Source organism: Saccoglossus kowalevskii, chromosome 12 (genome assembly GCF_978046115.1).
Source record: "Saccoglossus kowalevskii chromosome 12, keSacKowa6.1, whole genome shotgun sequence".
NCBI classification, from domain to species: Eukaryota; Metazoa; Hemichordata; class Enteropneusta; family Harrimaniidae; genus Saccoglossus; species Saccoglossus kowalevskii.
This window is the reverse complement of record NC_140652.1, coordinates 25380363-25524541: the sequence shown is the minus strand read 5'-3', so window position 1 is coordinate 25524541 and position 144179 is coordinate 25380363. Positions and strand designations below refer to the sequence as shown.

Below are 144179 nucleotides of genomic sequence, written 5' to 3'. Positions count from 1 at the left end.
AGGGTGTATAAGATAAGGGCATACAATTTAGATCATGTTTGAAGATTTATAGCATGAAGATCCCATCTAACGCTGTCACAGAATGCTATGGATTGGAAATCTTTGATTGTAGGAGAAAAAAATGAGTGAGGTTAATGCCCAGTTCTGAGCAGCAAAAACACATGCATAATACAAGCTCTGCCAATATGCCCAAGGACACTAGAAAAGATAGGTCTGAAATGAGAAAAGACAGCTTGACAAATAAACTAACAGACCTGCTTGTTTTTTAGTATTTATAGATTTGTGTGTTTATATGTTAACTGTCAGTTTGCCTAACTTAAACTGCATCTTCATTTGCATACCTCTGCCTTACAAATCCATAGTATCATCCACAGAGCAGTTTGTGTCTACGTAGCTAGAGGTGGACTATAGGAAACTTGGGTGGGACGATGGCTGAAAAACTGTGCAAAATATTTGTTTTCCTTCGCTTAGTTTTGCGTTATTTTTTTGTAACATATACTGTAATTTTTTTTTCACTATGTGAAATACATTTTCCTTATGATTTAGTTGTGCAGATTTTTTGTTTCCATTTCTGGCATCGCCTCTGAGTTTCTAATGGGCAAACCTGTATGATTTATTTATAAGGAAGTTTTCTCATCATGTCTGGTAGTGGGTTTTATTGGCTGCATGTTACTTTTTTTTTTGTTTTGTGAAAAAAATTGTGAATTTTCAATTTGTTGTTTTTTGTGAATTCTACACAAATGTGAAACTAAAGAGTTTATCATCAAATAAATGACGACCAGTGAAGAAAACAAATAATAACAAGTTGTTGGCTGTCTCAAAAAAAAAATCTAAATATTAATTTGTACTGTTTAATACTTTATTTTAGCTGGAATTAATTAAAAGCCCTTTTGGGTGTTTTGTGTGGAATTTATTTTCACTGATTTTTGACGAGTTGAATGTAAAATATAGGAAAAAAGTTATATTCGCTGGATTTTATTTTCACTGAATCATTCCTTTAGCGAAAATAGCGAAAATTAATTCCGGGCAAAAATAAAGTGTTCTACAGTACTTTATTTTTTATTTGATTCAATTGATGACTTCAATTATTGTTTGTTTTTCCTTTTCTTGTGACGTGTTTTTTTTTTTTTTTTTTTTTTTTTTTCTGTTCTAGTGTGTGGTTCTTCTATTTTAGTACGTGTGTGGGTTTTATTTCTGTTTTACTTTTCAATTTTATCAAGATTCCAATAAGGATACGATTACAATACAGATTATTGTATGGAAAGGGCCATTTCAATGATTGATCGACTGTTGATAGGATTTTTCTTTTGAATGCAAAGAAAATAGATTTTTCTGTCAAAAATGCGAACAATATAATAGATTATCCCTGGCTATCTATTGCTGAAGGTCACATGACATTGATACCAAAGATGGATCAGGCCACACACAGAATTCAAATAAACATCATTGCTGTCTGTCCTCTCATGGTACATTACACAGTGCAGTTAAACATCAAGTTCATAGCTGTGCTGTATTATTTATTTAACTTTAGGGGTTGACTGCTAGGAACTCTGGAAGGTAAGATGATTGAAAAAAATTAGCTGTTGAACACTGATGTTCAAAACTGACACTGTTGGATGCTGTTGAACACTGATGCTGTTGAACACTGATGCTGTTGAACATTGACACTGTTGAACACTGATGCTGTTGAACACTGATGCTGTTGAACATTGACACTGTTGAACACTGATGCTGTTGAACACTGATGCTGTTGAACATTGACACTGTTGAACACTGGCACTGTTGAACACTGATGCTGTTGAACACTAATGCTGTTGAACACTAGCACTGTTGAACACTGATGCTGTTGAACGTTAACACTGTTGAACACTGATGCTGTTGAACACTGGCACTGTTGAACACTGGCACTGTTGAACACTGATGCTGTTGAACACTGGCTCTGTTGAACATTGATGCTGTTGAACACTGACACTGTTGAACACTGCCACTGTTGAACACTGATGCTGTTGAATACTGACTTATGCAATAAGTTATGGTAATTTATGGCAAATATGGTAATTAGTTTAGACTAAAAAACAATCTAAATATGCTCAAAGTCTTGCAAAAAGTGGTTTTTATCAAATCACCTGCCATTATTTCTGATTCATTTCGGCTATCTGCGGAGGTTTTAATTGATGAGTTAATTAAATAAAATAAAAGAAATTACCGTACTTGCTCTATTAAGCCAAATGAACAGACATGTATTGTATACTGGATTACGACCATAGACGCCTGCCATAAGGGCATTCACTACCAATAGAGTATTAAAATACGATATAAATATTATTTTGTTTTATGCCTATGTATGTATGTAACTAAGCACATGTGAATAGAAATTCTATTTGTGGTGTGATCCCTATATATTTATTTGCCTTACATATTCTCAATGTTGTTTTTAGACACTATGCTAAATCAATTCACCTGCAGGCCATATTGAGAGCATCTGTCATATCTGTTTCACTATCTGACTTGCCCATCCTTGCTTTCATCTTGGTGTATAATAGAACGCCAGATAAAGTTACAACCGAAGGTCAACTGAAACTTGCACACTTTGCTGCCTCTTGTCTTAAAAATAAACAATACTGTAAAATACTTTATTTCAGCTGGAATTAAGTTTCGCTGAAAAGACGTTTTGTATGGAATTTATTTTCACTGATTTTTGACAAGTTGAATGTAAAATATAGGAAAAAAGGTATATTCGCTGGATTTTATTTTCACTAAATCAATTCCTTCAGCAAAAATAGCGAAAATTGGTATCAAGCGTTCCAAGTATTTTACAGTAGTCAGAATAAACTTTGTCAGACTGAGAAATACTGTGATCTGAAGCCACACACACCTGCCACTCTCTTTCGCAATCTCAACTGATGATTCATCATTATAGAAGTCATTACCTTTATTTTATAAATTTAGTTTTTCACCGTTTGAACTTATCGATTGGTTTTAAAGTTAAGCCCCTTCAATCCATCACCGCTGGTAATGGACCAGATTTGTTCGTTTTCTCCTGATTACAAGGATTTAAGAATTCCGACCATCACTCATGGGATTATAGTAGATTAGACGCCCAACTTGTCACTTAAGTCGGAGAGTTAAATACCATATCATTAGATCTATGGTATCTTGAAGCGTGGTCTGTTCACATGCGGGTTGTTGCGACTAATCTAATCTAGTCTGATTGGTTATCCCCTCAGCTTATTCTTCTGCACGGTAGTTGTTTTTTATAGTAAGCTAGCTAAGGGGTCTTTTTTTACAGGAGTTAACTAAGGGGCCCATTTGGTTTTCTATGTTTTTTAGGTACATAAATGTATGTAATGGTTAAAAGTTGTTTGTGGTATTCATCCTTTCATCATTATGGGGGATCATTTTAGTATTGCCTAAGGAGTCTTTCAGACCTCCTAAGTGGCTAACTGTGAAACAACTACATTCATGTATGGTTTGTTTAGTGAGACTTGCATACAATGACACTGTACACCATACTGTGATTTATGGTATGTCCAGGGAGTCATACAGTACCACTGTGATTTATGGATTGTCTAGGGAGTCATACAGTACCACTGTGATTTATGGATTGTCTAGGGAGTCATACAGTACCACTGTGATTTACCATCTGATTTGATATTGATTTGATGGCTTGATTATCATTTCTTCCACAAAACACATACATATTGGGTGGTGATGGTCATGTGTCAACCCTGGGGAAATTATTATGGCCTCAAAGCCATAACTCAATGGAGCAGTTAGCTGTTAAACGATGTTGTTGTCTATATATCGGTATTTGTTTTTTGTTTTATTTTTGCACTAACATAAAGTTTACCAAAAAAGTGCATCCAAGCCAAGAAAAGATTAATAAACATCCAAAAGCATATATACATACATCCTGTTATAGGCTCAGTTGGAAATAACAAAATAATGGTATTTATTAACATTGTGTGTGGTTGTGATAACTGAAGAGTTTTTTATCTAATAAGTTGACTTCAACATTTATATATTAGTATATCATCTTATTAATAAGTTTGAAATTTCTTGAATTAATGTTTTTTTAAAAATATCACTGAAAATTTAGCTTTAAATTATAACATTGAAATTGTAATGCAGCTTTGGTTTATCGCTGACTTTTTTAGTTCCCATTCAGACGTGGTCTGAAAACGAAGATTTAGTGTTCGTCCATGCATCCGTATCTATCTGTACTTCCTCACACATGTTTGCACCAATCAAATTCAAGCTTAATCTATACATCAGGCTTTCAGAGATATGCACATGAATTTGTTTGATTTGAGATGGCTGCATGACGGCCATTTAAGATGGCTGCACGACGGCCATTTAAGATGGCTGCACAAAGGCTAATTATTAATTAGTTATTCACTGGGTTTTAATTTTGCTTATTTCGCCGACTGGAAAATGCGCTAAATTAAAACCCAGTGAATATGTAAAGTTGAGCATAGAACACATTATCCAAATGATAAAACCGTGAATTTAAAACCCACTGAATATGCCTGAAATGGTAAATCAGCGAAATTTAAACCCAGCGAAAAGCGAAATTTTACAGTACCCATAACTGATTCCAGTTTGTATCAATGTCTGTAGTTAGTGTGACAGAATAAATAATAACATAAATGTTATTAACGGAATGAATTGCACAACTGACTCCAGTTTATATCGTGCCTGTCGTAAGTGTCAATCAGAATAAATTATGCAACAATTTTTTATGGAATTGAATTTCAGATATTCATTGATTGATTTGATTCAAATCTGTTGCATAACAAAAAAGATTTTCCTGAGCTGTTGAAATACATTTCAAGAAATTGCATGCACATATTACGAGACATACACTGAACACATATGTTCTCGTGCACTCCAATGTACTCTTTTATTAAAAACAGGGAAGTATAGCCCTCATGTTTTGTGTGTGTTTTTTTGCTGTAATTTTTTCCCCATTGGTATTTAATTGAATCTTGTGAACGAAGCACTTATTATTAGTTTAGTACTAGCTTTCAAAAAAATACTATATGGTTATTTGAAAACAACTCTATTTTCAATCTGGCTTTTAATAAAATATCTACTGCTTTAATATTTAAAATTCAGAGTTTTATAACCACTGGCTTTTACTGAAATATCCTCAGTTTTGTAGTAAATGTTGCATGCTGAGTACAATGATAGTAGACAGCCACATGTCACATGTTTTTTTTTGCTTGGTTTTTTAAGTGCTATCTTTCTACGGAGATTTCTGTATAATGAAAAAGTATTGTTTTTTCTCGCTGCATGTTGAGATCAGATACTATAGCCACGTTTACATTACAAAATCTCGGCATGTGTTGAGATCAGACACTATAGCTATGCTCACAATACAGAATCTCGGCATATGTTGAGATCAGTTACTATAGCTACGCTCACAATACAGAATCTCGGCATATGTTGCGATCAGATACTATAGCTATGTTCACAATACAGAATCTCGGCACATGTTGAGATCAGATACTATAGCTACCGGTATGTTCACATTACAGAATCTCGGCATATGTTGAGATCAGATACTATAGCTATGTTCACATTACAGAATCTCGGCATATGTTGAGATCAGATACTATAGCTATGTTCACAATACAGAATCTCGGCACATGTTGAGATCAGATACTATAGCTATGTTCACATTACAGAATCTCGGCATATGTTGAGATCAGTTACTATAGCTACGCTCACAATACAGAATCTCGGCATATGTTGAGATCAGATACTAAAGCTATGTTCACATTACGAAATCTCGGCATGTGTTGAGATCAGATATTATAGCTATGTTCACATTACCAAATCTCGGCATGTGTTGAGATCAGATATTATAGCTATGTTCACATTACGAAATCTCGGCATGTGTTGAGATCAGATACTAAAGCTATGTTCACATTACAGAATCTCGGCATGTGTTGAGATCAGATATTATAGCTATGTTCACATTACAAAATCTCGGCATGTGTTGAGATCAGATACTAAAGCTATGTTCACATTACAGAATCTCGGCATGTGTTGAGATCAGATATTATAGCTATGTTCACATTACAAAATCTCGGCATGTGTTGAGATCAGTTACTATAGCTACGCTCACAATACAGAATCTCCGCATATGTTGAGATCAGATACTATAGCTATGTTCACATTACAGAATCTCGGCACATGTTGAGATCAGATATTATAGCTATGTTCACATTACGGAACCACGGCACGTGTTGAGATCAGATACTAAAGCTATGTTCACATTACGGAACCACGACATGTGTTGAGATCAGATACTAAAGCTATGTTCACATTACGGAACCACGGCACGTGTTGAGATCAGATACTAAAGCTATGTTCACATTACGGAACCACGACATGTGTTGAGATCAGATACTATAACTACGCTCACAATACAGAATCTCGGCATGTGTTGAGACCAGATACTATAGCTATGTTCACATTACGGAACCACGGCACGTGTTAAGATCAGATACTAAAGCTATGTTCACATTACGGAACCACGACATGTGTTGAGATCAGTTACTATAGCTACGCTCACAATACAGAATCTCGGCATGTGTTGAGATCAGATACTATAGCTATGTTCACATTACGGAACCACGGCACGTGTTGAGATCAGATACTAAAGCTATGTTCACATTACGGAACCACGGCACGTGTTGAGATCAGATATTATAGCTATGTTCACATTACGAAATCTCGGCATGTGTTGAGATCAGATACTATAGCTATGTTCACATTACGAAATCTCGGCACGTGTTGAGATCAGATACTATAGCTACATTTACATTGCGAGATCTCTGCACATGACAAGATCTAATGCTATAGTTACATTCACAGTACGAAATCTTGGCACGTGTCAAAATCAGATACTAAAGCTACGTTCACATTACAGGAGCTCGGCACATGCCAAGATCTGATGCTATAGCTACATTTACACTACGGGATCTCAGCACGTGCCGAGATCAGTACGTTCATGTCTCAACAGAAACCTTTAATTTTCTTGCTAATGCTTTTTTAGGTTTATATTGATATTTGATGTGATGTTTATTATTGCGTTTCTCATGCAATGATAAATGATTCTGTGCCAGCAGGTTTGATAGATTGTTCCTTTAAGTACAGTGCATTGACATAATACATCAATGTGTATCTCAGTGTAATTAACTTTAAGCCTTAAATTAGCGCAAAACATCCTGTTACAGTGTTTAATATCGCTTAAAAGGAAAGTAAATGATGTTTTAATATCTTTGATGCAGAAAGGTTATTCTTACAAGTTTCATGACATTAGGTATAGAGTGCACAATTTATCATTTTATTAGAGTTGCTTGTACTATAAATCAAGAGAAAGAAAGAACAACGCCTGCCAATTTTCTTTTCCTGTTGTACAACTTTTCTTAGTAGTAGTAGTCCAGAGTTTTAAATCCGGTTTTGTCCCCGAAGACGAGGGTGGCCGGATTCACCTTAAACTAGTGGCAATCGCTCTTACCCCCTCCCTCCACTTTCCACGATTTAAAGCATCCCTCATCCTCATCCCAACCTTCCCACTCTCCTCCTCCACTTGCATCTTCCACGTCTTTTTTGGCCTTCCCCTTTTCTTTGGACCACTCACCTCTAAATCAAGGGCCCTTCCTAATACATGCCCATCCTCCCTCCTCAGCACATGCCCATACCAACGTACCCCATTTGCCTTCGCCAATCGATCTTGCATTCATGAATATTTTTGAGTCAGGTAGTTTTTTAATTTTTTTTAATCACCATTCTTCTTTGTTTGAATTTTACCCCAAGTACATGTAATATTGTAACACCTCTAATAAACTGTTAATCTAACTAATCTATTAATTTGGTAAATTGCTGTTATGGTTATAATATTATAACCAGGACTTCCATTTTGAAAACCGTTGGAGAGTGAAAACTAACTCTCCGAGAACCACTGAGGCTAAATATGGGAGTAATTTCAATGATTATTTTGAGGTGAGTTTTATACTCCCTTTGGAGAAATTTTCTATCAGGTAATCGCTCACAAACGATCACTCTCCTTAAAGTCTGTTAAAATAAACATATCATTTTTAAAGTTGCTGTTCGCTGCTGACACGAATTACTGCAGGCAGCAAATTTTTCAATCCGCACAAGTTTAGGTGTAATTCTTAGCGTTTTAATAATCAATTAGGCAGAATGCATTAAACCGAAAGCTGTGATTATTGTTATTGATTTCCTATGTCTTTGCTAATGACTTTGAAATTCACTTCCCCAGGAGGTCCAACATGATCTGCTACATTTTGACGCTGAATGCTCTTGAAATGTAAACATTTGCAGATGGATCACATTATACACGCATGATAGTACAGCAAATTAAATTCCCCTGTGATAAGGCACACAAACTAGTAGGTATAAAAGATTCTTCAGTCTTCTTAGAGTTCAATGAGCTTAAAAATCATGTAGGAATGGCATGGTTATTGATTTTACTATACTACATTGTAATATCCTTATGTATATGGGCAAGGTTGTGATAGTTTTGCTATGTTTGACCTGTCATATTTTGTGTTCGCACTTAATTAGCACATGCCTGTTCCCGCAAGTGTGATACCCTCTCACCTGGTTTGTTAATTACGATGAAAACATAGGAGACAGTAGTTGTTTGGTGTTAACTATGTACATTGTATAACAATATTGTTCTAATGGTTTTCTGTCCCATGGCTTTAGTAATGTACTGTAGAATACTTTATTTTCACTTGGAATTAATTTTCGCTATTTTCGTGATTCAGTGAAAATAAAATCCAGTGAATATACTTTTTTTCCTATATTTCACATTTAACTTGTAAAAAATCACTGAAAATTAATTCCATACAAAGCACCAAAAATGTCTTTTCAGCGAAAATTAATTCCAGCTAAAATAAAGTATTTTACAGTATTCACAGGAAGAAGTAAATTGTGGCATGGAATGTGAAAAAATGTTATCTACTTCATTTTCAATGACACTCAAAACCTGAAAAGAACATGACTGCTACCTGTCAAAAACATTTCTAAATCTGGATGGCTATGATCAGATAAAGCATATGTATACATCCACACGTATTTGTTCTATTTGTTGTGTGAATACATAAAATAAAGAAAAATTTGAATGATTCAATAGCCAATGTAAATTTGGGTTATATGTGCGTCTATTGGAGATGCGCTTCTAATAAAGTAAATACGGTAGTTCAGTTTAATACCAAGAACTTGGTATAGGTCGTAATAGCTTCTGCTTCTGCTACATGTTTTACCAGTTGTTTAAACACTTTGCAAACAAAGAAAATCTTTATCATGTGCTGGCAATGTAATTTTGTGCTTTTAAGTGAGAGTTGTTTAAAGCTGTGCACATTTCGAAATAACAGTTTTATAACAAAATAATCTATTTTTAGGGTAAAATTTCATACATACATGATGATATTGTTAAAAATAGTTATTTTACTACAACATATGTACTTGTCATATACATACATGTATGTAGAAGCTTTTAGGATATTAACATTTTTGTTTTTTACATTGGCCACAACCTCATTTTTTCAAATTTGGCTAATGCTACTCTGTATTACTATCACTGTCTTATTTGTTAGATTCTTGAATTGAACTATCTACTGTAATATAGAATTTAATATATTTTCTTTGTGTTTAAAGTACTTTTCTGTGAGTGATTATCATTTTCTCAGAATAATTTATGATTTAAGTTCCCCATGTACATTAGTGGCATCATTTATTGTATCCAAATGAAAAAGTAACTCACTGTTGTGACAAGTAACATGATTGGTGACTGGTGAAGGGTAACAGAAACCCTACCATTGGTGACTGGTGAAGGGTAACAGAAACCCTGCCATTGGTGACTGGTGGAGGGTAACAGAAACCCTGCCATTGATGTCTGGTGAAGGGTAACAGAAACCCTGCCATTGGTGACTGGTGAAGGGTAACAAAAATCCTGCCATTGTTGACTGGTGAAGGGTAACAGAAACCCTGTCATTGGTGACTGGTGGAGGGTAACAGAAACCCTGCCATTGATGTTTGGTGAAGGGTAACAGAAACCCTGCCATTGGTGACTGGTGAAGGGTAACTAAAACCCTGCCATTGGGGTCTTGTAAAGGGTAACAGAAACCCTGCTATTGGGGTCTTGTGAAGGGTAACAGAAACCCTGCCATTGGGGACTGGTGAAGGGTAACTAAAACCCTGCCATTGGTGACTGGTGAAGGGTAACAGAAACCCTGCCATTGGGGACTGGTGAAGGGTAACAGAAACCCTGCCATTGGTGACTGGTGGAGGGTAACAGAAACCCTGCCATTGGGGACTGGTGAAAGGTAACTGAAACCCTACCATTGGTGACTGGTGAAGGGTAACAGAAACCCTACCATTGGTGACTGGTGAAGGGTAACTAAAACCCTGCCATTGGTGACTGGTGAAGGGTAACAGAAACCCTGCCATTGGTGACTGGTGAAGAGTAACAGAAACCCTGCCATTGGGGACTTGTGAAAGGTAACAGAAACCCTGCCATTGGTGACTGGTGAAGGGTAACAGAAACTCTGCCATTGGTGACTGGTGAAGGGTAACAGAAACCCTGCTATTGGTGACTGGCGGAGGGTAACAGAAACCCTGCCATTGGTGACTGGTGGAGGGTAACAGAAACCCTGACATTGGTGACTTGTGAAGGGTAACAGAAACCCTGCCATTGGTGACTGGTGAAGGGTAACAGAAACCCTGCCATTGGTGACTGGTGAAGGGTAACAGAAACCCTGCCATTGGTGACTGGTGAAGGGTAACAGAAACCCTGCCATTGGTGACTGGTGAAGGGTAACAGAAACCCTGCCATTGGTGACTGGTGAAGGGCAACAGAAACCCTGCCATTGGTGACTGGTGAAGGGCAACAGAAACCCTGCCATTGGTGACTGGCGGAGGGTAACAGAAACCCTGCCATTGGTGACTGGTGGAGGGTAACAGAAACCCTGACATTGGTGACTTGTGAAGGGTAACAGAAACCCTGCCATTAGTGACTGGTGAAGGGTAACAGAAACCCTGCCATTGGTGACTGGCGGAGGGTAACAGAAACCCTGCCATTGGTGACTGGTGGAGGGTAACAGAAACCCTGACATTGGTGACTGGTGAAGGGTAACAGAAACCCTGCCATTGGTGACTGGTGAAGGGTAACAGAAACCCTGCCATTGGTGACTGGCGGAGGGTAACAGAAACCCTGCCATTGGTGACTGGTGAAGGGTAACTAAAACCCTGCCATTGGTGACTGGTGAAGGGTAACTAAAACCCTGCCATTGGTGACTGGTGAAGGGTAACTAAAACCCTGCCATTGGTGACTGGTGAAGGGTAACAGAAACCCTGCCATTGGTGACTGGTGAAGAGTAACCCTAACCCTCTAATTGGTGACTGGTGTCAGTCAGAGTTTTATATTGATGATACATGATACTATTTGCTCATACCCTAATAGCAACATAAAAAGAAAAGGTTATGCTATTAAATTAAATGATTGACCACCTTCAGGGAATGTAATATAAATTGATTTTCATTAGTCATTTTAATAATATTGTTTTTGTCATGCTGGGGTTCTTGTGGAGCTTTGCAGTGAGATGATCTGTGTGATTGCTTCCTGCTTTTAGAATAGAATAGAATGTAATAAAAAATAAATGAATAATGGTAGAATAGAATAGCAAAAAATAAATAGAATAGAATAGAATAGAATAGAATAGAATAGAATAGAATAGAATAGAATAGAATAGAATAGAATAGAATAGAATAGAAAATAAAATAAATGAATAATGGTAGAATATAATAGCAAAAAATAAATAGAATAAAATAGAATATAATAGAAAATGAATGAATAATGGTAGAATAGAATAGCAAAAAGTAAATAGAATAGAATAGAATGAAATAGAATATAATAGAAAATAAATGAATAATGGTAAAATAGAATAGCAAAAAATAAATAGAATAGAATAGAATAGAATAGAATAGAATAGAATAGAATAGAAAATAAATGAATAATGGTGGAATAGAATAGCAAAAAATAAATAGAATAGAATAGAATAGAATAGAAAATAAATGAATAATGGTAGAATAGAATAGAATAGAATAGAATAGAATAGAATAGAATAGAATAGAATAACCAGTGCTACAAGAATCATCACATACACAGATCACATCTGTAGTTCCATGCATTATCCAAGACTCAGGTGATTACTGAGTTATTGTTAAACATATGAACCATCTTCCGCCCAAATGCTTGTCCACTGGCGCATACATCTACTTCAAATAAAATTTAGCATATATTACCATAAAATCTGTATTAGAAGTCGCATTCGTAATAGAAGTAGCATCCATTCTTTTTGAATAATTGAGAACCAAAAATTCATCGTTGTGCATATGCTCTAATAAAAGTTGCATCGCCTTTGTTGCATTGTATCATTTTAATAGAAACTGCGGTTTCTAATACAGATTTTACAGTAGTATACGATTTCATGTACATACAATTTCTGTTCTTTTTGCCAATAGTCGTTTCAATAGGTGATTTTCCGTACAACTGCGAGATCTCGCGAGATGCATGAAAGACGGGCGTCGAACGTCTGCCGCAAAAAACGAACGATTTGATTTTGAACTCGAATTTCTTTATTTCGTAGCTCACATCGACCGGCCGATCTTCGACAGATGAATATTGCTTCCGAATACCCTTACTTAATCGAAATTGCCTATCATCAAATGTGGACAGCACATTATAAGCATGGAAATGCCCCCAAAATACTTTCGCGTTTGTCGAGTCCCACGCGATGTTTGACGCCACTACGATGCTATGACCTTTGTTTGTCCTGTTTTTACGTTCGATATCACGCATAACGCGTGATTCTCGCAGTGAACGGAAAATGGTCTATTGTGACAAAGAAAGGTTATCATCTGTTATCACCTATTCATAGAGCGGGTTGATATGCACGAGGTCATGGATCGTATCCATTAACCTTTGTTATTTGGATGATATTAAACCATGACGTCACTCGTATCAGCCAGCTTTTTGAACAACTGAACTCTTTAACCTTATAATCTCTAATTTGATACTGTAAAAAATGTCTTTTTTGTGAGCATGTCTTTTTAGCGAATTTAGTGAGAGAACTAATTTGCTAATTTAAGTCGCTAATGACTTCATTATAAATTCAAAATGGCGGACAAACAACGTGTTTTTCTCCACACTCACACTTTGTAAACACAGAAAATGTAATAATCTGGAGCGCTTCCTTATTACACTCTTTGTTTTTATGGAGTTTATGGAGGTGATAACTGCGCATTTGTTTTGTGAAAACAGGAAATCAACAAAGACAAGAGAGATTTGCTAAATCAACATTTCGCTAATACGTCATTTTACCATAATTCGCTAAAATAGTATGTCGTTTTTTCAACATGTTTTACAGTTTATAAAAACTACATCTCATCGTTCTCTCAAATTTTTCCATTTTCTTTAATTTTTTTCATACGACTGTAAAATTTATCTTATTTTAATATCTACAGTTGTATAACTTAGGCTAATTTAAAATAAATGTACAAAGTTTAATAAAATGCATAGTTCTGAGAGTTTCTCCCCATAAGTTGCTGTGCATAGTATAAAATTTTGCTATACACGTACCCGGGGTAAATGTACTTTTCTTTGCTATTAATTAATTCGAAAAAGCCGGACATAAAGTGTATTCTTGTATGTAGATCCCACAGTAGCTTCCAGATCTTCTAAAGCATTATGGGTAATCCCTAAACCATGTGAGTGTGAATATTTCATTCCCACTTTTTTTTTTAAATTAATTTATTATTTATGTGTATCTGTTAGTTTGTTTTCATGTTCGTTTATGCTTGTGATGTTCTTGCTCTCATCTTTACGAAGGATTCTGGATTAAGTTTTCGCCTATGGATGTACAATGCATTACCATAGATATTTTACTATTTCCCAGATCAAGGTAGTTTTGGTGAGTTCAGCTCACATTAATAACTTCCATTTGTAACAGGGTCCTTGATTGGCTGGTTGACACCTGTTAGGCATTGGCTAGCCAATCATGAGCAATATTTTATTAATCTCAGGAGGATTTTGTTTAATGGTGTGTAACATGGTACTTGTAGCTAGGTATCTCTACGGTAATCACTTTCCGTAAATTATAGTCTTGGTGTAAAAAAACTTTAAAGCTGGCTGTCTACTGGCTTTGTCTTTTCATGAAAACTCTGTCATCAATATTTTCAACCTATTTTTTTGGTAGTGTTTAACAGTGTTACTAATACATTTTGCATTTGTTCAAAACGCATTTGGAAATAATAAGTTTTCATCATATGATCGATGTACGTTGTATGTACTGTACCAAATGCCAGGTAGCTTGTTTAAATTTGTTTTTTTCTGTTGAGAATATTCAGTATCGTATTAAACAAGATATATGCTCTAAATTTAATTTCTTAAATTAAAACTTTCGAATACATTAATCAAAAGTTGATTTGAATTGACAAAACATTCTCTGAAAACAAACATGCTGTGTGTGCATACTTACTAGTAATCGTAACTCTGAAACTGCAAAAGAAAATATATGAGGCACAGATTTCAAACGACGTGCACAGTAACGAGAAATGAAAGCAATTTTTTTTTATCCTTAAAGGACCGCTAAATCCTTTGATCGCAGCTTGGGTTTGTGTTTTGGATTACACTAAAGCTGTTACATGGTAACGAGAATCTTAGCCGTCAGGCTAGCTTTAATACAGCCATTAACTGCGTTGCTTTTTCACGATACGTAAGAATTATGTGGGAGCTCATGTGACTTAATCTCGCCCCTCCCCCAAGTCAAATACACACACGTGGTGATTGTATTTATTGTAACACAATCTTTCGCATGTGTTCTTGTATAAAACATTTGACTAATGAATAACTAATTACTGTAAAAGCGTTAATTATTCACTAGATTTGAATTTGCTTATTTCATTGACTGAAAAATGAGCTAAATTAAAACCCAGTGAATATGTAAAATTTAGCATAAAACACATTACCTAAATGATAAAATTGTGAATTTAAAACCCACTGAATATGCCTGAAATGCTAAATCAAGGAAATTTAAACCCAGTGAAAATTAATCATTTTACAGTACACTAAATAACATTAATTTTATTGTTTATTTATTTGGGGGAGGGGGGGGGGGCAGACAAAAAATCCCATAAATTTGTATGCATGTACCTAAAACGGGATTCGTCGTATTTGCACGTTTTTACTAGAAGCATATAGAATTAAAATTTGTCTTATTTTGACTAATGTAAGACACACATTAGCGTCATCTGTTTGTGGAGCATGTACTTAAAGTATTGCTTTATTTTCTGGGAAACAAGAAAATTACCATCAATGAGATATCTCAGTTATTTTTTCCAAAAAAGTGTAAGTTGTAGTTGATGCTCAAAAAAGTTTAAAGCGCGGTAGTCGTCGCGCATGTTCGACATTTGTGTTGATAAACATTGATTTTCTCACAATCCAATGTGCTTTTCAAATAGAAATCATAAGTATGAGGTTTGACCTGGGCGACACTTGCACTGATTACCGCCGGTGACTCCTTCGATACCTTCCAATCACATGAAAATTACCTAATGAAAGCTTGAAACGTGTCAGTTTGCACTCGTTGATCTGTGCAACAGTCAAAGTCGCCATATTTGTTTATATGAGACCGCGACTATACGACTACCGCGCTTTAACATGACAAAAATTGAAGTATATTATTATTTGCAGGAAAAGAAACTACAATATTTTTCTTTGTATACTGAAATTAGTAAAGACTTATAAAATAAAATAAAATGAAATACTCATAAACTCAAATACTTTTATTTGAAATCGGTGTCATTCAAATTCAAACGAGACAATATGATTGGTACATAGTCGGTACATGGAAATTTGAACAGCCAATCACTGCACGACCTCATACATATACAATGTGATACTGTAAAATGACTAATTTTCACTGAGTTTAAATTTCGCTGATTTACCATTTCTGGGATATTCAGTGGTTTTTAAATTCATGGTTTTATCATTTAGATAATGTGTTCTATGCTAAATTTTACATATTCACTGGGTTTTAATTTAGCGCATTTTCCAGTCAGCGAAATAAGCAAAATTAAAACCCAGCGAATAATCAACCCTTTCACAGTAATCACTGTTTGAGTTTACAAAAACTTGTTAAAAAACTTTACAAAAACTTGTTTAAAATAATTGATTACATACAAGCCTTTGTTGTCTTCACTGTATTGCATTTTTTGTGGTCTACGAGATGAAACAATTAAGCTCTCTAAATGAGCATCGTCAAAAATGATTTATGGTTGTTTTTTTTTTGCAATGGATTAGATTTATGTATTTCAATGGTTAAATAACATTAAATCTTCTGCCATTAATTAGCTTTTAATTATATCCATTATTTGTATCTTCGTCCAGATCTCATATTTTATAAGATTACCTGCTGCAGCTTTTTAAGAGCCAAATTACATTTTTGAAAGAGAAAATGAGATATTTTGTATCAGTGAGTCACTGTAATCTAGCTGTAATCATGAATGATATCGAATTATAATTTTCCCGCCAAATTTATGTAATGTGAATTTTTTTTTTAAATTTGTGTTAAAAATTACAATTGATTTACATTATGTATTATATATGAAATTAATTTTAGTAGCTATTGTGTATGAATATTCATTTATTTTTGAGTAAATTATTAATTAAAAATAACAGGTTTGATTCTCGTCAAAGAAATAGTTGGTGTGTTACTGATTATGTTTTTATTTTGTTTTTGATTGAATCTTTTTTTCAAAATAATTAAGTTTATAATTTTTCTCAAAAAAACAAACAAAACAACCTATGCATTTTAGTGAACTGCAAATCAAATAGCTATTGAGAGAAATTTTTTGTTTGAGATTTTTTGTGTGACCATATTTTTTTTTAGCAGTTTGACAGGGGAGAAACTATTGTTTTCTACTTTTTTGGCCTTAAATGCATATTATTAAATTTTAATAGTTTGAAGACAAAATTTTGTGAGGAATTTGTGAAATAATAATGAATTATATCAATTAACTATTAAAACTGTTCTTTAAAATATCTTCGTATGGTGATTATTTCAGTACTGGAGGCGTATTTACTCGGGGGGGGGGGGTACCTATTCTGAGCACTCATTAATGTTTAAGATAATATTCCATTATTAGTTTTGGCTGGAGGCAAAAACTGGTTTGGTTACATTCTGTGGAGTTATGGGTAATTGAAATCTCATAATTTTTTTGACCAAAAAACAGAAAATAATTTGTCAGCATTTTGTTTTGAAATATTAATTATTTTGAAGCTATTGCTTGAAGGCCAAAATTCATGGTATTAAAAGTTTAATAATTTTATTAAAAATTTTGCACACAATTTTAAACTCCATAGCAACATCTGACAGCTGCATCTAATTGCTATATAATGAATTATTGCACAATAAGTACGCTAAAAGACCATGCACTGTGCCTGACATGTGATGTAATTACACAAATTACTTTTACATTCAGTCAGCGTTTTTCAAAAAAAAAAAATTCTGTATTCAAAATTCAATTTATAACTTTTGATACACATGTAGCCACAGTATACATTCTGCACATAATGTTATACTCAGTACTGTATTTGCTCTACAAATGACAATGTCTATGGTTGAAGTACTGTAGAATACTTTATTTCCACTTGGAATTCATTGTCGCTGAAGGGATGCTTCAGTGAAAATAAAATCTAGTGAATACACGTTTTTCACATTCAACTCATCAAAAATCAGTGAAAATAAAGTCCATTACAAAACACTCAAAAAGGCTTTTCAGTGAAAATTAATTCCAGCTAAAATAAAGTATTTTACAGTATGTCTAAGTACTTTTGAGTACTAAGCTTCTATGTACATCACAAACAATTCAAGCTGCAGTTTAAAAATACTTCAATAGCATCAGGGAAGCTCACCCATGTCCCACCTAAGCTGCTCTACACAGAATGAACTGTGATTACACCTCGGCAAAACACACTCAGACTAGAAACAGTAGGAAATAATGTAAAGTGAAATAAATATTAACAGCGGGGGATTCGTCACCTGCGCATGTGTCGGATGGCCATAGCATGTCATTTTTTACAAGCGTCTACCCATGAGCCTTTTAGTGTGTGTTGTTATCGTCGCTTGGGACTCAATTCCTGTGCGTGCACAGATGACAACCCTCTCGCTTTAACTGAAACTATAGCATGTGAAAACAACATTTTTCAATAGTAATACCCCCCTCCGAATGACATGTATTTCAATAATTTCAATAAAGATGAATTAATTATAAATTCTGTGTTAAGTTTTAGTTGTCCAGGTGAGTTACTAATTTTGGTATATGGGTATCGCTCGGACAAGAATTTCTTATCTCTCAGCTATTACATTATGGCCCTGACCATGAAAGTCACCAAGGTAAAATCTTTATTACAAATTTTCTTGGACTCACAGAATACAAGAAAATTTTTCTTTCACAAAATGACGTCTGGCACTTTACAAGTTATTGCTAGAACTTAATTTGTTTAGTTCAATTCACCTCCACCTGTGGAAATGGTGTCACCTAAAATGAACTTGGATTATATTAAGGTTGAATGAAGAACCAGTTGTTGTCATAAAGTCGGTCCAAATTAGCTGATTGGGCTTATCGCTATGGAAACACTACTGAAGGAGGAATCCTGTTGAAAAGTCAATAGAATTTGACAGATTGGTTCACCACTTCGCTGGTTACGAATCAGCGCATCTTTGTTTACAGTTAAAAATATTGGCTGTAGAACAATTGCATTGTGGGTAATACAAAGGAATATTTGCTGGGTCAAGTCATTGCTTGGTATTTATTTTGGATATTCAAAGTTTCTTTAACCTTTGTTTATGAAAATCGTTTCATAAAAGAAGCTTTCTTTCCAGTTTACAGTTTTGTAGTTAAAGTCAATATCGTATTTTTTGCTCTATATTAGAAGTGCATCTACAAAAGAAGTACATATGAACCAAAAATTGTATTGGCTGTATCGTATATTATTAAAATATTCTTTATTTTGATTGTAGAAAAATAAATTACTGTAATTTACCTAATCGAATGCGCTACTAATAGAGCAAATACAGTAATTACACAAAAGCTTTTTTTCCCTGTTAATTTTTGATTGATTGACTGAGACACAAACACGCTTAAAGTTGCATTCCCACTTTGTTAGAAATGTTGAGATTGTCGATAGGCCACATAAAATAGGCTAGAATATTAAACAAAAGACAGTCACTGAGTTAGAGGGGATTTGTTTGTTTTTGAAGGATGGTTAATTTGTAGATATACTTGCAATGTCATGGTTTTTGCAAAGTCTTGGTACATATAATGTCCTGGTACAAATAATGTCCTTGTACATATAACGTCCTGGTACATATAACGCCCTGGTATGTATAATGTCCTGGTACGTGCAACGTCCTTGTTGTAATCTGAGTGAGGGTTGAACCCCGAAAGGGGTCTACCCCCACCCGGGTGGGAAAATTAAATCCACTGGTCGTGATTCATTCACTAATGAATGCGACTTAAAGTCATAAAATATTTATCCTTGTGCTTCATTTGCTGTGAAAGTCATTACCCATGAGTCTCTGTGGTTTCACTGATATTTTATACAAGAGGTTTGAATTGTGATTGGTCAATTTGTTTTCAAAACATTTGAAATCTATGAAACATTTATAAATATCTGATATAAAAAAAGATTCATTCCATTATAGAACAAAGTGTATCAAAGTGTAATTATTATTTGATCTGTAATGTAGAGGTACATAATTTTGGTTGCACTTGGGTCCTATTCACCATACTGATTTTAAAGCGAGAGGGTCGCCACCTGCACCACCTTTGAGTCCCAAGCTACAATAACAACACACGCTAAAACGCAAAGACTCATGGGTAGACGCTTGTTTGTAAAAAATGACACGCTATGGCCATCTGGAGCATGCGCAGGTGACGACTCCCTTGCTTTAACATTGCTCTTAGGTCTAGGTTACGACACCTTCCCTCGTTTAACATTGTGTTGATGGATGTTGGTTATGAGCAGTCTAGCCTCACAACAATGACCCTGACAACCTTACATGTGGTACTTATAATCTCGAAACCAAATTAAATCTCAAATACTGTAGAATACTTTATTTTCGCTTGGAATTAATTTTCGCTATTTTCGCTGAAGGGATGTTTCCGTGAAAATAAAATCCAGCAAATATACTTTTTTTCCTATATTTCACATTAAACTCATCAAAAATCAGTGAAAATAAATTCCCCACAAAACGCCCAAAAAGCCTTTTCAGCGAAAATTAATTCCAGTGAAAATAAAGTATTCCACAGTACTTAAAAGTAGCATTGGTGCATAACGATCGAATAGTGATCTAAAACTGAGCTGTCAAGTATAAAGAATGACGTATGGATCCTGGAAATACTCCAGGGGCAAAAATAACACCAATAACTTAGTGTAGAAAAAGACTCCATTCTTAGTGGTGTTTTATTCATATGTCCCGGGGGTGGTGATAATCCCTCTTTTCAAATGACAATCACTAACTGCACAGTATTTATAAAAATAAATAAATAAAGATAAACAAACATCTCATACAAGCATGTCTGTATTAAAAGCTGTTGATATCACAATTTATCCAGCCTTCTATATACTCCTAGTTTTTTCTAGAAAATTAGTTCAAACGCATAACAACTTTATTATCAGAGTCCCTCTATGGACAGGTCTCAAAAACGACAATTGTTTGAGGTGTGAACTGTACTTAATCATGTATACAATGCTTGGCACGGGAGTCGTGAAATGCAAAAAAAATGTTCCATAGTTTTGAGAAAAATACGAAAATTCACTCGTTTTCCTAACTATTCAGTTAAAGTACAATTTGAGTCTGTTATACATTGACTCTGATTTGTTGATGTTCTTTGTTAATGGTGCAGGTATGCACACCTATATAACTATAAAGTTTGAATAATTTTTTTTTTTATCTGTGATTTGATTTGTTTTAAGACCAGTATATTACAGGGACTACGAATTTATTCAATGTCCTTGTATACTTTATCTGTAATGCGAAGTTTGTCGTTTGTTTACTGTTTGTTTACTGTTTGTTTACTGTTTGTTTACTCATTTGTTTACTGTAAAATACTTTATTTCCGCTTGGAATTAATTTTGTTATTTTTGCTGAAGGAATGATTCAGTGAAAATAAAATCCAGTGAATATATCTTTTCTCCTATATTTTACATTCATACAAAATACCCCAAACATCTTTTCAGCGAGTATTTTACAGAAACTTTTTACCAGTTTGTTAGCCAAATTTTTTGAGTAAAAACTGAAAATTTAATCAAATTTTTGCTGTTGGTACATAATGACATACAAATTGTGTATTGATACATTGTCAACTTTGACCTCTTTGTGAAAGTACATGCAATTGTAGGTAAGTGTCGACTATGTCTGCATAACTCACCACAACATAATAGATTTCCACTTAGCTGGATTCCTGCAATAGATGTTTGTTTAACACCAAATTAACTTTCAAACTTACAATGACTGTATTTGACCCACGTGGGAGTTATTTATAGATTGTATTGCGGGAGATAATATCACGCATAATGAAATGCACATACATGTACACTTTCTGCAATTGCACTACAATAACTTCTCCAGGTCTTGTCTCGGGTCCACCAACTACTCCTGTCACCTCCAACCTCATTTATTGTGGTGTTATGGATAATCAAAAGATGTACACAGCAAACATAATCTTTTCCTTCTTGGCGTTCATTCTCTCTATGTTGTATGATCAGCATTTGTAATAATTAATACATTTATTTTCATGAAACTCAAACGAGCTCTCCATGATAGTAGTCACTCTTTGAAATGGAAATCTGACAATCCCTGATATTTGAAACCAGTGAATCATGGGATACCATCATTTATGTTGTTTGAAATATTAATATACATGTAGTTTGTGCCCAAGTGCAAAAAGTGGCCATGGCAACAGTTGCTATTTTGTCCACTGCATAGCAACAGTTGCTATCTTGTCTACTACATAGCAACAGTTGCTATCTTGTCTACTACATAGCAACAGTTGCATTCTTGTTCACTACATAGCAACAGTTGCTATCTTGTCCACTACATAGCAACAGTTGCTATCTCGTCCACTACATAGCAACAGTTGCTATCTTGTCCACTGCATAGCAACAGTTGCTATCTTGTCTAGTACATAGCAACAGTTGCATTCTTGTTCACTACATAGCAACAGTTGCTATCTTGTCCACTGCATAGCAACAGTTGCTATCTTGTCCACTGCATAGCAACAGTTGCTATCATGTCCACTGCATAGCAACAGTTGCTATATTGTCTACTGCATAGCAACAGTTGCTATCTTGTCTACTACATAGCAACAGTTGCTATATTGTCTACTGCATAGCAACAGTTGCTATCTTGTCTACTGCATAGCAACAGTTGCTATCTTGTCTACTGCATAGCAACAGTTGCTATCTTGTCTACTACATAGCAACAGTTGCTATCTTGTCTACTACATAGCAACAGTTGCTATCTTGTCTTCTACATAGCAACAGTCACTAAGTGGGCAGTGGCTCAGTAAACTGAAAAAGATCTTATACAAATGTATGTGTTCCCAACTATGTATCAAGTTTACATGAAAGTGAGGCATGGGTCCCATGAAACGCATAGCAACTTAGTGTGAATTCAATGTGGTTTATTTCCAAAAATTTTAATGCACACAAAAAAATTTGAATTATTGAGCTTTTTACGTAATAATATCTCCAGAAAGCACCAGGTTGTGTTAGTTACCCTTATTTTGGAGACAGGTAACCTTTATTAGTATCCTTCATCATTTAATTAAATCATTGTTTTTAGTCAAAATCATAAAAACAAAAACAAAAAATTAGAAGTATACTTTTTATGACATATAAATAAAATTTGCTGATATTCCAAAAAAATTGAACCATAACTTATTTTTTATTCTCTTCTGGGCTTTATTTAATAAAAGCCCTCGGTTGCTTATACCTAGATTTGATTGTTATTGCTGCAGACGTAGACATTTAAAAATAGACTTGAATGCTTGTGTCATATTGTTCTTTGACGTTAATTTAGTTTTTCTTACAAAAGTCACAGACATAATTTCGACAATGACGATGCACTTCCCTTAGCAATAGTAATTGTGATCGGCATGATCCAACGTCCGAGTCAGACATCAGACGCCTAACGGTCAATAGCCAGCGCTACAATCAATAGGGCGGCAAGTTTAAAAACTCTTCCAAAAGGTCACTGCTTTTACTCTATAGTTTCAGTATTGTTATAGAAATTCCTTTCCCAGTTTTGTAGTTCCGGATTTAGATAATTGTCATCAAGTCGAGATTAACATCTGTGTTTTATGGTTGAATTGTGTTGTCGTTTTTAGAATGATATATGGGATATCAGGGGTGGGTCATTCTTTTTATGGGGGGGGGGTGATTTTCTGTTACTGTAGAGTGCTTTGTCTTTGCTTGGAATTATTTTTCGGTATTTTCGCTGAAGGAGTGCTTCAGTGAAAATCAAATCCAGCGAATATACCTGTTTTCCTATATTTTACATCCAACTCGTCAAAAATCAGTGAAATTAAATTCCATATAAAACACACAAAAAATCTTTTCAGCGAAAATTAAATCCAGCAAAAATAAAGTATTTTACATTGTTTCGATTGTGTAGCGAAAAAATGACTATAACCAAAATGAGTGAGACATCGGATGTGCACATAAAATTGGGAAATTTCGGAGTCAAAAAATAATCAAGGCATGACATGAACTAAAGGTTGGTGTACAATTGTACTACATTGTTGGCCAATACAAAAACGTACAATTGTCGAAGTGATGCATGGGAACAAAAAAAATGGATTCACACGAGGATGTTCATGTCTTCATCACACGTCCATGGTTTGTATCATTCATAGGTATGAGGTTTAGTCTGAATTATCACTGCAGATATGCTATGGTACGGTACGGTGAACGTCACAAAATTTGTGAAAAACATATCCTGCAATGGTATTGTTTTTATCACAGTGATTTCAAACCAACACGCATGCATAACATGATTGAAATAACATTTTTTATTAGAATATTTTAATCGGTATTACCCTGAGTGTGATTGACCTAATTGATACACTTGTCACATGACTGGGATTGTTACATTTTTGCAAATGTCAATTTTTTTTTGCTGCAGACACTCATAGATACTATAAACCGTTTCATAAATGTCATGATTAAAAATTACAAAAAGTTATTTTGAACATCATGTTTTTACACTCCTAAATTTTGGTGTTACATTTTTCTGAATTTTTTTTGTTAATTTTGAATAAGATGAATATGATTACCCCTTGCTACTTTTCTTAATTAAATTTGTGAAAATATTATATGCTAGCTTGTCTTGTTTTTGCGACAAAGTTGACTTTCACGTTCATAGGGTCAAAAGTAAACTGTACATTTATTCACTTTAATGTCATGTTTTTATTAAACCGCAAATTCCGTCAAATCATTAATGACATCATGCATTCATTGTTGCAATATGAAAACAGAACCTGTTTCCAAATTTCTCAAGTCGATAGAATTTGTTGCCAGTGAACATTTTCATTTGAATGTGAATTTTAAGTCACAGTGACAATGCATAAAGCTGAAAGTTTACGAGAGTTGTGTTTTATATATACTGTATCGTGTATACATTTGTATATTTATTCCTGTAACCTTTCTTTACAATTTAATATCTTGCTTCTACTATTTAACACATCTCTATGAACTGTGAAAAATGTCATCATAAAGTTTAATATCATTGTTAAATGATGCGTAAAACATGAAGTAATCAAAGGTTTATGGGATAGTTTTATATAGTGTCCATTTCCCTGTGAAATTCGGTTACATATCTGAGATTTAGAGTCTTTTCCTGTCAAAATGTTTGAACTAACTTTGATTTATATATAAACGATAACAGATTTCATTCCAGCTTTCTCACTTGGGGTGAACTTGTAGCAATAGGGGAAAGAAAGAAGTCTTAATAGAACACTTATTCACAGAATAACAGTTTTCTTAGATTGGATCCTTGTATGATCCCAATGATATTCATTTGATAATACATTTAGCTTTTTCTCTGTGGCTGAATACCGTATTTCATCATCAACTTTACATTTTCGACGTCTGTTGCTTTGGACTTCTTTCAGATTTGTTCAATTTATGATGATATCTTTGAATCTCTATTTTAATGAATATATTTCGACATTTTTGTTAAAAAATGCTTTTTTTTACTTTAAAATGGCTAGCTTTGATATTTTATATGTGGACACCTTGGGTGGACCTTTGACAGATTTTTTTCATTTCATGAAATAACTTTCTTATTTTAGTGAATATTTTTGTCATTTTTGATAAAAAAAATGCTGTTTTCAACTATCTAACTACAAAGTATACAAGCAGAGTTATATCAACAGAAAGACTGCTTTTTGTTGTAATTTTATGGAGAATAATTTTCAACTGTAGTGACTAAAAGGATATGAAAAATGTCTTCTTTTCTGCACTTTTCGATTTTTTTTCGAGATTCACAGGAACTTTTGTAAATTAATTTACATGTATCAACATAATAAGCATACAGTGTATGAGCAAAACCTCCTATATCTGTTTTAGAAAACAGATCTATTGCCATAGTTACATGCTATTAGTAACTGATGGAGAATGTCCTATTATCGCCGTTAAAATATAATTATTCATTTTCTCTCTAATTTCCACTTCTATAACTAGGTTAAACATAATCGAAATAATAAAAAACAAGAGGATCACCGAGTTTCTTCCCATGACACTGTACGTCTTTCAAGTCTAAAATAGCAGCCATTTTGAATTCCTTTTGTTTCAATTATGATAACCAATAAACATTTTTCAATGCACAACAGAGGAAATATGGACAATGTGCGCGGACGATGGTGTCAATTTCAACTTCAAACTGTTTTTTTTTTCGCTGTAGTTCTTCAGTGATTTGTTGTGAATCCCAAGGAAATTTATTGTCTTTGTTATATTATTTAAACACCGCAACAGTTAAAAATACAGTATGTACCTGTAAATTGCTAATTTGTAAAAATATTATTAAATAATGTATTAATAAATCTCGTTATGTTTAGCTTAGTGACATCAGTCATAAAACTATGCTATTTCAATTGACTGTGAACCAACTTGAAAAATATATTGCAAAATTTAATCTGTTAATAAGGTTCCTTGTCATGGGGTGAAATCGGCTGAACAGCGGTTTATAAATGACTAACTTCACCATGGAAACCAGGTGAATCAGGTTTACAGATCACTTGAAAGTGGCATCTGACTGAATTTGACCCCCCTTCCCTCCCACACACCATGTACCAACTTCATCAAGTGAACAAAGAAAACATTCGTCACTGTGTTGGAAAAACATATGCTTGAAAATGTATTTAAAAAAATCAATTTCTTTTTTCTTTAGTATGTTGACAGCATACAAGTACCATTCAATAATACTAATTTGTTGTTATCAAATTATGTCCATTCATAGTGAAAAATTGCTCTGTGTTTGTAACACAACTGAAGTTAAATTTACATATTGTAAATGACTACCTAACTTACCGGTAGTTAAAAAAAAAATCATTTCTCCATGTTCTTGAATATTAACAAGTTCATAAGTTCACTGAGAATAAAAAAATGAGACAGAACGCACCGAGAACACTCAGCTTGAGTTTTATTTAAGATCGAATAAAAAAAGTCACTATTGTTTCACATAAAAGACGCATCGATTTTTAGAAGCAATTATAACAATATATACAATAAAGCTAACAAAAGAGATGTATTTTAGTGAAGTCAGTGCGGCTGTTGAATGCAAAGACAATTACGAAGACTTAGCTCGGAAAACCTTAATTGACGTTATTTGAATGGATGTCTGACAAGAGCACTTCAAACCGAATGTAGAAAAATGATATGTATTTATTGATCGTTTGTTTGCTATTGAATTTTTAATACAAACAACTTTTTATAACGATTTTTTTGCAGTTTAAGTAACGATTGTGGTCGGGGGGGAAGACTGTAAATTTGGCCATGTAAAATAAAATATCTGTTTAACATCACAACCATGTTGTCAGTAATCATTAAGATTTCATTGGCTGTACTGATTTGACTCTCGTTGAGTTTGTTCGCGAATAACAAAATCAAAATACGCAATGGTAATTCCTTTCATCAATTCATTCTCAAGTTGAAATTGAATTGAGTATAACGTATAATAAAAATGGTATGGCTTAGCATGATGTAATGTCTAAATCACTCAGTCTTGTATTTGATAAGGAGAAGAAATAGGACAGTCTACATGAGGAGACATGCTGATAGCATATACAGGCTTCACCATATTATGGTTATTTCTGATTAAATTCCCTACTTGCGGTACATACTACAACAAGGAATTAACTTTTCATCTCGCTTTGAAAGCAGAATTGAAAGTAAAAACTGAAAATAATAATCATTTCATGTGAAGTTATAATAATTAGCTTTGTTACTTACATCTGAAAAATCAGAGTGATTAAGGATTATGTAATCGGGGGATACTCAGTACATGAAACTGATATCATATCACTCATTTGTCTTCTAAAGGAAGTTGTAAAGCATTTTGAGAATAAAATGATATTTCCAGTGTGTGTGTGTGTGGGGTTTCATTATCGCAGTATTAATAATCTTTTTTCCTTAGGGATATGATTGTATAAAAAATTGAAAAATGTAAACTTCCTGTTAACGCCAGTCCCCAATTAATTGCTCTCATATTTCACTTCCACCACTACCGTAAAATCTGTATTAGAAGCCGCATCCCTAATAGAAGTCGCACCCATTCTTTTTGAATAATTGAGAAGCAAAAATTCATCATTTCTCAAATGTGTAGGTGCTCTAATAGAAGCCGCATCCCCTCTATTGCATTGTATCATTTTAATAGAAGCCGCGGTTTCTAATACAGATTTTACAGTAGTAACTATAATGTGATTTTCTGTTTAAAATTGAATGTTTTGATTTCAATGTTGAAATGTCAATCTTTCTAAGAAAAATATTAAAATACTTTTACTTTCTCAAAATAGACCATCATCAAATTTGTATAGCACAGCATAAGCATAAAATTTCCCCCAAAAATACTTTCACGTTTTTTCCATACGATTTTTTCACTCCAATGCAATGAATTTTTTTTTTGTGAGTGAGAAATCGCAGTAAACAGAATGTTGTTGATTGGTCATCATTGGCAAATATTGCCATCATTCCGTAAAAACATTAGAAAATACATCATATTGTGATGTAGAATGATATTTCATTCTCCCTGTTCGCCAAATGATTTGGGAAAATAAACAATTTGTGTTAGATTTCTAATCACAATGGCCAAAACCTATCCTGAGCGGAAGCCAAGAACAAAGTTAACTCCAAAACTAATTGTAATACCGATACAAGCTGTTGAGATACACAATTATGTTTTTTTACATATACAAAACATATACGTCATAAATTATCAATATAATTCTTTGTGCATATTCCCAAATGTGCATCCCTAAAACAAAAATGTGGTTTAATTGGGCTCTGTCTGTCTGTGTCCGTCCGTCCGCGTTGGTGCAAAAGGAATGACATACATTTATTTACATGTATAGTTGTATAGCATAATTTCCAATAGAATTATTGCTGAATCACTAAAAGTATTACATTTTTTGACCATAGACACCACAAACTACAACATAAAGTCATTCCTATACATGTACTTATCTAACTATGATGTGAAATATATGTGTAGCTAGGAGTACATGTGGTGCTGATCAGGAATTATACTTAGGCATCTGCTTAGTATTCAAACTGAACTCAAAGATGGTTTGTGACGTGAAACACCTGCAGTTTATTATTTTAGATGTAAAGAGATTAGCATATCAAGTAACGGTAATGGATGAAATCAAACATTACCTTCCATTTAAAACAAATGTAGATATGAAAGCTGAGACATGTTTTCAATTAAAATTAATTATGTTTATTGTGCATCAAGCGGATGCAGTTACAACCAAAAATACATGCAGAAGCAATAACCCAAGCAACTAAAACTAAATCAGTAACATATACAATGACAAATTTTAAAGGGGCAGTTGCTGTAACTTTTTTTTAGTATCTTATTTTTTTTAAAAAAACATTTCCTTGTTGCTTTGGTTAATTTTAATGTTTTAGAATAAAACTTGAACTTTATTGCATTCGTATCTTTGTAACTGTGGGTGAAATTTTTGTAAAAATTATCATTTTTAATATGACAAATGTAACATATTTGTAGTAAGTACTGGATTGGCTTTATTTCTGTCACATTTATGGTACTTTAGTGCTACTGAGCGTGTTATTTCATGGAGCATTTGCAAATTATCACTAAATGTTAATTTGTTAATGTTTTATATATTTTAATAAATTAATTTTTTCATCTCTATCACCAAACAAAGTTTTGAGTTATGAATAAATGATTTCACCATGGCAACTTGTGCAAAATATATTTTTTCAAATGCATTTTTGATTGTTTTTCATTTTTGTTCTCGTTTTTTCCTGTATGCTAAAATAACACCCAATAATGAAAGCTAAATGAACATAACGTACATGTATAATCTTAACCCTTTCACCACCAGTTCCCTCTTTTCATCGCAAATTAACAAAATAGTCTGTTTATAGTCTGCACTTTCCTTCAGAAAATTGGGACGAAAATAGCTAAATTTTTTGTGTACAAACTGAAAATTGACTTAAATATTATCTGTTTGCTCCAAAATCAGAGTTTATTTCCAGAAATATTGAAGAATATAAGAAAAAAAAGTGCATACAAGGCGAGAAAGTCTAGTGGTGAAAAGGTTTACATATAAATTGAATTTGAACAATCTTATACAGGATATTGTGATGATATTGTTTAATATTTTATTTTAGCAAACTCTAAACATTAAAAAAATTTTCCTTACTCAACTTCAAGTTTTGTAATATATCTATGAATAATTAATTGTAGTGCGATACCTGAATTTTATACCATTTGGTTTTGTTGCATTGCCTGTTCTGTTTTGTAAATAATGGCCACTATTCGGCCATTTTGAATCAAATCGTCAAACCAATATATTTATATATCTATGACATGATGTATAATGAATATTTAAAAGCATGTCAGAGTATTGTATGAAATTAATACAGCTATCCAGCATTAAAAAAATACTTAATGATCAATTATTTAAGTCATCGTTTGTACGACTGTAGCAACTTGTTACGCAGTTGGGTTATATCAATAATTGGGGATATTAATCATATTCAACAATTAGCTTAGTTTGTACGACCTTCATAAACCGATCGCTAACAATATTAGCCAAACTAAATCTAAACCCCATGCACGTTTGCGCAGCGTGTTGGATAATCTAGCGTTTCAATAATTATGATAAAATTATCCATTGTATGAAGAGATAGTTGCATCCTATTCAACTGACCCTTAATGGCTTCGGAAGTGCTATTAACTCGGAATTGCGTGACACCCTGCATGCTTTCTGAGAATCCTTTATATAAATGGGTGCATTTGAATACACCAAAAGGAGCTTGTAAAATTCCCTGACTCGATTATTATTATCTTTCTGCCTTTCTAGTTGTTCTTTTTAAAAGAGGTTAAAGAGATTTTTTTTTTATATAGTATATGAATACTGAAGCTTTTCAAAGACTTGTATATTTATTTTAACTTGTAAAGAACATGTAATTTCTAATCGTTTTTTTACAAAACACGCGTCCCCTATGTGTAATTCAGTATCTTGGTTTTAATAGTTTTCAGAATGAATTTAATTACTTTAGAAAACTGTTATTTTCACATAATTGTGATAGCCTTTCAGATTTGAAGTTGGTTTTGTTCCACGTGTGAGGTTATTACAAATAAAGATTATACTGTATTTTCTCTATTAGAAGCGCATCTCAAATAGAAATGCATTTAAGCTGCGACTTTGCTAATATTGGAGTATGTGTCACATTCTCTTCGATCAGAAATTTCACAACTCCAATTTTTGTACTGTAAAATCTGTATTACCACTGTCTTCTATCCTAATACATTGCATCAGATGGGACTGAATGAGTGCAATTTCTACTGTAGAATACTTTATTTTCGCTTGGAATTTATTTTTGTTGTTTTCCTATGTCTCACATTCAACTCATCAAAAATCAGTGAAAATAAATTCCATACAAAACACCCAAAAAGCTTTTTCAGCAAAAAATAATTCCAGCTAAATAAATTATTTCACAGTATTAGGGGTGCAGTTCTAATAGAGATTTTATGGTACATATGTGACATGTATGCATTTGATTCTAATAGATTAAAATGTTGAGAAAAATTTAGAAAAATCTGTAGCGAATGGGAAATTATTAATAAGTCCCTTTGCATGGTCTTAATTAAATCATAAAAAATTAAAAAATTCATAAAAATATCCAAAATTGTGTACAATAAAATTCAAAAGGGTTGAAACAGGTTCCTTGATTATCTGGATAGGGGGGGGGGGGGCTGCTACATGTATGTGCACATTACATAATGTATATACTATTTTATAACATTTCCCTATTTATAAATAATTCGTTTGTTCTCTGTTTAGTTTTCACACAAATCACACGGTATACATTTATGTAGTTTATTCCAGATACACAAGGCTGCATTAAAATGTCAAAAATAACTCGTAGTCGTAACTAAGTGTACCAGTCTATCTAATTCACCTTAAAGCGTGGTGGTCGTTGCGCAGCGCATGCTCGAATTTCATATAAATGAACAATGTATTTTACACACGTTGTATATGTCGCTATGAGTCCCATATCGAACAGGACGCGGCGCGACGACTGCTGCCCTTTAAATTTTGAACTATAACCTGGTCCTAATTTGGTTTAGTCAATTTGTTAATATTTACTCGCCCATTTCCAAGAACTGCACTATGCTGTTATCAATGCTCAAGAAAATAGTCTTTATACGATTATTTATATAAACAGAATGTTCTTATGACCTCTTTATATTTTGATAAAATTGTATTGATTAATTGTTGAAATATTACACAATATGAGCAAAAAAGAATTCAAAATTAAAACAAATATTGTTTCCATGGAAATGGCTCATTCCTCCTTGTTCTCATCAGCCTAGTTTAATGTTGACTCTTTGCATGTTGTTTTCTCGGAAAAACCAGTGAGATTATGTTCTTAAAAAATATATATGTTACAATGTTAAGATTTCTTGTTAATTATTTAAGATAAATTCAAATCCCCAAGTTACAGTTAGTTCGGGTTACATGGAAATCTCCTATGTCGCTGACAATACGGGCTAATCCTCTTGAAGGCAAAGTCTGTGAATTTTTATTTTTTTCATGTCTTCAATTGTTGAATTTGTGTGTAAATTCAAATGCAGTGGTCGTCACAGACTCGGTTAGGTTTTCCGATAATGATACAATCACAACCTGTATACCATTTATTCCAAAATCGACTCCAGTAAAAATACAGCGGTAAGGAAATGTCCGACTGGAACAGGAACGTGGTAAAAAAAAAGAAATTGAACTGCACGCGAGCAGAAGTTAAACAGACACTGATTGGTCAATACCGACCATGTGCGGACGTAGATTGACCCTAATTAACATAATTTCATTTCATTTGGATATCGGCAGTATCATATGTGGAATTTGCGTTGGTTAACATTGATTTACCCACAATCCAATACACTTTCTAAGTGGCTAAAATGGCTGTGAGTTTTGATATTCATTGTCCACTGAATGAGTATTTTGGTTCCTTGGAAAAGGAATTGCCTAATTAATCTGCACAATACTCGAATTAACCTTCTTTTTTTGTATGGGTCCCATATCTCAGGCATGCATACCATGCAACACCTGGTGGTTACTACTTAAATCCGTGGTAAAATACGTCTAAATTCAGTAGCTAGCAAATGCACCAATCAGAGTGTCCCTTCCAATAATAAAGAACCAATCAATCTACTTATAGAAGCAAATGGTCATTTTTTTTTTAAAGCGGGAGAGTCGTCACCTGCGCATGTGTCAGATGGCCATAGTGTGTCATTGTTTACAAATAAGCATCTACCCATGAGCCTTTGCATTTTTAGCGTGTGTTGTTATTGTCGCTTGTCTAGTCAAGAAAATGCTATGGTGAGTTAGAATGAATTTGCCCAATTATTGACCAACAATAAGTTTTTGTGGTTATCGTACCATAAAACAACATTGTATGGTGCTTAAAATTAATTTCAGTAACAGATTTAGAACAAAAAATCCACTCAATCCACAGTATTGCACTTATTAATATCACAAATGTAACAGTTTGTAATGGTAAGCTGATACCAATATCGCATTTTTGTCGAGCGTAACAGTGTGCTAGTATTGCAATGCTGCTGGTTGGGTGTTTTTTTTTCATTCACAGTAAATTATTTTTAAAACTTATTTTCAAAAGGTTATGAAACCATATGTTGGGAACTGCAATTAAAAAAAAAAAAGATATATAATTAAAATTATATAGGAGTTTTGATAGTTTATTGCAAGTAGTGAAAGTTTTTTCATGTGAGAACTCATGTGTGTCCAATTCAACTACATCTCACAAATTACTGGTACAACTGTGTATCTTTCTTTGATGGCATTGACCTTTTCACCACCAGTTCCCTCTTTTCATCACAAAATAGTTCCTTCAGAAGATTAAGACAAAAACAGCCAAATTTTTTCGATGAAAATTGACTCAAATTTCGTCTGTTGGCTCCAAAATCGAGTTTATTTCCTGAAATATTTAAGAATATATCGTAGAAAAAAAGTGCAAGGAAGTCTGGTGGTGAAAAGGTTATAACATTGAATAAAGTTTGTATTCTAACATTAACTTATGAAACTTGGACTGGGGATAAACTAAAAAATGGTGAATTATTTTGCCTAAAAATAACAGTTCCTATTTTCACACTAAAACCTGATAAATCATTATGATCGTGAGTCGTCATATAGAAAATCAGAACAACCTGTGAAAATTTATCATTTTTGTTAAACCTTTGAGTTTAATGAACTACTGATGCTCTCATGGGTGTCTGGCTTGTACGGAATACGATATGGCAGTCTGGTTTTCATTATTCATAAAAACTAGGATATTTGCTGTTTATTTCCATCAGTCTCTAATTTAAATCTAAAAATATACAAAACATAAACATTTAAAAGTAGCTCTATGAATATTATATGATGTATATTTTCAAGAGATAATGAGTGTTTTTTGTTCAAATTATAGTTTTGGTACGGTAATTCATATTGATGTTTTGAACACAGGATTTTATTTCATTGATTAAGTTGTAGCTTGTTTAGATGTGTGGGTTTGATTAAAATTGACGTCAATACTGCCATAGCTTGTATGAGTAAGTGATTGCTCCTTGAAAAAATAGAAAAATTTCATATAGATTGAGAAATATCTTGATTTCAATAAACGAAGACTATACAATGACAATACTCTTGGGTGAATATCACTTACAAAATGGTTGTACTCCCATGGTGCATCTCTCTTATAAAATGGCTGTACTTTCATGGTACATCTCTCTTACAAAAGGGCCAAACTCCCATGGTGCATCTCACTTACAAAATGGCCGTACTCCCATGGTGCATCTCACCTACAAAATGGCCATACTCCCATGGTGCATCTCACTTACAAAATGGCCGTACTCCCATGGTGCATCTCACTTACAAAATGGCTGTACTCCCATGGTGCATCTCACCTACAAAATGGTCGTACTCCCTTGGTGCATCTCACCTACAAAATGGCCGTACTTCCACGGTGCATCTCACCTACTAAATGGCCGTTCTCGCATGGTGCATCTTACTTACAAAATGGCTGTACTCCTATGGTGCATCTCTCTTACAATATGGCTGTACTTTCATGGTGCATCTCTCTTACAAAATGGCCGTACTCCCATGGTGCATCTCACCTACAAAATGGCTGTACTCCTATGGTGCATCTATCTTACAAAATGGCCGTTCTTCCATGGTGCATCTCACTTACAAAATGGCTGTACTCCCATGGTGCATCTCACCTACAAAATGGCCGTACTACCATGGTGCATCTCACTTACAAAATGGCCATACTCCCATGGTGCATCTCACCTACAAAATGGTCGTACTTTCATGGTGCATCTCACTTACAAAATGGCCGTACTCCCTTGGTGCATCTCACCTACAAAATGGCCGTACTCCCATGGTGCATCTCACCTACAAAATGGCCGTACTCCCATGGTGCATCTCACTTACAAAATGGCCGTACTCCCATGGTGCATCTCACTTACAAAATGGCCGTACTCCCATGGTGCATCTCACTTACAAAATGGCTGTACTCCCATGGTGCATCTCACCTACAAAATGGTCGTACTCCCTTGGTGCATCTCACCTACAAAATGGCCGTACTTCCACGGTGCATCTCACCTACTAAATGGCCGTTCTCGCATGGTGCATCTTACTTACAAAATGGCTGTACTCCTATGGTGCATCTCTCTTACAAAATGGCCGTACTTCCATGGTGCATCTCACTTACAAAATGGCTGTACTTTCATGGTGAATCTCACTTACAAAATGGCTGTACTCCTATGGTGCATCTCTCTTACAAAATGGCCGTACTCCCATGGTGCATCTCACCTACAAAATGGCCGTACTTCCATGGTGCATCTCACTTACAAAATGGCTGTACTTTCATGGTGCATCTCACTTACAAAATGGCTGTACTCCCATGGTGCATCTCACCTACAAAATGGCTGTACTCCTATGGTGCATCTATCTTACAAAATGGCCGTTCTTCCATGGTGCATCTCACTTACAAAATGGCTGTACTCCCATGGTGCATCTCACCTACAAAATGGCCGTACTACCATGGTGCATCTCACTTACAAAATGGCCATACTCCCATGGTGCATCTCACCTACAAAATGGTCGTACTTTCATGGTGCATCTCACTTACAAAATGGCCGTACTCCCTTGGTGCATCTCACCTACAAAATGGCCGTACTCCCATGGTGCATCTCACCTACAAAATGGCCGTACTCCCATGGTGCATCTCACTTACAAAATGGCCGTACTCCCATGGTGCATCTCACTTACAAAATGGCCGTACTCCCATGGTGCATCTCACTTACAAAATGGCTGTACTCCCATGGTGCATCTCACCTACAAAATGGTCGTACTCCCTTGGTGCATCTCACCTACAAAATGGCCGTACTTCCACGGTGCATCTCACCTACTAAATGGCCGTTCTCGCATGGTGCATCTTACTTACAAAATGGCTGTACTCCTATGGTGCATCTCTCTTACAAAATGGCCGTACTTCCATGGTGCATCTCACTTACAAAATGGCTGTACTTTCATGGTGAATCTCACTTACAAAATGGCTGTACTCCTATGGTGCATCTCTCTTACAAAATGGCCGTACTCCCATGGTGCATCTCACCTACAAAATGGCCGTACTTCCATGGTGCATCTCACTTACAAAATGGCTGTACTTTCATGGTGCATCTCACTTACAAAATGGCTGTACTCCCATGGTGCATCTCACCTACAAAATGGCTGTACTCCTATGGTGCATCTATCTTACAAAATGGCCGTTCTTCCATGGTGCATCTCACTTACAAAATGGCTGTACTCCCATGGTGCATCTCACCTACAAAATGGCCGTACTACCATGGTGCATCTCACTTACAAAATGGCCATACTCCCATGGTGCATCTCACCTACAAAATGGTCGTACTTTCATGGTGCATCTCACTTACAAAATGGCCGTACTCCCTTGGTGCATCTCACCTACAAAATGGCCGTACTCCCATGGTGCATCTCACCTACAAAATGGCCGTACTCCCATGGTGCATCTCACTTACAAAATGGCCGTACTCCCATGGTGCATCTCACTTACAAAATGGCCGTACTCCCATGGTGCATCTCACTTACAAAATGGCTGTACTCCCATGGTGCATCTCACCTACAAAATGGTCGTACTCCCTTGGTGCATCTCACCTACAAAATGGCCGTACTTCCACGGTGCATCTCACCTACTAAATGGCCGTTCTCGCATGGTGCATCTTACTTACAAAATGGCTGTACTCCTATGGTGCATCTCTCTTACAAAATGGCCGTACTTCCATGGTGCATCTCACTTACAAAATGGCTGTACTTTCATGGTGAATCTCACTTACAAAATGGCTGTACTCCTATGGTGCATCTCTCTTACAAAATGGCCGTACTCCCATGGTGCATCTCACCTACAAAATGGCCGTACTTCCATGGTGCATCTCACTTACAAAATGGCTGTACTTTCATGGTGCATCTCACTTACAAAATGGCTGTACTCCCATGGTGCATCTCACCTACAAAATGGCTGTACTCCTATGGTGCATCTCTCTTACAAAATGGTCGTACTTCCATGGTGCATCTCACTTACAAAATGGCTGTACTCACATGGTGCATCTCTCTTACAAAATGGCCGTACTCCCATGGTGCATCTCACTTACAAAATGGCTGTACTCCCATGGTGCATCTCACCTACAAAATGGCTGTACTCCTGTGGTGCATCTCTCTTACAAAATGACCGTACTTTCATGGTGCATCTCAATTACAAAATGGCCGTATTTCCATGGTGCATCTCAATTACAAAATGGCCGTATTTCCATGGTGCATCTCACTTACAAAATGGCTGTACCCCCATGGTGCATCTTACTTACAAAATGGCTGTACTTCCATGGTGCATCTTACTTACAAAATGGCTGTACTTTCATGGTGCATCTTACTTACAAAATGGCTGTACTTCCATGGTGCATCTTACTTACAAAATGGCTGTACTCCCATGGTGCATCTCACCTACAAAATGGCCGTACTCCTGTGGTGCATCTTACTTACAAAATGGCTGTACTTCCATGGTGCATCTTACTTACAAAATGGGCATACTCCCATGGTGCATCTCACCTACAAAATGGCTGTACTCCCATGGTGCATCTCACCTACAAAATGGCCGTACTCCTGTGGTGCATCTCTCTTACAAAATGGCCGTACTTCCATGGTGCATCTCACTTACAAAATGGCTGTACTTTCATGGTGCATCTCACTTACAAAATGGCTGTACTCCCATGGTGCATCTCACCTACAAAATGGCTGTACTCCCATGGTGCATCTCGCCTACAAAATGGCCGTACTTCCATGGTGCATCTCACCTACAAAATGGCCATACTCCCATGGTGCATCTCACCTGCAAAATGGCTGTACTCCCATGGTGCATCTCACTTACAAAATGGCTGTACTCCCATGGTGCATCTCACTTACAAAATGGCCGTACTCCCATGGTGCATCTCACCTACAAAATGGCCGTACTCCTGTGGTGCATCTCACCTACAAAATGGCCGTACTCCTGTGGTGCATCTCACCTACAAAATGGCCGTACTCCCATGGTGCATCTCACTTACAAAATGGCTGTACTTTCATGGTGCATCTCACTTACAAAATGGCTGTACTCCCATGGTGCATCTCACCTACAAAATGGCTGTACTTCCATGGTGCATCTCACCTTCAAAATGGCCGTACTCCCATGGTGCATCTCACCTACAAAATGGCTGTACTCCCATGGTGCATCTCACCTACAAAATGGCTGTACTCCCATGGTGCATCTCACCTACAAAATGGCTGTACTCCCATGGTGCATCTCAATTACAAAATGGCTGTACTCCCATGGTGCATCTCTCTTACAAAATAGCCGTACTCCCATGGTGCATCTCACTTACAAAGTGGCCGTACTCCCATGGTGCATCTCACTTACAAAATGGCTGTACACCCTTGGTGCATCTCACTTTAAAATGGCTGTACTCCCATGGTGCATCTCAATTACAAAATGGCTGTACTCCCATGGTGCATCTCTCTTACAAAATGGCCGTACTCCCATGGTGCATCTCACTTACAAAATAGCTGTACTCCCATGGTGCATCTCACTTACAAAATGGCTGTACACCCTTGGTGCATCTCACTTTAAAATGGCTGTACTCCCATGGTGCATCTCACTTACAAAATGGCCATACTCCCATGGTGCATCTCACTTACAAAATGGCCGTACTCCCTTGGTGCATCTCACTTACAAAATAGCTGTACTCCCATGGTGCATCTCACTTACAAAATGGCCCTACTCCCTTGGTGCATCTCACTTACAAAATGGCTATACTCCCATGGTGCATCTCACTTATGTGTACTATAATATTTTTTTTTTGTAGAAAGATGAAAATTTTCAGCCTCAATAAAAGTACAATATATTCTTTTAAAACAGAAAGTTCATGGGCACATAATAACAAACAAAATGTATCATTACCTCAATGTCATTAACCAAAACACATTAGCAAACACCATCATTTAATACAAAGGGAGAAAAAAATGCATGTTTTATCTGAATTGTCAACTTTCAATTTTCAACAGTGTGTTGTTCACAAAGTTTATGTAGTAAAAAAATTAGTTTCTGTGAGGTGAGGAACTTTTATTTAAAACAATTCTGTGATATAAAGTCTTGGAATTGATTCTTCATCTCTTGGATTATATGTGTTTTCATTGACTTTCTGTAATTAGATATGTAGATAAGTTTGTCTAATGACCATGATTATCCTCATTCTAACATTCATATGACATGCAAATCTTTTACGTGACTCAGTCAGGTAATATTAGCACACACAGGACATTCAGGAGTCGATAATATCCTATAATTTTGTTAATCACGTTAATGTTCTGATCAAGTCAAATCTGTTATTGGCAGGTTACAACCTTCTTAAAGTCAATGACGATGCACCTAATTTCGTAATTTTATTTTCCCTCAAACTTTCAAAGACGTAATATCCCCCTCAATCTGTCACACAGTGAATTAAAATTGTCAGTGGCACTTTTTTCCCGAGGGGGGTGCTCGGGTAAGCGCCCACCCCTACAAAATCCTGATTTTCTGAGTTGAGGACCCTGGGCGCTAACGTGGTCGAGTACGGTAATAACAGTGATAACAACTGACTAAACTTTGACATATGGGAATATTAATAAATTATTAAATTATTGGTTATATATGTTTCTTAGACCTGAAATAATGAGATCATAATTGAGAACAAAAATTAGCCTAAGGCCTAGCCTGACTATCAAATGAATATTGATTTGGACAGTCAGCTGTGTACACTGGTATGTGACAATGAAGTTAAAATAAAATAATAAGTGTTTGCTGTCTTTTGAATTGTATCTTGATGTTCCTTGGACATTTTGCAGACCAGTTTTAAGCCAGGGGTTTCACAAATGCATTTAATAGCATGCCATCATCCTGTAACAACAGGCCAAAACAAAATAAAATGGCTCTCGGCAGTGCTAAGCAATGCAGCGAGACCGACATAGGTGATCGGGGGTAGGAGCAGTTCTGTAGCTCTGGATTTCGCTGGTGTCTGTTTTTCGCGTTTTCTGTTGCATCGGTAGTCTGATTTGTTCGTCTATTGGTAACTGCGAAAAAATAGACTAACAAATCAGACCGATGCAAAAGAAAACGTCAAAAATAGACACCAAACAGACTGTGGGCTTGTAGCAGGCCATATGGCAGGAGGCCAGCTCTTAATGACACCCCTGTTAAGCCATATTTTTTCTACTGAAATTTTGATGACAAATTTTGCTTATTTTGAAGTGTTTTTCTATAAATCTATATTTTTCTATTCAACTGATATACGATATATAAAAAAACAAAAACAAGTAAAACCAAATAAATATTCATCTATGGACAATAAAGAGAAATTAAAAAAAAAAATTAAAGCTTATATCTACATTGATTTTTTAACCTGATTGGCTATAGTCAAACAGAGCACCTGCTGTCCTTATCAAGGTTTCATCAAGGCTTATCTTTTAGTGAATTAGTTTCAGCCAGTGGCTTTAATTTGGCCTTGTCAACTGAGTCTATGACACACAACACCTGGTTTAGGGGTCAGAACTTTTTGACGTTCAAACCCCCGAGAGCACTTGAACTTGGGTCTATTGATCATGCGTCAGCCACTACATATAACAGCGATCATGATCTTAATAGTTGTTATAATTAGTTTATAATAGATTCATAAAATTGCTGGCATAATTTGGTCAGAACTTTTTGACGTTCAACCCCCCAAGAGCACTTGAACTTGGGTCTATTGATTTCGCATCAGCCACTACATATAACAGCGATCATGATCTTAATAGTTGTTATAATTAGTTAATAATAGATTCATAAAATTGCTGGCATAATTCGCTGAAGTATGCTAACATGACAGTTAATTGGTCAAAATTAGTCGCATTATTGAAACTTTTCAAGTTCAAGTGCACTGTAGGACGGGTCAATGAAGGTCAATATCACAACATTACAGTTGAGTCAAAGCATACTACAAAGCTGGATTTGATACCTTGAAAAAAACCTGTGAACAAACAATCTGCTCTCTGAATGGTCTGCATATTGGGTGTTAGTATTGGTTAACCAATCAGACACAGTCTTGTGTAAAACAGCCATAGCTTTGTATTGACTCTAGGATTTTTCATGTACCTGTTTCTAATTGGATGAAACAGTGAACTTAACTTTCAGTTACGGATTCAAATTTTGAACATCTAGAAACAGGTGCAGTAATTGTTTTTTGTTAGATAAGCGCTTAACAGAAAGTACACTTTACAAAATTGTACTAAGAATAAGAAATTCAGTAATTGCGACACAATTTGACTTATTATAGAATTTAACGCTGACATCATCTTAACTAATATTAAGTATACTACCGGTAATTGAAAACTCTATCTTTAATACTATGAAATACTTCTATTTTAGCTGGAATTAATTTTCGCTGAAAAGACGATTTTTGACGAGTTGAATGTAAAATATAGGAAAAAAGGTATTTTCGCTGGATTTTATTTTCACGGAATTATTCCTTTAGTGAAAATGGCGAAAATTAATTCCAAGCAAAAATAAAGTATTGCACAGTAGCACTTGATGGGTACATGTTCAGATCAGATTGACCTCAATGTGAGGTCAAATAAACAGCGCTCTCTGCTGGTGGTATTGGGAAATACTTGCTGCAGGAACATTTACTGTTATTCTGATTCAAAAACGTGGTTGTTTGTTGCTTAGCAACCTACAATTATTGTCCTTTGCGGATATCTCTAATATCCTGGGTTGATTGTTATAGATTTTGAGGCTATTACATTTAGACAATTAAGGGTCATACTGATTGTCTGCAATTGTTCCCTATGCAGTTCGTTCTAGGTAATTTAACGTTGTATTTTTGTATAATTTATTCATGGCCGATTAAGTCATTTTAATCTGTCGAATTCTGCTTCATGATTAACACAAGCTGTGCCCAGATTACGCTAAGTATTTTAACTTGTTTGTTTTTTTCAGAGGTGATAGAATGGAAATATTTATAATTAAATTGAAAAAAAAAACTCCAGGGAAATTAAATATATTAAAAACCAATTAGTTGTAGTAAATATTTTTTAAACCTATTCATTAATAATACTATCTTTAACAAATAAATTGGTTTCATATCCTTTAGATACGGGTAATTATTTTTCACTTAAAATCAATTAACCCAATTTTTTTTTTTATTTATAGAATTATTATAAATATTTTATAAACATTGTACTTTTTGGGATTTCCATTGTTGTACCCCAGAGTTTTTTTTATTGAACTTGGTAAAAACTGGTACCTGCAAAATAGTTCATTTCATCAGATGGTAATGTAATATATTAATAATATTCCATTGGATGTGTTATTGGTAAATATTAGGGTCAAGCAGAATGGATTAATATACTACCATATTTGTTCTATTAGAAGCGCAACATAGCATATTCAGATGACTTATTAAAATTATTAGCTTCAGTGATTCAGTATAATTAATTTATCAATTTAAATTATTTTTTGTTCATATCAAAAAAAAAAAAAAATGAGCATCTCTGTTCATTTTTCATTCATAGACTCAAAGAATGAGAAAAAACTAGAACTCCTCCCCATTCCAAAAAATCAACCATGTAATGAGCATCTCTGTTCATTCTTCATTCATAGACTCAAAGAATGAGAAAAAAGTATAACTCCTCCCCATTCCAAAAAATCAACCATGTAATGAGCATCTCTGTTCATTCTTCATTCATAGACTCAAAGAATGAGAAAAAAATAGAACTCCTTCCCATTCCAAAAAAATCAACCATGTAATATTTGTCAAATATTTGTAATTTCATGGCTTTTAATATTATAACGGATTGCAAAATTTTTCCAAATTTCAAAAATTTTGTAAGTCTCAGGCCAATAGTTTTACACTTCATTTGGTTAGAAGGAAACCATATACGCCATAGAAGGATGGTATTTAGGTTTTTGAGTCGCAGATATTTTGCCCGCTCAAAATTCAGTACAAATATTTTCAAATTTTGTAAAATTGTCACTAAATTTCATCATCATTTTGGTCCATACAGACATTTTCAGATATTGTTTTTAGATTTTGACTAAAAGGTTTGACAAAGTCGACACAGCGGAGCTGTTCATATTACTGATTGTCCGTCGTCGGCGTCCGTCAACTTTACAATTTCAACTTCTTCTTCGAAACCGCAAGTCAGAATTTTTTCAAATTTGATATGCAAGTACTTTGTATGGTTCTTTCTCAGATTTGTTCATTTCATGTCAAAATTTCAAATTCTCTAATTTTGATGAATATTTTTGTCATTTTTGGTAAAAAGTGATATTTTCGACTTCTTGTTAAAAACCTCAAGTCCAATTGCTGTGATACATGTATTACATATATACAATGTAAGTACTACATGTGTACCTCTCTCAGATTTGTTCATTTTGTAATGATATCTTCAATTCTCTAATTTTGGTGAATATTTCTGTCATTTTTGGTAAAAAGTGATATTTTCAACTTCTTGTTGAAAACCGCAAGTTCGATTGTTTTTATATAACATATATAGGTACTACATGTGGACCTCTTTCAGATTTGTTAATTTCGTGGTGATATCTTCAATTATCTAATTTTGATGATTATTTTTGTCGTTTTTGGTGAAAAGTGATATTTTTGAATTTTTGTTGAAAACAGCAAGTCCCATTGCTTTGATACTATACATATTGTTCATATTCTAATGATATCTTCTGTTCTTTAATTGAAATGTGCATTGCTAACAGCGAAGCTATCTCAGCCGAGAGGCTGCTTGTTTTCAACATTTTATGTGGATGAGCAGACTATACGAAATCATTTTGTAGATTGTGCCAGCGGCGCTCAAAAGATTAATAAGGGCAGGGGAAGAAAAACAACACTTTCAAACGATTATCTAGTCCATAAACATAATTACCAAAATTACGCCTTTTAACAATTGAAACGTATTTTACCTACTACAATGTTTTCTACTTTAAGCGCAACAGGATCATCATCTCTGCTTGAGCCGTAAAACATTTCAAAAAACAAATTTGTTGTAATTTGAGTTTTTACTTTTTTAGCAATAATGAGGAGGCTCTTTGTATATCACCTAATTTTTTCCATAATCACTGGTTTTTCTAATCACTGTAAATTCAACCAAAATTTCACCATATTTTAGTATTTTTTGAAATTTCAGAGTTTTTGGAGTAATGTTTCTAAAACTGAAATGCAAATATGAAAATAAGAAAAGTTATAGTCTGCTGCTGGTTTCAGGATCTAGTTGTTTCCTTAAAGCGAGAGGGTCGTCACCTGCGCACATGCGGGAGTTTAGTCCCAATCGATGATAACAACACATGCTAAAAATGCAAAGGCTCATGGGGAGACGTTTGTTTGTAAACAATGACACGCTATGGCCATCTGACGCATGTGCAGGTGAGAACCCCCTCCTTAACTTTTTGAGCACCAAAGTCAACTGTCAACTTTAGTTATATTTCAAAAAAAAAAATGTGCATGAATATTTTTGATTAAAACGTGTAGTTATTATATACCTTGGCTCCAAAATTAATATAAAATTTATAAAATAAAATGCATAAAAATGTCATATTTGCACTAAAATGATGGCAGGAACAAAGATGGCATCTTTTTTTAACCATTCACAAATTATATTCCAAATTTTTTTTTTCATATTATTTGTCTAAACAATCTGTAGCAGATGGGAAGTTATATCAATTTTGTCCAAAGTTAATAAATGTTTGGAGAAAAAAGACCAATTTTGTACCAAAACGTTAAAATTTTGGCACTCAACGAATTAAACACTAAAGTATATGACTTCTGTTACTTTACACAAAATAACATTTCTGAGTCAATATTTTTTTGTCAGAATTTTTTTCATGGAAAAAATAAATGTTTATCTGAAAAAATCAAACTAGTAAAAATGGCCTCCATTTAGAACTATGTGCAGCCCACTTTTAGTGTTCAATAGGGCATTTCAATCGATAAATAGCCTTTAATGGAGAATACATGGCTGTTTCTGTGATATGGAAGCCATTTATAATGCAGTTAAAGTAATTTGTAGTAGGGTGGTCTGGAAAACTGTTTTCTAAATTGTTTATTTTTGACTGATCGCTTTCGGCAGGCTTTTGTCATTACGTCCCCATTACTGGTTTACACAGTAATGTTATCTAGAATAAAGTGAAACTTGATAATAATTTGTCTGTTAACCTTTGAAAACCTAAATAATTTGTCGTTGTCTTTCATTACAAAATAAACGTGCCATATTTGTTCTATTTTTTTTTTTTTAATCATTGAAGGCATGTACCGGTAGTCCATTTTGTCTAAAATAAATGTTGTATGAAAATCTATAAATTTTGCATCAAAATATTGGTACGAAAATGATGATTTGTCATGAATACGAGGTCTTACTAAAAATAGAACTGATGAAGTCATAAAAACGCGTACAGCGCATGAAAGAGATAAACAAGATATGCGTGTGCAGACGACATTTTTAATCCTAACTTCATTACTTTGCTGAGATTTGTTGCGAATCCCAAGTTTATTGTCTGAACAATACCCGAGAAATTATTTCAACGGTTATAAATAAATACGTCTGTCGCTATTTCAGTTTTTGTTGTAATCAAATATCCTCAATAGTGATCAATCACATGACACAACTCTTAGTAAGGTCATTTGAAACAAACGCTATCAAAAGGTTTAATAGGCTTTGTCGCTTAATTTAACATTTTGACTGCTGATTTGGGTTTTTCCATTCGGCTATCCATGGAGTACGTCTTTCAGTACGCAAGTGTTGAGCGATGCACTGCTAGAATATACACTTTTTCAGTTGAGTTTACAGAAAAACCATTTCGGAATTGTTATTGCGGGAAATATTTACTTCTATAATACTGTAAAACATGTTGAAAAAGCGGCATGCAATTTTAGCGAAATGTTGATATAGCGAATCTCTCTTGTCTTTGTTGATTTCCTGTTTTCACAAAACTTGTCTGTCGCGCACCAAAACAAATGCGCAGTTATCATCTCCATAAAAACAAAGAAAAACTGTCAAGTGTAATTAGAATGCGCCCCAGATTTTTATGTTCCAGATTACTGTATACAAATCCCCAAGCTTTGGCCATTTTGAATTTATAATAAAGTCATTAGCGACATCTTTAATCATCGAATCAGTTCTCTCGCTAAATTCGCTAAAAAGACATGCTTGCGAAAAAGACATGTTTTACAGTATTTAATTTGTGTAACATTTCCCCCAAACTGCACAATTTTATATATTTTTCTACAATTTTTAGATCACATAATTATTTTAAAAAAAAAAAAAAAAAAAAATGTGAATTTGTGTTTACTATAAAAGTTGATGTTGGCATTCCTATAGAATGAGATTTTCATGTAACAAGAAACCATTACGGTATGGCCTAGTTGCTCTCAGTACAAGATGAAAAGTACAGTGACTCTTTACTGTTAAAAGGAGAATCACCAAATGTTGTGTATTTGACCCGGTGTGGTGTGCTCGTGGATACAATATTGATCGCTTGCTGTGCTGCATCTACCATGCTGAGTAACTGTCACGTTTTCTCGATACGATTTTAATGGTGTTAAACACACACCCTATTAACGTATTTCTCTGTAGACGAAACCGCAAGTCTCACAACGGCCTGATGGGAATCATTGTCATTGATTCAGATTGTTTTTTGGTCACTTGGGAAATTGTTTGAGAACTGGTTTATAAACTAAGAATTGTTTGTCATGATTAACAAACTTAGTTTTTTACCCTTGGGTATCTGTATTGTATGGTTTCTGAACTAAATTGTGGTTTTTTTTTCCGTTGAAATTGTAATCCAACAAATACATTTATATTCAGTTAATCTGATAATTTGAAGTGTGTTTTATCTCCAGTAAATCTAATCTCATACTTTAATACTAGATTAAAATAACAATGAAAAACCAAAAAACAGGATAATACCGTAGTTTAAACAGTATAAACAATAGTACTCCAAATTCAAATCGAAAATTACTGCATCGGGCTCACCGCCCATAGATTACTCTTCATGAAGTTAGGGGTGGACCATTAGAATCAGTGGGGGGGGGGGGTCTGCTCAGACAGAGTACAAAATAAAATCATCTATATATTTTGAGATATAATTTATTCAGAGTGGAAATTAGTCAGTGGTAATATGGTTGCAAAAAGGGAAATGTGAAACACTGAAACAAACATTCCGTTATTTTATGAAATTATTTTCTCAATTTCTGACAACATATTCTATGACGTCATACTTTACCCATGATCCTTTAAATGAGAATCAAGATGTCTGACTACATAATACTGATATAAAGTTGAATATCTGAAAAATGAAAAGTGATATAAAAAAACCTGTAAATTGCATTCTCCTACATTTGTGGATCTTTTTTCTTTAGGGGGTCATTGTGTTGTTTGGATTTATGTTTCCTTTAAGAAAAAAAAACATGAGTTTGCTAGTATCGAAATGTTGCAGTTTCTCTCCAGTTGCTTATAAAATAATAAAATTTTAATTAATAGGCTGTAGTCGTTTGGCTGTTAGCCCCATTACTTTAATCAATATGCATGCCTATAGGTTGCCAAATGTGTTGATAAGTTCCTGTTCATGTCTGGATTGCTTGGCCACTTGATAATGGTATCCTATTTAAATTTTAACTTGCCTATAGCCTATATATATTCTATTAGTAGTACATTCACTTATGCAAATTACATTAGGTGTTTCCATCTTCAAATGACATAATTTGATTTTGGGTTTACCAGTATAGACATGTATGTTCCTATTTGACACGTGCATATGTTTCTGTGTACGCTGTATTTGCATTCAATATATACTGCATTATGAAAATGTAGATTACTGTAAAGGGGTTAATTATTCACTGGGTTTTAATTTAGCTTATTTCGCTGACTGGAAAATGCGCTAAATTAAAACCCAGTGAATATGTAAAATTTAGCATAGAACACATTATCTAAATGATAAAACCATGAATTTAAAACCCACTGAATATGTCTGAAATGGTAAATCAGTGAAATTTAAACCCAGTGAAAATTAGTCACTTTACAGTATTTTGGTAACAAACAAACATCTAGTCATTTTAACCTCTATAGTCATAAACAAATACAGTATTAGGGACAGAATCTACTTACTCACTCGCTCACTCACTCACTCACTCACTCACTCACTCACTCCTCACTCACTCACTCCTCACTCACTCACTCACTCACTCACTCACTCACTCGCTCGCTCGCTCGCTCGCTCACTCACTCACTCACTCACTCACTCACTTAATTGTAACCCGCCCCTCCCGAATCCTACCCCTTTCCTTCATCACCCCCTCCCCCAATTATTTGCACATACCCTCTTGAAGACACATAGTTATCTACCTGAGAGCGGAGTTAGTTAGGGTAAGGTGTAGTGGTACAATGCAAATTTGTTTTGCATGATGACATAGAATGCTTACATTTACTGGGAATAGGTGGGTATCTTATTTGTATGTAAAACAAGAGCTGTCCTTATATGAACTTAAAACTATAGAATCAGGTAATTCTATAAATAAATTCTGAATAATGTCGATCTGCACCTGTGCCCCGTACTAACATATGTGTTCAATTAATTCACATGAAATGAATTCTATTAATGGGCGCACCTGCATTGTGTCATGCCCAGTATGGTTTGATTTTTTTCTCATTTATTTTATTTTTACATTAATCTTGTTGAGTGTTTATGGAATATTTTAGCTGTTTTTTAATTGTACTGTAAAATGACTAATTTTCACTGGGTTCAAATTTTGCTGATGTATCATTTCATGCATATTCAGTGGGTTTTAAATTCACGGTTTTATCATTTAGATAATGTGTTCTATGCTAAATTTTACATATTCACTGGGTTTTAATTTAGCGCATTTTCCAGTCAGCGAAATACCGGTAAGCAAAATTAAAACCCAGTGAATAATTAATCCCTTTACAGTATATGATTGCCTGACACACATATAAGTCCAATGTATTGTTCTCACATCAATGCGTAGTCGGAAACAAAAATGAGACCTTGTATGATATAGAATAATACTGATATTAATAAATATGATACAAAATGGCATAATTCAATAAAGATCATAAGTTGACAAGAATGAGTAGGCTGTTTTGTAATTTCTTTATGTATTTTTCTTAACCTTAAACAATATCCTCACAATATCCTGCATAAAGGTTGTTCAAATTCAATTTACTGTGGAATACTTTATTTTCGCTGGAATTAATTTTCACTGAAAAGGCTTTTTGGGCGTTTTGTATGGAATTTATTTTCACTGATTTTTGATGAGTTTAATGTGAAATATAGGAAAAAAAGTATATTCGCTGGATTTTATTTTCACGGAATCATCCCTTCAGCGAAAATAGCGAAAATAAATTTCAAGTGAAAATAAAGTATTCTACAGTACCGGGTATATGTAAACCTTTTGAACACCATACTTTCTTGCCAGCAAACAAAATTTGAGTCAATATTCAGTTTTTACTTAAAAAATTTAGCTACTTTTGTCCCAATCCTCTGAAGGAAAGTGCAGACTATAAAATATATAAATATTTTGTGAATTTGTGATGAAAAGAGGAAACTGGCATTGAAAAGGTTAAACTCACAGTGATGATAAAACTTCAGGATCACCCCGAGTTCAAAGTCAGGTCAGTGTGACCTTTAAACAGCTGTTTAAAGTTTAAGTCATTGTGTTGTACTTGACATTGGAATCAATTCTCCTGTAAATAATTTAACATCAGTACTGTAGTTATCTTTTTGCTCTTCCTTTTCTGGATTTTGTTGTCTAAAACATTTTGTATATAAATATTTTTTATGTGTGCATATTTCTAAGTTTTCTGGGAATAACTAAATAATAAAAAAAAAAAAAACATTTGAAATTTATCGGTACCCACAGATTGAGAACAACATTTTTGAAAAAGTTGAAAGGAAAATATATAATAGTATATAATAGTCCCTTTGGAGAGATGAAAGTAAATGTATCTAATGATGATCATCTTCTATCGAGCCTAGATTATTCGGTATTTAAGAATTGATGTACAATATACTTATTTATTATTTTATATTTTAGTCCCCGTTTGGACGCAGTCCGAAAACAGGGACTTATGTTTTGACTCTGTGTGTGCGTGCGTGTGTGCGTGCGTCCGGACCTGTATCTTAGAAAAGCCTCGACCAATCATAATCAAACTTGACACATACATCATACATGATATTATACATATGCACGTCAATTTGTTTCACGATCTGATTCAAGATGGCCGAATGGCGGCCATTTTTGTGCTAATAATAATCAAAATCAAGCATTTCTCGGCTGTTTACAGATGGATTTTGTTTAAACTTGGTATGTACATTACACATTATGGGACCTTGATGCATATTATTTTGTTTTACGATCTGATTCAAAATGGCCGAATGACGGCCATTTTTGTGCTAAAAAATCCTAAAAATCAACCATTTCTTGGCTGTTTACAGATGGATTTTGTTCAAACTTGGTATATACATTACACATTATGGGACCTTGATGCATATCATTTTGTTTTACGATCTGATTCAAAATGGCCGACTGGCGCCATTTTGTATTAATGAATGTGGTTCTCGTGCCATATCTCGGATTTGCTTTCACTGATTATTTTCAAATTTTAAATATTCATTATACATCATGTCATAGATAGACAGATATATTGGTTTGACGATCCTATTCAAAATGGCCAAATGGTGGCCTTTTTTGTGCTAAACAATCATCAAATATCAAGCATTTCTGGCATTTATGGATGGATTTTGTTCAAACTTGATACATATATTAGACATTACAGGTTCCTGATGCACATCATTTATTTTTCAGATCGGATTTAAAATGGCTGTCTGGCGGCCATTTTGTTTTAATGAATGGGCTTCTAGACCCATATCTCCGACTTGTTTTGACTGATAATATTTTCAAATTTTATTCATTATACATCATGTCATAGATAAACAGATATATTGGTTTGACTATCATATTCAAAATGGCCGAATGGTTGTCATTTTTGTGCTAAAAAATCATCAAATATCAAGCATTTATGGGTGGATTTCGTTCAAACTTGGTACATACATTAGACATTACGGGTTCCTGATGCTCGTCATTTTATTTTTCAGATTGGATTCAAAATGGCTGACTGGCGGCCATTTTGTTTTAATGATTTGGCTTCAAGAGCCGTATTTCTTAAATGCTTAGACTGATTATATTCAAATTTTATATATTTGTTATACATCATGTTATATATATACATGTATTCAAATTGGCTGATTTTGAATGCTGTTCCAGAGCAATATCTCTCAATATGGACAAGTACTTGTTTGACGATCAGATACAAATGTCAATCATTTTAATGTTAAAAAATCATATTCCTGACATGGTTATATTCCAGCTATATTACTATAAACAAAACTATATATCTTAAATTTGATAACTAACGGGGACTGTGCCATGCATGGCGTGTTACCTTAGGGAAACGACAGAGAATACACTTTCATTGGCAATTGAGGCCATTTGGTATCACCCATTACCCATGAGTCTTTGCAGGTTTCCTTCAAGCATGGCTGATTGACAGCCATGCACTTTGTTAACAAGTTTTAATTTATCAAATTGTTTTTAACCATCATTTGAAATTTATAAAAAATGTTACAGAAAAAAAAATCATGTCTTCATGAAATTCACTATATTCTGCCATCAAACGTTGATTTGATACAATATTGAAAACACTAGTGTGCCTTCATTCTGAATTGCCTGGACATTTTGTTAAATACTAGTTTTATCGATCACTGCTGTGTTTGTTGCAAGAAAAACATTTTTATTTTATGATATATCATACTTTATTGTTCCTAGCAAGGGAAAAAACAGAAATATTTAATAAACATGCCCCAAATACTCAATTATTCAGATTGTCTTTTTATCCATTTATCCATTTTAGAATTTCTTTATTAATTTTGTAGCAATTGGATATAATGGCTTCATCTTCATCAGCCAAGATTAATTTATTTGATTGCTACCTCACCATTATACCTTTGCGGAATTCCCACTGTATTCTATCAAAATCAAAATCAAACAATGTACTGCGTTTGCATGGTAAATAAAATGCGAAGTTACATGTTGTAATTCGTTTCTATGAGAAATCAAACGTGAAGTTGTGTGTTTATGTCAGTAAATCTAAGATGGCAAATCTATTAGTTCAAATTTGAAATTGATGCCACTTGTCGCTACAAGAATGTTGATTGGTCCACCCCATATCAAATCATGGCTGGTCGGCTTTGAAACCGTGCAAATCAAATGATGTAAGGTCTTGAGCAATAATTTTGAAAGAATAAGGGAATGATTATGCAAATCTATTTTGTGAAAGATGACTATAGTTATTCAGATGGTTAATTTAAGTTTAATTCATCATTTTTTGCAGTCTCTTATGTATTATTTACAGGGGGGCAGAAAAGTTATTATTAGTAGCGAAAAACTCTAGAGTTTGTTTTGTATTATGAGGAAGCCAATCCAGCTTAAAAAATGTCACCCCTCTATGACCTGCATACTCCCCTAATGTAAATGAAACATTCTAGGTATATCTTTAACCCTTTCAACACCAGTTCTCTCTTTTCATCACAAATTCACAAAATAGTCGTGTTTATATTTTATATATGCACTTTCCTTCAGAAAATTGGGACAAAAATAGACAAATTTTTGGAGTAAAAATTTATTCAAATTTTGTCTGTTGGCTTCAAAAATACCAGAAATACTAAAGAATACAAGAAGATTAGGATGACCAATTTCACTCAGGTTGTATCAACTAAATTTGATGTGTGCCAGAAAAAAATATTAACAAAAATATTGTTGATGATTTTAAATAATAAAATAATATTTAAATACTTTTTCTGTAATTTAAATATAAACATTTGTCATAAAACATGCCACTTTTCATTACATTGCAGAAGTGTCTAATTGTACAGTTATAACCCCTCTATTACAGGTAGTTGAACCACCTGATTTTCGTCACCTCGGCGTTTCTTCTTTAATTGACAAGAAATAAATTGTTCTGTATTTGCTTGCATAATTCCCTTTTTCAGTTAAATTACCGTCATTGACATCTACTATCCAATACTCACTCTTAAAATTTATCTATTTAAAGACGATAATTATTCGTTATAACAGTATATTGTAATAATTACCAGGATTCATTTATTTGTAATTGAAAATGCCACTATCATAAATAAAGTATAGGTTAAAAAAAAAAACGATGTGAATTGTATTGGAAACGCAGAGTTTAATATATGTGGCCAGTTATGATAACACCACATAAATACCCAATAAATTCTAGTCAGTATAGTGTTTTGAGCATGCTGTAAATAAATTTTGTTTCTCTCCTTTTTTTCTGTGTATCTTTGTGTATAGAATTTACCTGTAACCACTGAAAACTGTTTTTGTTTGTTTGTAATGGTGGGTGTTTTTATTCTAAATTGGATAAAATGAAATCACAAAATCAAATCATGTACTATTAAAATACAACTAAGCAGTCCACAAATGTGAACAGTTTGTTTTGACGTTCTGTTCACTTCTGTTAGTGACTGTCATTAAATGATTTACAAATTATTGGATTTCTGTTACGTTGATTGTCTACATAGGTGTATTCGCTTTATAACCAACGTATCATACTTGAGTTTAGAGAGCAGGTATTACCCACTGTCAGTTCCTTTCAGAGTCTATTAAGTAATCTTTCTCGTACAGCACGATTTATTCTCACTCATGGCGAAGAGGTGGAATACTTCAAATAGAAAACGCTGAATGTATTCTCTTGTGACCCTTGACCCTTTTGACACGGAGCACCAGCAGATACTCCACTGAGTGGAGAGTTCTTTCAAAGTGTATTATTCCTCAGCATGTTATCGACTCTTTGTAGTGATCTAATATTTACGAAATGCCGCTGTGATTTCTATTTTTAGCACAATGAATCGACTAGAAGTGCTGTTACTTGTGTCTGCTACCTGTTGTCTGAGTTTATTAGCGTCTGTTGCTGAAACCATTGGCATTGATACATGTATGTTATTTACTGATTGTTGGAAGACTTGATACTTCCATTTTTACCCGACAGGAAGCACTTGATTTTTGTTAAAAGCATTACATAGTACCAAAGATGTATAGTACAAGTAAGAAATCTGCCATATTTGCTCTATTAGAAGCGCATTTTCAGTAAGAAGGGCATGTAAGCCAAAAACTGAATTGGCTGTGAAATAAAATCTTCCGAATATTACTTATTTTAACCATAGAAAACTAACTGTAACTGTAAGCTCATACGTGGACCAACTTATGACTCCACCCATATAATAATCCATTTTGTTACACTGAATCCCATTGGCTATTCGTTCTTAGTTCCTATTGGTGCACGTCAACTGTCAGTGCTAATCAATATTCATGTTTTATCTATATATTGTACTTGAAATAATACGAAATAATATCGATAATACGAAAAAAAAAAATCCACGTCTGTGATAGTAAACGGTGAAACGCTAAAAGAGCATATACATTATTCATATATTCATTATTCTGAGTGACCACAACTTAGAAATAGAATTAGGTAGAAGAACAAAGCCCCAAATAGAATTAGAAAATAGACACTGTAATAAATGTAACACTAAAGCATTATAGGATGAAAAACATTTCCTGCTATTTTGTACTGGCTATATAGAACAAAGTAAAAAACAATGTTTGATGAGTGTGCAATAAATATTTACACAATGGATGTGAATTCCATATTTAAAAAGATTATGGAGAATAATATAGCTTTAGCAAAATACTTAAAGAGCACAATTTTTAAAACCACAGAAAGTAATTAATTTATTTTTTCTTTTATTTTACTAACATTTTATTTTTATCTCTTATGTATTGTATGAATTTATGTTCCTTACCATACAAAAACCCTCTGAAGGTTTTTAATAGTGTAATAAAGTTATTATTATTATTATTATATTGTCAATTTCACATCAATCAAATGTATTTATAACCAGTTATATCACTGAACACTGTGGATGTTTGGAAATGTTTGATTTCTTAAACAGAGATAAGAAAGATTGTCGTCGCTTTCAAAGACGCAAAATACATGTTTTTTGAATGAGGTAGGGTATCAGAAAAAAAAAAATCATGTTCATTCACAGACTCACTCATTTGCATTAGTATCAAGGAACGTACACTTGTCTTACAATTTGTGATTATCGCTTATCGCACTAGAAAACATTTTCACCCCTCTTTTCATCACAAATTCACAAAATAATCCCGTCTATAGTCTGCACTTTCTTTCAGAAGAATGGGACAAAAATTGCCAAATTTTTTGAGTAAAAATTGAAATCTGACTTAAATTTTATCTGTTGGCTTCAAAATTAGGGTTCATTTCCAGAAATAATAATATAAGAAAATAAGTGCGGAAAATTTTGGGTGAGAAAGTCTGGTGGTGAAAAGGTTAATACTGTACATGTCTGTCTGTCTGTCTGTGCGTGCATGCGTGCGTGCGTGCGCGCGCGCGCGCATGAGTCTTTGTAAATACAGCCAATTCAATTTTATTTCGAAAATATACTGTAGAATACTTTATTTTCGCTTGGAATTTATTTTCGCTATTTTCGCTGAAGGGATAATTCTGTGAAAATAAAATCCAGCAAATATACTTTTTTTCCCCTATATTTCACATTAAACTCATCAAAAATCAGTGAAAATAAATTCCATACAAAACGCCCGAAAAAGGCTTTTCAGTGAAAATTAATTCCAGCGAAAATAAATAATTCCACAGTATTACATTTTGATTTACACTGCATTCCCTGGTCATATCGGTCATATTCTACATCTGCTGATGCCAGACTACATAAGGGATGGATTGTTTATAATCATGGGTAGGGGAATCAGAAGATAAAGAGTTTTGCTTAATACCTGTATGAGGCGATCTTGTTTTTTGTCTTCATTCTGTATCACCAAGCCATGTGTACATGTAGGTATAGGTTTTTCCCGGGCAAAACCAGTTTGAAATGGTTTGCTTCTCTCAAGTTGTACCCCCCATGATTTCAAATGGTTCGTCCTTGATTAGAACATGTAGTATGTATGTTTGTTTGTGTATGTTCCCTCCAGTCGAACATGGAGCTGGGTGTTATCACAGACTAGCAGCTAGTCTAAGATTAATTGACTGTTATCTTAAAACGCGGTTTCTTAAATATTCTAAGTTGAGTTGATCCTCCAGGGTTTTTTGTATGCTCCCAATACTTTGCAGACTCTTAAAGTTTATACTCTTAATCACGTCTGATTAATTATTTTTTCCTCAAAGGAAGTGATAATATCAGCAAATCCTCTGAATTTGTCCCGAATGCACAGACAACAATTTGTTCTTGATTGTGTCAAGAAACGGCGGCGTAAGGGATTACCTTAAAATACATGAATTGATTTTATTCAGTCGTAAATATAGTCGGGGATATAAATCCTCATCTTGCTGCCAGCTAGATGGAAGCATTGCATTGTCATGGCAACTTAGAGGTTTGATCTCACCTTCAGTAGATGTTAAATTATTAATACTTCCCTCGAAAACTGTAAAAATGCTATTTGGTGTTTGTAAAAGTTTTTTTTTTTTTTTTCAAGCGGTTCTCACTGATGTTGTCTCCAGCTTAAAGAATATTTTATAGTTGCATCATTATTTAATTTTTTTTCAATATTTAACTATGCTAAATGAGTTCCCACTTAGCTCATTCATTGGCACTATTAAAGCTCCCTAAGTTGTAGTTTAAATGCAGTTTTCAATTAATCTAAATTTTATTACAATATGCGTATATATTACAGTGGGCTTTGAGGAAATACTCATTTTTGTCGAGCATGGAGAATCAGTTGTCCGACAAATATCTAAGTTGATTAAAGGCACAATCAATTAATCAATCAATCAATCTAGTGAATTTATCTTTAAGCTTAAAAGTTATCCTTAAGCTTAAAAGTTATCCTTAAGCTTAATAGATACCATTATATAAGATGGATTTATACAAAACAGTTTGGTGATTCACTGGTACTATACATTTTCAGCCCTTGGGCATTTCTCAGCTTCAAGACTCAATCAGCCACTCAAGTCTCCTTGAAACTATACACCATTTTGAATTAGTATCGTAGTTAAAAATTACTGAGTTGTTTTCATAGGATTCGCATTTTTTAAATAACATCTTCTTAGCATTAAATCCCAAAACAGTGTTTTTCATTTAAAATGATAACAATTTTAGAATTTACAAATCAAATAATTTGTGAAATCGTCAATCGCTCTAGCCTTGACTTGAAAATCACGCTATAACCTCAACCCAAAAAGTCGATGCAATGTAATTCAATGTAAATGTTTCATTTCGTTTTGACAGGACATAATTTTATAACATTTGTCACAATATTTAATGAAATAAATATTCACAAATTAACTTGATTGGCTTAACTATGACATTAATAGTGTGCGTGACTAATACATGCACAATTACAGTATGAGATAACGAGAACATAAATGACAAAACACCGGAAAGTTGGTCAATTTGGTTATATTTCCCCGAGGACTGTAAGATACAGCAGATGAAGATGATGTAGAAAACTCTGACACCTGGTTTCCTTGGTTATTTTATGCTATTTTGAATTTTATGGCTGTCATAAAAAAAAAAGTCACGAAACTAGGAACTAGTTTATGGTAGGTTGTAAAAGTTCAAAGTTTATGATTAAGTGAAGAGCCAGATTTGAAACCAAATTGAGCAATCTCGGAATTGTCATGTGTTTCTCCATAAAACAGGTGACCTCTATATACCAGTTGGGTTAAGCAGCTAACTGTCAGTTGCAAGATCTAATCATGATAGAAATAAAATCTACCTGAGTTGTTAATACTAGTGTACATGGAACTGGCTTCTCATTGAAGCATTTCATTGTCACAATTTGCCATTTTTACTAAAACAATATTTTTTTAGATCTTAACATTCAAAATAGCTAATATATTATCTAAAAATGATAGAATGAAAAGCTATAGATTGTTAAAATTATGATTCTAAAATGTCTCTGATATTTCTTTTTTGCTTGGTTACCAACAATGCAACATGTCTGTTTGACATATTCCAAATATGGATTGATAGTTTTGGTACAAAACGTTACCTAACTTGCCATCAATAACTTGCCTAAAGAAATCACATGACCAGCTTTAGTCGCTCGATTATAATTGGTTGTTTGTTGTAACTGTTTTCAGTAAGAACGAAACAAGTTTGCTTTTTCGCGTTCAATAAGCCGACTTTTTAAAACTTAACTTTCACCTTAACTTCTCAACAGAGGGTTGCTTGACTTCTCAACAGGGGGTTGCCTAACTTCTCAACAGAGGGTTGTTTGACTTCTCAACAGGGGGTTGCCTAACTTCTCAACAGAGGGTTGCCCAACTTCTCAACAGAGGGTTGCCCAACTTCTCAACAGAGGGTTGCCCAACTTCTAAACAGAGGGTTGCCCAACTTCTCAACAGAGGGTTGCCCAACTCATCCACAGATGCCTAACTCTCCAACAATAAATAGCATCCTTGTAATACTTAAATGCAGCTGAATCTACCACACTGGTTATATTTCACAAGTCATCACAGCTGAACACTCACTTTAGATTGTCATCAATCTTCAGGGCCTGACTCGTTTATTTTTCGATTAATTATATCCCAGGTATTAATGAATTTCAGATGAGTGTCTGCGGTGATAGATTATAACTTTTATGAAAGATTAGGCCCAAGAGACTCTACTAAATGTTTATTGATAATCTACGTATATTATCGTCTTTCCATACAGGTTGGTTGAAAACCCCGCTTAAAATCCAAGACTTGATCATTCTGGTATGATAAGAAATTAACATAGTGTGGAATACAAGTATTGTGATGCCATGAAAAAAAAAGAATTTACATTTGTGTGAGACTATATACATTTACGGTTATAAAATATTATTCAAAGTTCTAATTAACTTCAGCGAGTGTCAATATGAAATTATCAACTTATTTATAACAACATTACAGAGAGAGGCATAAAGCTGGGGATGTTATGAAAATGGCTGGTAGAATTCAAATTGACCAATCAAGAATCGATACTGCAACATTATCTTTCTAATTAATATTAATGAGTTAGTTCAACATCATCCAATCATCAAGCATTCATTTGGAATAAGTGGATGGTTACAGTTGCTACGAAGACGTGTGTATTATGGGCGTAGACAATATTGAACTTGTGAGCCAATCATTAAATATTTGAATTTAAATAAAAGCTGATGATCGATATTTACCAATTATTATAAATATTTTTATAAACTAAGGTTTCAATGTAATATATTATATTAATTTGGAAAATTGGTTTAATTAATTATTCAAATTGTGTACTAATTGTTGACATATTAACCTTGGTGATAATTTGTTACACCAGGCTTAACAATATAATTTTGAATATTAATAAGACTCCCTAGGTAACCATTTGAAAGCCAATTTAATTTTGCACAAAATAAACCTACATAATTTTTTCAATATTTTTTCAAAACTTTTGAGCAAAAACTGAAAAAATTAACAAAGAAATTACAAAAAAATTTACATGTTACACTAAATATTTCAACAACAATTCTGATGTTAAAAACCCATTACTACCTTATTCTAAAATATGTTTGGATATTTCGAGTACCGGTAGTTACAAATTCCCGCCTCTGGTCCAGTTAGACGTAAAATACACCATGAATATTCACTTTTGAGATACATTGTATAATTTTTGATATGTGTTGGTTCTGGGATATTTCAGCTTCGTCGTCCTGTTTTTTGTTTGGTAATTCGGACTTCCCAGATTGCATAATAATGGATATTTTCGCGATTTTGACACTAGTTTCGAGTAATAATTAATATGAGTTGAGATGTTGTCTGACAGCGGAATTAGAAATACAGCCTTCCTACTGGTGTATAGTCTTCAAACCTCAAAAATACCACTAGAAATGAGAAATTGAATTTGAAGTATGTTTTCAAGGGCAGCTACATGTATGTATTTGTTTTATGACTGTCAATGTGTTGTCCCATTTCCCATATACAGTACATTTCCATTAAAGGCACTTGTTCGTCTTAACATGAACATGTTTCCTGCCATTAGAAGTGTCTGCTGCATTGACAATGTGGCGACATGTCTGCTCCGTTGACAGTTGACATGCAGACAACTAGACCCAAAAAAATAAGTCATTTTAGAACGTGAGAGAATGGACGTTTGATGATGAGTGAGAAAAAAGTCGGCAAAATTTGGTTCAGTGAATCAGATCGGGAACCCCGTCAAAAACAGTGTGTAAATTTACCTCTTGAATCAGATGTGAATTGACCACTTGAATTCAAGGAGGGATTTACCGATACTCGCGTACATGTGTATTCAAAACTTTGTTTGCACGTCTCTAATATAGCGGTACATCTACTTTAATATCACGTTGTAAAAAACTCACTGACTTTTATTATGAGTATTAAAATTCTATTTGAATTTTCTGAAAGAAAAAACATTAAAAATTAAAATTTATGGTCATTTTTTTGAAAGACGAAAACAAACAAAAAATTGCTTCACAGCATCAGAATTGTGAAAATAATTTGCTTTTTTTTTTTTTACAATCTCTTGTGCAATATTTGATTAATAAAAACAAGATTTGCGTAACAAAAATATTTGTTGCGTCGCTATGCAAGTGATATTCTGAAAAATCATCTGTGATATTATGTAGGTCATGAAAGAAACTAGAATGAATGCAATTTCTAAAATAAATATAAAATTATGTAACAATTCATCTAACGCTATTCAAACAATTCTTTCTTTTCCGAGCATTTCGAAATGAGGCGAAACTAAACTTTATTTATGTTTAAAAATATTTGCCCAATGTCAACATACTAAATATTGGCAGATGGTCCCACAAAGCAGTTGACGTTCATCAAAGATGAATTGTTGATTTTTTTAAATTGATTTTCAATGCTTAAAGGAAATGAGGAGGGAAAAACATGTAGAATAGTTTTAACTTCTACATTTCCATCGCATTCTAATAGCAATACGAGATAACAAAATAAATTCAAGTTCAGTTTAGATTTTAACCTTCAGACAGGAAACATGAATGTTTCTTTCTGGGCCTAATCACTAAAATAGTCCTCCTTTTGTTTGTTTGCTGTGCTAGAATGTTATTCTAATTACCCTAAAATCTGTATTAGAAGCTGCATCCCCAAAAGAAGCCACACACATTCTTTTTCAGCAATTGAGAACCCAAAATTCACCATGCATTGTATGTTTAGATGCTCTATTACATGCCGCATTTTCTCTGTTGCATTGTGCCATTTTGATAGAAGTAGTCGATTTGTTGCACAAACTATGTAGATTCTGCCGTAATCGAGCTGCCTCTGTAATCGCAACAGAACATGATACAACCAGTACAAAACCTGAAATGGTTCCTATAGTGAATTAAACATGCTATATCCTAATTGTGCAGCAATTTGAGATGTAAACGCCAGAATTGATCAATTATTATTATTGACGAGTCTATTAAGTTAAGTTAATGATACAGTGTCGTGGCTACAACGTAGTTAATATATTAAAGTAGCGGCTCTGTCGAAACCTAATAAGACATTCTTTCCGTGCCAATTGATATTCTATCATGCAAGAAATTTATGTTTTCTGTTAAAATTAAATAATGCTTGATAATCTATTATTAGAATTCTCTATGACCGAAATTCTAGTGATCCATCGCTGTTATTGACGTGTGTGCTGCCCTTTCGAAGTTGCATCAGGCTAGTATACAAAAAAAATTAAGAAAAAATATAATAAAAATGTATTTGACTACAAGAGGGCGCTCTATAATCGATAAAGGGTGCTGTTCACCTGTTTTCCATAGAATAGTACACACATAATGGCTACATGTATGTGATATGCTGGCTTATTCAAATATTTATTAAGTTTATAATTCATGCATGTTACTGTTCAACCTACCATGCAAAGTTTGACCTGCCGTCAGCATAGACATTAGATGGCCTATGGTTGGTGATTGTGTTTAATCCTTTTATCAAGATTGATGATGCAAGAAATATACTGATCTAGCTAAGCAGCTGAGACTATAGCCACTCTACTGTGCTGACTTGTGGCTCAAATGTAAATTACAAAACTAAGGAGTCACATAGAATTCTGACTTCCCTTATGCCGCGCTCAACCACAGTGATTGCTACATGCTACTGCTACATACACACATGTTTCTCTATTTCAATCTCTCTGCGATTGAGTTTCTGAATTACGAACATTTAAGCCGGTTGTCTAAACGAAGAACGTCAATAAAGCTTGACATTGGAAAAGACTAATAATTTGCTGGAATGATTCAATCACTCAGAGTAGCGCAGAGGTGAAATGAGATACACCATGGTACAAATAATACTGACTTCATGTATACTTCGCTAATCCTATTAAGTTAATCTCGTCAGGGCGCCCAAATCATGTTTCAATCTGTCACTGTAAGTTTCTCTGTTCTTCAGTGAGATTTTGGTGTACCATATCAAGATGTTGCCTCTCCTTGAATGTTACTGAAATAAACTGCGAAATCCTGCGTTATACGTGAAATTAAATGTCAAAACGGGATAAACAAAGGTCATAGCATTGTACTGACATCAAACTGGATGGGACAGACTCAAAAGTATTTTGGAGGTATTTCTATGTTTAATACTGTGCTATAAACATAAGATGGTCAGTTTTGATGAAGTGATGGTATCTCAGAGTAAAATTCCTTTTGTAGAAAAAAGCATTTCAACGTTGAGCTGTAAAAAAGAATTCAAAATCGAATCGTTCAAAATTTGCGGCAGCCTTTGATTCGCAGTATGCTGCATCTCATACTGAACGGAGAGTAATCTATTATTAAAAATGATTTTATTTTCAACCGTTGGATGATTTTTTAATGAAAATATAACACTGTATTATCTGAGTCAATGCAAAGCTACAAGAGTATACCTGATTGGCTACCCAATCTTAACACCTAACAGTCGGACCAATCAGAGAGCAGCTTGTTTGTTTACAAGTTTTTTTCGATGTACCTGATTGGCTACCTAACTTTAACACCTAACATTCGGACCAATCAGAGAGCAGCTTTTTTGGCAGATTTTTTAGATGTATCAAAGTGTGCCTTGTACATGTATATGTGCTTTGACTCAACTGCACTCTATTTGCAATTGAATTAATTAATCTTTATACAGCTGTCGTCTTTCACACCACTCTCTCATAACTTCAATGCACATTATTGCTTCGCAGGGGAGTTTCAGCATTTGCAAATATTTGTTCTTCTGTGTTTTTTTCTTTTTTGTCTAAATATTAATAATCAGCAGAATACTACTTTCTTAAAAATAGAATCAGCAAAAGAAGTATATTTTGAGCAGTATGTTAATTTATGTTTATATGGAATTAATTTTCGCTGAAAAGACATTTTGGGTGTTTTGTATGAAATTTATTTTCACTGATTTTTGACTAGTTGAATGTAAAATATAGAAAAAAAGGTATATTCACTTGATTTTATTTTCACTGAATCATTCCTTCAGCGAAAATAGCGAAAATTAATTCCAAGCGAAAATAAAGTATTTTACAGTAGATGGATTTACAATACAGTGGTCAGGGCTTAAACCTGTGGACATATCTGATTTCTTAAAAATGTTTTTAATAGACTGAAATTGTGAAGGAAATATTTGACTATTTTAACCTTTTCACTACCAGTTCCCTCTTTTCATCACAAAATAGTTCCGCTTATAGTCTGCACTTTCTTTCAGAACAGTGGGACAAAAATAGCCACATTTTTTGAGTGAAAACTGAGAATGGATTAAAATTTTGGCTGTTAGCTTCAAAATTAGGGTTCATTTCCAGAAATATTGAAGCATATAAGAAAAAAGTGCAGAAAAATTTGGTCCAGAAAGTCTGGTGGTGAAAAGGTTAAAAGCCATGAAGGCCTCCATGAGTTTTGATTCCTCCTGTATTTGCTCTATTAGTAACATGTGCGCTTATGTGAAAAAAATAGAATGCCTGGATACTCAATCTCAATAAGCAAACTCAGACTATGTTGGAATCTACAAGTAAATTTACAATTTCGAAATACCAAAGGAGACAAACATAACACAGTATAACATGTTTAGTTCAGAGAGAGATACATAGATAAAGAGTTGATGTCAGATGTTTCAAAAAGAGTGAGCACATCCATGTTTCCCCACTGTTGCATTGGCAACATAAATAATCAATGTGTTCATTGTCGAAATGATCCATATTTTAATGATTTTGTGACAATGTCAATTTTTTTGTCATTTTGGTCAACACGTTGAAGGCCACACGAACTTAACTCAGTGTAAGATGGACAACATGCAACGTTGACTGTCAATATAATATTAATTTTATTTAATAATAACAAATATTACCACCTAAAATAACAGCAATTAAACTTAAATATGTATTATATAATAAAGCATGATTCAAGGAATAGAGAAATGTACCGAATGTACAGAAGTACCGTGATGTGTAACCTTATGGTCGTACATACTTAAACGAATTAACGTGCATGACATATCCATATGAACGTAAAATTTAATTTGGGTTGCCTACTTATTTTGACTGAAAGCATAACAAATATTAGTTCATTTTAAGACATACACAAAATAGAACATTCTACTTGAAAGTATTGCTGTGTCTACATGAGCGGATGATGTTTCAATCAGACCGCTCTGTAATTATACTAATTAATTAATATGTTAATTTCGTTCACAGCAGTGAGTTAATTTTTTCACAATTAATAGATTTGCCCACTTTTCCTTTTCCAATTTTGAGATAAAACAAGTTTTTTTGAATGAAATTTGACAAAATAGACTTCATTCCTAGAGCTCATGATAGATGCCTCTACAGATCTTTGTAAATAGTTCCTAAGTGAACAGACTACTAGAAACATGGTACCGGGGGTATGTTTTTTTCTTGGTTGTGAAAAAAGAGTCCATCAGACTTGACAATTGAAATAAAAAAAAAATTGATTTTTCAATAAAATTATAGAGAAACATATCTTATGTTCTTTTTATTGGAGTTCTTTTTTTAGTTTTCATCGAATTTTTTGTAACTAAGCACTCTCTTTTGATAAAATTGAAAACAGTGTTGTTTGCTCTTTGTCTATTAAACATATTGGAAATCAATTAACAATATTAAACACAATTTTTTTGTAAATTTGGCAATCATTCAATGTTGCTGTTGATTGATGTATTGGTTTATTGCTTTTGTTCTGTGTGAACAGTCTGCTCACAAATATAGACTGATCACAGCTATATACAATTTTGTAACCTTCCTCAAGGTAGCTAGTTACCTGTTGAATCTTTTATACGTTTGATATTCTCATCAAGAAAGGTCAATTTTAATAAAATTTGTCGCCACAAATAAAGAAAATGCTAAAGAAAATATTCTATAAAATTGTAGGTAAAAACTTTGAGCAGTGAATTAATTCCATTCTTTTATTTCTATTTGTCTCTTTCACTTTTACATGTAGTACACAACTGTATGAAAATGTAATTTTACAAAAATTATTATTAATACCGATGCACTTGTTAGGCACAGCAAAGGATACTAACTCTTTACTTTCATTCATTCAAAATGTATCTTTACGTCTTGAAAACCTGGAAACACTACTTTCATACAAGGCTTTGCTACACACTGTCGTTACTCCCCCTGTATGCACCAGTAGTACGGTATGCATTGCAAAATGTAATCAAAGAGTTCTAATCATGTGATGCCTTCTTGTTGCCATGGTGCAATGAAGTCAGCTGTATGTTGCTAGGGACACCTGCAAGGCCTGTTGGTCATCCCTGTTTTACTCACATAATTACATGAAGCCTGGAATTATGCATAGGACAATTACAATTCATTAACGCCTGTCTGTCTGTCAATTCATCCGTCTGTCTATCTGTTTGCAGACGTTCAAAATTTTCAAAATTGACAGCCATTTTTTTTTGTTCCAAAATTTCAGTGCTTACACTTTCTGTGAATTTGTCACAATAGAGAAAACAGACAAAACTAGTTTGTAAAATTTGATGATCGTTTACAAATTCATTTGGGATTGAATAGGAAATACTACTATTTAAAGAATTAAAATTTCAGGATTAAGCTAAGGCAAAATGTCACAGTATTTAACCTCAATGATTGTTCAGTTGACTTCTGACCTTCTCAGAGTTTGACCCATGACCTATTGAGTACTAAAGGTTGCCAGATAATCCCTTTATAATAGGATATAGTTAAAAGTTATTTCTAAGTGCAAAACCTAGCAATCCATAGATAATTTAACTGTGTGTTGACATGCTACATAAAAAGTGAATTCAACTGTGATAATATACAGTGAAACCGTTTATTTTGCACTGAGTTTAATTTCACTATTTTCATCAATTTCACTGGGTTTTAAGTACACAAATTTGCCAAGAAAACAAAGAGTTACTGTAAAATACTTTATTTTCGCTTGCAACTAATTTTCGCTGGAGGAATGATTCAGTGAAAATAAAATCCAGCGAATATACCTGTTTTCCTATATTTTACATTCAACTCGTCAAAAATCAGTGAAAACAATTCCATACAAAACACCCAAAAAGTCTTTTCAGCAAAAATTAATTCTAGCTAAAGTAAAGTATTTTACAGTTTATTGTTATTTTAAATATTCATGTGGATTAAATTTAGCGATTTATACAGCGAAAATAGCAAAATTAAAACCCAGCGAAAAAAGAATAAATGCATTTACCGGTACATACAATTTTAAGATATAAATCTGACATGATAATATTTGAGAATTCATATTGCTGTGTATTATTAGATTTTTATCATATAGAGGGATGTCTTGATCAATTCAATTCATTCTCCAGGTCATTTATCTTGTTTTTAGTGTGTTCTTATTTTTTGCAGAAAAATATTGTCATAAAACTTGAAATTGTTTTTTTTTGTACAATAAACAATTTTTATCTGCGCATCTTGGATGTCTTAATCCCAGAGAAAAAAAAAGTTTATTATTCATTTTATTCTCCAAAATATATACATATGTTTTGTGCTTTTATTTTTATTTGTCATTCTAACAACAAAAACCCAACAATCATGGTCTACTATTGCCTGGATTATGATTGGTTGAATTAAAATATCATCAACAAAAGCATGCATATGATTGGTTGAATTAAAAGAGCCTCAACAAAAGCATGCATATGATTGGTTGAATTAAAATAGCCTCAACAAAAGCATGCATATGATTGGTTGAATTAAAATAGCCTCAACATAAGCATGCATATGATTGGTTGATGGAAAATGTGGTCCCATGAGCATACAATACCCTTTACCAAAGAACAGTGTGTATTTTACTGTTATTTTGTTTGACAGTTAAATGCTTTTGTGTGGTTTTTCAAAAAAAAAACTGTTTTTCAATATTGATGAATAAAACAACAACAAATCGTAATACGACAGAGAGAAACTGAAATATTGATGGCAATTAAATCAATATAAAATGGACAATGAATAAAAAACTGATCAATTTTTTTTTTCAATTCTCATAAAAGTTGGTTTCTTCTTAGCAATACCGATTAAAACGTTAAAATGTAAAGTGATTTGTCATTGTCATAAAGAAATAACTATAATTTAGGTCAGGGGATAGGATTCCATTTTATCAAATTGAAAAAATCAAATGTTAAGATGTGTGAGATGTTGATTCATATCTATTGGTTTCTATGGTGACAGTATTTCTTCATTTCAAGCTACATGTATATGCTCAATATGATGTGGACTGAAAAGTTGAATATTGTTGTTATTGACGTAAAGCCAAATTTTATTAATTAAATTAAAAAAACAAATTTACATAATTCAGGGAGGTTCCATCACCTGTGGTAATAATTTCCACAATGAATTGTTCACATGCTCGGTGCAAAACCTGTACCCACCCACAATACATTTTGTGGTTCAATTGTTTATCATTGGTTATCATTGTTTTATCATACAAGAACCTACCATGAATGTGTAACCTACTTTTTTATGAAAAGCTGTTTTTTTTCTTGATTTTAATGACTCAACTTGTTCAATCAAGTAAATCCAATGATCTGTTTCAAACTTTTAGGTGCCAACATCATTTTTGTCTCTCAAAATAAATTACGTAACTTTAAGTTTTCAAATTTTGTTGTTGAAATTGTGTCTATCTGATCCAACATGAAAAAAAAAATCGTGGAAAATGTAGAAACAACATTTGTTTATGGGAAAAATTATGGTGTTGAAAATATTAATGGTCGCCAAATATTTATATCAATAAACTAGTCTTCATAGAATGCCATTAAACATTAAAAAAAAATGAATAAATTATCAAAATGTATGGTGGGTGAAATCAAGGGCGGATAATATAAAGGATAGAAAATACACATGCTGTGAGAAATTGTGAGAAGCATTATAAATGTAAGAATGGTTTGAGTACAGTTTATTTTTTAGCTTCGCTGTTGACTTTGTCGAGCTTATCATATGAGTAATTGTCCGTTGTTATCTGACGTTGTTCGTGTCAACTTTTTTGTCTTCTTGTTGGAAACCGCAAGTCCAATTGCTTTGATATAATATATATGGGTACTACATGTGTACTTCTCTCAGATTTGTTCATTTCCCGATGATATCTTCAATTATCTAATTTTGATGAACATTTTTGTAATTTTTGGTAAAAAGTGATATTTTCTAATTCATGTTGAAAACAGCAAGTCCGTTTGCTTTGATACTATACATAGGTAGCTCGGGTAGACCGCTCTCAGATTTGTTCATTTTCTAATGATGTCTTCTGACAGTGAAGCTATTTCAATCGAGAGACTGCTTGTTTTTAGTAAAATTTCATATCATGTAAAAACTTTCAAAATTTTTTTTTTGAATTGAAATTGCCAAAAAATGCTAGTGGCAAAAATTCACTGTTTACAATATTTTTGGAGTGTTTCTGGAACTAGATTTCAGTTCAATCGGTATATCTTTCGTAACTGCCGTTTATATCATTTAAATGAATGATTTATATGAATTGTAAACTAAATAATGCATGCGGGCAATAAAAAAGAATGTATCGAATAAGTCCCTTAGCAAAGGTTTCCTTTTATAACCATTCAACTCTATGAAATAAGTCTTTCATTTCATGTCTACAGATCATCTTCTTTTAATGATTCCCCCAAGACACATCAATAATTACGAAAGACCTCACTATTAGGAGTGGTTCGATTGTCAGACAATTTACGATTCAATTTTGCATAAACAAACAATTCATCTTGCCTGCTTTTCATCGCATGGGATTCATAGCAAACATAACACACCGTGACGACCGCCAATCTTTTATGCTGCTTACACCAACAAATTTCAAGCTAATATATATATATATGCACAAACATGTACCAAAAAAATTTTTTATAAACCATGAATATAGATCTAGGACACTAAAGGTTAACACAGTTCATGTGATAATATATTCATATGAGTGTTTTATACAGTCCCACAAAACTTTGAGAATTTTATAATTTTTTTGTGTATTGGGAAGTTTTTTTAATAGCTATTAGCAATGATTATAAAAACAGGAGTGATCAGTCATGCTTTTAATATTATGCTTGTTTATATTATGCAGTTGACAGTTCTTGATGAATTATTTCTTGAATAAATAATACAAGTAAAATATTACTGTTTTATTTGACAGTAAAATAGTAGTAGTTTTAATATTTCTGCTGTTCTGTACTGTAGATAATATTGTTTTTACTGATTTTTGATGATTGTAATATATTAAAAAAAAAGTATTTTCACTGGATTTTATTTTCACTGATCCATCTCTTCAGCGAAAATAGCAAAAATAAATTCCAAGTGAGGATAAATGAGTTCACAGTACTACAGTACTTGTACATGACAAGGAACTTAGTTATGTTACATACTTGCTGAACGCTTTGGTATACCAATTTCGCTAGCCAAGGTTCATTTATTCAGTCGTCGTCTCGCCGTATCCTGTCGGAATTCTTACTATGTAAATTAAACACAAATTTCTATATTAAAGCGGGTGAGTTGTCACCTGTCATAGCGTGTGATTGTTTACAAACAAGCGTCTACCCATGAGCCTTTGCATTTTAAGCGTGTGTTGTTATCGTCGCTTGGAACTCAATTCCAACGTCTGCGTAGGTGATTTAACCCTCCCGCTTTAAGCAATAACATGATATCAGACAGCAAAATCTATTGGTTTAATTTTGAAATTGATGAATCCAATTGCACACCCAATCAAATTATTTATTTTAACTAGGGTCAAAGGTCAAAGACGGCTTTTTCTAACACTATCATGCATCAGCTTGTAGGGTAGACCGTGGGTGGTTGACTTCAACAAAACCATGTGAAATGTTGGTACAGTAAAAGCTTTCCAAACTTGTAACAAATTATCTATAATCATTGAATCTTTCGTATCCTTTCGTAGGTTAGAAAATTACTATTTAATCTATAATTGATCTAACGACCGAATTTCGTATATATGTATGTAGTTAGAATTAAATTTTAAGGCGATTGGGAACAAATTTATTATGTTCCTGATAACATATCCTCGATCCTAACCAACACAAATACCGCTAATTGCCTTGATATATCACGACAAAGATTCAATATCACTGCTCTAAGAAAGAAATCGTGATGTACCGTAATTGCCGTTCATACGATATCTCTACCGAGCTAAGGTTAATGACGCAACAATTATAATCCCATTATCAGTATAAGTGATACGAGTAATAGTATCGGTAATTGTGAAATTCGAAAGCTTTTCTGTTCACCAATATTGTAGATACTCTTACCGCCGTTTCTAAATACACAGATAATGACCCAAACCTTTGCAATTACTGTAAGCTGTGGTGCATCCGACAGATAAAAAGGCGACATTACCCTGGGATAAGTCCTCAAATGCCGTTTCTCAGGCTAGATTAGATAAGGAAGGATGTGTGCACATCTTGAATATAGATCTGGAAACTTGCATGTAAATCTGGCAAAGATGCAATTTAATCTCTCGAGTCTACTTTGTGAAACTGGTGTTGCAGGAATGAATGGGAATAAGATACCTTAGTGTAGCTCTCCAGATAATGCTGTATTCTCATGATAATTGGTTAAATAAAATGAGTGTTTTGGCTACAGGAGGATAAATTGCAAATTGAATACATGAAAAATTAAAGGTAAAAGTTGTTTATAATAACTTTAATTCAAGTTGTTTCACTTTACATATGCTTGTCTGGAAACAATTATTGTTACCGGGTATTGTTGAATTTCATCATTTCTGTTTCAGGAAGATGGGTGTGCTCTAAGAGAACGTGCAGGAGTTTTCGTGTGTGAACATGTTCTATGGCCACTGTATTAGCATAGGATAAACTCTCAAAACTGACGTACCTTTACAAATAAGTCTGTACTCCCTTCCTCAGTATATCTTATTACCCTCCGGTAGTCCCCGTTCAAACGTAGTAATTATAATTCGGTCTCTGTCCGTCAGTCCATCCGAGTCATACTTCAGGACCCTGTTGAGCAAATCTGCTAATTCTTTGCATATGTCTTGTACTTTAACCAGGGACATATGCACATGCAGTGGTTTACCGATTCAATCCAAGATGGCTGACTGGCAGCCATTTTTTATTATTTTTGGCATGAATGACATTCTCCCTAATTCCAAAAGGGACTAATATATTTCCCGTCACATTTCCTCATTATCTTAACTTTCAAAATCTGTCTCTTGTGGATTTTAAAGTAGGTACAATACTCCTGAGGGTTGGGCCCCCCCCCCTTTTACAATAATAGTTGATCTTTTCCTAAGATTTCTTTAATCAGTAATCTGTAATGAATTGGGTCTTAATTAAAGAACTAAGGAGTCTAGCTGATAACATTTTTATCTCTCTTAATACACTAAATTGAAAAATGTGCTGATTGGAAAGATTATGCTTACAGTGCTATAAAACACCTTTTGTGATTGATTGGTGATTCACAATTATCTGATATTTACCCAATCAGAGGAGCTTTTGCAAGAATCATCATACATTATATAACATTACAGTTTAGAAAAACCTGTCTTTAATCCATTGTGCCATTGATTTTAAAATATTTGATATTTAATTTTATTTACCAATAACATTTGGCCTTATTGGTTCCTGTCGGAGATGTAATCTGAAAAGGGTACTTTACTGTGAAATACTTTATTTTAGCTGGAATTAATTTTCGCTGAAAAGGCATTTTGGGTGTTTTATATGGAATTTATTTTCACTATTTTTTGACGAGTTGAATGTGAAATATAGGGAAAAAAGTATATTCGCTGGAATTTATTTTCACGGAATCATCCTTTCAGCGAAAATAGCGAAAATAAATTCCAAGCGAAAATAAAGTATTCCACAGTATATACTTTATAGGTTTTGTTCATTTTTCATCTGACAATGTTTTTTAACATTTGGGCAGATTTAAAAAAAAATAATATTATACGTGTGTATGTGATTTGTTTTGTGGACCTTTCTATGGCTAGTATTGATTTTCGTCTCCAAAAAATTAACATTTGAATATGTTATAAACTGTTCTTAAGCTTACCTGGGCTGATTTCATTCAGAATTGCTGCGGCATCATTCATGGTGGGTGTCTGATGCACGACAGATTGTTTCATGATTACTGTATATTGAAAAATGGACGACTGATGGCCATTTTGTTTTTTTCCTTTTCGTGTGTTCTACCCGTATCTCTACACAATACAAACTGGGGTCATTGACATTGCTTATATGCATTAAACAGAAATGTGTTAGGTTCCCTTTGCCCACTAGATAGCACATTTGGTGATAAAAACTCAGAAGCATTACCGTAATTAAAAGTCTGATGGGAGAGATAATCCCATTAGCAAATCAGCTAGTACTTGTCAGATAAGGTGATGATGTCATAGATGCAAATAAAGATAGGATTGTGGGAAATGCTGTGGATTTGAGCACTAATGGTCTTCACTTTGGTGTCTTTTTATCAGTGCTGTTGTTCACAAAATACCGACAACATTTCGCATGAACTCTATGAGCCATTTACAATTAGTTTCTAAAAGTTTCATCGTGTCTTAAAAATTTTGTTTTCATATCATGAAAAACATTGAATGTACTACTGTATGTGTAATATATGATGTGTAGTTATCACTTTTGCAGATTATTCAAAATTTCTGATGAGTATTGTTAATTTAATATGAAGAAAAGTGTATTCCCATAAAAAATTTTTTCAAAATTTGTTTAGAAAGTGTTCTCGAAAATATTTCAAACTTGGTGAAAAACTTGAATTATTAATTATGTAACACATTCAAAACAAAAAGTGTAATAAATTAGTCATTCCTATATCTTTTAGTAGTATACCTTTGATAAACCTTAAATCAGAAAAATTAAATACAAAGTTTTGAAGGTAACAAAGGTAGAAAGAAGGTATGAAGGTACATCAAAGAAACAAGGAACCTGACATATACATAATTTGAAATTTGAAAAAAAAAATTATGTGAATTTATTTTGTAAAAGCTCAAAAAATATTTTTCAATTTTGAGCTCTTGAACTACAACCTTGTCAATAATGGATTTCCAATCTGTATATTCTCATTTATGAGAAGATATGATGATAAGGTTATTTCGAGAATAAAAAAATGTAGCGATAATAATCGACCTCCGAAACGCCTTGATTGATTATGACTACTGTACTTTATAGTTGCATATGTATACTGTAAGTACACGTAGTTGCCGATAATCTCGAAATGTCACTAATATCTTGTGTTTTAAGTTTTGTACTGAGGAAGACGAAAAAGTATGAATCCCTGTATTTGTTGCCATGGAAAGTAAATACCCCTTATTGCTCTGCCATCTGGCATCTATTTAATAGATGGCAAAGAAAAACGAGACTAGTATAAAAATGAATATGCGAGATGCGAGGCAAGGGATATATACGCTCACTATATCTTTTAAAGACAGTAACGATAGACACGCTGTAAAGCATTTAAACTATTACCTTTACTTATAAGTGGTCAACCTCTGACCTTTTCCAATCAGTACAGCTGGATTTCGCAATTCCTCTACAAATCGTACTAGTTAACTTTAAACAATGATCCATCATCAACTCCTCTTTCTGTAGACCATACATCTTGGCAGGTGTAAGCGTACCGGTAATTTCATTTCAGGTACACGTGTAGTTTCTCACCCTATAAACGTACGAAAGCATATATTCCTTTGTCGTCAAGTCAAAAATACTCATCCTGGAGTACGCATTGCAAAAATCCTAATGAAGGATGAAGATACAAGAAGGTAGATATGTTATTAACAAAAGACATTGCCTGCTGAAAGTGTCCATGGATAGCCATGGAAAGCCTGTATGAATGGCATTAGCAGGTGTTATTATAAGGATCGTCATGGCCAACTCACTTTTGGGACTAACAGCTAAGATTATTCTTTATGATTGACCGTTTCAAATTCTGAATAAACTTGAGGTATCTTAACTAGCTTTTAAATTAGAAACATATACATTTTATTCATTTTGCCCATTTTCCAATCCAAAATGGCCATCAAAGTAGTGTTTAATGCTTTCTTGAAAGCGGCGTTGCACCACAGAATCATGTCCACGTCACTCTATCACGTATTTTCGATGAGCTCTATGCAAGCTGCTGTTGTAGACTGGTCGAAGAGTTGGTTTAAACAGCTACAGTTGAATAAAATAGCACAAACTCAACTTTGAAACAATGCCAAACATTGCACATGTATGGTAGAGTCTTAACAATTAGCCGAAAACAGAGATTTTGATCGTTGTTTTCACCAGTAGTTGCCAGACAAGTAAAATGCCTGGATGCTTGGTCTCGAGAATAGAAATCTTGCAATTTGTTATATATTTGTGTGTATTAATTGCAAAATATCATGAATTAATATTGTTTTTGCATTTGTGTGTTTGCCCATGAAGAATACAAATGGATATAATATTAATTTTTGGTAAATTCAATGTTTGTGCATAATTTAAATCTAAAAGTAATTCATCATTGGGGAAAGGTTTATAAACAGTGATACTTGTGTGCAGTATTTATTTTATTAAAAATTTAATGGTGTATGATTAAATTCTAATTTTTAATTTCTAGTTTTTTTGTCTTTCTTTTAGTTTTCTACTGGTGCTAATTTGCCTCATCTTTAGTGTCTTATCAACAATTGATTCCTATACGAGTTTTGCCAATGGCAGTTTATTTTACATGGTGAGTGATCTGTTCATATTTATGCCAGTTTACATTGCTGCTGTAATTTCACGTAAATACTAAATACTGAATGCATTTGATTTGAAAAAAAGGGTGACAGTTTTTTGCTGGGTCAGCCAGTGTCAAGAATTGTGCTAAATCCTGCTTTTGAAATTGCGCCACCTAGTGGCAGAATCTTGCATATTTATGTATTTGTTTTTTTTTTCTTTTCAGGAAACTTTTCTTGTTTTTTTTTTTGGTTTTGAATATGTTGTGCGACTTTGGTCTGCTGGTTGCCGTGGTAAATATGTAGGTATTAAAGGTCGAGTTCGTTTTGCTAGAAAACCAATTTCAGTAATAGGTGAGTACAGGTTATATTATGAACAACAATAAAGTTAAAGGACATGGCATAATAATGTTGTTTGCATTCATTTGATCGCTTTATGCTATATCACTATGTGTATATCTGGACAGATTTCAAAGCAAAGATTCTTCCGTCAAACACAATGTGCAGAAAGGGATACATTTATTTGCTCTAAAACACACTTGATAGCATTTTTTGGGCTCTGTGATTCATGTGCATAAATTTGTTTTCGTAAAATTTGGCTATCTTAGTGCTTTGACGTTAACAACCAGAAAATATACACAGCCATATATGGGAATAATTAGAAATAAGTGGACAGTAGATAATAGACAATTACTGTAGAATACTTTATTTTCGCTTGGAATTAATTTTCGCTATTTTCGCAGAAGGAATAATTCAGTGAAAATAAAATCCAGCGAACATACCTTTTTCCTATATTTTACATTCAACTTGTCAATAATCAGTGAAAATGAATTCCATACAAAAGCACCAAAAATGTCTTTTAAGCGAAAATTACTTCTAGCTAAAATAAAGTAATTTACAGTAGTGTGTTTAAACGGTCGATTCGATTTATGTTATTAACGCAAAATATTCATTGTTTATCCTGTAGATTTAATTGTTGTTGTGTCGTCAACCGTAGTCTTATGTGTCGGCTCAAAGGGAAAAGTTTTTGCTGCATCGGCAATAAGGTAATGTGCGATATCATCTTCTTTTCATTTCATCAGGTTTTTCATTAGTGTTTTATTTATTTTATAGTTCCTCTGCATGTAAAACCAATCCTGGACTGTATAGAAATCTTGCTAACTTTTAAATTCATTATATCTGAAATAAAATCAACCGTTCACTGGTAGCATAGTGGTTGTTGCATCAGACTCATGATCGGTAGACCCAAGTTCAAATCCTACCTGAACATCAAAGGGTCAATCCCTACCCCGGGTGAGTGGGCCACAGACTCAATGGGAAGGCCAATTCTACTGGCCGAGATTCATTCACTAACGAATGTGACTTTGGGGGAACCTTGGTTAAGGTCCGCAGGTGCTTGTGTTTGACTGAGTCTGATTGACGCCAGGATGGCACATTAAAATTGCCATTTGATAGAGAGATGGTCACACAGCCCTGTAGTCCCAAACATGAATATAACAATAATATGTGTCAGCACTAGCTCTTGCAATTTGCACTTACAAAAGAGCAAAAAGTCAGGAGAGACAACAGTGACGCTCAATGTCTATAACTGTCGCCTGGCACAAAAACATTTAAAAAAAAAAAAAAATCAATCCCTGGTAGTGTAGTGGTTGTTGGAAGATATATTTATTATAATCATGTTAATTTCATTTTTTTTTTCAGGGGTGTCAGATTTTTACAGATTTTAAGAATGCTACACGTAGATCGGCAAGGTGGTACTTGGCGTTTACTCGGATCCGTAGTATTTATTCACAGACAGGTAAATACGCAATCTTATTCTTTTTTCCTTGTAATGTATTGTGCAATAAGTATTGGCAATTGCACAAGTAGCTGTACTGTTTCATTCGTAAAAGCTACGCAGTTGGTCAGCAAACATCATGAAGCCAATGTTGCAAATATATTAAAGCGGGAGGGTCGTCACCTCCGCATGTGTCAGATGGCCAAAGCGTGTCATTGTTTACAAACAATCGTCTACCTATGAGCCTTTGCATTTTTACTGTGTGTTGTTATCATCGCTTGGTCTCAATTCACAAGTGTGAGCAGGTGACGATCCTCTCGCTTTAATATGCAAATAAAATTCTTGTTATATTGGGCAATAAGTTTATAGTTAATGCTCATTATATAGTGTATGATATTGTGCTATAAGTTCATTAATGCCCTTCATATTTGTAGCTATGTAATTATATTAGCTAATATCATTCATACTAAGTTAGATATTACTCTTTATATTAGACATGTATGTTTAGTTTGTTAATGTCATTCATATTTGTTACATAGGGCAATAAGTTAGATAATGCCCTTCTTATTTGTGGCATACATCATTAAGTTTAATGTCATTTTATACTGTATGTGGTATTGTGTAATAGGTTTATTAAAGCCCTTCTTATTTGTAGCATATGTCATTACTTTAATTAATGTCATTCCCACTTATTATATAGGGCAGGCAATAAGTCACATAATGCCTTTTGTATTTGTGGTCCTTATCATAAAGTTTATACTTTATACTATACTTATATGTTGTTCATACTAATTATATAGGGCAATAAATTCATAATGCTATTTGTATTTGTTTTTGTTATAAAGTTTGTTAATGTCATTCATACTTATTATATAGGACGATAAGTTCTAATGACATTTGTATTTGTTTCCCTTATCAGTATGTTTGTTAATGTCATTCATATTTGTGCCCTATGTCATTAGGTGTCTTAATGTTATTTATACTCATCATATGGGGCAATAAGTCACGTCACATAATGACCTTCATATGGGGCAATAAGTCACGTCACATAATGACCTTCATATGGGGCAATAAGTCACGTCACATAATGACCTTCATATTGAGCAATAAGTCCTGTCACATAATGACCTTCATATGGGGCAATAAGTCACTTCACATAATGACCTTCATATGGGACAATAAGTCACGTCACATAATGACTTTCATATGGGGCAATAAGTCACGTCACATAATGACCTTCATATGGGGCAATAAGTCCTGTCACATAATGACCTTCATATTGGGCAATAAGTTAATTTATTCATTTTCTGTTTACAGGAGCTGATTACTACTTTGTATATAGGATTCCTAGGGCTTATATTTTCTTCATATTTTGTTTATTTGGCTGAAAAAGATCATTTAGATGAAAATGGAGAAAAAGGAGATTTTAAAAGTTATGCGGATGCGTTATGGTGGGGTGTGGTAAGTTTAGGTTAAATTTATTTATGTTTATTTTATTTCACATTCTATTTTAGTTGTATCTATTTATTCACTGTTGTTACTATACTTAAATTATGTTCTTTTAGTTGAATATCAAATTTAGTTATTGACCAAATTCCTCCTTTTCAACAACTTCAGCTACTATGTGAAAACAAAAGATAACTGATGTGTGTTTATAGAGGGCAGTATATTGTTCTTCACATTCGTGAAAACAAAAAATAACTGTTGTATGTCTATAGAGGGCAGCATATACTTCTTGACCTTTCACTTTTTCAGATAACTGTCACAACAATTGGTTATGGTGACACTGTACCACAGACTTGGATAGGAAAAATGATAGCTTCATGTTTTTCTGTCTTCGCTATCTCATTTTTTGCCCTCCCAGCTGTGAGTAGAAAGCAATTTATAATTTTAAAGTGATAGTGATGTTACTTTAGATCTTGCCTTGTTGCTTGTGGCTGAAGAAATCTGTGTATTCTTTGAAAAAGTTAATTATTGTATAATTTATATTGGCCTAAAATATTATTTTATTATTCATTTATAATCATAAATTTTATGGCGCAATATAATTGCCAATTCACTGGTGTTTAAAAACACACGGTACACAACTTTGTCCACTGTACTAGTGAGGCAATAGTGCATCTTGATTTTAATTTTGTATCTAAGAATTTCTCCATTTTTTCTCAGCAATTTATGTGTGTTTGAATAGGCCAGTTATTTACATTGATGATACCTGTATAAGTTTGTACATTGGGCTTAATAATAGCTTACTGTTAAGGGACACCATCAAAACTTCAATTAAGATAAAAACTTAATTTCATAAATAATGTCATCAATCCATTTCCTATAAACTTAAATTCATAATTGATTGATCATCAACAAAAATATTACATCATTTTCAGGAATGGTGTAACACAATATTTTTCATCATAATAAGCAGATTCCATAATTGGTTTAGAATTTTACAATATAAACAGCTTTATAACTTCAAAGCTTTGATTTTGAAAAAAAAAGTTTATTATGAACAAAAAACTCACTGAAAAATAAAATTAATTTCAGATAAAACTTTTCAGGAAATTAATTTTTTTATTAGACATCAGTCTTTTGGCATGTTTTTTCTAAGCAGGTTAGTATCTAGCCTGGATTTGATTCTCTATGCATAACAATACCTTTTTTTGCTTCGTTTGACAGAGCCGTGTTTTCATAGTTACTTGATGACTATAAAAATCCAATTTTGACTTGTTTCACTTTACAGGGTATTCTGGGATCAGGTTTTGCTTTAAAAGTACAACAAAAACAAAGACAAAAACATTTTAATAGACAGATTCCTGCAGCCGCTGCTTTAATACAGGTAGGTGACCACAGAGGGCACCCTCCATCTATCAGACATATTCATATTAAATTCTGTAGTAATGAGTGATGTTTGTTTTCACCAACAATAAATCATGTTATTGTTTTAGTATTTATGATTATACAAATAGATCCGTATAATGTAGATATGCTAATGATTATGCAATTGAAACCTATATATGGTAGATATGCTAATGATTGTGCAATTGAAACCTATATATGGTAGATATGCTAATGATTGTGCAATTGAAACCTATATATGGTAGATATGCTAATGGTTGTGCAATTGAAATCTATATATGGTAGATATGCTAATGATTGTGCAATTGAAACCTATATATGGTAGATATGCTAATGACTGTGCAATTGAAATCTATATATGGTAGATATGCTAATGATTGTGCAATTGAAACCTATATATGGTAGATATGCTAATGATTGTGCAATTGAAATCTATATTTGGTAAATATGCTAATGACTGTGCAATTGAAATCTATATATGGTAGATATGCTAATGATTGTGCAATTGAAACCTATATATGGTAGATATGCTAATGACTGTGCAATTGAAACCTATATATGGTAAATATGCTAATGATTGTGTAATTGAAACCTATATATGGTAGATATGCTAATGAGTGTGCAATTGAAACCTATATATGGTAGATATGCTAATGACTGTGCAATTGAAACCTTTATATGGTAGATATGCTAATGGTTGTGCAATTGAAATCTATATATGGTAGATATGCTAATGGTTGTGCAATTGAAACCTATATATGGTAGATATGCTAATGACTGTGCAATTGAAACCTATATATGGTAGATATGCTAATGACTGTGCAATTGAAACCTATATATGGTAGATATGCTAATGATTGTGTAATTGAAACCTATATATGGTAGATATACTAATGGTTGTGCAATTGAAATTTATATATGGTAGATATGCTAATGATTGTGCAATTGAAATCTATATATGGTAGATATGCTAATGACTGTGCAATTGAAACCTATATATGGTAGATATGCTAATGACTGTGCAATTGAAATCTATATATGGTAGATATGCTAATGATTGTACAATTGAAACCTATATATGGTAGATATGCTAATGATTGTGTAATTGAAACCTATATATGGTAGATATGCTAATGAGTGTGCAATTGAAATCTATATATTATAAATATGCTAATGGTTGTGCAATTGAAACCTATATATGGTAAGTATGCTAATGACTGCAATCGAAACCTATATATGGTAGATATGCTAATGATTGTGCAATTGAAACCTATATATGGTAGATATGCTAATGATTGTGCAATTGAAACCTATATATGGTAGATATGCTAATGATTGTGTAATTGAAACCTATATATGGTAGATATGCTAATGATTGTGCAATTGAAACCTATATTTGGTAAATATGCTAATGATTGTACAATTGAAACCTATATATGGTAAATATGCTAATGATTGTGTAGTTGAAACCTATATATGGTAAATATGCTAATGATTGTGTAGTTGAAACCTATATTTGGTAAATATGCTAATGATTGTACAATTGAAACCTATATATGGTAAATATGCTAATGATTGTACAATTGAAACCTATATATGGTAAATATGCTAATGATTGTGTAGTTGAAACCTATATTTGGTAAATATGCTAATGATTGTGTAGTTGAAACCTATATTTGGTAAATATGCTAATGATTGTGTAGTTGAAACCTATATATGGTAGATATTCTAATGATTGTGTAATTGAAATCTATATATGGTAAATATGCTAATGATTGTGTAATTGAAACCTATATTTGGTAGATATGCTAATGATTGTGCAATTGAAACCTATATTTGGTAAATATGCTAATAATTGTGTAATTGAAATCTATATTTGTGTTTATAATTGTCTGAATGACTCTCTGAATAATAGTTTTGTTCATTTTGAAAGTTATGATAACGAAAAAATAATCTCATTAACAGTGTGCTTGGAGGGTATTTGCAGCAGAGGGACATTTCAAATCTGAAGCCATTTGGAAAGTTCACTTAGTTCACTCCAAAAATCACTTACTGCACACTGAGCAGCACGGAGGAGGTACTACGAGAAAACTTAGTCTTATTAGACGAAAAAAAAGCAAGAAAGATTCAGTAGGAAATCACATAGAATTAGGGGAGAGATATTCGTGTCCGGCAACGAGTAGCGACAAACAGTTGAACTCCCAGGACGTCATTCTGTATCGAGACGAACCACAGACAGGTAATGGTGAAATAATTGCATTGAATTTACATTTGATCTGGTCAATTAGGAGTGGACAACATGTCCTATTAATTGAAAAATTTGATTCATTACATATACGTCAATTCTCTTTTTTACATACTGTGAAATGCTTAATTATTCACTGGGTTTTAATTTTGCTTAGTTCGCTGACTGGGAAATGCGCTAAATTTAAACCCTGTGAATATAATAAAATTTAGCATAGAACACATTACCGGGTATCTAAATGATAAAACCGTGAATTTAAAACCCACTGAATATGCCTGAAATGGTAAATCAGCGAAATTTAAACCCAGTGAAAATTAATCATTTTACAGTATTATCATTTACATTTTTTAAGTTGCATTCCTACTCTGTATTATTGTGATCGCTATGAAATATAATAAAATCAGTTGACATGGCAACAAATCCAGAAATATTGGAGCATTGTAGCAAGCCTGCGCTGAATGTTGTGGTCACCAAATGAAACAGAATTGTCATTGTCGTAATCATTCAAGGCCACTTCACTCATTTTAGGAGATTATCGCAGGATGCTAGTGTAAAAGATGAACTGGACAAAATTTCAAAGCTCTCATGATGATTTAATACAGAGATCAGCGCTAGATTTTTATTACTGGTCGTACAAAGTGGGAATACAACTTTAATTAGTTTGAACACTTTTTTTTAAGCATTTAATGTGACACCCCCTCCCAAATGGTAACAATACCTTACATATTAAAGGCACTGTAAAAAAAGTGAATTTTTGGCTTTTATGCATCCACTGTAAATACACTCCATTTCTAACCAAGGAGGTCATGCATTTGTTCTGAAAGCTGGTTTTTGATTTGTCATAATCCTTACTTAAGTTACCTGTTGCTTTGAAGTTGTTTCGCTCTAAATTTGCACAGCAAAAAGTATAATAAAAATGCATGCTGTGAATGAGAACATTCCTTGCATTTCAAACCGAGCTTTGAACTTTCTTTCGTTAAAAGAGATTTCAACTTATAGCAATGTTTGGGCATAAAGAAAAAAAAAGATAAATTCTTGAATATTTGAAATTAATTCAGTAATTTGAAAGACTTTTACAAGATAGCCCTGATTGGCTGGCAAACCCCAATACCCAACATGCCATCCAATCAGGAATCACTTTAGTTTACTGCGTTTTGAAAACAACTTACATTTTGGGCATACGGTACTTCACACATTTGTTCATTATTGTTTTCTTCTGCACAATGGCTCCCTGACCTTTGACCTATTAAGTCCTTATAAGGCATTTATGGTAATGAGAATACCCACAATTCCTCATAGAATTTGTTGGTAATGATCAGTTTCAGCACTTTTCCATATTAGTTCATCAGCTTTTCTATATATAGCAAATATGCTAATAGTTTGTCATCAATTTTCCATATTAGTGCATCAGTATTTCCATATATGGCAAATATGCTAATAGTTTGTCAGCAATTTTCCATATTAGTGCATCAGCATTTCCATATATGGCAAATATGCTAATAGTTTGTCAGCAATTTTCCATATTAGTGCATCAGCATTTCCATATATGGCAAATATGCTAATAGTGATTTTCTTTATTTGGTACCAATGTTAATGCATTTTCTTATATGGCACTTTATGTAATTATTGTCATCATGTCTTCAAGGTAGCACTAAATGTTGTTTCAATTTGCATCTTGTCTTTTTTGTCTTTTTTCACCTGTTGTCCTATTTCACCCTCGTACACCTGTGGCCTATGTTTAAAGGCTCCTGCTGTGTTCCCTGTACTAAGCTGTGGTCTAAGTGTTCATCCCCCTCAACGCCTCAAAATCATGTAACAGTTGGGACAGTCAACACACAAGGTATAAGCTTCTTTACTCTTTTGAATGAAAATGCATGATTTTTGTTTTATAGCCTGTTTGTTCAAGTTTTTGACTGTTCTTTTCACTCTATCTGTAATAGCTTTTTTCCCCCAAGATTTTTTGCATGGGATTTCTTTTCCTGCACGTATCATTCATTCCATTTTTTAACTCATTTGCATGTTAGCGCCATCTATGAGAATGGCCTAATGTTGCTGTCATAGCGCTTAGTGATTTGCCCATTTATATATTGGGCTGAGTGGTCCTTTGTTTGTTTGTTTGTTATTTGTTCTTGTTGTTTTTTTACACCAAGCTAAAGGGTCAAAATGGGTAGTGATTATACAGTTACACCACACAAACAAACATCTGTTCTGTGAGCTATATTTTGAAATAAAAAAACTTATTAGGAAGAAGTAACAAATAAAATTGCAAATTTACCGTAAACTGCTGAAATATTGAGAGACAAATTTGCAGGTCAGTAAAGTACAAGAAATATTGTAAATTGTATATAAAACTTCACTTGAGTTAAAAAGTCAGTGATTCACAAAAGTTCTCTATATCATAGTTTTTGCAAAATGTAGTGTTTTGTTTCAATAAACGTCTTGTTACCTTGAGTCGTGAAGCAAGCTATTTCTCTATAAACATATAGTTGATGGCATATTGTACGATTGAAATACTGATCAGGGAGACACGACTTGCCTCAAGTTAATCCTAAGTTTTGTGTGGACTCTGAGTTTTGCTTTTGTTTTTTTCCTATGAATTTTAATTCTTAATTTGTTCAGCAAGAAATGACGTGGTCTTCAAAAAATGATATGGGTCTTTTAGAAATGACATGGACTGTGAAAAATGACAGCTAGAAATGACATTAGCATCCAACCAAAAACTGACTTCGGCCTAAGAAATGACATGTACCGATAAGCAAGAAATAACATGGAGAAATGGCGAGACCTTTATTGAACAAGAAAAGACATGATCTTTAAAAATGAAATGACATTAGCCTAGAAATGGCATGGCACATGAAAAAAAATGACATAATGACATAAACTTCCCAGTAATGACATGCCTTTAAATCAAGAAATGACAAGTTCCTTTAAAGCAAAAAATGACATTGTCTTTAAGCACAAATGCTATAGCCCTTCAATCAAGAAATTACATGGTCCAAGCAATATTACCACCCCCCCCCAGCTCTGGTATGGTATTGATAAATGCTTCAAGTTGTTATATTTTATGAAGAAATTTTCTAGCACTTGTTGCAATAATTAGTTGGATGTAGGGAACTTGTGTTTTGAGTTCTGTCTGTTCGTCTGTCTTTCCGTGTGTGTGTAACTGTGTAACCCATTGTTCATAATAAAAATAGTGGGACGATGTATATTTTCATCGGATTGGTTTGCCAATCTAGCAAGCCTGATTGCTTTGATATTTTATATTTGAACACCTCGAGTGGGCCTTAGTCAGATTTGTTCATTTTGTTATGATACATTCAATTTAAGGGAATAGTTTGGGTGAAAAATGCTTTTTTTTTTTATTTCTTTAAAATGGCCAGCCCAAATGCTTTGATATTCTATACATAGACACCTTGGGTAGATCTCTGTCAATCTGTTCATTTTGTGACAATATTTTCAATTCTTTTTTTTAAGTGAATAGTTTAAGTTATTACAAAAAGATATTATCAACTGTATAGTGGAGCTACATCAGCCGAAATTTGTGTCAATTTGTAACTATCATCGCTGAAATGAAAAACTGAAAGCATATAGCATATACTTGCAAGTTGGAAAAAGATGGTAGTGTGATTGGACACGAGAGGATTACAGTACAAAGTTATCGGAACCCCTTGGCGAAATCTCAAATATTTTGCTATCCTGAGGGGCTAAGTGTCCCTCTGACAGCCTCTCACTGACGATTTTATGTGTTATTTCTCGTAATAGTGTTCATCCTACATCACAGTTTTCTACAGTTCCCAACAGATGACCGATTTTACAAAAATGGCAACTACTCGACCATTTTCACATCGCATTTCACATGAAATTACTCTTGTGTATGGTCAGTTTCCCCATGCAATTGTGTTTTGGTGAGATATGGTCTTTTTCATGTGATTATATTTAAACAAAACAAATTATGGTAAATTATGTACAGTTTGTCCATAATTATCAAAACTACCTAAAAGTAATCAAAATGTTGCTCAAAATTTTTGGCGGGAAAAATTTTGCCCCTCTAAAGGATTAAATTCCACCTTTTTGCATTTAACATGTCATCCACACACATTTAACATGTCATCCACACACATTTAACATGTCATCCACACACATTTAACATGTCATCCACACACATTTAACATGTCATCCACACACATTTAACATGTCATCCACACACATTTAACATGTCATCCACACACATTTAACATGTCATCCACACACATTTAACATGTCATCCACACACATTTAACATGTCATCCACACACATTTAACATGTCATCCACACACATTTAACATGTCATCCACACACATTTAACATGTCATCCACACACATTTAACATGTCATCCACACACATTTAACATGTCATCCACACACATTTAACATGTCATCCACACACATTTAACATGTCATCCACACACATTTAACATGTCATCCACACACATTTAACATGTCATCCACACACATTTAACATGTCATCCACACACATTTAACATGTCATCCACACACATTTAACATGTCATCCACACACATTTAACATGTCATCCACACACATTTAACATGTCATCCACACACATTTAACATGTCATCCACACACATTTAACATGTCATCCACACACATTTAACATGTCATCCACACACATTTAACATGTCATCCACACACATTTAACATGTCATCCACACACATTTAACATGTCATCCACACACATTTAACATGTCATCCACACACATTTAACATGTCATCCACACACATTTAACATGTCATCCACACACATTTAACATGTCATCCACACACATTTAACATGTCATCCACACACATTTAACATGTCATCCACACACATTTAACATGTCATCCACACACATTTAACATGTCATCCACACACATTTAACATGTCATCCACACACATTTAACATGTCATCCACACACATTTAACATGTCATCCACACACATTTAACATGTCATCCACACACATTTAACATGTCATCCACACACATTTAACATGTCATCCACACACATTTAACATGTCATCCACACACATTTAACATGTCATCCACACACATTTAACATGTCATCCACACACATTTAACATGTCATCCACACACATTTAACATGTCATCCACACACATTTAACATGTCATCCACACACATTTGATTCCATCATTTTATAGCCATTGACATGTGTTCTGATGTAACATAGTGAAACCATAGTTTGCTTTTTTAGCTCCGCTGTCGACTTTGTCGAGCTGAGCTTATCATATGAGTGATTGTCCGTCGTCGTCTGTGTCAATGTTTTACTTTTTCGACTTCTTCTTGAAAACTACAAGCCTGAATGCTTTGATACTTGGTGTATATGTACCTTGGGTATACCTCTCTTAGGTTTGTTCATTTCATGTTGATATCTTTAATTCTCTAATTTTGGTGAATATTTTTGTCATTTTTGGTAAAAAGTGATATTTTCAACTTCTTGTTAAAAACTGCAAGTCCATTTGCTTTGATATTACATATATAGGTACTACATGTGGACCTCTCTCAGATTTGTTCATTTTCTAATGATATCTTCTGTTCTTTAATTGCCATGTGCATTGCTAACAGCGGAGCTATCTCAGCCGACAGGCTGCTTGTTTTATATTTATATTAAACTCAATTGGTAAGACTTCATCTACTTAGTTGGAATAATAGAATTACAATATCATTACAATAAGCTGAAAAAAAAATGTTTGTCCAAAATTTTACTTGTGCATATACAATTGTTTATGGATGATATATTCGGCTGTTGCAAAAATATGCAAACTATTTGTTTCTGACGATCACCTGCATCAGAATTTTATTTAAAAAAAAATACACCTCACCTCCTGAATTTAAAGACAGAAATGAGAATCCATTGTTTGTATTGTTTTTGTTGGAGTAATCTCCAATTCTAATACTTGTTTCTAGTAGTTGATTATATACTAAATCTTAACTAACACTCAATTTCAACGTTCACGTTACGGGATCTCGGCACGTGCCGAAATGTTTAATCCTTTGTGTTTGCAGAGGGTTTACAGCAGTTGCGTTCACGTTAGTCGGGACCCATTTAGGACCGACTCAGCTTGTGCCGAAATCACGCCCTCATTCGTGGATCTGTTATTTGACCCAAACATTGAAAACGATACGCATGATGATAATAACAATTGCTTTATTAGGGACATTAAGATGTGTATAAGAGACCAGATACGTCACTGTTTTGTGCATGACCTCCACGCGAACCAATGACATCATCGGTTGCCTGGTCGTACGGCAGTCGTTTTGAATGTGATCAAGGTGACTGACTCGTAGTTGATTTCCGAGAGCTTTTCTCGCTGTCAATTTTGATTAATTCTCACTGATATTGATAAAACGTTTTATATTAGTGATTTTCTATATTTATGATAAAATAAGAAATATTGGATGCATTTTAGCCGATATTTATACCCACTGAAAACGTATGACATTGATCTGCTGAAAGAGGATTCGGCAAACAGGCCTAGGATCTCAGCAGAGTGGGTGGAAATAACGAGAGCTCTGTCAAATGCCTGGGAACTAACTACTAATTCAGTTTACGGACGTGAAATGACACAACAAATTTTATTGGATAGATGGTTGCCCAATGAGAGACTGATTGACATGGTTCTGGTTTCAGTTACGTTCCCGTTGTGGGCGCTTGTACTTAATCGTTTTCTGACACTCGAGAACGTAACGCAAACCAAATTAGAACAACATGTTACGTTCTTGTTACGTACGCAAATCTTAAACTTCTCCATTGAAATTATATCCAATTGTTGTTATGGTATTTATTATGAGCCATCATGCAGATGAACGGCAAAGAAGATTCATGTCATTGCAAGAAAATAGCGGTTGCAGCAGCACATAAATATGAGTCGCTGGAAGACGATTTGCATTCATTTCACTCATTACTACAGCATTCGACCATATATATCTGCATTTCTCTTCATCGTCATTTCATAAGTATGAATCCGTGTTTGTTCTCTTAAATTTACCACCGAGGTCGTGATTTAGTCATGTGCTACATTTCAGTTTCAAGCATCTATCGGGAACGCGATTGAGTTTTTTTCACTCACAAGTTTCGGCACGTGCCGCCTCGGCTCCGAGTGATCTCTAACATGAACACCACTAATGTGAAATAAAGTAGTCTTCGATTAGATTAGATTAGATTAGATTGATTAGATTAGATTAGAACAGAGTAGAATAGAATAAAAGAGTGCTGTGTTTTCATCTATTTAACATATTTTGTAGACTTGTCAAATGCTATAAATATTTATAATCAAACATTGAAAATATGCATGATTATTATAAATGGTAATGTAATAAAAGATTTCATCGGTTAAAACACAGTTCCCTGTGTGGTTTAAAGCACTATGTTATATATTTGTTAAATAATTTCTCTGCATTTCTACCCACGATTGGAAGATTCTTGCACTCGTTTCAGTGACTCAAAATTTTAAAACTTCCTAATTCTGTTCAAACATTACACCTAAAAAGTGACAAATAATTAGAAATATCCCATGATGCTAGTTGCCGTTTTGGCAAAAATGCTAATTTTCAGACTAAACCCCTGTATCTAAGTCAGCCAAAGTTACTGGGAACCTAAAATGTTGAAATCAAACCCAAGCCAACCATATACAGTACAAATCTGAATTAAATAAGATTCTAGTTTGGGCTCTAGAGTTTTCTAATTTTTTTAAATATTTATTTAATTTGTTTTTTATTTTTTATTTATATTATATTTTTTTATCTCAATTTAATGTTCATTTGCTGGTAGTTTTTTTTAAAGATTTGTTAATCATTAATCCCAAAAGCCCACAAAGATTTAAGCCATTCACTTATGGAATCTCATTTGCAATTACGAACACTTTTAAAAAAAAATACCTGCAATTAAATAATAAAATACATGTAGAAATAAAATATATGAATAAATAAATAAATAAAACAAGCCCAAAATAGGATCCTATTTTTTTTATTCAGGTCCTGACCTTTTTAAATTAATAGGACAGTTGTTTTACACATATAACCACTGCACCAGAGTTAGTTTTGAACATTGTTGACATTCTAGGTTTAATAATTGTGTGTATTCAAATCAGAATTCAGATAACAATGCATGACTGAATTTGTTGTAGGAAAGACAATAAATAAATTTAAATAATATGTCAGGTTTCAGTTTATTAATGTATAACTGCGTGTGGCAAAATTGAATTAAAAGAGCTTTCAACTAAGTTTTGCCAACAATGCATTTTTATACGCTGCAATATACCAGTAGTTTGAAAAAATTGCACCTCCAGATCCATGCTGCAATCCCTCAAGTATATAATGGTATCACCCACATGTTATGTGTGACCCAACATTTCAGTACCTTCCATTATGTTTTAAGGTAACCCACTGAGGAGGCGGACGGGAGGAGGTGATACAACAGGTAACCAAGAGCATATGAATTATTCAGTGAGTGCACCCCATTTTTTGGTGCAAGAAGACGGAGAAATAGAGGAAATATTGGGGATAGATAATGGTCGAGTTACGCAGTGAGTTTGTTTTCTTTTAAATTTGTATATAATAATTAATTGATGTATTTAATCATGTCAACATCAGTGCCAACTTTTGACATTTTTTGATTAAATTGCCTAACTGCTCTCCATACATTTGCAAACAAGGTTAAATTATGGATTTTGGGTCCATATTAGAGGAAAAATACATAAAAATGTATTTTGCACCACAAAAAGGATGGCTTAACAAATGTTATTTTTTTCTTCAGATTAACCGAGGCTCATAAAACTGCAATAAAAGTTATAAGAAGAATGAAATATTTTTTAGCGATAAGAAAGTTTCAGGTATGAAGAAAAAGCTGTAGTTAATATTTGTTTAAATGTGTGTTGAATGTGAGTCCCATGCGATGTATACAACACATTGTTTGTGTACATAAAGTTCAAAGAACTTTAATATGCTAATGAACTCTTTTAAACTTTTCACCACCGGTTCCCTCTTTTGATCGCAAATTCACACAAGTCATTTTTAATGACACAGTCCCCGTCCAAAATTTTGTGATCTGACATATCACTTTGATGCTGATGAAGTCATTGATATTAGATTGAAACCATTAATAGGAGATGGATTTGTAATTACCGTACTCGACCGCGTTAGCGCCCATGCCCGGGCAAGCGCCCACCCCCCACTTTTGCGCAATTTTTATATTCGGGGTCACATTCGGCAAAGCGCCCACCCCTTCAAAATGAAACTAATTTAAAACTTGGTACTTGGTCTTGCGTAACGAATCTTGGTAATCGTTTTTATATGATACAGCGTGGATATCGACCATTGTGAACATGTTGTGAATGCGTAGAACACGGTAACCGTGCGTAAACTACGCTTCGACAATGACGTGTTAATACAAGTAAAATGCGGTAAATATTTCATGCCATATTCAGTTTACTTCTCAAAAATGGCTAGTTACTAGTTTTTTGGAAAAACTATGTCGTTTATTCGCTGAAATCAATTCCAACAGATCGTACTTCGACATCGATAATTCACTTCCGCATTGCGTTACCGGAAAGTCTTCGGGAATTTCCGAAGAATTGCGTCAGTACAACACAGCATTGTGATTGGTTAATAACCAACTTGACCCATTAGGTCAAAGGACGCCACTGCAGGTGAAATCTGCAAATGCATCATGGCGGAAAGTGATTTTCATCGAGAGTTTGCGTACGATCCAACACCTTCGTCAGTGGAGATAATATGACAATTTTGACTTTGACTGTGTTCCAACAGACTTAAATGTTTTTAATTTCGTAAATTCTGGTGGTACGTAATTAATATTGTAATAAAATGTGCATATTTTTTGTGATCATTTCTGTTTCTTCATTGTGAAAATCAATGACGACTCAAATAATTTCGTAATTTGATTTCCCTCAAAGACGTAATCTGTTACTTGATGAATCAAATTTTTCATTTGCACTCTTTTTCGAGGGGGGTGCTCGGGTAAGCGCCCACCCCTAAAATATCGTGATTTTCTGAGTTGAGGCCCCTGGGCGCTAATGCGGTCGAGTACGGTAGTTATGATTTTGTTCTTTTACACCAGCTATAGTGATTTGAATCACAAAAATCATGTTGGTGCAGATGTATCTCTTGGTATACTATCTTTGTACAAAATTTAAATAGAAATGTTCATTGCGTTCAAGAGAAAGTAGCATGGGTACCATGAAAAACAAGATGACCGCTAGTTGGCCATATTTGTTCGAATCACGAAAAAAAAATGTGCACCTACAACCCAATATGTATGATCATTATACCAACTTTGATCCAAATCTGCCCAGTCATCTCTGAGAAACTGCTGCGGACACATTTAGGTATCAGAAATAGCAAATTTTAAATCCAGTCTGCCATTTTTCTCCAATCATAAAGTAACTTGAAGCGCATATGTAAGACATTATGTAAAGTTTGAATGAAATTCGTCAATGGGTGTCCGAGATATAGCTTCGAACATACGGACGGACGAACGGAACGAATCCAAATTAATAGTCCCCGTTTTCGGACTTCGTCCAAAAGGGGATTAAAAATAGTATGGTTTATAGTCTGCAATTTCTTCTAAAAAATTGGAATAAAAATAGCCAGATTTTTTTTAGTAAAAACTGAAAATTGACTCAAATTTTGTCTGTTGGGTTAATTTCCAGAAATATTGAAGAATATAGGAAAAAAAGTGCAGAATAATTTGGCAAGAAAGTCTTGTGGTGAAAAGACCAAAAAATATGAAATATCGGGTCGTGGTTTTTTTAATAGACCCATTTATTAGAAACTGATTCCCATATACCTCGGCTATTAACAATACCCTTAGTTTTCACAAGTTTAAAAAAAAAAAAAAATCTGACCGACCGACCCAATTTTTCAATTTTCCGACTTGAGGGCAACACAAGTTTTTTGACTCCCTTGTGGGAGTCTTTGCAGTTACCCTGTCTCTATGTATGTGTGTATGTGTTCGTTCGTGTCCGTCCGTCTGTTCCACTGATATCTCAAGAACCATACATCGGTTTTTGATGGAACTTGGTGCGCAGATTTGATTAGTTTTTAGTAAAAATCCGTGCATATTAATTACCTAATTTGCATGATACTTAGCTAATTTTTAGCTGTTATATAACTGTTCCGCTGATATCTAAAGAACCAATCATTGGATTTTGATGAAACTTTGTTCATAAATGCTCTGAACTAATGCCAGGTTTTGATTAGTTTGTGGTAAAAATCTGCAATATTAATTACCTAATTTGCATAATGATTAGTTAAATTTCTGCTTTTCCACTGATATCTCAACTATTAATCATCACATTTCAATGAAACTTGGTACCTAGATGTCATAGAACACTGCACAGACCTAGTAGTTTTTAGTACATAATAATTACCTAATTTGCATAATAAATTAATTGTCAGCTTTTGATATTTCAAGTAGTAAGCATTACATTTCAATGAAACATAGTACATAGATACTCAAGCACTATGCAGAGGTCGATTGTTTTGGATTAAATAATTGTGCATATTAATAACCTAATTTGAATAATTAGTTAATTTTCGGATTTTCGCATATATCTCAGGTACTAATCATGACATTTCAATAAAACTTGGTATATAGATCCTCTAGGACTATGCAGAGATCTTATTAGTTTTGGGGTAAATAATTGTGCATATTAATTAACTTATTTACATAATTATTTAATTTTCAGCTTTTTCACTGATATCTCGAGTATTAATCATCCCCTTTAAATGAATCTAAACTATGCAGAGAGCCAATTATTTGTTGGTATATATTTATGCATGTTAATCACCTAATTTGCATAATTAATACAATTTCAACTTTCACACTGATATCTCAAGTACTAATCATCACATTTAAATGTAACTTTGTACATAGATGCTCTAGGACAATGTACAAATATGATCAGTTTTGGGTTAAAATCTGTTCATATAAATTCCCTAATTAGCATAATAATTCATAATTGTTTGGTTCTGATCACATTTCAATGAAACTTGGTACATAGATGGTCTGTTACATTTAGCAGACCTTATTAGTTTTATACTCTGTTCATTTTAATTTTCTGATTTGCATAATTAGTTTTCAGCTTTTCCATCAGTATCTCAAGTACAAGTAATTTTGAATTAATTTTTACTGTGCCTCTAATACTCTCAGCACACGGGAGTTCTTTCTAAGCTTTCTTTGATTTTTTTTTGGCCTAATTGTGTACTTGTTTTGTTTTTTACAGCAAGCACGTAAACCATATGATGTGCGAGACGTGATTGAACAGTACTCACAAGGCCATTTGAATATGATGGTTCGCATCAAGGAATTACAGAGAAGATTAGATCAAACGATTGGTAAACCGGGATCATACTTGCAAAGTAAGTTTAATGTCACTTCTAGTTGTCATTGTACCATTTTGATCTTATTTGCCCATTATTTCACTCTATGAGGAAACAGTTAATTCCTGCGTATTTTTGGCATCTTCCCAATTCAGAAAAATATTACAATCTAATGCGCTCAAAATCCACAAAAGTACTACGTAATCTTGGTAAATTTAGCTTAGAACTGAGTTTTCGTTACTTTCGGTATAAGAGTTTTGTTCTGTATATATATATGTATATATATATATATATATATATATATATATTTTACAGTTTCTGAACATTCTTCAGTGCTTATGCATTCTTTTTACCTTGCCCGTACCATCAAAGATGGAAGGGAAAGGTATATTAAGGGAAAATTTTGTCCGGAATTGTTGTCGTCGTCGCCATCGTCGTCGTCGTTAATAATAGTTATTGTGTGCATAATAACTTTACTAATTCTATTCCAAACTTCATCAAACTTGGTCACCTTATTCATCAGTGTAAAGTCACTGATCTCAGTGGAATTATGCATTGTTGTATGTGTTCAGTAAAGTGAATCATTTATCTTGTAATAATATCTTTGGTAAAGTATCCCCCAAATCCCATGGGAATACTATACTGGGTTTCAAAACCAACTCATGGAGAGATTTTTTGCACAGTCTGATACACATTTGCAAACCTACCAATAAAATCTTTACAGAAAACAAGATGTCAAAAAATCAATATAAGCACTCCTATGAACTGGGTGCCAAACTTTGATCAAGATCTGAAGCTAATAGAAAATCTGTTTAGTTCAAAGTTATCAAATCAAAAACAATACATAAAATATACATAAAAAGCAAAACGTTGCATCCACATTTTGAAAAGAAAATTGTATTAAAATATATGTATTCTGTATTTGACAAACAGTTCATTCGACAAATAAAAACTCACAGGAATATGTTTCAGCTATTAGAACAGAATAGAGTTTTTATAATACTAGTTTAAAAACGCACTTCAAAAACAAAGATTGCAGTGTTTGAAGATGTAGATTCTCAGGAAGCAACAGTACAGTTGACTTCTCCTTCCACTGGGTTTAAGTTGATTTGCATACAAAGCAGAGCTTGCAACATGATAGCTATTCATAGAGGGTGTTAATAAGTCGCACAATGAGGCAGTTCATATTTGTCTCAGTGAATCATTAAATTTTGACAGACACCTGTACAAAATACTTGGACAAAAGCCAGCTAAGATTTTATGTTATCTTGCGTGTTTTATGAATCTATTCACGTCTAAATGCAGCACTTTTTGTTTTTATACTAAAATATCTGAATTACTTTGAATAAAGCTGGAAATTATGTCCCTTAAAATAATTAAACAAATAAGAGACCAATGTTTTTGTAAGATATTTACATCTTTTAAGGACATTCGGTAGACTGATTCCCCACTGTTGTTTCAACCCCAAAACTTGTTTGTATTCAAAATTAATTATGACAATGCATATTTATATTGAAACAAATTATGATAAAGGGAATTATACTATATAACAAAGGGCAAGGTCACCATAGTTCAACTATGTTGTTTATCTGTTATGTATAGTCATATGGGCCTATGGCCTAAAAGACAATAAACATTATATTAATAGTCATTGTCATTTCTTTGTTTACAATCCTCACAGACCATTGAAACTTTTTGTTCAAATTACATGCATTTTGCAACTGAATCCTAATGTCATTATTATAAAAAGACATGTCATATACTCCATATGACATGTCTTTTTATAATAATGACATTATCGTCAATATCCTTGTTTCAATCATACGCTTGTTACCTTAACCAAGTCATACAATTTTCTCCTGCCAAAATCTGACGAGAATCTGACGAGAATCTGGCATATTTCTGATCTCATTCTTGCACATGAGAAATTTGAAAATCTTCCCATTCAGTATATGGCCCACGTACTAGCACAGGGTAACGATTTGACCCCCTTCCACTGAAATTAATCGCATCAACACAGTCATGATGACGAAATTTTGCTAAAACTCGACGTAAAATCTGTATTAGAAGCTACGGCTTCTATTAAAATGGCACAAAGCAACAGAAGGGATGCGGCTTCTATTAGAGCATCTACACATATGAGAAATGGTGAATGTTTTCTTCTCAATTGTTCAACTTCTATTAGAGGTAATAATTGAAATTATGCTAAAGTGTATGAAATAGATCAGAGGTACCGGTATATCGATTTATGCAAATGTTAAAGACTTTTTCAACCCTGATTCCACATGTTTATACCATGACATTATCAATGATGTGTTGTGTATCCATTTTTTTGCAGGGGAAGAAAACAACAGATTACGAACAGTAACCCTGTCTCAAAGAATAAACAAAGTGGAAAATAAGGTGGGTATTACTAAGATCATTTGTAAAACTGTCTCTCCTATGCTTGGTTTCCTAGTTAATAGATTATTTTTTTGTTTGAATGTTGAATATATATATTAATTTTTAATGTATGAATTGTTTGATACGCAGACCTGATTAGTTTTTGGTAAAATCTGGTGCATATTAGTTACCTAATTAGTCAGTTTTGGGCTTTTCCGCTGATGTATCAAGTACTAATCATTACATTTCAATCAAACTTGGTACTTAGATGCTCTAGGACTATGCACAGAACTGATTAGTTTTGGTTTAAAATATGTGCATATTAATTACCTAATTTGCATAATTCGCCAATTGTAGCTTTTACATTGACATCCCAAGTTCTAATCATATTTCAATGAAACTTGGTACATAGATGGTCTGTGGCATTGCACAGTTTTACATTGAAATCTGTGCATATTAATTTTGTAGTCAGTTTTCCACCAATATCTCAAGTACTTTATACATGTAATGAAAATTGGTGCATATGTGCTCTGGAGCAATACACTGAGCTAATAAGTTTTGTGTTGAATTCTATGCATAATACTTAATTTGCATATTAATTACCCAATTTTCTACCTATATCTCAAAAAAACAATTATTGCATATCAATAAGAATTGGTATATGAATTGTGTGGGAGCAATGCGAAAGATCAGATTAGTTTGAGATTGAAATTCAAGCATACTAATTGCCTAATTTTTGTGCATAATCACCACACCACACTTCATTGAAATTTGGTTCATAGAGGCTCTCTGGGATAATCCACACACATGATTAGTTTAATGTTGAAAACATGCATATTGATTATTTAATTATTATTAGCCAATTTCTGATAGAGTAGAGTGGTAGAGGTGCTCTGAAATAAATTAAACACATATTTTGATGTTAGTATAATGTGTTATAACTTCAATAATATCGATCACATTGTTTTCATGTTGTGTATCACATGTACAATGTAGTAGACGAATATTAGTTGCCTAGCTTCGCATTTGAAAGGCAAATCTTAAATTCGAATTAATTTTTAATCTGTCTTAAATACTCCCAGCACACGGAAGTTCTTTTTAAACTGTTTTACATTGGGTAGACCTCTCTTAGATTTGTTCATTTCATGATGATATCTTCAATTCTCTAATTTTGGTGAATATTTTTGTCATTTTTGGAAAAAAGTGATATTTTCGACTGTACATCTTTTATGTAAATGTACACAGAAGACTGCCATTTCATGCACAAACTGGCAGCAAGTTGCACTGTCTTGTCTAACTTAGCAATTACTTTCTGCGTAATCACTCATTTTAATAACAATATTCTACCTTTTCACAAAATAACAGTTCTTAATAATCAGATAATCAGATTTATGGAGTATTTATTTGATTTAACTTGATAAATACAAACTGTTTTTGTAGTTAAATATTATTCCATAGTTTTGTAATAATAATTAGCTGATTAGCATAATACTAAATTAAAGTACAAATGTATAACAAAACCACAAATGTTGTCGCCAAAAAGTTGTATTTGAGGAAAAAACAAACTTTTAATTAACCTTTTTCGTTTTTGTATTTTTCAGATGAATAGAATGGACCATAAACTAGATAACTGTGTATCCCTGCTGAACACTGTACTTTTGAAGATCACTCAACAACAACAACAACAACAACAACAACAACAACAACAACAACAAACAGTCAATAAAGATTCAAAAGAACAGGCAGTGTGACTTTGACAACAAAATATTGGCGTGTATATTCCGCTCTTATTGTATATGTGTGGGGTTCGTCATGTTTCCTTACCTGTAGCATTGGTGCCCTTCCCACACTGCATTGCAAGAAACCATCCACAGTGGGTAAAAGAAGGTGAAGTGATGCATGATGGGAAGCTGTTCCTACTGCCATGTTAATTCTATGCAAATCCAATATGGCTCCTGCTGTTCAGGATCTTGTGGGTTAATACATTTTATTTATTTATTTATTTATATTTACATTTTGCTACAGGTTTTTTGTATATAATTTTGATGGTCACATAATATGTGTTTGTGTTCACGACAATGTTATGTGTTTTCTTAATAATTTTTTTGCTGTAGTTGGAGATTGTATCAAAACAAGTCTTTGTAGTGGTGCGTTATTGCATTCTAATGTATTTTGGAGAGTACCAAATTATATTAAAATGTGTTGCAATGCATCATGAGAACATACTGCTATGCATTGTGGGAATATACTGCAATGAATTCTGAAGATCACCATATTGCACTGAAATTTATTGCATTTTTTCATGGAATATATCCCAATGCATTGTGGGATATACTGCAGTGTGTTGTTGGAACATACTGCCATCCATTATGGGAATGTACTGAATTACATTATGGGAATGTTCTGCAGTGCATTGTGGGAATGTTGTGCAATGAATTGTGGGTTGTATTACAATGCATTGTGGGATTTACTGCATTATGTTGTAGGAAGTTTGGAACTGCATTTTGGGAATATATTACAATATTTTTTTTGTCTATAACATCTCCAAATACAACGTCATTAAAGGGCAGTGGTCGTCGCATAGCGCGTTGTGTACGTCATCCCATATTAAACAAGACACAATGACCACTACCCTTTAAGTATGCCTGAATGCATTTCTCAATCATATCGACTATTACATAGTGGTAATCTTTCTACCTAAACAAGGAGCAGATCATGAATTATATTTGCTTCAAATCTTAATGTGGTATTACACATTTAGATCTCTCACATTGTGTTGCTAACTCCAGGAAATGTTGGGGAAATTGTTTTGCTGTGAATTACGCAGCATGCCAGCTATAGTACATTTTCTGCATTATCCAATTAACAATCCATACATATTTTGATATTTTTGATATCAGTATGTGTCAGTGTCTGTATTGCATCTAAGTCTTTCTATCACTATTGTGAATTATAGTCAGCATTCACAATACCTTTTTTTTCATGGAAACTATCTCCCTTGATTTTTTTCACAATCAAACAATTCATTTCATTCAGAATCTCTCATTGGATTTGATTCAAAAGTCACATTAAATTTTGACTCAAATTGTCACATTAGATCTGATTTGAAATCTCACATTAGATTTTATTCAGAATCTCACATTGGATTTGATTCAGAATCTCACATTGGATTTGATTCAGAATCTCACATTGGATTTGATTCAGAATCTCACATTGGATTTGATTATGCTGGGAAATTTTGGCTGGGAAATGAATGGTTGTATTAGGCAGTGATTTTGTAAAACAGACCAGAATTTTTTTTTTACTTGGCTTTAACATATTGTTAAGTTGCCAGAACAATGATAAAGTGAATGTCAAATTTGTATTTTATGTTGCATCATTTTTTTTATTAGTATCATAAAGTGATAGCTTATTGCTGACCAGCAGGTCAATTGTGTCAAATTTGTGCAATTGTGTCGAGGACACCAACACAAAATAAATACCAAAAAAAAATCTGTATCTGTTATGATGTTCGTCAAACTATGCATTTATTATTTGTTTCTTGAATTTAACAGAATCTCACCTCTCAGGTAATTATTATAATAATGAATTGTTATTACTCTATCTATAATGCCCTGGACTATATATACATGTAGTAGTAGATTTTAGAAGTGAGAGGGCAATATCTAAGAAATAATGCCCAGTTCCATCTAGAACTTTTTCACTTTGATACGTTCTTTGAAATAAATAATGTATATCCAGTGTGACTTTCAACTTGTCTGTTCCACAAATTCGCACATTTATCGCATTTTTGTCACCCATTCATCATGCTTGTATCACATTTTTATCGTGTACCACACTGGAACGTGAATAGACTGGCTCAGCCGCGTTAATTTTATTTGTCTCTCAAGATATCATTTGCATAGACAATCATTGAACGTAAATTCATGAATGATATTGTGTTTTCCCAAAGCAAGTTTTGATCCTTCAAATCGTGGTAAATATGCGGAGTGAGAACAATTCATCCAAAACCTGGATGTGAATTATTTCAATTTGATAAATGGCGTAGCGTCATTGCTAAACGGTTAATACAAATGTGATAAAAGCATGATATGAACATAATGAATAAATTATGTGAAAATAAAAAATGAGTTGATGATCTATCACTGTGTTAAATTTCATTTGTTATGGCGATATTTGTGTGATACGAGGGCATTATCATTTTTATTGGTGTATATTTGCAGCATTAAAATCTATTATCACATAATTACTTCATCAGTTACTAAATTAATATTCTTATAAAAACCTAGAGTTTGATGTTTTACATTGTGTGTTTGTATAGTCTTTTTAAAAATCATGTATAACCAATAAACTGCGGGGATTGGTCACTAATTAACCAATTATATTTGTGTATATATTGTCAGAATGGTGTGGTTACCAATGGATACAAGAATGGTATCAATTGGCCAGCTCTCAACCAATCAGAATTCGATACATTTATGATGATCAATGATTGGTTAATATTCAGCCAATCATCTTTGAAGATTGTATTTTGTTTGAATACTAATATTTTCATGTCAGATCTTATTCTCTTTTCATCTTTGTTTTACCTGAATATACAGAATATTTTCAAGAAAAATACTATGCACAAAAAATATTTAATGCTTTTCCTTCATAATTGTATAAAATTGTGCAAATTTTTTCAAGTTTTTGACTTTTTCCGGATATTTGACTAAACTGTGTAAATATTTTAAATTTTTTGCATGAGTTAACATGCCGTATGGTGTTTTCTTTCTATGTGCAATATTGTGGTCATCCCTCCGATAAAGGCCTCCTGCCTTAAAGTGAAATGTGCTAGTCTACCCTCCTGTTTAAATAGTTTCTTCCATGCTTATTGATGCATGAAATAAAACCTAATTCTCGAGCAAAAGTGAAACATGCTGAGTTGTGGAAAACTGTTTCTAGATTGGACCAGCCTGAAATAACATTCAAATTTGTTAATTTGTTTGCATACCATGCTTTCAGTTGTGTATACCTGCTTTCATCTGAGTGCCCTGCCGTCATCTGTGTACGCCATCTTTATCCACGTGCCCCATTCCCATCTTTAATTATCACGAGTACTAGCTGTACAAAATGTGCATATTTCAGACTCAAGATTCTACTAAAAATGTTAAAATTTTGGCTTGATGGCTTTCTCCACATTGAATTGTTGTGCTTTGATTATTTTCATCTCACAGAAAGCAGTATACGTTTGTTTGAATAATATACATTCATCAAATTTTGATTTAAATCGACAGATATCCTCTGAAAAAAAAAAAAATCATTTCCCCATTCTACTGTACCATGAGTGATGACGCAAGAAGCATAACCTTTATTTCGGCTTTAGTTTCCCATCCATAATATGTTTTTGAATCAGCCCCCCCCCCCAATTTTCTGGGGAGGGGGCTCCTTCAATGCACGCTCTTGTAAATCAGTTTCTTGAGAAGCACCTGCTTCTACTCGTGGTTCACATCGCATGGGACCCAAATTATACCATGTAGATTAGCAAAATGGAAAACAGATCTTTCTATTAAAAAATATCGAAACTGAGAATTGCCAACGGGGCGAAAAACTTCATGTTTTTTACCATTTACTTATACTACATATAGTTTTAGAAGCCAAATTTTGCACACAAAAAAATATTTTTGTTTTGACGTGAAATTCAATGAATTTTGTTGAGCATTGCTATGGTTATGGGTAGTATGGCATTTTATAAGCAGTGTACTGTACTACAGTGGAAGTATAAAACTAGTCTGTTGTAATTACAGATATATCCACATGCTACTACAGATATCATCACCATGGCAATGCTGATTAAAATAAAGATTAAAAAACTTAAATAGAATATGCAGGTATAAACTTTTTATACCTCCATGAATAGAATGAATGCATTTGGAGAATGATTTTTTTTTTCTTTTTTGCAGTTACAATTAAGGTTGTGATATTTCTATCTTTATTCAACAGCAATAAAGCATAACTTTAAATTCATAGACAAGTCTTGTCTTATTCACAGTGGTATGAACTAGTGGTATGTTCTTCAATCATTAATACTGACATGCAATAAACGCAAGTGGATGGATAAAAATAGATTTTGAATTGCGTGCATCAAATTTTAATTAATTACACATGGTGGAATAGCAATAAACACTGGTGAATGTGAAATATTGTGCACAGAACCAACCAAAAAAAAAAGGCAACACACAAATCTCTGAAAAATGTGCTCATAAAGATGTCTTCAAAATTATCAGTTTAGAAGAAACTTTTAAAACTACATTGGGAGCCTGAAAGACAAATGTATCTCAATTTAATAGATGAGGGCGCTGCTTGAAAATTGATGGTTGTAAAAACAAATGCGTCTCTTTAATTATGAGGGCGCTGCTTGAATCTAAATGTCTGGTTGTAAAAACAAATGTATCTCAATTTAATAGATGAGGGCGCTGCTTGAAAATTGATGGTTGTAAAAACAAATGCGTCTCTTTAATTATGAGGGCGCTGCTTGAATCTAAATGTGTGGTTGTATAAACAAATGTATCTCAATTTAATTGCTGAGGGCGCTGCTTGAAAATGGATGGTTGTATAAACAAATGCATCTCAATTTAATTAATGAGGGCTTGAATCTAAATGTGTGGTTGTAAAAGCAAATTCACCTTAATTTATTTGATGAGGGCACTGCTTGAAAATTTATGGTTGTAAAAACAAATGTGTCTCATTTAAATAGATGAAGGCGCTGCTTGAAAATGTATGGTTGTATAAACAAATGCATCTCAATTTAATTGATGAGGATGCTGCTTGAAAATGTATGGTTGTATAAGCAAATGTATCGCAATTGATTGAGCGCGTTGTTTGAATCTAAATGTGTCGTATAAACAAATGTATCTCAATTTAATTGATGATGGCGCTGCTTGAAAATTTACGATTGTAAAAACAAATGCATCTCAATTTAATTGATGAGGGCGCTGCTTGAATTTAATTGTCTGGTTGTAAAAACAATTGCCTCTCAATTCATGAGAGGGCTGTTAAAAGCTACAGTAGGCAATAACCTCACTTGAAAAAACAACAACAATACATCTTAAATGCTGTTGGGAACTACATTTGTGGTCTACAAACATTCTTAGTCTCCCTAAGTTTATGTTCAACCGTTCACTGGTAGCATAGTGGTTGTTGCATCAGACTCATGACCAGTAGACCCAAGTTCAAATCCTACCTTAGGCTGAACATCAAAAGGGTCGACCCCTACCCTGGGTGAGTGTGCCACAGACTCAATGGAAAGGCCAATTCCACTGGCCGAGATTCATTCACTAATGATGCGATATTGGGGGAACCTTGGTTATGGTCCACAGGTGCTTGTGTTCGACCGGGCCTGGTTGACACCAGGATAGCCCATTAAATTGCCATTTGATAGGAAGATGGCCGCACAGCCCTGTCATGTTGTCCCAAATATGAATATGGTTTCTGTGGCAAAAAAAAAGTCAGGAGAAACAACAGTGACATTCAATGTCCGGAACTGTCGCCTAGCACAAAAAAAAAGTTTATGTTCACTTGAACACCAGTTGAGCATACTTTAATTGAGCTCCCCTAAGTTATTCAACTTCCATATCAATCAACAATTTAACTTTACAATGATTTGATTGGCTCAAGGCATGGTTGTTGTACTGAATCCATTGTTTTGGTTACCCAAAGTCAAGGTCCAGATTCATTTACTCCTGAATGAGACTAGTGGAATCTTGGATCAAAGGTCATCATAGTCTGGTTGAGACCGGGATAGAGTATTCAATGGTACTAGTAGAATAGAGCACCAAACATGGGTTACGTGACAAAATGCACTGTATATTCAAAATTGAATAGTGCTAAAAATGTCAGTATCCCCAGCATTCAAACACAATAACAAATTCCTACTTCACGATCAAACCAATCAAACCAGAACAGAAATTTGATTTCATTCGGTTTCATATGTATCACATAAAAAAGAAGTCATAAACAAAATTCTGTAGAAAATATTTGTATACTATTTATTTCTATATACAGATTGCAAATTAAGTTTCTAGTATAATCAGCATCAGATGCTTCCATCAGTTTCATGGTCCCCCCAAAGATAGCCAATTAGAAGCTTCTATCAGTTTCATGGTCCCACAAAGAGCATGTGTACAGTTTCTAGCCACCCTCCACTTCTGACAATTATATGCTGATCAAATTACCCGTAGTTTATCATTATTGGGACAAAAGTCAAGCAAATCCAAATTATGAAATCTTTTTTTAAAAAAACTAATTTTCTCATGATTATCAATTTTACAGAAGAAATAGTTTGAATAATTAGCTGGTTTGAATCAATGCAAAGTTACACAATGCATTGTTTTACTTACAAACAATGTGGTCACAAAAAATAGTTTGTCGATTATATGTTGCCTTCGACTGATAAACTCATTTGAAAAATAATAAAAAGATAATACATCCCTGGTCTTTTGGTGGGATTCAATGCAATATTACAATTATTTTCCTTCTAAAAACCAAAACCAAAACAGTTTATATTGGTATAAAAATTGTCGTATACCATTGGAAAATATTGACAATACTACTAAAAAGTACCAGGATGTGTTACATTCAGACTCACACAAAAATCCTAATATGTTTATGAAATCTTTGAGTGCTATAATATTGGTGATACAATTTATCAATTTCTATGCATTTTTCAATAAATGTTCCAATAATTTTGGATGTAGTTTTTATTGGCTATCAGTCTTGATGAAAATTTTGAATAAAATATGAAAAAATATTGTTGATTCTAATTTTTGAAAGGTGACAAATGTTTATGCTCATAAAGCTAAAAAGAAAACAAATTTAAATTTTGACAGAAATATTATTTCTTCTAACAATTTTTCAATTGTAAAAATATTTGTTCAAAACAAGTTCATTTTTTTAATTAATAAAAAAATATTAAAAATCTATTTTTTTGTAATATTTTACAAACTACAAATAAGTTTTTATGGATGTATTTTTGTGTACAAAAATGTCTGCTACTTTGTAACATATCACTTTCAACATTGATTGAAAAAAATTATTTTCAAATCTTACACTGTGATTTATGTTTTTACAAATACAAATCTAATGCAGAATATTTTGACCTCTACTTAACCTATTTTCCTTCTCTCAGTTCCAGAGAGCACATTGATGCAAGACATATTTGATTGCAACCATTTTTAAACCAGGAATCTTTGTATATGAAATTGCAAAACTAATCACTGATTAATAATTACAGATATGAAATACTGCTCATCTACATTCTACTATATTTTAAACATAAAATTAGTTTATTACAGAAAATAGTTGATATATTTCACTTTTATAAAATTAGATTAAAAATAAAATAAGATGCGTGATCTTTGACCTACGAACTTTGACCTACAAACTGACACCATCTAATTTTTCATTTAGTAAATTTCGTTAAAAATTCTTATTAAACTTGTTCACTTTATCTCGATTCACTTTCTATATAAGATGTAAAGATCCTCATATCAGGAATATACAACTGTTGGCCTATGCAAATATGACCATAGTCAGTTTCTACCTCAAAGTCTGTCACTTGTTAAAAATTGTATTATACTATCAACATATTTTATATTACAGAGAGTAAAATCTATGAAATTATCAAATAACATGATAAAAAAATTGCCATATGTCTAGATATATGTCAAAAATAAATTATTATAAATTAAAAATTACACTACATATCGTTCTCTCATTTTGATATTGTCATCAAAAAAAAAACCAACAGCATTGGAAATCAGTTTTAATTCAAGTTCAACTGCAATGCATGGCAAAGTTTGATATAACTATTGTGATAATCCTTCTGATATAAGATTTCAGGAATCTGTGCTTAGATTCAGATTCTAGTCTCATTTTGAGCTGATAACAAACAAACAAAAAAATTTGGGAGATATCAAACAAACACACAAACAAGATAACAAACAGAGAAGAAAAAAAAGTAAAACATTGGAGATAAGAAACACACATAGGAGAAAACAAACAAACATGGAAGATGACAAACAAACGAACATTGGAAATAACAAACATAGAAGATAACAAACAAACAAACAAACAGAAGATAACCAATGAACACATGGAAATAAACATAAGAGGATAGCAAATGAACAAACATAGAAGATAAACGAGCAAACAAACATAGAAGAAAACAAACAAAGAAACATTGGAAATAACAAACAAATAAACATAGGAGAAACAAACAAACAGAGAAGATAACATGGAAATAAACATAAGAGGATAGCAAATGAATAATAATAGAAGATAACAAAATGAACAAACAAAAACATACGTAGAGATTGTTAACTCAACCTAAGCAGAAACTTATCTAAGTCCTATTTTGTGTTTGGCTTGAAATTATCTGCGATAAAATAGATATGACCGTGAGATGAATTACGGCAAAATCTTAGATCGTAATTCCATAGTTTTCATTTCCTTCACTGCAATACGCAGATCTTTTTTTTCCTGGTTATCTTGCTCAATATTTCGAAAATGTTCTCGGCGATTAATCTCTTTGTTTCTCATCTGCATCTCACGCTCCATTTCTTGACGATGATTTTCTTGTATTCTCTGTTTCTGTTCTTCCGATCGTTTCAAGGAATTTTGGTGTTTGATTTCCTGAAAGGAAAGCATCAAGGAAACATGAATGTGTGTTAAAAAAAAAAAAATCTGTTTGCCCAATGATGATTGAATATCGGAGAAAGCAGCTCAGACCGATAAATTTAACATGTAGAAAATGGCAGTAGGTAATGGTAATTCAGGGTAATTAATACAACAACAACAACAAAAAATTACCAGTGATTATACAAATGTAGTCATAACACATTAAGGACCACACAATTGTTAATACATATGTTATGAACAGAAAATTCATGTCACAGTTTTTTGTCATTGTTTTATAAAATTTATAAATATTCAAAAAAACAAAATGAAAGACCATTTTTAATAAAAAACATGCAATTGCATACATTTTTGGAAAACAAATCAACAAGAAGCCTTTTTTCTTCCAGTGGGGTATAAATGCCTAAATGCTTAAGTCAGTTCACCAAAGGTTGAAGTTAGAGGGAAATCAACCATTAAAGCTTATATCAGAAAAACCACTGCTGATGAAAACTTTATATACGAGGAATCACAAATTGATATACTAACCTGTCGTCTAGCAATCGTATTGTCAATCTCTTGTTGTCTCTGTTCTTGTATTTCAGCTCGTCGCTGTACCTGTTGTCGCTTAGCTTCTAGTTTAATTGCTTCTCGTTCAGCTTCTCTTTTAGCGTAGTCATCAATCCGTGTCATGACTTGTGATGTGAGGGCTCTTTTTGTCTCCATAGTATTTGCAATAGTTTTCTCTTCATTCATGCGCCGTTCAGCGTCTTTCTGGAGCTGTTGTTGGTGTTGAAACCTGTCAACGACATACAAGTATAATTTAATATCACTTTCAAGTACTTCTATAACAATAAGTTTAAGTACACATTTAAGTACTCCTTAAACAACTCAAGTATAGTAAAGTACACTCTTAAGTCGTATAATACAAGTATAGTTACACTTTCAAATACTTCTATTACAATATATAAGTACACAGCGACAGTCTTTGAGAGGAGCAAACATTTGAGTTTCTGCTTTGGAAGATGATTGATATATTAATGTACCTAATAATTCTAAGCAATAAATGAAAATAGAAAATATATTGTGAAAACAGATTTACATGTCTTTTTTTGACATTTATAGTGTAACAACTAATTTAACATAATAAAATAAATTCCTGGCTTACTACCTCACTTTTAAGCCGTTACTGGAGCAATAAATTTGTTTCTTTTGGCCTTATTATTGTTAATATTATAATGTTTCTTGGTTAAATAAATATTGCAGTTACAACACATTTCATACTTTGTAATGTACATTATATAATATGAGGTTATTACGAGGATACCGTAAAATATGCACAAATACAGTACAGTGGGAGTATCGACCGACACGCAGCAGAGGTTGATGCGACAGCGTACTGTCTGAGTGCACACTTTGCGGTATCGTCGTAATAACCTTATTATTATATGTCCTTTCCTCCCAATGATACATCATGGGAATGCCAAAATAAAACTTCTTCTTTGTGTGGGGTCTGGCCAAACACTGGGGGCAGCCATGTTTGTTTTTATTATTTAAGGAAGCTTACATGCGTAACTGTTCCATTCTTTGAACTCGCATCTCCTGATATGGTAGAATGAAAATACCCAGTGCAATACTACAAAATCATGGCAAAATTAATTAAAATTTACTGTAACTTATGGCTTTACGGTGACAGATACCAGGCATTGTATGATTATAACACATGAAGTCAAGAATGTGTGGCATACCGGTACAACATGTTAATGTGAACACAATAAATAATGGAATGGCAATATTGCAGTATGAGACACTGTTTTGCTAATGATATTAATCACAATGTACATGTACAAGTAGTCATTCCTTCACTTTGTGAATGAAGCTATTTTGTCAAAATAGTGTCACATACTGCAAGGTTCTATTCTTTCCCGCGATCACAGTAAAGCATGCTCTTGCTGACATCATTATTTCACATTCATTTCTGCTACTGTAAAACCATTTCACTGTTTTGAGCTATTTCATTGTGTTTTCACGAACTTGGCAGGAAAACAATGAGTTCTATTGTTATTTTACATATTTACATGGATTTAATTTTAAAATTAGCGGATTTTAAATATCAGCGAAAGTAGGAAAATTAAAAACCAGTGAATAATTAATTAACAGTATTCATGAATATGATTCTAATCTCTTACCGGTGTTGCTGATCCCGTGCCGCAAGCTGTTGTTCCATATCCCTATCCCTCTGCTGTAATGTCATATCACGTTCCATTGTCTGGCGACGTCTACTTTCAAGATAACCATTTTCTTTAGCTTCTCGTGCCTTGTCTCGTCTTCCAACTCGTTGTAATGCTGGAGTATCCAATCCTACAGTGACTCTTTGTCGCTGTAGCTGTCCATGCTTCAATTCGTGTAACAACAGAGCTCTATCACCGTGGGCACCAGACTGATCGACAGCTTGAAATACAGCCGATTGATTCACCGGGCCATACATTTCCGGTTCTGATGATATCGGTTGTGATCGGGCTTCCAATGGAGCATTGAGAGACGTCTCCCGGAATCTGGTGACACCAGGCGTGGAATAACCCCCTACATGTCCACGTCCATGTGACTTCCACACCGGCCGGTCATCTACATGTGTTGCTTGTGTTTCACCACGTTTGGACTTTTCAATGTGTTCCTTATAGGCCACCATAATAGGTCCAACAGGTTCTCCGTTACGCAAGTGCTGTTGTTTCTCCCAGGATACTTGCCCTCGTTCTGTTGCGATATTATGGTTACCGGAATCAAAGTTTGCTGACCTGTCATCGGGACCATAATATTCCGATTCTGCTACTGATGGAGTGGCTGGAGCGTATTCTCGGTATTCATTTGCAGATGTTGCGACTCTTCCATGAGGGGTGTGGCCTCTGCTCTTCCAAGGAGGTCTATCTTGCAGAAGACGGACCTGGTTCTTCCAAGGTGGGGTATCTTCTAGTTGATAACCCTGTTTTTTCCATGGTGGGCTGTCTTGTAAACGCTGTCCATGGCTCTTCCAAGAAGGTCTATCCTGCGAATATTGCTCCTGGCTATCCCATGGTGGGCTGTCTTCTAAGCGATGTCCCTGATTTTTCCAGGCTTGACTCTGTTCAATATGATTAGGCTGGTACGTAGCATCTGGTTCATATACCTCAGACCATGCACTTTCTGTTTGAATTCCGACAGGGGCTTCTCTAAACGCACGCCCAGGTTTCACCGAAACACCACCATGAGATGACTGCTGCCAGCTTTTCCATGGCGGTCGTTCATTCAAATTTTGCTTTCTTTCCTGTCTGAAGTGTTGACGTCTCTGAACTTTAGGTGGCTGTGGTCTGATAGGAGTTCCATTCTGCGATTGCGGCATGTAATCCCCACGATCCAAAACATCAAAGTCCACAGATTTATACATAGGGATATCGGGGTCATACTGCAACGCTCTAGCTTTAGCTTCTAATGGTGGATTAAGAGCAGTATCCCGGAATGCTGTTACGCCTCTACTACCTGCTCTGGTCCTCGGCTGGGGTGTCTGTTTCCAGTTCTTCCATGGTGGGCGCTCATCTAGCTCCTCTTGTTTTTTCTTTGGTGTCTGGTAAAACAGTAACTTTGAATCCGTCTCAACCCCCTGGGTTTTATATAGCTCAGTGTCTATCATTTTCAGTCGACGTAAATCCGTTTCAGTTTGTTTATCGCGGTACAAATCCTTTTTCACTTTTTCTTTCACTTGTTTTATTTTTCTCATTTCTTCCTCATCCTCTAAGCGTTCCTCTTCTTCTGTCTCTCCATGTCCTGATCCGAATCCACTATCTTTGTCGGCAGCTGCAACACGGAATGATACTTTCCTAGAATCACCATGAGACAGCATTTTATGGTCCATTAGTTGCTGCATTACCTTCTGATTCAGCTCTGACTTCGTCAGATTTGTTCCGGGAATTACCCTCTCTACATCTTCCATTCTAACAGCACTGGGTTGTACAGTTGACGTTGCTACCGGCATTGCGTACATTGGCATTTGATCTGGGTAAATTGGAATATAAACATGCCGAGTTGGACCGCCTTTCAGTTTAACAACAGTATCGTAATCCGGTGGCTGTGGTATGACTGTTACTGGATACCCTGGTGGTGCCACAAGCGGGTATTCTGGATACCGGTGTAGATCAGCTCGTGCTGTGGCTGGCATCTGTAACTCCAATTTAATCCGTTCATAGAGATGTATAGGAATCCAAAGGGCTGTCTCTTTTGGCACAGTACTTGTTTTACCATCATAGAAAGTAACAACCAGATCATCAGAGTCAGACAGACCTGAAAACAAAGTTTAAATGGTAACATTTATAAATAGGCAGATAAACAAAATTCAGAGGGATTAATGAAAGTATTTATGAATTCTCATCTAATCATTTTTCAATTCACCTGTTAAACCAAATTAATTTTTACTAATTGGAATGCTGTAATATTTTCCTCCAAAATGTTTATCCAACTTTGTGCACATATTTGCGTATTTTTCAATTATTTCCTTGTTAACTTTAGACCAAACTAACACCATTTCCCTTTGACGCTAGTCAGGTCATCATTAAAAAATTATGTTTTAATTAAATTGTGTAGTGCCGATAACAAGCATTTCAAAAAAACATGTATATGAAGGTAGGTCAGATCTTTATTTTATCTGTCGTCATACACGTTTTCCCTTGTGCTAGTTGTTGATTACCTGTTTTTAGCAAAGTCTTCCCAAATCAGCAAAAATTGTGGATATTAGACTAACTAAAGAAGTGAAATCTTAAAAAAAATTAGGGAAAGCAATGTTCAATGCGATATTTTACTGTGATTTATCAAGCATAAAAAAATGGTTGCCAATGACTGTATCTGGCATGAAAAAAAACTTTTCCAAATAAATGATCATTTTTTGGGGTCACAAACTTATTAGTTAACATGCATCCTGCATAATTATTCACTGGGTTTTAAATTTACTTATTTGCCGATAAGTAAAATCTGCTAAATTATCTCCTTGTGAACATGTGAAAAACAATGAAATTTTATTGTTTCTTCGACAAATTTATGAAATTAAAACACAGTGAATATGATCAAAAAATCAAAATAGTGAAATTAAATGTCAGTGAATGTAAAAGTGCAAATGTATTTTTGAAAAAAAGTTCAGACATTGCCACTTATTATATCAAAGACAAGCGTCATTTTAAAAATTTGTTCCTACCTCCAGCGGATCTTTTTTCGACTCCTTCCAACACAGTACCAGGTGCGTACCTTGTTCCGTTTAATTCCCAGGGTGCTAAGACCTTGTCACCTGCAGCGATAGAGTGTCGCATTGCATCATGGTAGGCTACCAAGTCGTATATCGCTGTCTCTTGTAAACGTTGTTGATGTTTACCACCGCCGGGAATCTCATCAAACTCCACCAAGAATCGTCTGGCTGATGTTATCTAGATGGAACAATTTTTTGGGGTTAAAAATATGCTTTTATTTTAATTTTTTCTTGAAAATTAAATTGTTTGAAATTATGGAATAAGAATTCTCTCATGAAGTTACTCCACATTCGATGTTTTAATGTTAGAAATACACATAGCAGCAAATGTGTCAATTTTTTTTCACAAGCAAGTAATTGCAGTGGACCATCAGAAGTACATCTCCCAATCATATATTATATGAACAAAACAACTTAAACAGAAGTACAATTGCAGCCATTCTGAGAATTATATGGAGTTAGTTAACAAGTAGCCTGACAAGGTCGTGTGAGTTGCACCAGAACCCAACACACGTCTGACAGAACGATGTAGTTTTTCACTTCCCTGACGATTTTTTTTCTTGTAGAAAACAGTCTGTGATATTTGCCGACAATGCAAACACGGCTTTGCGTTCCCATGACCACCAAAATGAATATTCATTGAAACTCTTTGAAAAAAGGCGTGAACTTTGCGAATTCTCAGAATTGACCTTGTCGACGAGACATACACAATCCTGACAGGCGTTATTGATGTCTGATGCCGTTCGGTAAGTGAAGAAGCCACTCACACCCTACATGTCAGGCTAGTTAACAAGATGACTCGCAACTTTGCAAAAAACTTGTTTACTTTGTGGTAACCTGGCTTGCGATTATTACATCATATATTTATTCAAATTTTCATTAATTGATGACAACAACAAAAATTCCTAAATATTCATCCCCATGGAAATTTTGAAATAACTAATCAATGAAGACATCACTGGAGAATACAATGGAATTTTTTCTGTGCAAAGGTATTGTATTCATTGTTGGCATGGCAACAAGATAAATCATAAATTCCTTTGTTGCTACATTGTTTAAAAATTAAGTAGCAAATTTATTATTCTTGTTAGATGTATTGATTTTGGTATCCCCAGTAACAAATCACGCACAAGGGTGCCCAACATAGCTACATACATGATAGCCCAGAGTGTTTAAGTATGGCTAATATTTATATTCAGTCATTAGCTACTGATTTACACACCACCATTGATCCTACTACAGCAAAATGGGGTGTGTGCATAGCAATTAATGCATGAACCACAAGCAAACTATCAATGACCTTTAAACATGGTTATATCAATTATGTGACTGTCTTATAATAATATCATATTTGTTGAAATTTGATTATTAATACTGTAGAATACTTTATTTTTGCTTGGAATTTATTTTCGCTGAAGGGATGATTCCATGAAAATAAAATCCAGCGAATATACTTTTTTTTCCTATATTTCACATTAAACTCATCAAAAATCAGTGAAAATAAATTCCAAGCAAAACGCCCAAAAAAGGCTTTTCAGCAAAAATTAATTCCAGCGAAAATAAAGTATTCCACAGTAATAAATAAAACATAGCTGTTATATGCAATACACACATGTACAATGTACCTTCTTGCGCATCAACCCCTACATGGTGGTATTTACAATTGGCAAATTAATTTTATCTATGCACTTTCAAAACACAATAAATCTATGTGGTCTAAATCTGTAAAATATAGCACAACTATAGACCCTGAAAAGGATTATTTTTTGGGTTTATTATTGTACTTAGATTTCATTTTTGTTACAGCACAATGTTCCTCTCTCATTATTCACAACACATTGTATACAGTCCTTACAATGATATTCAAAGCAACCAAAGGTCATGACCTTAAATGCATGGATTGATTAGATGTATGTGATGCTTTGGAGATTGAATGGAGGTCATACAATGGCTGGTCAGAAAAATGCTGAATGTTGTGGATTGTACTTTATTTAAAAAGATTATTTGCGCTTGAAAATGACATTTGATTTACACAATGCAGAAAATAAGAGTTTTTTTTTCTCTTTCTAAATAATTAATTTTTGAGGCATACAAGGAACTCAACCTTTAAAATAATGATAGGTGTTAAAAAACATGTAATTTAGACATATTTTGCATGCATAGTTTAATTTCATAAACTGCAAATGATGATAAATTATTTTGAATTCGTTGCTGTACACTGATAGAAATGTTATTTCTTAAGATGCAATAAAATATTATTATTATTTTATTGAAAACCATTTGACTATCCAGAAGAACATCACTGAGTTAATGTCTGTCATTAGCGGAGAAGGATAATATCAAGGGATATTCTTACAACTGGCCGCAGCTCATTTATTTATGTTTATAAAACGTACACCCTATTATAAGATAGAACATATTTAGAAGATCCAGAATGTTGCATAACGCTTTTTCTAAGTTGGTGTGACTCACTTTTTAGCTGAGAACATCAGCCACATATTGACAACCATGATAACTATTATTTAAATTACTGTCTGATTTAAAACCAGTTACACCTGCTATAACTGTATATGACCTATTGCAAATTGCGTCAAAGGCTTGTATGATCACAATCACAACATGATTGCTCTCTATAATAGCAGACAAATTCCAAAGGGAAAGCTGTTTGAATGCAATTTTCAATCATTTGATCAGATGTTGATATAGGCGATGTTTGTCGATGGATGAACATTGAGAGTGAGCTTCCACCTATATAAATTTTATCAGATTTATTAACATTACCATACGAGTAAATTTAAAACTTACAGTGAAGGGCAGAAAGCTGGGGTCATTAGAAACATTTTATAAACAAAGATCAAAATAACTGTTGAACAACTATTAATATTAATGAGTTTTTTTAATACCATCCAATCAGCAAGCACTTTATTTTAAATAATAACTCTTCAAGCCAATCACCATTAAATATTTTTTAATTTAAAAGAAAGCTGATGATTGGCTTTTACACGTTTTTGATAAATATGATTCTAATCTAAGGTACAGCCTTCTGCTTTTCACTTTATCACAAACCATTTAACGATAACTTACCGGTTTTATAATCGATCCAATATAAAAAAATCCATCTCTTTCATGTCTACATATAACTTTCATTCCAACCATCAAAGTACTTGCAGTGACTGAGAATTTGTCATCATCGACTAAGACAACATCTTTAACGTATCTGGGGGGTCGATATGTCTCCCACGCAATGTTTGGAAACTTAACAACCGAATCGGAGGAGATAATGATGGTTCCAGGTTCATCTATAGGTATGACTGGCACTGCGAAGGGGTTATGATCTAAAGAAGTTTTAACACTACATGTTTTTACGACTGGCTCCTGTTGTGCGTTCTCAATGTATGTGGATGTTACCGCTACAGGTGGGTTCGATAATGAAGACTTGATGCTTGTATTTGGAATATCACTTAGTTCAGGATCATATGTTTTTATACTTGAAACGGGTGGATTGTCAAGAGTTGTTATAACTGATTTGGTTTTCAAAGGTTCAGGATTATATTCGTAGACATCGGTGACAATTCTCTCCCGAGCATGGTCTTTTCGAACAACTGCCTTAACCTGTTCGATTCTTCCAGTCGTGGATACGCTGATGACATTGAATGTACCTGCAGTCTGTATCGCTAAACTTTCCAAGAAATCGTAGGAAGCGACATCAGCATGTGTGCCGGTAAGGTGAATGACATGTAGCGGTCGACCCTGGCTAGCTAAAGCAACTTGCTGTAAAATTACAGTAGCTTGTTGGTCCGGTAAGCCATCTGACACAAGACAGACTGCTTCACAGGCGGGGTCAGTAAACGCTACCAACAACGCATCTAACATATTAGACCCTGTTTTCGACGCCAATTTATTTATCCATTCATTCGCCACTGTAACAGTTTGTGGGGTCAGTCTCACTTGCCTGTCTGCCCACGGTGACACTTGGTCGGAAAATTCAACAATATTAAAGTGACAGTCGCCACGATGGAACGCTCTTGACAGTAGAAATTCAAGTAAATGTTCCTTTACTAATTGTAAATAAGTGTACATACTTCCAGATGTGTCAATAAGAAATGTGACGTTTTTCTCTTCCAGTTCCCCGAATATAGTAGGAACACCACTCTTCCTCAACACAGGAACAGCGGCCATCTTGGAAACCAGCACGGTCGACCTCAGGACTGACTATGGACTTAGTGGTACAATTGTCGTCAAATCAAACCAAATCTACAACCCCAATTACGTCGTCCGCTTCTATTATACCTTGTGACTTACGTGGATAAATATTGGCTGATTTGGTCACTATAATATTTCGCTGGTAACGAAGACCCAACCATAACGACATCCAATCAATTAACTATCCGGACAAACGAACCGAGCTGTTAGCGTAAATAAATATTCAAGTTGCTAGGGTGTCCTGTTCCTTGTTACTAACACCGCGTCAACAAAACCTTGCATTATGGGTACACGCATAATATTTAATAAATAATATTGTCCACTGCAGCAATCGTCGATTAGTATTTTTATGGATTAGTAAAAAATAACACGAATTTATAAGTGAATTTGAATTACAATTTAGACTACGAGACAAAACATACAAGTGTAGGTCAAAGGTGAAATTATTCCGTTTCCGATTGTTAGGCGATTTTTACCGACAATTGCCGATAAGCCGGTGTATCGGCCATTTTGTCTGTTTTTGTGTGCGCCGACTCGGACCCGTATTTCTTTCTTTTGCTGGAATCCTGTCGTGTTGGCAGTGATATCGTAGGATGTCCTCTCTTGCTAGATTTAGATTGCCCGTTTTGGCGCTGAGATCGCTTAGACGGCAGGCGCCACAAGTACAACAAAAGCGGCAGTAAGTACACAAGAAAACGAGTAGAATGTAGTCGTGCTGCAGTCTGTAACCCCACACTGAGGTCACGTACGTAAAGTCCTGTAGGCCTTTTCCGAAATTGCGATAAATTGATTCTTGATACTTGTAAAGCATGGACTGCATAAATTAGAAAGTTGAACAGCCCCCTTTAGTATATTTATAAGTGTTTTTTTGAACGATTATACTTCAACTTGCACAGACCTAAATATTTCTACTTGTTGGGGGTGGGGGCGCAGTCACGCATAGAGTGACATGTTTGTATCCAGTATTTGCTCTTTTCTGAAATAAACACACTCGATTTACGCATTCACTTCCTCACCATATACTTGTTTCGCATGTTACATAATTAGTGATCCACCTTGTCATGTTCTATATGCTAGAGATGTAATATTCTATAACAGTTTGTTCGGGCTCCATAGCTTCAATCCTAACCCTGCCCCTCCAGTGCCCCTTCCCTCATTTACATTGTATATGTATCTCGTCAGGACGCATATACTGTAAATGCATTAATTATTCACTGGTTTTTAATTTCGCTAATTAAAATATACTAAATTAAATTAATGTAAACATGTAAAATAACAATAAAACTTATTGTTTCTCTGACAAGTTCGTGAAATTAAATGTCAGTGAAAATAAATGGTTTTACAGTAGTTATTTGGAGGGGCATGTACAATCACATTGGGGGCTGGAGTGTAGGGTTAAGGTTCGGGGTAAGGTGGGGCCTCAGGGAACCATTTCCAAAATCTAATGTAGGTTCTGTGTGTTTGTACATTTGGTCAAAATCTAAATAACATTGAAATGTTCAAAGTCTATGGATACATGTAATTACCAGTATATCAAATGTTCTTGAATTTCAGTAATGCATTGTAAGGTCTCAATGTATTGAACACTGAATCTACTCCCAGTGCAGCAAAGATATTCCCTTCATCTTTATAAATATCTACATTTTGCAATTCAAACTGGAATGAGAGGTTTCTATTGGTTGACTGAGTACCACTAGAATATTCTCAAATGTCAAATGTAATACAATTTATAAGCAGTTTTCAAAAAGTGATACATTGTACAAACATTATGAATAAATTATGCAAATTATATGCTTATTATTAGGCATACACACTGTGCAGCACGTTGATATACCTCATTAATGACTAAAACACTTTTTCCCCCCACAGTGGTTCACTACTATATAGAGCATTACCAGTACCACCAAGGAAACACTACTGGACTGGTGAGGCTATTATGGGTTTGATGTGGTTTTGGATTTTGTGGAGGTTTTACCATGATCCAGAAATGGTTATTGTAAGTATGTCTTACCATGCAACTCAGGGTTCTCCACGAGGGGTTTTTACAGGGCGCCGCGCCCTGTTATCTGAAATTGGCGCCCTGTTTAAATTGTCAGCGCCCTGTTATATTTCCTGTGCGCCCTGCATGGTCCCAGACAAAGAATTGTTTACAAATCAGGCCAACACTCATTGTCTTCCGAAGATGATTCATCGTGCTCAGGGTAACTGGTTCATTGTTTTAAGGTGCAACTGTGAAAATTCCGGTTTGTTATCGTAGCAGGTCACCGTGAGGTGATAACACCACCAAACAAAAAGTTACAAGTTTTTTCAACACGATTAAAAATGAACATGCGGCCTAGAAAAGTGCATTACCGTACCCATATTTTTACTGCCAGGGTGACGTCAAATATATAAAATCGTTATCGGTAAAACCATTCGTTAAACATAAGGTCTATGGTTAAAACCATGGAGCTCCATGTTAAAACCATGGATGTAGTACATCCATGGTAGCGGCAACATCGTCACCGCCGAGTGGAACAAACGACCAACGCAGCCGACGTACCATCACGGACATTGCTGATCACCAAGAAGTCCACACGAATGCTTGCTTGAACATGTAAATGTTTATATTTAAATGTCACTATTTAAAGTTGAATTTTCTTTAAATCACGATTAAAAACCCCAGTAAAACGGCCATGCTTTCAACTCGCATCATAAGTGGAGGAAATAAATTTACTTGTGTTCTTTTGGAACAAATATTCTAATTGGTTGTTTTTCGCGTCAATGTGTGGCTTTGGCCAATCAAAAGCATCGTTACATAGTATCAGGTGCACACAGTAAAATGAACTGTTTCCGGGTCATAGCTGTTTTCAACGAAGCAGACATCAAACTTTCGATTCGAATGAAAATTATTCTTTTAAGTATGTATTTTTTTTTTTATACCTAATTCTATTATTTTTGATAGTAACTGTTAACTGCAGATCGAAAATCTTCTATTGTGTACATTTTATTTCGTTGGTTTTTGGTGGCATTCATGCAAGTTTTTTAATGAATCAATTACGAACGTTTGTGCGACATACATTTTATTTTGCTTCGTAAATATAAATCATAAATATAAATTTTTGCTAAAAATTAAATAAAGCATGTATGTATCTATTTGGGAAAATAAATTAACAAACTTGTTACGTCTTTTTCTGGACGTGATCGTTACTTGTAAACAACTGATGTCGCCGCTTGAGGAATCGTGAGGCTGATTGTACGTGCTGACATTTACTTAATAATAGCTCTTCAAAATTCCTATTCATTTTGTAATAATAAATATATATTATGCATATGTAATAATATATGTAGATTAATGGATTTTTTAGTTTCCATTTTTCAACATCCTTGCCAATGATGCACGTTACAAATGTGCCACGCCCACTTCACATTGGCGCGCCCTGTTTAATTTTCAAACCGTGGAGAACCCTGCAACTGTTGTAGCTTAATTTGCATATAATAATGATTAATCTCTTGAATCTAGAGAAAAGGTGTGTGTGTGTGTGTGTGTGGCACTACAAGTTAGTGAACACACATCCAACAAGGACAGGGAGGTATTTGTCTGTTGAAGACTTGGGGCTGGGAAGTATTTATATATTTGTCCGGCAGTGGGACTTGAGGCAGGGACACATTTGTCTGCTTGGGACTTTCAGCTGGAAGATGTTTGTCTGCTAGGGGCTTTGGCCATGAGAGAGAGGTATTTGTCTGCCAGGGGACTTTGGCCATGAGGGAGGTATTTGTCTGCCAGGGGACTTTGGCCATGAGAGAGAGGTATTTGTCTGCCAGGGGACTTTGGCCATGAGAGGGAGGTATTTGTCTGCCAGGGGACTTTGGCAATGAGAGAGGGGTATTTGTCTGCCAGGGGACTTTGGCCATGAGAGGGAGGTATTTGTCTGCCAGGGGACTTTGGCAATGAGAGAGAGGTATTTGTCTGCCAGGGGACTTTGGCAATGAGAGAGAGGTATTTGTCTGCCAGGGGACTTTGGCCATGAGAGAGAGGTATTTGTCTGCCAGGGGACTTTGGCAATGAGAGAGAGGTATTTGTCTGCCAGGGGACTTTGGCCATGAGAGGGAGGTATTTGTCTGCCAGGGGACTTTGGCCATGAGAGGGAGGTATTTGTCTGCCAGGGGACTTTGGCAATGAGAGAGAGGTATTTGTTTGCCAGGGGACTTTGGCCATGAGAGGGAGGTATTTGTCTGCCAGGGGAAATGCAACAGGGAGGTACAACTTTCCTAGTGTAAAATAAAAATAGAAACCTACTTGTATATGATGTATGTACATATGTAGCCACCTATCTTGTGTAGTATTTGTCATTTTGACTTACAATTTGCAGGGTCATGGCTATCCTGATATCTCCAAATGGACAGATGAAGAATTAGGAATTCCACCAGATGATGAAGAATGATTTTTTTGTAGCGATCTTTTAGGTAATGTCCAAGTACTGTTTTCTATGATGGTTGCCAGATGAGCAAAACGTCCGCTCTGAAAATAGCTTTATCGGGCTAGAAAATTTAATTGCATCATGAAAAACAAAACAAGCAGCCTCTCGGCTGAGATAGCTCCGCTGTTAGCAATGGACATTTCAATTAAAGAACAGAAGATATCATTAGAAAATGAACAATATGTATAGTATCAAAGCAATGGGACTTGCTGTTTTCAACAAGAATTCAAAAATATCCTTTTTCATCATAAATGATTGTGGTTTTTAACAAGAAGTCGAAAATATCACTTTTTACCAAAAATGATAAAAATATTCATCAAAATTAGAGAATTTAAGATATCATCATGAAATGAACAAATTTGAGAGAGGTCCACATGTAGTACCTATATATGTAATATCAAAGTAATTGGACTTGCGGTTTTTAACAAAAAGTTGAAAATATCACTTTTTACCAAAAATGACAAAAATATTCACCAAAATTAGAGAATTAAAGATATCATTACAAAATGAACAAATCTGAGAGAGTTCCACATGTAGTACCTATATATGTAATATCAAAGCAATTGGACTTGCGGTTTTTAACAAGAAGTCAAAAATATCACTTTTTACCAAAAATGACAAAAATATTCACCAAAATTAGAGAATTGAAGATATGATCATGAAATGAGCAAATCTGAGAGAAGTCTACCCAAGGTACATATACACCAAGTATCAAAGCATTCAGGCTTGTAGTTTTCAAGAAAAAGTCGAAAAAGTAAACATCGACAGTCAACAGCGGAGCTAAAAATTGGGAAAAACGTGTGCGCAGTTTTTCTGCCATCCTAGATTTTCTTTTTCTTTTCAATTTTGCTTTCACTCATACACAGATTTTATTCAATATGCGCTCAATGTATAATAGGTAGTTTCATTTTCCTGTTCTTGTTTCTTTACAGGTGCCTGTAGACCAAATATACTAATATCTGATCGTCTTTGTGACATGGATTGTTTGCAGTATCAGGAAATGAAGAACTAGACAGCCTGCTGTATTGTTTTATTTTCTCATCCTTGTTTTGTAAATAGCTATATTGAGTGAATAAAAAAACCCAAAAAATCAAATGTTTTTGACTATCCCATTAATTTAAGTCAGGTTGAACACAAAACAATGTATGTGGATACATTTGTAATAAACTTGGATCAAATAAAAAACAGCTGACAGCTACGCAGTCTTATTATATTGGACTCTGGGATCATATTAGGAGTTGTGATTAGGGTCATGTTTAGGGGCTTGGGATTAATGTAAAATGTTTGAATAACTGAATATGAAAGAGTTTGGAGATTTATTGTATTTGCTCTATTGCACAAATGAACCCTAAATTGGATTTGGCATATACTGAATCTATAAAATGTTGCTAATTTTCAACATGGATATGACATGTAATTTACGCAAGTGCTACTATATAGCGAAAATATGGTGTTGCAGGAATTAAATGTATTTATGATTAGCCTTAATTTGGTCTTGGTTCAAAGTACTGCAGTAATTTCGAACAGAAGCCAATCTGTGAATGTTGCCACTGTATTCTAAAACTTAGCTTATGGGAAACCCCAAAACAATCGTCAACAATCGGGACTGCTAAAAATTGAGATTTGAATTTGTTATGCAATTCTTGTATATTCATGCTATCAAATATTTTGCAAAATAGTTCAAAAGTACATTCAATACAAAATGGACATTGTCAATTTGCTGCTGTGTTTTATAGATGGATGTGCATACTTAGTATAATATAAAAGTGCTTAAAATTTTTGATAATTTGCATCTAATTACATAAGGAAATTGATACCGTAATTTTCACTATGTTCAATTACCCACCATAGACTAGTCAGTCAAAATGACTATTTTGAGCTGCAGGCATTAATCTGCGATTCAGCTAATGACGGAGAGAGAAATCTGGGCCAGGGGAAGCCCCATGACTTTTCTCCCTCATCACGTAACATGTGATGAAGGTCAGCGTCATCTTGCCTTATGTTCACTCACTGTCCACACTGAGTGTGCATGAAAGAAAAACAGTGCGGTTCAGTCAGCAGTTTCTAAGCAACTAAACTTTCTGAGGTACTCCTGTGACTGTTAGTAAAAGTAAGATGCGGTGTCTGGTAGGATAACATTTTCTTATTAGCGGCCATGTTCTTCTTTTGTAATGCACACAAAAAAACTTGCGTGACACATTTGACCACTTTTGCAGGGCTTCATTGTGTCAGTTTCAATTGTATTTCGTTCCACTCATGCGTGCCTTGTTCATTTCTTAGTATAGTTAAAATGGACAAGAAGAAAGGAAAGCAATCCAAGAAGAGCTGTTCACCTCTAAGGTTGTCACCCAAAAAGTCGACCAGGTTCTTCCGGGCTGGAACCCCCATAGCAAATGTCACCTTTGTTTAGAATGCATTCTGGGTTTGGGGTTTTGCCATGAGGGCGTGTGCTTTAATCTGAAATATCTCCGTAAACCACGCTTAGTGGTGATGCGCGAAGTTATCAGTCCTAGTGACCTGATGTTCATACCCTTACCCTAAAGCAGCTACTCTTGGTAGCGTCGTGGCTTTCTGAATCCCAGATGGCAGGATCCAATGCAACACAGACTGCACTTGGTCCCACAGATTGCTGAATGTGGCAGAGGGCACACAGACAGTGTTGATGGGCGGACATTAGTCCCCTATGGAAGAATTTAGTCCTAAGACGCTTTCCACTGGACCAAGCGCTATTTGATCGATGCAGTGGTGGGTACTGGAGTCTTGGGCCAAACCTCACGCCCACACTTGTAGTTCCAAATACTACAGGTTGCAGACGTCCAATTCTGGATCTAATCTAAATCAGTATGTGCTCCTCGATCGGTTCCGCATGGAGGTACCAAACACTGTTTTACCCTCCGGGCACCATTTTGATTAGTCCATACATGTTCACCAGGTGGTGCTTCTGTTGTCGGTACACATCAACTCGTACCTAGATGACTGGTTGCTACACAATTAAAACGAGGGGTTGTTGGCTGAGTAGGTAAAGCTAACACAGGATTTACTACACCAATTAGGCTTTCTATTAAATCTAAAAAAAAGTCCCATCCACATCTGTCACATCAGTTGGTGTTTCTGGGCATGGAGTTCTACACTGAGTCAGGCTTCGTGCATCCATTGCAGGCTCGTTGTCAAGCAATAAACAGTCTAGCCGCACGTCTAGTCAGCGCCCCTTCTGTGTTTCTCCACTGCACAGTCATCTGGTGCAACACACTTTGTTGCAACACTGGTCTCTCGGACCAAGCAAGGATGCCTTGCCCTGGTGGATGGCAATTAACAACCTCAAGCAGTGGGTCCCATTGAACCCACTCACCACAGCTATGACTGTGATCGAAGATGCCTCCCTCACAGGTTAGGGAGTACACTTAATTAACGAATTACATTGGATTCAGGTTCGCCATATCAATTGGCTCAAACTGAAAACAGTGCACTTAAACCTGATGCATTTTCTACCCATAGTTCGGGCCCCTGATCTTGCTCTTCACAGACAACACAGCGATGGTCTCCTACATCAACAAGGAGGGGGAGGACCAAATCCTCATCACTGTCAACATTGGTGCCTGGAATACAATGTGGAGCTAACTGCACACCACCTTCCAGGGGTACGGAACAGACAAGCGAATGCCTGCTTGCGCCGTCTCCAATTCTAGAACACGGAGTGGCAGGTACCCCAATGGGTAGCCTCCAGACTGTTTCGGCTGTGGGACAGTCCCAAGATAGACCTATTCGCCACACCCCGGAATGCCAATCTCCTGAAGTACATGACTTTCTTGCCGACTCCAGGAGTATGGGCCATGGACGCATTATTGTTCCCTTGGACCCACATGTACGCCTTTTCAACCGGAGCACACCTGCATCTTGATGCTGGTGGTGCCTAAGTGGCCAACCAAGGCCTGGTTTCCACTACTATTGGAAATGTTAGTCGAGACACTGGTAGTGCTTCTGAACATCCCAGATCTGCTGTCCCAACTGAACGACACACTACCAATGAACCCAGCAGTGTACCACTTACACTCATGGAGGCTTTCAGTAGACTCCCACAGGCGGCAGGTTTATCTGTTGTTGCTGGTGCTAACACATGCTCCTACCTCCTACCTATTTTGTTCCACTACAAGGGTCCCTACCTACACACCTTTGATGATACAGACTTATGAACAGGTAGTCAATATTTCTAAGCCACATTGTGTCAGACAACCGGCATCCAAAGTGGAACTGTGAACTTGAATCATACAGAATAGCAATTGGACACTTTTACTTATGTAATATGTCTGAAAGGAGAAGATACACCAAGACCAAAACACAAATCCAAAACCTTGACATTATATTGTGCCCCACAATAATATTAACATGCTTAATCCTAACTCAACATGTGATTCCATATACAGAACACACCCGGCAGGACCAGGTGATACCTACAACAATCTATGATACAATATATGGGGTAACGTTGCTACTGGGAAATAAGAAAGCTCACTGCTACTACAGGGATAACGAGTCTCTACCTAGACTATAGGTATTTATTCCCTGATAATGGGATTTAAAGATTACTCATTGGAATGTGCAGTGTCTTACCAACAAAATTGAACAAGTGAAACTCATTGTACAGGATGAGAAACAAAACCCTGATGTTATAGAGATTACGGAAACGTGGCTCAACAAAAACTATGCAGTTGCATTTATTAAAATGGATGGCTATCATTACCCACCAGAGAGAAAAGATAGGTCATATGTCGCACATGGTGGGGTAATTAATTATTTCAGCACACGCTTTGATTATGATCGGAGAGATGATTTAGAGTCTGGGGACATATATGAAAATATATGAAAATAGATCAAAACCAAACCCAAAAAATGCACAACAAATCCCTGTTATGTACAATTTATAGACCTGAACATGACAGAATTCCTGTGTGGTGTGAAAAATGTGAAGGAGAACTTGACAATTCTTATATGGAAAACAAGGAGATTATTATCATGGGCGACCTGAATATTGATTTATTGAGACAAAACAAGGTTCCCCATTGTTGGAATGATATTGTGGAGAGTTTCCAAATAACACAACTCATTACTGATCCCACAAGAGTAACAGAAACTAGAGGATCACTCCGTGATCACATGTATGTGACAAATCCTCAGAATATGATGAAATTCAATGAAAATTTCGAAAAACTGCCATGGAATATCCTGGAAATGTTCAGTGAAGTCGATGAAGCCCTGGATACTTTTACCACCTTAGTTGAAGAAGTTTTAGATGATTATGCTCCATAGCGGAAGTAACATACACAGCCAGAATGAATATCAAATGACATTTTAAAAGCAATGCATACCAGAGACAATTACACTAAGGTACATGATCACATAAACTATAAGATCTGGCGCAATAAGGTGGTTAATATGATAAAAACTGCAAAGCGTGAATACTACATTAGTCTATTTGATCAAAACAAATCGAATAATAGGCAAACTTGGAAACACTTTAGAGAACTTGAACCTAAGCCCACTATTTCCCCTCCACTCAAACTTGAAGATGGGGAGGCAGTCTTAACGAATCCCAATGAGATTACCATGTTTTTCAACAACTACTTTAGCAACATTGTATCTGAATATCTCACAGAAGTCAACCCATTTCAACCTGATTTCGAAAAATTGACAAATTTTGTTACATCTAAAGTTCCGAATTCTGATACTTTTACCATTCCCCAAATCACGCATGAATTCGGTCTGAAAGCTTTACAGGACTTAGATCCTGGAAAATCTATAGGACCAGACGGTTTGTCTTCCAAGATACAAGATTAGCAATTGCTAACGGTGTGACCAAGATTATGTACTAAACGATTTTCAAACCAATGAGAAAAAGGTAGAATCAGCCCTATTTTCAAGAGTGGCAGCTCTAATGTAAAGTTTAATTACAAACCTATCAGCATTTTATGTGTACTTTCTAAAACACTGGAGAAACATGTACACAACCAATTGTATAATTTCTTAACTAACTATAACCTGTTACATTTGGCTCAATCAGGTTTCAGGAAGTACCCTTGCTAAGATGACATCCAATAGGCTACTAATATGGACAAGGGTGACTTGACAAGATTGGTTCTTCTTGACTTATGCAAGGCCTTCGACATGATCAATTATGATCTTTTATTGCACAAATTATCTTTGTATAGAGTAAGCGACCAATCCTTACAGCGGTTCAAATCCTATTTAACAGACAGGTCACAATCTGTTAAATTTAAGAGAGCTACATCTAAGTTCCTTCCAATCACCACGAATGTGCCACAAGGCTCAATACTAGGCCAACTGCTGTTTTTAATATACATGAATGATCTTGCCCTGGAAATAGTCAGTACTCTACATGTATGCCGATGATAGTACTTTCACTACTTCTGGAGAAACCGTAGAACTTGTGCTCAGACATGACTAATGTAGAAGCGTGGTGTAAGATGATCATACATAGTGAGAAAAGTAAAACAATGTTAGTTACATTTTCTCAAAAATATGAAAAGTTACCTGTTAAGGAACTTAACATTTCAGTAAATGATTCAAAAGTAGAGCATGTAAAGCCAGAAAAACTACTCGGTGTCATGGTAGATCAAAATCTAACATGGAAAGATCATATTGAATAAATTTCATAGAGTAGTGAGTATGCTATACTCCAATTCAGGAGTATAAAACCGTATCTTACAACAGTTATCTGTATCAAATTTTGTCGTGCTTTAATCATTCCCCATTTGGATTACTGTAGCACAGTCTGAGAATCAGACCAGTTAAATAGACTATATAAACTACAGAAAAGATCGGCTAGGATGATTTTTGATCCTCCTTCGCAAACTCCTACTAAACCTCTATTTTAAAAATTGAGATGGATGACTGTGATGGATAGCCTGAAGGTTAATTACCGGCGCTGTGTTATGGTCTATAAACCATTAAATAATCTTGCTCCAACTTATATGACAGAAATGTTTAAATTGGTCAGAGAAGTCAGCACTAGGACTACCAGAAATTCAGACAGTTCCAAGTTATAATTGGCTCCTGGTAAAATTCTTAAAGTATATTCAGATAGCTTCCAATTATCGGCTGCTGTTGTGTCGGCTTTATGGACAATGAAGTTGTGCTAAAGACACAAATCAAGTTTCTCGCCTACAACCAAGTCCCAGGGCACGATCCACAGCCAATCATCATCTCCCATTTGGCCAATATTGTCAGGCCTAGGATCAGGAGGAGTTGCTTTTATGCCCAGTTCGAGGTTTGAGTTGCTATGAGAGATGTACTAGGAAGTCAGGGCAGGGCAGCAAGCACATGTTCATGTGTTATGGCCAGAGTAAGCAGGACAGACCAGCCTCCCCGACTTACATTTCTAGGTGGATCATCCCCAATCGGCATCCTCGGCATAGAGGATACCTTAATACATGGATTGATGTACTGTCAGATTTTTGGGAATTATTTTTTTCAGACTGCTATAACGAAGATCCTTGAAAGATGGATTGAAAACCTTAGATTCAGAAAAAAATGTGTTGTTCTTGATCGTCATAAAGCATTTGACCTTGTTGGTCATAACATTCTATTACAAAAACTTATGTATTATCTATTTGTCTATATATTATCTATATGTTTGATACTTAAATTATTCGATTCTCGTTACATGAAAGACATACCACCACAGGTAAATTTAGCGGGTACTTGAGTTTCCCAGGGGTCCATACTCAACCCATTGTTATTTATTCTCTTTATAAATGATTTTCGGATGTGTATGCGGATGCTACTATCATTTCTATTTCCATCTTTTAGGGATTCTAGAATTTTAAAGCGTGGTGGTCGTCACGTGTGTTCGAATTTCATGTAAATAAACAATGTATTTTATATGCGTTGTATACATCGCTATGAGTCCCATATCAAGCAGGACGTGGCACGAAGACTGCCTCCCTTTAAAGGAAACGTCAATCCAAACAACATAATGACCCCTAAAGAAAAAGCTCTACAAATGTAGGAGGATGCATTTACAATTTGTCTTTACTAGTCGTTTTTTTAAAGACATTTCAGTTTCAGATAACTTTATAATGGTTGTTACGGATAATTATTGTCATTTCAACCGATTTCGGCTGGGAAACTACTTATTTTTAACTTGCGCACCCGGACTTTGTCTATGGAGGTACGCATGGCTGTGGTGGGGACATCTATCAACTGAACGCGTCCCCGTACACACAGCACTGTACGCAGGGCTAATTGCAGTATTACTCTCAATCAGAGATATTTTCAGTCTATGAATCATAGGTCAGAGTTCAAACCCACAGAATGCCGTAGCAGAACAACATGGCCACTGAGTGGTCAGAGGCTTCTCACGATATTAAGCAAATGGTGACATGTTCGATCTGTTATGATATCTACAAGAAAGCTAAAATGCTGCCTTGTCAACACTCGTTCTGTGAACAGTGTTTAGAGAAATGGTTTAATGTATGTGGTGGATTTAATCTCGTCTGTCCAAACTGCAACCAGAACACGCCTGTCAACCGTGTTCAAGAACTACCACTGAGCCTAGCGATCAATGAACTGGTTGACTTGGTGGGTATTTCAACCCGGCGTATTTCACAAACCGTGCAAAAGAAACGTCGATGTCATCATAGCAAAAGGTGGGTAAACTTGATGCTCGATGCGCGAACACATGAATGAGAGCGAAATGTGATTGGCTTTCCGAGTAGCACTGTGTCATTATTGACTACAATACCGGTTGTGTTTATTGTGACCTGCCATCGCCAACGCTTAAAGCAGGGAACTTGTCACCTACGCATACGTCAGAAGGTTATAGCGTGTCATTGTTTATAAACAAGCTTTTACCCATGAGCCTTTGCGTTCTTAGCGTGTGTTGTTATCGTCGCTTGGGACTCAATTCCCGCGCGTGCGCAGGTGACGACCCCCCCCCCCCCGCTTTAAGTAGGAAAGCGCCATTATTTCCCTAAACGCATGTGGTGGAATGTTTCAAACACATATTGTTACAAGTTTCATTAATTAAACACTTTTTTGTTTTGTTTCCAGAGTTTACCTACTGTACAGTCTTTTTTTTGCAACGTTGTCAGTCCTGGTGTACAACGTTAATTACATATGTGGACCAATCAACAACTCTTGCTCAAACACACCAAATCACGCACACCTCTTGAAGGTCAAATACGAAGAATTACAACAGAACAAAACAAACACACTTAACAGATTGAAACATGTGCGGTTGCGACGTGCAGAACAAGAGAAACAGATAAGGGAACACGCCCGGGAAACAACCAAAAGAATAATCGAAATGATCAAACAAGACGAACTTGGATATCTGGATAATCTGAATGCATATTATGACGAGCTGAAAGAAGATATCCATCAAGAAATACGCCATTATGACGTGACACAAGAAATATTGACAGTGGCTATGTCATTTACAAACAAACTAGAAACTATGAAAACTGCCATTGGAACAGATTTAGTATGCCAGATACATAACATGACGTCATCTCTTGATGTACAATGGTTCAGCAAAAGTGCCTTACTTCCGGAACTCTACATTGGGCATATCGCACTGAATGGTAGTTTTGGTGATATTACAAACTGACTATAGTGTAGTCACGATAGTCATAAGAAGATATTATGGTGTTTCCCATATTTAACGTTCCGTATTTACCCACAGGAAGACCAGGCACTGTAATAAAATGTACACCTAGCCTGTATTGTGGGGAGGGGGTGTTGTATTGGCGGGTATCTAGAATATGAAAATAGACACTGGATGAAGGTTCCAGCAATCGAATATCTTTTGAGCTGGGAAGAACAGACGACAGAAAAGTGAAATTGAATTAATAAAAAACAATAGATAAAGACTTTCCGTTTTTGTTTTTGAGGAAAAAAACCTAAATTTGGACAAGATAATTCAGAAATATATTAATAACGAAATGTATTTCCTATGCACCTTAAATAATTTTCAATCATTTACTTTCAGAAGCTGAATGAATTTACAAATTATGTAGTGTGTTCAACAACTCGTGTATGAATAAAAACGGTAGAATGTCGAAGACGGGAATCGTTATCGGAGTGTTAAAAATATAAGTTTGGAGAAAATCAGTTACTCTTTCAAATTCCGCCAATGGATTAATTAATTAATTAATTACTGGTGAAAACAATCAAACAAACAAAGAAACAATAATACAATATATATAATCAAGAAAAATCGATGATATAAACGATACAGCGACCTTAAGGAAAACACGTGATTTCAGATGCTTCAAAAAGCAGTTCCTGAATAAACTATAACACTACTATTATAATAGTACTATCCACCATTAGGCAAAAATGGGATCTGTTTTGGGGGTCCAAGGTTTCTTAAAAGCGATGCGGGAGACATCCCCCCTTTTTACGTGATACACGAGAAAGTTGATCTACGCATGCGTGAACAAGATATTGCCCACCAACTTCATGAAGCCGTTAAAATGAGGAAACACAAATTAAAATAATAAAATAAATATTCATAAATTCCTACTGGCAATACAACACAAGAATCACCGAAAACACAACATTGTAACATATTTGGGAATTGAAAAAAAAATTATCCTGGGCATTTTTTTCTAATTCTGACATCGCCACCTTCCAGATAGAGTTTCTAACCCCCCCCCCCCAATCGTGACAGAAAAATTCTGAATAACACGAGGCCATTATGTTTGAGTTCAAAGGTTACCGTCTTGGGCATTGTTACCAAATAGGTCATGCATGTTCTCGCTCTAGATAACTTATATAGAATCTCAGGTTGACGACAGCAGACTGACTGAGGCAACATGAGGTATGTAAATTATCGAACTGTTTCGTTACGCTATTCCCAAAGCTTTTTCACAATATACATCATAAAGTTTGTGTTTATAGAATAATTCTTCAAATCATGTTCCCATGACTATGTACAACTTGTTTTCACCAATCTTGTTAATATACCACTATAGACACTGTGAAAAGCAAATAGGCTAAACCGTCGGTCATCTCTTTTCACCCTATGACAATAAAGACTTGCACGTAACTAACAACAACTGTTACAAGCGTGGTGGCTGTCTAGAGGTATGCTATTGCGTGTGCATTGCACTATAACGACTTAAAATCCGCTCAGACCATTCATATATACAATTGGCGGATGTCATTTAAAGACTAACAGTGAGTCATGTCAACAGCTCCACCATAACTTCGCGTTTTTGGTTCTGTTTTGAAATGGAATGTGCCATATACAGGTGCAGCCAATGGAGCTGTTCACCAGAAAAGCTGTTCCAAGGGATTTTTGTTGAGGGCAGGGGATTTTTTATATGTTTTGTAAGGGGCGGGAAATATCAGTATTCCTCAGTGGGCAGGGCAGATGTCTTAAAAAATGCAAGGACAGGGAAACTTTTTTTTAGTGGGTAGGGTTCTTACATAAACAAACATCGCAGGGTGAGCAAAACAGCCTTTAGGGGAGAGGAAAGATGAATTTGGTCAGCAGGAGGGCAAGAAAGGCAAGTTGGCGTTAAAGGAGTAAGCAAAAAGGTGTTTTTTAAATGAGGGCAGGGGGAAGACAATTTGTTTTCAGGTGGAGGGCAGCTTATGAACAGCTTTTAATTTCCCCTCTTTCCTTTATATTAATTAGCATACTAAAAAGGCCCATAAAATAAATTTTGTCCCAGAGAATTGACTATTTCAATTTATTGCTCGTTGGCTGCACCTGCATATAGACCTTACGAAAATGAATCCTCCATGCAAGAACCTATTGCTTGTGTATACGCCGATAAAGACCCAGAATGTGTCAATATATTGTTCCCGTAACATATTTTAATTGTGCCAGATATATATTAAACTTTTGAAAACCATTATTTTGCCCGTTTTATGAACTTTTTTTCATGAAATATTTGCCACAAGTTTTGGTCACTATTAACTGGCAGAGAAAACCCGATTACAGAGTGCTTAAATATTTGGCATAACAGTGTCTTGGGATGATTGCGATCTAAATATGTTATTTTGTAAAGATATCAGCAAATTTTGTGGGCCAAATTCGTTGTTTTCAACATTTTCTTGAAAAGCATTTTATTGATATTTGATAGAAGGAATTTTTATTGTTTTGGCGTCGATTGGTACGCCCAGAAGCACAATATCACGATTACGTTGCATCACATATACGACATACGCGCATTCGAAACTGCGTATCTTCTACATCCGGGAAAGTGGTCTATATAGCTTGCAAATATATGTTCGCGATTGCTGGTAAAAGGCTTCTATATTTGACTGCTTGAAAAAAAACGCGATCCAGTTTCCTTTGGTATTTGTTGTGTAGGATATTTTGGGACCTCATTTAAATTTTGGATAGTTTCTTCTGTTTGCGATTATATTGGTCATTTTAGGTCAATGCATATTTTCAATTTCTTTAGTGTTTGTATATTTTGCCTTATGCAGATCTCTTCCGATTTGAGTAACTCATTGCAATGTCTGCGAACTATCAGGGGGAAATTCTTTCTCCTCTCGGGTTCTCCACACTGTCAGGGGGAATCTCGTCTCGCCTCTCTATCGCGTCCCCTTGAGGTACGGGATCGGGAAAGTCACTTATACTTTACAGTCAAATAAGGCACACACAACGAAATACGTTTCAACTCTCGTCTTAGTCGATCTTTTGGAGCACTCTATAAGACACAGCGCCCTGGGGAAAAGTCCCCAAGACTCTCACAAGGCTGAACCAAGACTCGCCCAAGACTGGACTGCCTCAAGGCTCGCCCCTGGACTGGACTGCCTCAACTCTCCAGGACTGGACTCTCTCTACTGCGTCTATCGTGCTCTCTCCCCAAGACCAACTCAAACTCTCTTTATTCATTTTCAAAACTCTAACCAATTACAAAGCAGTAAAAAGACTCTAGGGCGTAACCTTCAATCATAAAGCCAATCACACTAAGTACTGAATACGTCATATCTTTTGATTAATCGTTCACTACATTAATAACTACGGATATAAACTGTCAGAATGAGTAGTCTGAATAGCGACGGTTATCTGGTAATTAGTTCCAAATCACTGAGCCAAGTTCCGTCCAAAACTTTAAATAGGCCTAAACGATGACAGACATAACACAGCAATTCAGCTAATAATCAGCTAATTAAGTCGACCAACAGATACGCAAAAACAAATTCATGACAGAACAAACAAACGAGGAAACAAACAAACATTTTGATAATCCACCATTTCAGCAATACGGATGGGCGTCACAGATATTTGTAAATCCTTTGTCATTTTTGTTCATATTTACATTCCAGATTGCTGTTCATATTAACAATAATATCATTTCAAGTGATGCCACAAGAGGCAACAGGTGACTATTGTATGGAAGGAACACATCATATGAGTATTTTGAAATCAAAACAGAAACTTGCCCTTGAAAACAAAGTCCGGGCACACACAAAATTGAAACAACTACCAAACTGGCATGCACAACAAACACAACGCATAAAAAAGCAGTATCGCGAAACCATAACAAGAATAACTAACTTAATAAATCAACAAAAACGTGACTACTTGAAAGAATTGGACATGAATTATGACGTAATAAAAGATGAAATCAATCAAGAGATACGTCACTATGACATGGCACAAGAACTGTTAGTCGAAGCATTAACATTTGTGGACAGACTGGGAATGATGAAAACAACTGCAGAAGAAGATACAGCATGTCAGTTGAAAACTATGATATCATCGATTGATACAAATTGGAATGGTGAACAACATACGTTACCCAGGTTTTATAGTGGGTATATCGCCATAGAAGGAACTATGGGTTTGATTAGTCGACTAAGGGGAAAACCAAAGGATATACCTGTATCGTATTGGATAGGTTCGATATCGTCATTTTTACATGGTCCAGAAACAGTAACGGGAAGTGGAATCACTTCAAATCAGGCCTCTGATAAAACGAAAATGTCATCAGCGAACATTTCAGAAACATCGTCAATAATATATTATGTAAATTGTTTGATTTACCTGTGTTATTCAATTATGTACATTATTGCTTTAATTTTATCTTTCGTGTTCTTTTTTAAATTCTGTAATCGTAAGAGAAACGTAGAAGACCTTTTAGTTTGTGCTTATTTTGCATTGGTTTTTTCTTCGGTTACGTTTTTTATTCGTGAGTTTAAGTGAACATGAACAAATGTGATTAGAACGTACCACACACATATGGCTTTAAACATGTTTCGATACAGCTGCCAGCGACAGCAAAATCTTTTTGAGTGTCTCATGGACCCCTTTTTTTTGAATGCAGCAACCATATGGAATACCTCTCTTAGGAATGAATTGATTTGTCTTACAGAGAGGGAGGGGGTTATATTGTTGGTCAAACCTGTGAAACATCTAATCATAATGTGAAAAACACGATGTAAATTATTGATTTAATGCAACAAATAGACATGGTTGGAAAAATTACTATTATTTTAATTGCATTCATTAAAAACGAAATTTGGATTCATTTCATTATCTATTGTTCTGTACCTTATAAGGCTGAATATAGATGTGATTTTTGTGTTTTACAGTTCGGATTATTACATTTGCCTAGCTTTGATTCATATAATATAATATATAATAAGTCTTTCAAAGTTTACCAATATATGATATCATGTAAAATGGTAGTGTCATAAAAGATCATTGATATTGTGGAAGACATATATTTTCATTTTTTTGTGGCGCAGAGAGTTTAGAGAAGCAGTTTTGTAACGTTGCATCTCCGATTCTGAGATAAATAAATATAGAACTGTGCTTTCTCTCGCGTTCGTTCCAATAGTATAAATATTTGAGTTTATGTATTTCAGTAGTGTTTTTTTTGTTGCCAGTAATTACTATGTCAGTCTATCTCGCAATTAACCACTATTGTATTTTTGCATACAACTGATTTATTTAATTCTACTCTGGTATAGTCTTCCCGAATCCCACCCAGGGAGTTCAGTTCTACATACTTCACACATATACATAAAACACGTCCTCCGTGTTTCCTTATATCAAACATATTTAGCACCTCATTGTATACAGTTGCACTGCAAAGTATGTTTGGTACAGCTGTCACCACATTCTCCATCCAGAGACCATGGGTCTTTTATCACTGAGCTAGGTAGTCGTCAGGGAACTTCCCTGTAGTTGTGGCTCTCTGTGATTCCCTAGGTCAAGAAGAGTGCCGTCACCACTCATTAACTTTGTGTCCATGCTCAACTACTACGTTAAGATCAGATATATCAGTAAACCGTCACGATGAATTGACACAAACAACACAACACAACACGTACAAACGTAGACAAGTCAGTGAAAGGATAACATATGGACCCTAAGGCATAAAGCCATGAGGTGATGTCAGGTGTTTCGAAAAGAATGAGAACATCCTGCTCCACACGTGGCACCCGTCATCTATCAATCTAAGTCGTATTCGGGTAGTGGTCTTTTGACCATTTAATTTCCAGATCATCTGAACAAGATCTTATTATACTCCAATTAATATGTGTAGTTACTGTGCCTGGTCGAGCATCAAAATTGATATTTCCTTAACATATATGTATGATATTATAAGTTGACCTCCTATCATTAATGTCTGTCATATGGTGTATTCGTCTAGCCATTCCATGTTTTTTTTGTTATCAATGTTATTATCCTGAGGCGAGTCACGGTAAATGAATAGTAAACGTGAGTAATGTAACAACACTGCAGCATTGTTTTAAAATTGTCATTAGATTTCTCAAATAACTCATTGCATTGTGGGTGATGGACTAAAATTCTTTTACACGAAATGTCCATAGCATTTAAAACGGGAGGGTCGTCACCTGCGCCCGCGCAAGAATCCCAAGCGACGATAACAATACACGCTAAAAACGCAAGGGCTCATGGGTAGACGCTTGTTTGTAAACAATGACACGTTATGGCCATCTGACGCATGCGCAGGTGACGACTTCCCCGCTTTTTAACACACATTTACTTGTGATGTTGGTATTTTGATTGGATATATATCATAGAAAGATCAAGGGTTACATTATCGCATAAACCCACGGCACAACGAATAGAGTTACATATTAACTGCCTAATACTGAACAGTGTTTATATTAGTTAAAATACGTTCATCACGTGAGATTCGGACGCTGCTGGCTACAATATATCACTCTATTCAACTGTGGGATTTACAAATGCAACTCTACACAATGGCAGCAAATACTCCAACCATTGTAAGTCATATGGACAAGGAATTGCTGAAGTGCTCGGTCTGCCTGGAACGCTACAGAGATCCTAAGATTTTACGATGTCACCATTCCTTCTGTGAGCAGTGCTTAGAAGGACTATTAAAACAAAATGGCGGCTTTTTTTGTCCTGTCTGTCGACGTCGGCACAATGTTACTAGCATACAACAACTGCCACCGAGTAGAATGCTCAATAATATTATGGATATTATTGACGGGCTGAAATCACAGCACATTGAAGAGAATAACCTATGTCATGGATGTCGAGGAAATGTGTCAAGAAACAGGTGTGTAGACTGTGCTATGGATTTTTGTGAAACATGTACAACAGTTCATGGCAGTTTGCCAATGACCCAACAGCATCGTATTCTGACAACTGAAGAATTTGGTAAGGCAAGAGTCAGGGACAAGTCGATAGTCGTGCACGCAGTACACTGTACAGAACATGAGTACAACTTGGTTGACCTTTACTGTAATACATGTCTAACACCAATCTGTTTGTTATGTTTGAGATCGGAGCACAATGAACATAATGTGATTGACCTGCAAGCGGCAGCAGACAAATTTAAAAGTGAAATATCAAATCACATTAAACAATTAAACATAAAACAGACACAAGTAAGAGAAAATAAATCAAGAGCAATAAAACAATTTCAAGAATTAACAGAGCAGCATAATAAACAGGAACAACAGATACTACAACATTCAAAGGCACAGAAAAGTTTAGTTCTCAGCAAGATTGAAGAGCAGGAGGGCACAGCACTAAGAACATTACACAAACATTTCAACACACTGAATAAAAACCTTGAGAAAGAAATTCGACATCACGAAGAGTCTGATGAACTTTTAACAGGTACAATCATGTATGTGGAGGATTTCTTAAAGTATACAAGCACTGCACAGCAAGTAATAAAATGTGCAGAAACAATAAATCAGATGTCTGTATTGGAAACACTGGACACAGAGGGTTGTGACGAAGTTCCAGGCAAGCTACCGCAATTCCATCCAAGTAATATTACAGTACAAGGAGATATAGGAACATTTGAAAAGTCCAACCAAGCTTCAAACAAAGGCAATGCCAAACTCGTTAGACACACTAACGATCCATCAACGTCATCGAATACAGTGTGTAGCGCTCAGCGTAAATGGCGATTAAACGCGACTCTAAGCAAATTTGGGAGTGAAGTTGGCAAATTTAATAGTCCAAATGGACTGATAGTTAACAGACATGGTGAAGTCATGGTTACTGATATGGGCAATGAAAGAATACAGATCATGGACTTATGTGGTAGGCCAAAGCAGCAGATTCAATTTACAGGATACAGTAAACCAGTTCGTCCATGGGACATTGCAGAATCGTTAGATGGCAGGTACTTTGTCACTGATTGTACCAAAAAAGCATACACTGGAAATAATCAAGTCGTTGTATGTGATGACAAAGGAAGAGTTATACAAAGTTTTAAAACTAGACTAAACAATCCTTCTGGAATTGCTATAAATCACGAGAAAGGCGTAGTGTATGTGCTTGATAGGAATGCACATTGTATACGACTATTTCAAGTAAGCGATTATAAGTACATTAAGTCAATTGGCAAATTTGGCCATGACCAATGCGAGTTTAATGGACCACATTTCATTGCTATTAACAGTAAAGGACATGTAATAGTTTCGGATACATTTAACGATCGAGTCCAGGTTCTAACTCCAGATGGTGGGTTCTTGTTTGAGTTCAGTGGATGTCAAGAAAACAAGCTGAGAAGACCAGTTGGCGTAGCCACCGGTGGACGTGACGATATTTATGTCTGTAACAGAAACCCTAGCATGGGCTTACAGGTGTTTGACAGTACAGGCGTATTTAAATATAGTGTTGATCTCCGTGATGGCAAAATGGAAACCCCTTCTTGCATTGATGTCACCAATTACAATGAAATGGTTGTCACTAGTCACCATATGCATTGTGTGAAAATACTGTTAATGGGTCAGGATTCCTCGTGTAATATATTATGATTGTATTTTAGTTAGGGGTGGGTGGGTATGAGTCCTGCCTATTGTACATTATTGCATCATTGAACTTGATTCAATTCACACAATTTGTATATTTCCCGTAATTCGAAGTTCGGTTAACTGATATTTTAAAGTTCGAGTTACCAAATGTGGACGTTTAACAAAAGTAAAAATATATGTTGCCCGTAACTCGAAGTTCGGTTAACTGTTATTTAAAGTTCGAGTTACAATTTGGGCGAGGTTTCGAAAAAGTGGTCGTAAATTCTGAATTATGGCTATTTTTGTAACTCGATGTCTGTAACTGGATGACCGTAACTCAAAGAATTAAGCCCCTCTTAAACATGAGCTATGCCAACACATCCAACACTTCCTATTTTTATCGATAAATACCTTGTCTACCTGTTAAAATAAATCGTAAACATAATACTCAAATATAAATATTAAACACATACTGTCTGTATAACAGTCTGTCTGTTTCTTATCTCTAACCAAATATCAGTACATCAATCAAAGATATATGTTATTCATAAATAGTTCAATACACGATGTGGTTTTCTAACATTTAATTTTTGTTTCGGTTACTTGACTTAGAAACTGTCGAGGTTATTTATATCTGTCAGATGTATTGTGTGTTGTTAATGGAATATCACGATAAAGTTAGACCTTGTTATTGGTACCTTGGTAATTACATTTGAGTTCATTGGGTTGTTAGTTTATTTTAGACTGGAATTTAGAAGTCAGACAATATGGGTGATGTAGACAGTATATATGCATCATTGTAATTACCGGTACTAATTGTATGATTTCATTTGACGAACTATTTTCCACCATTATGGAAATAAACTCTTGAGTAGTAAATACAGTAGGTATACATACGGTTGATTTCCTTCTGATTTAAATCAAATAACACACTATGTGAGGATTAGTTTACTGCATTTATTATTATTGTTATATTCTTAGTCTTTTCACTGTAAACAATATTATTTTCTTTGTATGCCTGAACATTCTTACATACCTGAAACATTACCACACAATAAAATAAGAAACATACGAACAAATATCCAACAAAGGTATGTAGAGTTCTGGAAGTTGAGTGTAACAAATGATAATAGAAAACTGAGAACGTATATAAAGTTTAAAGACTTGCACACTTTTGAACCATATTTTCTCTTATGTAATCTGAAAGATAAAATCATAATGATTCATTTCAGAAAAACAGTCATGCATTAGAAATTGAGAAGGATAGACATACCCAACACCTTTAGATCTGTTCTCAGATCAAAATTGAAAATGAAAAACATTTCATCATGGAATATATTAGGCACCAGACAGAAAGACAAAAGTTAATGAATAATATCAATATTCCAGAAAAATTGAAAAGTGATGTCCAGATAATTTATTATATTATGAGTTCACTTTTGGGAACTACCAATGACAATTCATTCTATTTTCATGTTAAACTAAACGCCAAGTACGTCAACAAATTAGGAACATAATTTAGCTGAAAATAGACCAGACCTGTACATACTCGGATACTGTACATACTTGCATATGGTTTGCTGATGAATTTAGGAAAACATACATTCCTAGATCTTATTTTACCCCGCTCATATGAGAAGTTTTTAACGTTGTTATTGTCTGAAGACATAAATGAATTAACATCTCTTGCAGCCTTTCTTTTTCATTCACTTAAATTACGTTATGAAATTTATAAACACAGTGTGTGACATTAATGTTTTTGTTTTTTTATAGTGTATTTATAGTTTATGTATTTTGGGCCACTGGCCTTTGATTGCAATTAAGACAATACATTCGCATATGGTTTGCAGGAATATAAAATCGAAGCATGTAGATTGTTGTCAATGTCATAATCACACTGGAAAAGTATAGGTTTGTCACCCGATTCCAGAAAAACACACAATATAGAAAACATCATTTTCATATACACATTATATCATAGTTATTAAATTATGACACTGTTTATCTTAACTCCCAAAATGCTGACAGCAAAATCACCCAAGTCATATTAATGTTGCATTAAAATGCTGCAGGTATTCAGTATATAGGAAAGTGTCAAAGTTTGGCTGGAAATACGGTAAATTGTGGAAGGTTAAGTAATTGTGTATCATATACAAAGTGAAAGTTGCACTACTATTATTGTATTTATCGTGGCAGTATTTCTTATTTAATAACGATTTTTCGTGTTAGACTCGGGTTTAGCCGAATATTTGAATTTAACACTGTGCATAATCGAATCGAACACAACACAATCGGTACACATAAGTAAATAAATAAAGTATGATGTATCAGACAACTGCAAATCACTTGACTAACCTTAAATATTTAATCTATTGAATTCTACCATCAGTTTCTCTGTTGAGAAATGTTAGTTTGGTACTAAGTTTTGAATATTATTAACATTTTGCGATTATTACTCCCACTGCTGAAATATCAGTTGCCGAAAAAAACCTTACACAGCCAATTACAAGGAAAGTACTGGAGTGATACAATGAAAACAGAAAAGTGATGCAACTCGTGTACTGCTGCGTAAAATCTTGCCGCACCTCCTGAACAGACAAAAGGCACGTTCCGTTGGGAAATAGTGACGTAGTAGTAGTAAATTACGCTACGGACCCACACCGTTGTTTATTTAGGGCATTTCATTTACTAGGTTCTCGGTACCTCACTCGAAACGTCTGCATACCATACCGTATGCATTTACGATATATATTCTCTGAATATTACACAGATAATAATTATTAAATTCGAGTTTACGTAATCTCAGTCATTTCCAAATCCCAGAATTGTTTTTTCTTAGCGAATGCCACTATGACATTTGCCTACAGTACCCGGCTGGTATCGCCTGTCCTCTTGGTTAAAACTATATTATTCAGTCGAAAATTCAAATTTCTTCGTGTAGTGGAGTATCCGACTCCGATAACATTTAAATAGGTGGTAATTTAATTTATAAGCATTTGTCATTCATACCATAGAAGAAGATAATAGCACAAACAAAAAATACTCATGTTAAAATAATACATGGAACATCTATGTGGGTACAACTCATCATAAAGTGATTTCCCTTAATCTAGTACTGTATTGATAACTAAAAACTTCCATTGACACATGTCCAAAATATCAGAGTACACAAGTGCAACCAAACTATGTCTCATACACTTATACATGCTCAAGAAACTGCATTCATAAATCTGAGTAAACCTCGATGTACTATTAATAACAACTTGACTTCTTTGTTAATTCAAGTCTTTGTATATTACCAGGACCTGGGTTTGTTTCAGTATCACCACTATAATTCCCATCAAAATGTAGCCCTGACATCCCTCTACAGTCTCCACTGAGATTCGTAATGGTACGACCCATTTATCCAATAGCCCTGAAAACTGAAAGCTATATTTTGACCACATGTGTCACTGATTTAGATAGTGGTCATGACATCACTGAAAACCCTAGCATTACAATCTAAGCTAATTATTTATTCTGAGCAAGCTCAGTTGTTCTCTCAGTGTTGTTGGGAGAGGTAATTTTGGATGAAAATCATGAAAAAGACCCACTTTGGATTTTCAGATCTTGTGAAATAATTACGTGCATAATCAACAGAGGCTTGTTCATAAACCTGCCAAGTTCGATCGATATCTGCTGCAGAATTTCTGAGAAAATGTTGGAGATTTAAAAGAAAGTGGACAGACGGAAATCGAAAATAAGAAACTTAGGCAGAGGGTTCTCGTAACCTGCCTATTCACATAGTTCATACACACCATAGACTCCGGTCAGTCAAAATGACTATTTTGAACTGTAGGCATTAATCTGTGATTCGGCCAATGACGGAGAAATAAATCTAGGTCAGGGGAAGCCCCATGACCTCAAGATTTTCCCTCAGGCTACGTCACGTGACCGAGACCATGAGGCGCAGCCATATTAGCCCACTC

At 34.5% G+C, this 144179-nt stretch overlaps 5 protein-coding genes across 7 annotated transcripts; 4 read left to right on the top strand and 1 right to left on the bottom strand.

Moving 5' to 3' along the window:
- Positions 1-75533: 75533 nt before the first annotated feature.
- Positions 75534-101771, top strand: LOC100372538 (potassium voltage-gated channel subfamily KQT member 1-like). 2 transcript variants are annotated; one of them, XM_078012706.2, is made up of 14 exons: positions 75534-75757; positions 75971-76097; positions 76711-76789; positions 77445-77541; positions 78838-78981; positions 79276-79386; positions 80255-80350; positions 82336-82609; positions 84360-84455; positions 91049-91196; positions 91427-91502; positions 94914-95049; positions 97349-97413; positions 98994-101771. In XM_078012706.2, exons 1-14 carry the CDS (start codon positions 75755-75757, stop codon positions 99141-99143), a joined length of 1602 nt encoding a protein of 533 aa, XP_077868832.2. In that variant the 5' UTR covers positions 75534-75754; the 3' UTR covers positions 99144-101771. The 2 variants fall into 2 exon arrangements, with proteins under 2 accessions (XP_077868832.2, XP_085362658.1); XM_085506532.1 differs by lacking the exon at positions 84360-84455 and having other exon boundaries at positions 75537-75757.
- A 3622-nt stretch (positions 101772-105393) lies between these two features.
- Positions 105394-117729, bottom strand: LOC100372388 (uncharacterized). Its single transcript, XM_002738792.4, has 5 exons — positions 116393-117729; positions 113261-113486; positions 110235-112356; positions 108595-108844; positions 105394-108063 (listed from the first exon to the last, which is right to left on the bottom strand). Exons 1-5 carry the CDS (start codon positions 117485-117487, stop codon positions 107839-107841), a joined length of 3918 nt encoding a protein of 1305 aa, XP_002738838.2. The 5' UTR covers positions 117488-117729; the 3' UTR covers positions 105394-107838.
- Positions 117730-117980: 251 nt separating this feature from the next.
- On the top strand, positions 117981-123066 carry LOC102803124 (NADH dehydrogenase [ubiquinone] 1 beta subcomplex subunit 2, mitochondrial-like). Its single transcript, XM_006821534.3, has 4 exons — positions 117981-118190; positions 119381-119507; positions 121864-121957; positions 122904-123066. The coding sequence occupies exons 1-3, from the start codon at positions 118105-118107 to the stop codon at positions 121933-121935; spliced, it is 285 nt and encodes a 94-aa protein (XP_006821597.1). The 5' UTR covers positions 117981-118104; the 3' UTR covers positions 121936-121957; positions 122904-123066.
- A 7227-nt stretch (positions 123067-130293) lies between these two features.
- Positions 130294-136771, top strand: LOC102802985 (uncharacterized). 2 transcript variants are annotated; one of them, XM_006821533.3, is made up of 3 exons: positions 130294-130634; positions 131038-132811; positions 135280-136771. In XM_006821533.3, exons 1-2 carry the CDS (start codon positions 130318-130320, stop codon positions 131594-131596), a joined length of 876 nt encoding a protein of 291 aa, XP_006821596.1. In that variant the 5' UTR covers positions 130294-130317; the 3' UTR covers positions 131597-132811; positions 135280-136771. The 2 variants fall into 2 exon arrangements, with proteins under 2 accessions (XP_006821596.1, XP_085362659.1); XM_085506533.1 differs by lacking the exon at positions 130294-130634 and having other exon boundaries at positions 131594-132811.
- A 1174-nt stretch (positions 136772-137945) lies between these two features.
- LOC146735664 (E3 ubiquitin-protein ligase TRIM32-like) lies at positions 137946-142071 on the top strand. The gene has a single exon (XM_085506531.1). The coding sequence runs from the start codon at positions 138178-138180 to the stop codon at positions 140233-140235; it is 2058 nt and encodes a 685-aa protein (XP_085362657.1). The 5' UTR covers positions 137946-138177; the 3' UTR covers positions 140236-142071.
- Positions 142072-144179: the final 2108 nt, after the last annotated feature.

What these genes read in the sequence shown, in the direction of transcription:
- LOC146735664 (XM_085506531.1), top strand. Translation starts at nt 138,178, where the DNA reads ATGCAACTCTACACAATGGCAGCAAATACTCCAACCATTGTAAGTCAT.
- LOC102803124 (XM_006821534.3), top strand. Translation starts at nt 118,105, where the DNA reads ATGTCCTCTCTTGCTAGATTTAGATTGCCCGTTTTGGCGCTGAGATCG. An exon ending in CAAGTACAACAAAAGCGGCA is followed by an intron (nt 118,191 to 119,380) that starts GTAAGTACACAA and finishes TTCCCCCCACAG; the next exon opens with TGGTTCACTACTATATAGAG. An exon ending in ATGATCCAGAAATGGTTATT is followed by an intron (nt 119,508 to 121,863) that starts GTAAGTATGTCT and finishes TACAATTTGCAG; the next exon opens with GGTCATGGCTATCCTGATAT.
- LOC100372388 (XM_002738792.4), bottom strand. Translation starts at nt 117,487, where the DNA reads ATGGCCGCTGTTCCTGTGTTGAGGAAGAGTGGTGTTCCTACTATATTC. An exon ending in TTGGATCGATTATAAAACCG is followed by an intron (nt 113,487 to 116,392) that starts GTAAGTTATCGT and finishes TGTTCCATCTAG; the next exon opens with ATAACATCAGCCAGACGATT. An exon ending in ATACGATTGCTAGACGACAG is followed by an intron (nt 108,064 to 108,594) that starts GTTAGTATATCA and finishes CTTTCCTTTCAG; the next exon opens with GAAATCAAACACCAAAATTC.
- LOC100372538 (XM_078012706.2), top strand. An exon ending in AAAACCAATTTCAGTAATAG is followed by an intron (nt 76,098 to 76,710) that starts GTGAGTACAGGT and finishes TTTATCCTGTAG; the next exon opens with ATTTAATTGTTGTTGTGTCG. An exon ending in CAGCCGCTGCTTTAATACAG is followed by an intron (nt 80,351 to 82,335) that starts GTAGGTGACCAC and finishes TCTCATTAACAG; the next exon opens with TGTGCTTGGAGGGTATTTGC.